This window comes from Falco rusticolus, chromosome 7 (genome assembly GCF_015220075.1).
Source record: "Falco rusticolus isolate bFalRus1 chromosome 7, bFalRus1.pri, whole genome shotgun sequence".
NCBI lineage: Eukaryota > Metazoa > Chordata > Aves > Falconiformes > Falconidae > Falco > Falco rusticolus.
In genome coordinates, this window is record NC_051193.1 from 71,341,304 (window position 1) to 71,481,099 (window position 139,796).

The window sequence follows — 139,796 nt, forward strand, 5'->3', positions numbered from 1 at the left end:
AATATCAGCTAAAATTTTCCTAGCAAACTAGTCCTTTAAAACAAAGGACCAGCCCATACATCTGTCTGGAAAGGCACCCTCTGCCATCCTGACCTGCTATGAACTACATAAATTCCTCTGAATTTTGCCTTTGCGGGCAATTCCAATTTCTTGCTTAAAGATCTGATGCAGGAAATCCTGAGAATTTTCTGTAGCACACAGCTATTTCTGCAGGGGCTGAAGCTGGGAGGAAAAAGCAACATCTGCCTGCCTATGGTGGTGTTCATGTGGCTTCAACATGAATATTCCCATTGTGTGGCTTACTCATACAGTGTGGGTTTTCTAGGATTCAGCCTGCCTTTCTATTCTTGTTTCTATTCATGGACATCAAAGGAAGAAGAGCTTCCCAGAAGGTGGGAAGCCAAAATTCTGTGAACTGGTGGTTTTATTTACCTGTAGACTCTAGCAAGACACACAAGCACTGCCAGTGATGATTATATTGCAAGATATGGTACTGGAAAAACAATTTCAACCAACAATCAGATTCATCTGTTCCCCAACAGATTTCCAGTGTTCCTGGCCAGCAATGCCTGGCTGAGACCTGTGCACAGAGGGGGAAGGCTGAAAGATAAGCTCTGAAGAGCCGGGTGGCTCCTGGCAGTAAGCTAAGGAGTTTCTAGGAAAGGTAGTCAGTGTGGATGGATCAAAGAATTCCTTGACCTTGAGTTTTGCTGTAAACAGACTGCTGCCAGATATCCTGTCCCTTGGTCAGCAGTGAGGGGACCTGCAGCAGCTCATGGGTTCTTCTTAGAATTAAAGATGAGTCACTTTAAAGTTGCAGGATTTTCTTTCCTATTGCTCCACTTCCTCTGTTTTCTGAAGATAAATAAGAAATGAGAGCCTGGAAATTCTCTTGAGAGGTCCTGCAGCTTGTTTGTTTTGTGAAAATACTTCTTGTTATCTAATTTTGTTACACTTGTTAACAACAGCAGCAGCTTTCCCATAAAACTTGCCCCAAGTAAACTAACCACAGCTTTGAGAACTGAGCTGTGGAGCAGAGAAGATCATCTTGGAAATGTGAAGATGAAGGACTTTCTTCTGCTAACTCATTTTGCATTTCTCTATAACTTTGCACTGAGTAAACCTGTCCAGGTGTGTCCCTGCTCCTAGATGTTGAGAATTTACATTGCTGCTGCTGAGTTGCTCTGACTATCTTAAAATTAGTTACAAAGTTTTACTGCTGTGATTCTACATGGTAGAAGCTTTCTGGTATGGAGATAAGCATGTAATTTTTTATTTTATTTTTTTTTTTTTGCAGATAGCTAGAAGAAACAGTGACTTAGGTGAGTTTGATTGTAATTATTATATAAATAACTGTAGGTTTTGGTGGGACTGCTTTTCTATACCTCATTGTCATTATTTGGTATATTTTTCTCTTTGAAAATATTTTCTAGCATCAGTGGAAAACTATTCACAGAATTCAGTAGTGTTTTTAAGTCTCATTCAGTGTGATTATTTATGCTGTCATGATAAAGAAATTAAGAAGACTTATTGAGCAATTGCTACATGGAATGTTCTTTTCCATATGTAGCCTCAGCAAATAAGAATACTTTTCACTTTGATTTGTTTCCTATGTGATATAAGGCACTCCCCTGTCTTCTGTACCCAAGAATATTGTACATTTTTGGCATAATAACCAACAGCTCTTGTCTGTGAGAAACATATTCCAAGTATTTTGGAGTCAGAACTGAGGAGCATGTCACAATGTCTTACGTCAAATTAACAGTTAACCTGGAAACTAATAGCTTGCATGCATTCAATATATATAATAAAAAACAGTCGTTTCTTTTGTATGATTCATCCCATTTTCAGAGAGGTCAGCTACTATTTTTCTTTAATTCCACAAGCTCTAATGAAGAGAATACTGACTTACAATACTTTGCCTTCCACTTTGAAGGCTCCCAAAGCTTCTTAAGCTAAAATATATTTTATATATATCTCAACTTTGATTACAGCTGCACTATGACATCCACATTGATCTTTTTTATCCAGGAAGCCAGGCAGACCTAACCAGTCTTAGCATATTGTGAATCCTAGATTCACTCGGTCTTAATTTACTAATCCTTTTTCACATTACTGGGAAATGAACTTCAGTGAAAGAAATTTCCAAAGGTACAAAAGCTTGATTAGTGTGTACCTCTCATCTCCCTTTTGCATGTCTTATTTGCCTTCTCTGTGCCTTGTGTACTCTTTATTTTCTTCACCTGCCAGGTAGCGAGATAGTTGTGTATGAAGGAGACATCCTCTTGAGAAGAGGACGACGCAGTGCAATTAACTGTGAGAGTTGTTTATGGCCCAAGTCACAAGATGGACTAGTCAAGGTTCCAATTACCATCTCTTCTGATTTCTGTGAGTGTATGCAAATGGATTCTGTAAAGTTAGCTTTGATCTTCCAGTCCCTATACTCTCTATTATTTTACATTTCTGTGGCATGCACCAAAAGCAATCTTTGTCCAAATGAGAATTTATTGACATGTCTCTTTTGCTAGTCTGTTAGCCCTATGGTAGTTTGGCTAAGACTCCAAAAATTTCAGTTACAGACACTAAAATATGTGGCTGCTAGGGCAGTAGTTGTTACATAAATACCAGCTAATTAATTTTAATAACAAATATCAGCTCATTCCTGCTAGCTACAATGCACTTTGATATTTAGCAAGTACAGAAGAAGAAATATAATTTGTTCACATTGTGAATGTATTTTTGCCAAAATCACCATTAGGAGCACTTTTTTGAACACTATTATTTTCTTTCAATTCTCTCAAATATGCCTGCACTAGAAATCTTGTAGAGGCAAAAATGGAGGAAAAATCCTTGGAGATATTTTTTCCTTTATTGCAATTCAGTCAGTCAGTAGCTCTGTCCTGTGCAAAAGGCTGCAGGACTGATGCCTTAATGTAGAAGATTTTGTTCCAGAAGACTTCATATGGGCTGTGCAGGTCTATCTTACCCCTGCTGAGGCTCCTCTGGACTGAGGTTTCCATGCAGACCCTTCTTAAAAGATGCTACCTTGAAAGAAAGTGGATGGAAGTGAAATACAGCCTGTGGCTGATTCCCATTCCTGGGGAACCTCTGTTACCATTTGAGCTGAGGGAAGTCCAGTCTCTATGTTGCCTAGGCTGCTGCTCTGCCCATGTGCTTCCAGATCTGCAGCATATACTCTTGTGGTTAGGTGAGGGTTATTCCATGTACCTCCCTCTCTCCAAAGCTCAAAGATGAGGAAACGGAGATACAAATCAGTTGTAGATGATTCATAACTGAGGAAGCCAAATTAGGCCAAAAAGTTCAAAAGTAGATAAACACTCCAATCTTTATTTGGTACCTGAATGGAAACACTGTGCTGTTCAGAGCCTCTGAACGCTGTCTCAAGTGATTCCAAGGGGTGTGTGGCAAATATTTGTTATCTCTGATAAACAAAATGGAGTTTTGGTGCTTAGCTACGGTCAGATGGCTCATTTGGGATACAAACAGTTGGACTGAAGTATCTGAAACTGTTTCATTCTTCTTCTGTTCTTTTGCTTTCCATCAGCTGTCTCCTATAGAATATGCATAAGGGCCAGCTGTAATTCTTATATCTTCCCTTAAAATTCAAATCAACTTGAAGATCCCTGAAGGCTTTGTGTCCTTTTCTCTATTATGCTTGTATGACAAAAAGTTAAGGAATGCTGTTTTAAAGGGATGCGCCCCATCGATGCACCTTGGTTTTGATTAACCAAGGAAGATTTCTCCTGGCCCCTTTCTCTTTCTAGCAATGACAGAGAGGTCTTGGATTGCTGATGCTCTGCAAGAGATCTCCACGCTGACCTGTGTGCAGTTTGTAAATCGCACCACAGAAACGGACTATGTGTATGTTGAACATGGGCAGAGGTAAGCTTCCCGTCTCCTGAGAGTGAAAGTACTCAGAAGGTCTTTCAGCTTCTTTTGTTTTGATCTGAATTTAAGTAATTACTCTTTTTTTTATCCTAGGAGTCAAGATTCAGACAGCAGGTGCAATTTTTCATTTTTCTTTAGATATACTGGTAGTTACATCAGTTAATAGGCCACAGGAATAAATGTGAGTGTGGACTTAAAGATAATGGGGTATAATTCAAAATGAGATATTTTTCTTAAATGGTGTAAAAAATTTAAAGTTGTATAATTGTTTCAGTTTCTTTGCTTAACTATTTAAACTGCTTCATCTTAGTTTGATATAGCCATTTTACTGTTTCAAAATTTGCCATATTCATCACAAAGGCTTTATTTCTCCTCGGAGGTAGTTTGGCAGCTTTTGGAAGCCTAGATATCTCATGTCAGTGACTATTTGCATGTCTCCTTCTGTGGCTGCACATCTGGAGCCCCTTGGTGGTAAAATCAGTACACCTATTTCTTTGTGTTTGCTGAATGTGATCATTTTGGTTATTGATTGCCTACTCTTAGCTGCTGGTCTTACTTTGGAAAAATTGGAGGACGTCAAGCAGTAGGCCTGGTGAAAAATGGCTGCATGGATAAAGGAGCGATTCAGCATGAAATGAACCACGCACTAGGTTTCATCCATGAACAGGCACGCAGTGATCGGGACAAGTTTGTCAAGATTATGTGGGAACACATTGTCGCAGGTATGCCCACTAAATCTTAAGAGAAAACATGTACTTTCAGATAAAGGAGAATGCTGTTCACAGGAGAAACAATGGAAATAAGAATCATGATTGATATTGGCTGAATTGCAGCAGCAGCACATTCAGTGTGATGGAATTCTTGTTCGGTGTCTGTACTAGGGGAATTTGTGGCCACACCTACATTGGTGTGGTCCTCCGAGGCAGATGCAGCCTGAAAGTAGCTCTGTGTTCTTATTTTGATATCCATCATAAGCCCATATTCACCTTATCCCAAATACCAAGAGCATCAGGATTGTAAAATGTAGCAAACTCTTTGCCAGGAGGCAGGACTACAGGAATTTTAGCTGAGGTGGGGTGAAACATAACATTTGGGGATCATAGTGGGGAACTGCACAGCAACTCTATCTTGGGGACAGACATGGAGATAGGGGAGGCAGCGGATAGGCATCTTGGCACTGGCAGAGAGTGAAATGCGCATAGCCTAAAATGGAGATGAACTAGGGATTCAGTGTGGAGAGAATAGAAGCACATGCAACCACTAGTATGTGCAAAATTCTGGGACCTGGCATGATGTGCAAGGAAGGACTGCAATTATTCCCTCCTTGAGGACAGAAGAATATACACTGCCATGAAATGAAGGAGCAATGGTAAATCTGTAGGGGGAAAACAAGTGAATGTTATTTAGGGAAAGGAATGCAGGATAAATGGTTTGGGCACATGCCCTTGATTTGTGTGTTTGGAACATGGGAGTGTATACAGAGGTCCAGGCTTTTGAGGGGGGGAGCAAAAATGGTAGGAGGTCCCAGGGAAAGCGAGAAAGTGGTACACAGAAGGAAAGTAGCGGAAGAAAGGATGCAAGGAATCACTTGTCTGACAGCTATGAGAGCTGGACAAACCACCACAATTGTGAAAAGATAATAGTGTACTTAGTTCATTATAGTAAATAATAGTAAATTAGGCTGAACAATTGAATACGAAATTATAGTAAGTCTCGTCAACAAATAAGATCCAACTCTTCAGTGTCATACACAGCTGAAAATATCTTTTTTTTTTTCTCTCCAGATGGAACTTGATTGTTTTTATTGCAAATTCCTAACACACTGTTCTCAACTTTTTTCAGTTATTCCCATGATATTCTAAGTAAATTCCATTTGTGCTGTTCTTTATTGAGGTTTCAGCTCTAGTGTTACGGTATAATTTTGCTATGAATTGTTTGCTGTTGTACAGCAAGGGTGTGCCACGCTTGAAATGCTAGCAAAGGATATGCTAGGAAAGAGGAGTTGAAAAGATGAAGTTAAACCAAAAATACTAGACAAAAACATAGTTTTACACTAGTTTTGCAGGGGGAAGCCCACAGGTTTGGATGTCATCATTCCTAAAGGATACACATGTAACCAAGCCCTGTTTCAGGCATCGTATCACAAAAGGATAAAAGAAGGGGAAGAGGTGAAGACAGGACTATTTAAAAGGAGGTGGGGTATACCTAAAGTGTTTCAACAGTATTCACCAGGAGTGGAGGCTGAGAAGATTGGCATGACAAGGGAGTTAGAATGCAGCATGTATGCAGCACAAGCACTGTAGGGGAAAAATGTAAAGATATGCAGGGAAAAGGAAATGAAGAAACACAGCTATGTTCAGGAGGACTGTTAGTGTACATCTCCTGTAAAAACATGCTGCTGTTAACAGTGCTGATGGCAGAGCTCCCATGGACCTCAGTGGTGCAGAACCAGACCTCAAGACCTTTTGCAACTTCCCAGCTCTCCCACACAACTTGTTTTTCTCTTGCCAGGGCTGCAGTACTGTGGATGTTTGCTGGGGGTTGTTTTTACCCAGCAATTCACCCTGGAAGCCATCCTACTTCTTTGTTTTGACAAAATGCAGCCTGATCAGTTGCTGTCCACTTAGCTACTTGAAACTCAGCTTGTTTTTCCCAAACTTTTTTGGGAAAAAAAATATTCAGAGACTTCAGCCAAAGCTTCTTTTTCAGTTCTTCTGAGTCATTGCTCTTAGAATCTGGCTGGAGGGAGATTATTTTTTAGAGTGGAAAAGATGGGATAAGTCCCCGCACGTGTGCGGGTCTAGACAGCCAAATCTCTCTGGCATGTGATGAGGCAGATAGTAGTTTGCTGGCAGTGCCTCTGTCCAGCCGGACTGCTGTTACTTCTTTTTTTAGCAAACCAATTCAGCAAAGAGCTTGTGTGCCAAACAGTAGCCATATGCTTAAATATTTCACTGCATTTGAACTGTGTTCTCTGTTCATCACCTCAAAAGAAGTTGTGTGCTTGCTGATAATTCTTTCTGAAGTCAGTATAGCAGATAAGAGGAACTGAGATAAAAACTCAAGTCAGGAAAGTCAATGCTGTTGAGAACCAGTCTGAGCCTTAACTGAGTTTTTGAGCTATGAAAAGCTGCAAAGTCATGTTTATCCCCAAACTTTATATAATTCAGGATTTTGAAGCTTCTCTTTGTGTTTACTAGCCCTCATTGGGACCAGTGCTGAAGGACATTACTGGAAGAAACTGGCTCTGATTGCAAGCCTGCCAGCCAAGTTGTGCAGGCTCCAGAGATTTTTCTGACAAGCATCCAACCCTAAACTCTTGTCCAGATGGTTTGTCGTTTACAAACCGCTAGTTACAATAACGAAGGTACAGATGTTGAACTGGAAAGGAGTTCTCGGTGGCTAGGGCATTAGCCTTAAGGCCAGCCTGACTGCATTCAGCTCTCTGCTCTGACATTGCTTGCTTGCCTGTATTATCATGGACAAGAGACCCAGGGTGCAATTAGCACTCATGCTCTCCCATCAATGGAGAGCAATAGGTGCCTTCAGATGAAACTCCCTCCAACTGTGTCTTTTTCTCCCTCTCCTCTGACTATCCTGGGAGCCTTGATGAACAAATTCAGTGCCAAACTCAGAGAAATAATAAAGTTAGGTGACACGAATTCTAGTCTGTGTCTCTGGGGCCCAGTCCTGTATCAGTGTAATACACTTTTACCTCATACAGGCTTTTTAAGGCTAAACAGATGAAAAGTGATTAGATGCTCAGCAGCTGTGATGAGAGGGGCTACATCAGCGGCTACATTCAGACAATGTTTCTAGCTGATCTTACTTAGTGCCCTTGCTTCATGCGAGTCATATCACTACACTGTAATCACTGCTGATGAGTTTGACCAGAGACAAAGCCAGAACATGGCTGATAACATGCCCTTGGGTGCAACTTACAGGCAAACTGTATTATAACCCTTAGATGGAAGGACTCAGCAAGACAGGCTGATCACACACATACCTCTGAGTTTTTGATCTAGGTGATAAGAGTGATTTCCCTTTCAAGGTATGGATGCAGGTTTGAGGACATCAGCTGGATGCTTATAATAGCCAAGATAATGCACTGAAATATATTTGGAGATGCCCTCATGAAGATGGACAGATGAATACCTTTACTTGACGAGTGGAATGGATTCAATGATTATATTGAAACTCTGACTTGATTCAGTTTATATTCTGAAAGCTGCTAGACTGGGTGAAAATGTGTTCCCCATGGGCTTCAGAAGGCTCTGGTGGTTTTGATAGATCCAAGATCTCATGAGAACAAGTACTTGTATCCTAAGGATATCTCTTGGGATCTGAAGGACATCCTTTTAGGATTATGCCAGCAAATAGTGTATTATTAGAGCAACAGTAATTGTTCTGACTGAAATGTTGCTTTCCTACCTTACAGGGGAACAAGGAAACTTTGGAAAAGTGAATTCAAAAAATCTGGGCCTTCCCTATGACTACTCTTCAGTGATGCACTATGGCGCGTAAGTTATTTTCGGATACATCTTTTCAAAGGAGCAAACAGCTTTCAGATCTTCTGCTCAGATCTAGAAAGAAGGAATTACTCTGTGCAGGGAATGACTTCTGCTGTTCCCTTAGAATTGAGTGAATGCACATAATTAAGGGTGAGTATACTTCCTTTGTCAGCAGGATTCCTGGAAAACAGAGTTGATAGAAGAAAAAATTAGGACATTTTATTTCGCTGTGCTCTTGTCTCTTGCTAGAGGCCTTGGCGTGGCTATGGTCCAAAGTCTCACTCTGCTGAGTCACTATCTAAACCAGTTCTGAAGTCTGAATTATTTCATTAACACAGTAATAGCTGATCATAGGCAAGAATATTTAGGTACAGAGAGAAAGAAGTTTTTATATCGTTAAGATATTGCGTGCTGCCTCATATCATCTGCAACACTGTCTAAGGTTGCATTTTAGTCTGTAATGTACAAGTTTGTATCATGCCTATTTCCACTAGCAAGTAACAACTTCTGAACAAAACTGTGAAATAAAACTTGTCTAGCAGGCGGCAGGAAATTGCAGAGAGCAAATATAGGTAGTAACTAAGACAGAACTACTCCTGCTTTTCTGCCTCTGGAACGATGAAGGTGGGATTCAGTTCATTTTGCCAGGACATTGGTGAAGATTTCCTCACTCAGGACAGTGTGCAGCATTTTCTGGTTTCTTGCTTGATTTCAGCTGCTGCATGCTGAATGGCTTGCATGCTAGTCCTCTTCAGGGAAGATTGGCTGGTCTCTGAGAAGCTTCTTGCCATTTTCCCTTGAAATTCTGGGCAACTGGTACATGAATATGATTATGCAGTTAGAGAACTCCACTGTTTAAGAGATGTGATTTAGAAATGTGATTTCTTATTTCTACAGGTATGATTTCTCCAGCAGTCCAGGGAAACAGACTATTGTACCAGTTCCTGACCCCTCTATACCCATTGGACAGAGAGAGGGGCTGAGTAACTTGGATGTAGCTAAAATCAACAAGCTCTACAAGTGCAGTAAGTGCTGTAGATGGAAAGCATGTGACCCTTATACAGCTGATGTCTGTAGGCACTGTCAGACATCCCTCAGAGGAAAGCAGCCTGCAGTTCTTTTAATACATCTCTCTTGCCTACCAGAGGGTTGGTATGCTGGTGGAAACAGACTTGTCCCTGTGCCAAGCTGCTGCCTTCTTGAAAAAACAATTAACTTTCAATAATTCACAAGCCTGACTGATTAAAATTGTTGGGGATACTTTTCAGGCATTTCTAGAAGATTTTTGTGCACTTTTCACTATTCAACACTATTTGGTTCTTCCCTTCAGATCGCTGTAGTTCTGTGTTGCTTAAATCCAAAGGCTCGTTCTCCTCTGTCAATCACCCATCCCCATACCCAAACAACAGCAACTGCCTGTGGTTGATCCGCATCCGTCAAAGTAAGGTAATTTTTATTAGGAGAGGAAAGGTTTGAACCACAGTGTCAAGGCTACAAAGCATTATTTCATTATTATGACTACCCTCTGGGAGTCATTTTCATGGACTGAGACATTTATTTTGTTACGCAGTGAATGAAAAGACAGTCTCAACAATTTTCATAAGACTTATGAAGACTATCAGATGCATTATTTAACTTGATTTTTGTCCTGTTAAGATTGGATGGCTTTTCAAAGACAAGCAATAGTCAAACATCAATCACTGTGCTCAGTAACAGGGTAGTTAGGTGAAATTCTATGTTCTTTTTACACAGAAAGTAAAGCTTCAGTGATACATGGATAGTAAAATGAATATGAAGTCCTAGTTCACTACATAACAATTAGATGGCTTGAATCTTTCCCTGTGTGTGGCATTAAGCCAAACATCTCTTTTCTTCTTTCTCAAGATTTTCCTGCAGTTTGAGGATTTTGATCTCCAACCCTCCTCAGACTGTTCTTCTGACTATATAAAAATTTACAATGGAAACAGCAAGAATTCCCCTGTATTGCTGGACAAATACTGTGGGAAGGGGCCGCTGCCCTCCTTAGTGGCATCTGGATCAACAATGCTGGTAGAGTTTGCAAGTGATGAGAGCATTACAGCCACAGGATTCAGAGCCTCCTACAACAGGGGTATGAACATGCCTTTACAGAGCTTGGAGAACAGCATTAATATATTTGTATGGAAGAACTGAAATCTTTGAATATGTACTCCAGAGCAGGTTTTTTCTGGGTTATTCTTTGCACTTCCATAGCAAATGCTAATGCAGAAGGCTAGGCAATGATGGGGCTGAAGGTTAGCAGGAAACAGAAAATGGAATGTTGCATGGGTCTTATGTTAGTAATCCTGAGAACCCACTCATATTCTTCTGAGAGTGCCTGCTAGGCTTCTTCACATAATTAGAAAAATTTATTTTTAAAAAAACAATGCAACAACTGTAACTAATAGGAGCAGAGCAGCCAAAGGGCACAAAGACTGCAGAACTCAACAAGAAATCTTATCAATGAGATGTAAAGCCAGTATCTAGCCAATACGTTGTTCAAGGTTTTGTGGCATTTTATGCAATGGGAGAGATACTAACTTTGGGTAACTTGCACTTTCTGAATTAAAGGCTTTCATGTCACATGATCCACCATGCTTACTGTAGCCAGCTGAGGGGTGTCTGTTTTACAAAGATAGGAAATGCATTACGGACTGCTGGATAAAATTCTGTTGTGCTGCGACATGCTTTCAGTTAGAAGGCAGTAGCCCAAATAACTTGTTATTGCTTTGTTTCCACTCAAAATACAAACTTTTTTAAAGCATGAATTGAAGTCTTAGAAATGTGTCATTTTTACTCTTTTTTTGCATTAGTCTTGATGGAGTCATTTCTAGATAGCATTAGATCTAGGTTGATAATGCAATCTGAATACTTGAGCTAATTCTTTCCTGAAAGTGCAGTAAGTTAAAACCATTAGAATGCTATGCTAATATGGTAAGACTCAATTGTAAAGACAGATATAGCTTTAGATGCAGCTGTTTCCTGTCCTCCAAAGGTTATTTAGCAGCCATGTTTTTAGTTCCTTCAGTACAGCTGCTGGTACAAATATGGAGCAAAGAAATAAAATGTCAGCAGTAGATTTTCATGGTAGCACATTTTTTCTTGGCTTGAAGAGAGAATATAATAAAGTACAAGCAAACTCAATTCTACTGCCAGAATACTCTCGTTAATATGCCTTTCTCTGTTTTTTCTCCTTTACTCCTCAGTGAATTGTGGAGATACTTTCACAGACTCAAATGGAGTTATCACCTCTCCAAACTACCCCGATAAATACCCCAAAAACCGAGCATGCTTCTGGGTCATCTGTTCTCCAGTAGGATACAAGGTAAGGCACAGATGAATTTATTTCTGGGTTTCATCAGTGGATGAAATGGAATCTCTTTTTGCCTTGGAGAATAACTGCCTGCTCAAAAAGTGACATTACAGCTTTCTCAGAGGAAAAATCTGAACACAAAAATCCAGTTTAAGAACTTATGCTGGATGTTGGTATCAGAGGTGTTCAGCAAGGGAAAACATCTACATGTGTGTGTGAACTCTTATGAATTTAGCTTGTACCAGTAGGCTTTGTTCAGAATAATCCCTAGGTAAGAGTTCCCACTAAAAAACTGAGACACATTGCGCAGGTGCTGGTTTTATATTTCTCTAGAGATGATAATTTAAAGTGCACAAGATCAATCTTGTCCCCTGCTTCTCTTTCCAATCCAAATGCTGATGAACTAAGCAAATAATTTGCTAGTAATTTGCATTACAATATGCAATCAGGATGTGGTGCAAATACAGTACAAAAACCGGTGCTGCACATAAGGAATTTACACTTTGTATGTAACAAGCACAAATAGCCTAAGAGAAAAGGATATAACCTGGAAGCAAAGTGCTTTGGTTGTAATTTCTCCAGATATCTCTCAAAATGTTATCCTTTGAGCTGGAAGACAGTGACAGATGCATCTATGACTACCTGCTTATACATGATGGAAGCCGACCTACATCACCTGCAGTTGGCCCTTATTGTGGGACAGAGAAGGTTGCAGACTTTACTTCCACTGGGAACTTTGTGCTGTTTGAATTTCATAGTGATATATTTTGGGAGTTGCCCGGATTTGTGATGAGTTATACATTTGGTAGGTAGTACTATACAGATGGGAGTCAGAAAACACAAAGTAAGAAACCAGCCAGCCACAGGTATAACTCAAGATGCCACCAATTTCAGCAAAAAAAGCCTGAAGCTTGATCTCTTAGTCTTATGTCTACAGTGGTGTAATTTGCATGGTGGGTTACGGACAAAAATATTCCTGTCCATGGGATGCTTCTGCCTGAGACTTTTTGTTATAGCATTCACATTGCTGGTGTTGCATGGTGAAATACAGTAGCAGAACTGAAACTACGTAAGCGGATTTTCAAGAACTTCTAATGTGAGAAACCATGCCCATGAAAATCTCAGAATATGGCTATGTAGCAACTTTAACCTGTAGAGTGGCAAATGTTATTACCTGACCCTAATATGCATTCTAGTATGCATACAGAAAAAAACTTCTGACATGTTTGTTTATGCTTTGAAGCCAAGCTCACTTACACCGTTCATATAGTCACCTTAGCTTAGCCTGGAAATCACTACTTTACACTGAAGGTGCAAATGTACAGCATCTCAACTCAAAGAGTTGCAATACTCCTCTGTGAGATGAATCAGGTCAGGGAACAGATTTAGCTAAAGAAATGATTAAGAGTGGCAGGAACAAGCTGTGAGGGAGAGGGAACAGAGCGAAGCACCTATTTTTGTCGCTTTGCTGTGGCCTGAGTCAGGTATTGAAATTGTCCATGGGGTATTATCAGAATATTTTTTTTAAATAAGGCCTGAAAACCTAATGCAAAGTCCATGGAATGTAAATGGAGCCAGTAACTTTGGAGAACGTATCAGGTGTGAAGTACCTTGTCTGCAGAGAGAAATCTTCCACTTCTGAGGAGATGTCTGAAGAGGAGAAAGAAATCACCACTGTAGACAGCTAACACTTTGCCTTGACTTGATGTATTCAGAACTAAATGCCAATGCCAAACTGGAGGATGCCAAAATATCATAATAAATAATAAAAGCTTTTGCTGCAGTTATGCCTTTGTAAAGAAGAGCACACAGAAAAAGCCAATTTGCTTTCCTGGTGCTAGGAAGGCAGCCAAGAAAATTTCGAATTATGCTGACTTTTGGTTTTGTTGGGGTTTTTTTAAGGATCTGTAATATTTTCCTTTTAAAGCACTGGTTAATTTTCACCCTCAGAAGAATAACTGATAAGTTGCGGACATCAGGGTCTAGAGTTTGCTTTTTGCTTGCATCATGGTGGGAAAGTGCATGCACAGCAGGCAATAAGTATGAGTAGTTCTTGCAGGCTTCTATCTTCTGGCTATAAACAGTACTCCTTCATATAATTTGGCTCACTATTTAGACAGCATCTTTTTGGAGGATGTAACAATTTCAGCAGCATGAGAGAATTAAACTCTATTTCTGTTTTTAACCTCAACTTCAGACGGTACAAAAGCTAATTCTCACTGAGTCTGAGAATGCAGATATCCATGACTTTCATGGAGGTGCAAAAGTAATAACCCTGTGACAACTGTTATTGCATACAAAGTTGAATGGATCCCTATTTAAATATACAGTGCTGAACAGCTTTGTAACTAGAGTATTACATTGGATTCCTTTCCCATGGCCTGATGTGGGGCTCTACATAGGTGTTTTAGAGGTTCACCCATATTTGGTAAAGGAACGTGAATGAAGTGTTGAAACAGCAATGTACCACATACAGGAATATTCTTGGAAATTGTCCCTGCAAATGAGGCTTTAAGTAGGAGTCCGAGTTGTGGCACTTGGACTTGATCAGGGTGCTTTCTTTGTAAGTAAGCCCTTTATGCTAGCAAGTTATAAGCTCTAAGGGTGCACAGCCTGGCTAAAGGCTCCAATGTCATTTGCTTTGAAAAATGTGAATTCATCAGTAATGATGTAGAAATGCATTCCTGAATGTGCAGACGGGTGGAAATATAAGGTGATCGGTAAGTTCTCTTTCATAGGAAGGCTTTTCAGTCTGAAATCTAAAGGTTCTGCTTTTTATGAGTTCTATTGTTAACTGCTTTCCTTAAAGGAGATACGCACATTAGCTGGAGTTCCACACACGCCCTAAACCATCTACTGACCCTCTGCAGATATCAAAACCTTCAGCTTTTCTCCTGTGCTAAAATCTCTGGTTTTCTGCCACCAGTCTCCACTTTAGTTATATGTTATTCATATATAAATCTGTGGCCACTGAACAGGAAAATGCAAGATACAAAACATCCTGATGAACGGCATCCTTCTTATAGTGACCGCTGCTCATTTTCACCACAGTTAATTGCAAATCTTAAATGGAGAGTCTGTAGAAGTCAGAAACCCTGCTGAGAGATTGAGTGTACCCAGCTGCATGGTATAAGGGGACTTGCATCTAACAGACAATAATCCTCCCACAATAGGCATTGCCCATATATAAAAGTTATTTATAAGCTTGTTCACATTCCGAGATACATGAATTAAGAATGACCAGCCAGTAGACGCAATGGAAAGTATACCAAAACTTTACAATTCAGATACCTCCATAGGAGGATTTTGAGAGGTTCTAATGAAAGTTCAGCATTCACGTAACACAACTTTGAAATCCCACATATAAGGATTTAATCTTTAAAAAGAGGTATCTAGCAGTGATGAAAATATATGTATTCCTATGTATGTATGTACCAAATGACACAAACAGGTACTACCTTAATTGTGTACAAAAACAGATCTATGCTAAGAGAGTTCCACTTCCACAAGCTTGTGTATGGAAGAGACACGAGGGTTTGCGTCCATGTATTCCACTCATAACTGCTTTGGGACTGTCCAGGTTCCTATCTGGGAGACCCTTGGGGCCATTGAGTGGTATGCTTTGTAATCTGTAAGAATGAGAACAGCTATCTGTCAATTACTGCTGCAGGAGAAAAACAGCCAGGAATAAAGTGCTACCGAAACACAAAAAATGCACTACTTAAAGGTCTCTTTTTGTGTTTAATTTAAACCACATTTCCCTTGCATAAGTAAATATGTTTTTATTTTAACCATTTCTGTGGTTGAGATGATGCTTGCTTATGTGACTACGTAATACCTGACAGAAAATAAGGGCAGCTTTTGGCATGCTGATAGTTGGTTCCTCATCTAGAAAAAAATGAATTTACTGAAACAGCAAGGGACTACTGAAATGCAGTTTTCAATTGTGCTGTGGTGAAGATCTGCCCTTTTTATCACACTCAACTGCAAGGAGAAACATTACAGCCTGGGAGACTTAGTAGGCAGACAGCCACATTTTGAATTAATTTGAACTTTCTCATTCCAAAAGTTTTACTTCTAGATGTGTTCCATTATAGTAGTCGGGCCCCAAGATTATCAAGGCCAAGTCTAATACGCTAGGGTGCAGTTTCACAGCAAGTTAGAGAAGAACACAGCATTTGCAGCTATAACTGTGTAGGACAGAGAATGTACAACTTACTGTGCAAAAACTGAGTTTGGCAAGGAGAAGACATATGAACGAAAGACCATTTAATCTCTCCTACACTCCACGCAGAAATTAAAAACCTTACAGGCTAAGTTGTCACATAGGATTTTAATAACTGGAGTTCCCTTTATCATGGGAAACATCTGCAGGCAAGTGAAGAAATAAAGAAAAGCTGCTGCTGTTCAGCTGCCAAATGTCCTTCTGGCGCAGGAGCTGGGAGAATGGTGGGGGCCGGGCCCCCTCTGGCGGACACTACCCGGGGAACGGGCCTCGTTCCTCTTCTCCAGACCTGGCAGAGCGAGGTCTTCTTCCGCTGCCCTGGTCACAACGCTCAGTTCCATCCGGTAAATTCAGCCAAGGCATTTCTAAACAGGCAAGTTCAATTCCTTTAAGTATCTTGCTCCCTCCCCTGTGCTTCTGTTGGTGGTGCTCGCTGGATAGGAAGGTTCTTTGGGTCGCTGCTTGGGTTTTGTATTAGGGAGTGGCATACCAAATTACTACACAATCAGTAGGTTGCATGTAACTTTAAGAGTGAAATTTCTGTTTCCTCTTTTCCCATTGACCAGCTCAATGGCAAAACCAAGATCAAATGAAGTATTTTTATTTTTTTTTAGTAAATAATGCTTTGTATTTGTCTGGATTCCCTGCTTTATGCCTACAATACCTGAAATTTCCAGATGGTCTGTAATACAATTGCTGGACAGGTGCAAAGTTCAGCTTCTAAGCTTTATACAGTTGTCTTTCTGATGTTCTGTTCTGTAGCATTGAAAAAAGCTTTAGAGGGGAACCCCCCCTTTTCCTTTAAATTAAGCTTTGTTTAGATATTAATAGAGTCATACTTCCTTGAATGGATTGGTCTGTTTCCTAATTTGTGTAGGGTTTTACAGTGTGGATTTATCTATTAAACTGGAAAGAATGTAACTGCAAACCCACACAATTAACAAGATGACTCATGGGAATCAACAGTACCTAGAACTACACTCAGTAACTTCTCTTTTATAGGCACAGTAGGATATGCACTTCTGAAGGCACGCAAACAAAAGCTGGCAGAGTAGTTGGCTGGAGGTAACTGGTTTTGCATGCTTTCACGCTCTCCTCAGCCAGGATCTCACAACAGGTTTAAAAGACCAAAAATACCCAGAGTAACTCGAGTGTCACCCTGACAAGAGTGAGGTAACACATTTTTTTGTGTCATTGACACCTAACGACATCTAACGGGCAAAAATGCAACAGTGTACTGAGTCCACTGTAATGGGGGCACGGACACGGCATAGCGGTGCCATACGGAAGCTGCTGTAAGCAATCACTCAACTCTGTAACGAGAAACTAGTGAAGGACCCCGCCGGCGGCCTGCTCCCCCTTCAACAGCCACAGTGCTTTTCCTTACGGTGGGAACGGCGACTACTCGAGATGGAGCGCTAGGCCGCGGGAGGCTGAGGCGTCTCCCGCTCCTTGGCGTCGGGCCGGCCGCCGGGGGAGGAGGAGCGCAGGGGAGAGGCGCTGCCAAGCCGCCGCTCCTCCCCGACCCACCACAGGGGGTACGGGACCGCCTCACCCGCCGCCAACCGGCGCAGCTGCCCGTTCCCTCAGCGCCGCGGCGGGGCTCCGCGGCGCGCTGCCTGCTGGGAAAGAGAGTTTTCCCGCGCACCCAGCGCCGCGCGCCTCGCCGGCGGCACCGGCCGGCAGGTACCACAATGCACCGCGCGGGGGGGCCGGGCCCGGGCCCGGCGGGCGGGGGGGCCCTGGGCAGCGCAGCTCGAGAGACTACACCTCCCGGTACTACACCTCCCGGTACTACACCTCCCGGCGGGCCCTGCGCCGCAGCGGGGCGTCGTGCGGCGCCGGCCCACTGTGTGAGGGGCGGGAAGGTGTCGTCTCGGCCTCCCGGTTACCGGCAGCCCCGGTTCGCTGCCGCCCTTTGGGTGTGCGGCAGTGACAGGCGCTGCGGGGACAACAGTCGGGCCTGACGTAGTGGGGGCGCGGCTCCGGTAGCAACATGGACAGGCGGTGCTATGGGTGTGCGTCCAAGTTCTCGGTCTTCAAGAAAGAGGCAAGTCCGGCTGAGGGGGGCAGGGCCGGCCGGGCCCGCGGCGCCGCGGCCTTAGGGAAGCCGGGGAGTCTTGAGCGGCCCCTGACAGCGCCGCCGCGTTGTTGTCCCTGCTACTGAGCTCGGCGGGGCCTGGCTGCAGTACGTCTGCGAATATGGGTGATTATGGGAAAAAAAAAAAAAAAAAAAAAAAGAAAAAAAAAGCTGTTGAATGTCATCCCTCTAATCCAACATTCAGTCACTGTCTCAGAGAATTCCCCCCCACGCTTCATTATACTATGGGATGAAATGGTGTCTCAGCCCCCAGCAGGAGTTATGTGCTGGTGCTCGAAGGCTCTTGAGAGTCTCCATATCTTCAGCAGTAGCTAATGATACAGTTTAAAAAAAAAAAATCAGTGTAACCCCAGTGTTATTTTTAGTGCAGCTTGGCATAGGTGCTGTTCCTGCATATGGCTGGCCAGAGCAATGGGGTGTGGATGGTGACTGGGTGCTGAAGCCCTGTCCTGCCCCTCTCTTGTGTCTCCGCAGTGTGGATGCAAGAACTGCGGCCGGTCGTTCTGCTCAGGCTGCCTTAGCTTCAGTGCTGTCGTTCCCCGCTGTGGAAACACTCAGCAGAAGGTGTGCAAGCAGTGTCACGGAAAGCTAACTGGGTAAGACAGAGTGTTTTTTCACCCAAAGGCAGTATCTTGCTTTGTTTCTTCGTTTTGCACCCCAAAGTTGTGTTGCGGATCTCTCCGTGAGAGCTGTGCCTTGCGCTTGTGTGTGCATGCTGCCTGTACCCTGGAGTTTCAAGCCAGGTCGTTAACTGAACTGCTGTTACATGAGCTGTGCAGTCCAAAGATGGGTATCAGGATTTGTGAGGCTGTTCTCTAGGGTGACATAGTAGTCTGAAAGAACTAGGTTCAAATCTTCATGGGTGGACATCTAATGCCTGTGGATATCTTCGCTAGACAAGAGCAGATTAAGCTGCACCATGTATTTGCCCAAAAATCTACACCCCTTTGAAAGCACTGGCAGACTTTTGAGATGCATAGTAGTTGAATGGTCTAACTAAGATGTTCGAAGTGTTACCTCTGTGGGCAAACAGTGACACAGATCCTTCTTGTTAAGGGGTCTCTGCTATGTATAGCCTCAAGACTTAAAATTTTGTAGCCTAAAATTGGTTTTCTTTTAAAAGAAAAAAAAAAAAAAGATTTGCAAACATAACCTGCCTGTTAAAAACAGAAACCCTTAATTCAGTAGGAGCATGGGTTATACACATGAACGAGTAATGCAAGAGCACAAGTGTACACCAGAACCCCTCGCTCGGCCAGTTCTTCTGTGTCGTCTTTTGCATTTCTTTTACCTCTCTTCTAGCAAGTAATTTTCACCAGTGAGTAGGGAATTTTTTGGCTCTGCAGGTGTCTAAAGGAGAAGAGTCTGTCATTAGCAGAGGCCTTCATTTCAGAAGCACTGGCTCATGAAACCAGTGTGAGCTATTGATGCTGAAAGTACAGTATTCAGTCTTTCAGGTTTGAAATTTTCTGATTCCCTGTTACATCTCCAAAGCCATTAAGAAAACAGGGCAGCCTTTCTCCATGTTTCTTTTGAGGTTTTTTTCCTCATCTGTTTAGTATCAGCACTGTAGAGTTACAGCAGAAAAAAATTGTCCCTGACTGGATGGCAGGTAGATAATACAGGTAGGCTGCAGCTCTGTAAGCTGTGTGTATTGTTCTTCATGCACGTAGCTTTCAGTTCTGAAGCCTTGGAACTGGAAAGCGGTCCAGTGATGTTGCATTCATTCATTGCTATACAGGCCTTAGCACAGCACAGAGGTGTTTGTAGCTGTAACTTCTAAGAATGAATAAAATATGCTAACTACCCTACACAGGTGTGTAGTGTAGTAGCTCAACCTGAATACAGCAAAGTAGAAGATAGTTACACAAGATGTGTTTGCGGTGTGCAGTGTTCAAGTGTGCTAGAAGATGTTGTGATACTGGTTGTTACGTAATAACTTTTGTAACATTTTGTTTAGCTTGTGCATTATATAATTCTGTGTTTGTTGCATGCCACTGCTCCTTTCAGAGTATTCCGCTGTATGGAAGCTAATTACACTGTGAGTCTTACCTAACTACTCTCTATCTGCTCTCTGAACTGGGAGGTGCAGGCTGTGGGAGGCAAGGTTATTTCATCCCTGCCTCCTTTGGATTACTGGTGACCGCGTTAAATCATGTTTTGTCCAGATGCAAAACAACTGGACCAAAGGACTAGAAATTAAGTCCCTTGCTGTCGCAGACAGCTATATTATCTTAATTCCTTCCATAAGCTGATTGCTTTCCATATTAATGAGGTTATGAAAGGGACCATACCAGGAGATTGAGAAACATATGCTGATTCCTCTGGAGTTGAGAGACTAGATGACTGAAGCATTGATAGCATCTTGAGTTCAGAGAAATTGTTGGTTTTGTCTTCCAGAGAGGCATCTCAAAGCATTTCAGCAAAATGGTCGCCACCAGAAAACTACAAAAAGTGAGTTGCACTTGCCTGCCAGATGGTTTGTTTGTGCTGCAGAGTAGCCTTTCAGGCCCTCGCTCCTCGTTCCCTATAGAAACCAGCAAAAGTGGGGATTGTGATGTGGGTATTTGCTTGTTCAGATTTGGATAAAGGATGCAGGTTTTGTTTTGTTGTCTGAGTCTTTTTGTTTGTTTGGGGGGGTGGAGGTAGGAGGGTTGTCTATTCTTTTCAAATATACTCCTGAAGAGCCTCCTGCCTATGTTTATCTGTGACTGATTGGACTTGGCTTGGAAACAAGAACCTGGTGGTGAATTGTTCCTTGTCTCCTTGGAATTGGTGCCAGGTGTGCTTCTTCTGTGAGCTAAGGTTTTCCTTACCCTTGGGTGTTCCTCGTTGTGCTGATACAGGAAAACCTGGTACAGGAGGGAGTGGTTTCTGTTTTGTTCTACACTGACATCCCTCAAATAGCCTGTTGGGTTCACAGAGGATGGTTTTTTATCTTAGGGTTTAAACCCCTGTTCTCAATGGTTTCTTTTTTTTTCATTCTTGTCACAGGCGTGTAGCAGCTTTTGAGGCTAAGCAAAACCAGCTGAAAAAACAACAGAAGGCAGCTGGGGAGCCCCTACGTCCAGTAGGCTCCAGATACCCAGGGCTCTCAAAAGAGGATAGAGCTATTGCAGAGAGACTGGAGAGGCTCAGGCAGGAAAGGAAGCCGAGTGAGTTTTGGAAGATACCAGGGGTACCTTGGGTGGGAACATTGCCACTTGGGGAAACATGGAACCTGGAGGGAGGAAGTAGTGCTGGGCTTTCAGAGCCTCCCTTTTTAGGGAATTGAAGGGTTAAAATAAGACAGAGCATCCATGTCCTGCTGCCACAATGGTCATATTCTACAGTGATTTTAGGTTGTTGTTCCAGTTTCTTTTTGCTTCTTGGGGTTTCCCTTGAAACTGCTTCTCTAGTTTTGGGACAGTGTCTTACCTGTAAAATCACTTTCTCATTTTCCATTGTTTGGGATAAAAGCCTGTGTCAAGCCCCTTAGGAGCAGAATGAAAAGAGGGTCTTTGGCCATACTGTTTTGCAGAAGTTTTCCTGTAGGTCATTGTCCTGGGCAACAGCAGTGCCAGTCTCTGTGGGATTATGTTCTGGCCAGCCTTGCCTCACAGAGGAAGAAAAGGATTCTCATCGCAGTCCACAGCTGTCAGATTCTGGGACAGCCTTGTGGAACTTGTGAGAGAGTAAACTATTTTAAAAATTATCTGTGATCTCTAAAAGGGAAAGAACACCCTGATTATCATAGGATCATAGAATCTAGAATCATTTAGGTTGAAAAAGACCTTAAGATCATCAACTATAACCATAAACCTAGCACTGTCAGGTCCACCACTAAACCGTGTCCCCAAGTGCCACACCCACACATCTTTAAATGCCTGCAAGGATGGTGACTCAGCCACCTCCCTCAGTAGCCTTTTCCAATGCTTGATAACCCTTTTGATGAAGAAATTTTTCCTAATATCCAATCTAGACCTCCCCTAGCACAACTTGAGGCAGTTTCCTTTCATCCTGTTATGTGGTGGGGGAGGGTTTCAATATGCCTAGGATTACATTAAGAGATGTGGTAGCAATGGACTGTACTGCCTAAATAACACATTTCACTGCCTGTCCCTAGTGTCCTGAGTCAGCTGATTGCCAAATGACATTATCCTAATACCTTATGGTTAGGAGATAAACTGTGAAGGAGGCAAGGACTCGGAAGAAAAGGATAGCAGTTACCATTTAGGGGAGCCTCCAAGTCACTGCAGTATGACTGCTTGTTCGTGTCAGTGTCTGAGGGAGGTTTTTGCTCAGGTGTTCAGAATCTGATTCCAGAAAGAAATACAATTTTGAGAAAAAAAAATGTGAAACCTTTTGTTTTCAATAACACAATAATCACTTCTCTTGGGTTATTCTGAATTGCAGAATCCATCCCTACTCAGGCTGAGATCGAAGCTAGGCTGGCTGCGCTGAAGGAGGACTGTCGAGGACCTGTTCCATCCACACAGGAAATGGAGGACCGGTTGGCTGTCCTGCAGGGGAGAGATCCTCCTTCCCAGGCTCCCAGACCTGTAAGCTCCTTCAGCTCTTTAGCCAGCAGTGTATTCTGAGCTGACACAGTAGCTGGTGTCCCAGCATGTTAACCGTTCTTCTTTCTTCAGCTTTTTTGTGTCCAAGTGGCACCCTTCAGAAATCCCCTCCTGTTTGTGTCATTGCTCCAGAAGCAAATGGCCAGCCTTTAACAGTTCACTGCTTCAATTTGAATGCAATATGTTTCTTTATGTCAAATGTAGTTCATGTGTTTATTTTTAGTTACGGATGCTAATATTTTTCCTCTCAACCCATTTGTATACCCAAGTGGTCTGATTATTTTTTTTCAGAGCTGTTTGTTTGTGTTTGGGGCTTATCAGCCCTGCCTTCTAATTGTATCCTGTAGTTGTTACTGCAGCCCAGCTGGGAAAAATCCTGTTAATTATTCCAGAAATGGTTAGTCTGAGATTGCAGAGGAATGAGTTGTACATATGCCTTCAAAGCCTATATGAATGATCTTGTCCCCAAGATGCTCATGTTCATTTTTCAGCAGTGCTTCACACCCAGCTGTTACCATAGGCCCCAGTGGGGCTCTGGCTGGCACTGCTGAGAACGGCACTCTTTTTACATTGGGGGTAGGGGCAGAGCTGGGGTGGGACCCAGCAGCGTGTACTCCTATATGTTCAGCACTACTGTGCCTTGTTTGGGTGACTGCTTTTCGAGTTGTGTGCACTCAGCACCTCAGAGAATGAAGCCCTAAGTCTTACACCAGATAACCATAAGTTGAGCAGTGGATGCATCTTTTTATGCTGTTTCCACCTAGGGTGATCTTGGTTACCAAACTTTTCATTTGATTGAGTACACCACTTTCATTTGCCTTTTCCCATACCCTCCTTGTTTCTTAGGTACACCGACCTCCTGATACCAGAAGTCTGGTCCAGCAGACTGATGACCTGTTAACTCAGCTGTCAGAGGAAGTTACCATTGATGAGCATTACAGACCAAGAATCCAGCCTCAAGGTATCTACTTTGGCTTCCACTGACCTGTTTCTGTGTAATAATATATGTGTTGTAGTGAGAAGGGATTATGTGCCTCCCTGTCCAGCCTACATGTGAGCTGGGTGTCCAATTTGACCTAATCTTCCCCTTAATGGCTCCCAAATTGACCAAGAGCAGCCATCCGGATCTATACTGGGTCTCATTGTCTTTGCTTGGAGACGGTTTCTTCTTCTCAGGGCTGTATTATTCAGATTGCTCCTCTGTTTCTCTGTGACCCTTCCCTGGGGAGGAGCTCTTGCTACTCAACACACCTGTGCGCTGTTACAAAACATTGGAATCTGGGATACAATTATCTTCCTAGCTGCGGTGTTTTCTGTGTAATCTCACTGTAAAATACAGATTAGCTCACTTTCTTCTTTTCATGTACAATGCAGATCCTACTGTGGCATGCCTTCTCCTGTTACTTCCCAAATTAATGGAGGAGCAGCAAGCTACACTCATACCATTGCTTTAGTCTCGTTGTCTGCACCCAAGGAACATTGCTGCTGAGTCACCAGCGTGTTCGGTCTGTTTGCAGCTGTTAGTAGCCAGAATTTGAATGATCTCAATCGGGAAAGTGAAGATTGTGTTTGCCCTGCAAATCTGGACCCAAAACAGCTAGAGGAAGAGAAGAATAAACTTCTGGCAGAAGCTGCTGCTGAGCTGTGGGAAGAGAACACTAGACAGGAAAAGATCCTACAAGTTGCCAAGAGACTTGCAGCACTCAGAGGCGAGGACCCAGAGAAAGGTGAGTAGCAGACAAAAGCACAGTGCCAAGAGAGGAACCAAGTTCCTGTGACAGAGTAATTTCTTTTGAGAGGCATTTATCCATGTAATTCCTCCATTCTGCAAGAAATAGACAGATTTCGTTCTTGCCTGTAACATTGTACAGGTTGGTTCCTCATGAAATCAGTATGAAAGATTTTAGTTGAGGGTAAAGGCTGGAGCTGTAATGTCAGACAACTTTGTCTTGCACCCTTCTTTGGGATAATTCTAGCATGCTCTGGTGAGGTTAACAAACCTTTTAAAAGCAAACCTCTGGTTTTGATGGGGTTTTTTCCCTTCCCTCTTCCAGTATTAAAAACAAACAGTAATGCCATTTTTGAGAGTCCTGACCTGTAAAGGGTCTGTCTGTGCCAGAGCCAGAATGCCAAAACCAGCTCACACCACAAAGGATTGTCTCTGGCACATAAGTGGGCTCGAGGTTTGAGGCAGGTGTGGGTTACAGTCTCCTATCTCTTACTCTTGCAGTTACACTGGAAACCTATAAACTCCCTGACAGTGATGAGGAAGTGACTGAGGAGGAAGCCATTCGCAGAGTGCTGAAACAGGTCAGAAGTGGCAGCTTCCTCTCAATTATTCCCAGTATATATGTTACCTGTGAGCATGCAAAGCATGTGTTTCTGTTCCTGGGCAGAATTTCATTCCTTTCTCTCCTAGTGCTTTTCCAACACCAGCTCCCCTGGGCCATCAGCTACAGGTGATTGGCAACATTACTTCTAGTCTGTCACATTGTCTTTCTCATTCATGCTTTGTGTCTCTTGTGGTGTCCTCTCCAACTCCACTTTGCAGGTACTTCCTTAACTTCTCGTTTAATCTTTTCTCCCACTCAGCTAGAACATGGATGATGAGGTGTGTGCTGTTTAGCACAGCTTATGCCTACATTTCTGTCTAAATGTCTATGAAGTGTCTGCCTGCAAGACAAGAGCTTTCTGTGCTTAAGTTTCTGCCTAATTACAGACAACACATGCATGATTAGCATGATGTTGAGGGTCTGCTGATAGCTGCACTGCAGAGTGTGTTTAACTGAAGGCCCCTGCTGCTACACTAACTGTTCACAACGTACGCACAGTGTTGGGAGTGCAGACCAGAACAAGCTCACATCTGCCTAGATAACACCAGATGTATTCAGACTTGTTATCTCCTGTTACTGCATGAGAGCAAGGAGAAGGGCAGGAGTTTAGAGCCTAGAGTGAGGCTCCCAACTGTACTTGAAACAACAGGCTTCTTACTTTCTGTTGTTACCAGCTCGCAGAGGAAGCAGCCCTGGATGAAGCAAGTGGATTCAACATTCCTCCAGATCAGACCACCCAACCAACACCCTCCCAACAGAACCTGCATAAGAAGGCAAAGCAAAAGGTCAGTGAGCTGGTTAGGATCTCTTGAAATGACATGTTCCAGGGCCTCAGGAGAGTACAGTTATAGAGCAAAAGTTTGCTGTATCCTGAGCTTGATGCAAAGGAAAAAAAAACAACCAGCTTCTCCAGAGCAGGCAAGCTGAGTGGCTTCTGCAAGGCTGACCAGGCCTGAGCACAGCTGTGAGTCATCCTTGTTTTAAAAGGAATAGCTCCCTGGGACACAATTTCTTTCAGGGTGACTTTCTGCTGAATGGGATGGTGTCCTCTAAACCCAGAGAAGTTAGCACAGACCTCGCAAGATGGATATTAGAGAAGAGACTTTTAACTTGATTGATGTAATTAGACCAATTGGCCACAGTCTAGTACCATGTAGCCTGTACCAGGGTAAGTGGGAGGTTTGCCAGTGCTTTCAGCATGTACAGAATGGAACCTCTAGATAGTAATTGACTGCATTCTCATATAACGTCAGAGGAAGGAATTAGTAATAAGATATCCTATGCTCAGAATGGAGTCCAGCCTATTATGGAAATATATACACCTTCTCTAATGTATATTACAAGAACTAAATGGACCTGTGACTCACAGACACCTGACAGGCCTGTCCCCACTGGAAGAAATTATTTAATTGTAAGCATTATTGAAAACATCCATCTTGTAGGTATGCCACCTTGCGCTTCTGGGTTTAGTGATATAAAAGATAGTGCCATCTTATTGCTGTTGTGTTTTGAAGCAGCCTTTGCCAGTGTCTGGGCACTGTGTCCCAATGTGTGTGTGGCTGTTCAGTTCCACAAGAGTTGTCTGTAAAGCAGGCGGAGACAATAGATGGCCTTATGGATAAATTTTAGATTATGATTTCAGAAGATCTTTTTGGCCCAGCCTCAATACAAATCAATAGTAGGTGTCTTTAAGCAAATCACTTCATTTGTCCCACAGTTTTCTTTCTATAGCAGGGAGAAAACACACTCCTTCACCACCACCTCCCCACTGCTTTCTGTTCCCCCATAAGTGCTTTCAGCAAAACTGCTTGATCACTTGGTTTTGCAGCAGGGATTGTCTGTCGGTTGTGTATTGGGTCTGGTTGAGATTGAGTCAATTCTCCCTGTAGCTTCCCTCAGTGCTGAGCTCGGACTGGTAGCTAGAAAGGTGGTGATAACACACCAGTGTTGTGGCTACTGCCGAGCAGTGCTCCCACAGCATCAAGGCTGTCTCAAAAATTTCCCCCACCTTAACCAGTAGGCTGGGGATGGGCAAGGTCTTGGGAGGAGACATAGTTTGGGTCAGCTGTCCTGGCTGACCGAAGGGATATTCCATACTGTGTGACGTCTGCTCAGATACAAAACTTGGAGAAAGGAGGAGGAAGGCTGGGGTGGGTGGCATTTGTTATTGGTGATATTTACCTTCTGGAGCAACGACTATGCATACTGAAGCCTTCCTAGTAAGAGGCCAGACATCTGCTGATGGGAAGTAGAGACTAATGTCTTTTGTTTTCCTTTGCTTCCGTGTGCAAACTTTGATTTTGCTTTATTAAACTGCCATTATCTTGACCTATGAAGTTTTTCTCATCTTACTTTCTTCTCCTCTATCCTTCTGAGGAGGGGAGTGATCAAATGGCTTGGTGGGCGCCTGGCATCCAGCCAAGGTCACCCACCACAGCTTGGTATTGCTGTGGTGCCTGCCAGAAGATCTGGGCTTCATGCCCTTAACATGGACAATGTTGGTGTATATTGCTGTAGATGCTAAATGAGGATGAACACCCTCTGAGCAGCATAGATTCATGAGGAAATTATAGGGAGTACCTTGGGTTTTTATTATATGATCTAGATACATACAGAGCCTGTCCTTGGGCTGTGGGCAAGTTCATCTCACAGAGTTAGGATCAACAGAGAGTGGACTGTGGACCATGTGACATGTCGTCGTGGCCATCATGCATTACAATGGAACTCCTGTATTGTCTGTGCTGGGATTTGAATGCTGTGTCTCTTCTCTTTGTGAATTAGAGCCAGACTCCAACCGCCACAGCTCTTGCCAGCACAGATGACAGTGATGAGGATGAGTTACCCTGGTGCTGTATCTGCAACGAAGATGCCACTTTGCGCTGTCATGGCTGCGATGGGGACCTCTACTGCCAACGCTGTTTTCGGTAAGTCTGTCAGTTCCTCCTGATCTGAGAGGCCAGTGACAGGTAAACTTGGCTGCTCTTGTTTGTTCTTCCCCTTGGGCAGAAACCCAGGCATTAGGAGGTAAGATCTGAGGAACCCAGATGTGAGCTGAGTGCTAGTTTTTATGGAAATAGTTTGTGCAGTCAGTCGTTATCCCAGGGTTCGAGGACTAAACTGGTCCTAGGCAGAAATGTCTGTCTGCTCCAGTGCATGTTTGGGCACATTGTCTGAGTGTTCTCTGGAGCAGCTGATGTGCTGCACTGCGTGGGATGGGATAAACAAGACCATTGTTCTGTGACTCCTGTGGCTTGTTATTGATGGATGATCTGGGCTGGATTGCCATAAGAGGAGAGATCAGATAGTATAAATTACTGAGGCTTTTCTTAGTTGAAACTCTGCAGTCTTAAACTATGTAAAAAAAAAAAAAATCTTCGTTGATTTTATAGGCAAACCTTTTTTTCCTCAGTTAGGCCTTGCAGCAGCTGTAGTCTTGGTTCTTAAACATCTGTAGCTTATTTTTGACAAAAAAAAGGTTGCACATCTCAGATGTGGACGGTTAATTCTTATGAATACAAAGCTATTCCTCACAACTTGTGTGGTTTCTTTTTTTCATGTCTCAAAACTATTGGGTAGTTGGCTGGGTTCTTAGATTAGTGCTGGATGACATTTAGCAGGGTGCTAAGAATCTGGTTGGGATAGCGAGAGATGCTTTTGTGTATATTCTCTCATTTTCTGCAAATGTTTTTGTAGAGAGATGACAATTGAGTAGGGGAGAATATATGAAAATGGTGAGAAAACATATGATTGTTAGATGTAAGATAATAAAAACTAAAGCAACAGTATCAGATGGCAAACATCATTAAAAGCAGAATCAGCAGTCTGACAGGTGACTGAGTGTATTAGTTGCGTGCTGTAGATAAAGCTTGTGTCTTACTCCACAGTGCCCGCTTCTGAGCGTGGTTAAGACAGCTGCCTGTATTTTAGCCACAACAGTTATTTTTGAGTTGTGTGAGCAGACTCATTTTGACTGTTGTCGTCGGAGTTGCTAATGTGCGTGGGAATCACAAACACGGTGCTGAAAATGAGCCACCAGTTACATGAATCTCCCAAAGAGGGAAAGAAACAGAGAGGCCTACTGTCACTTCCCATTCCAGCAGGCAAGGGTGAACAGACCTTTCCACAGAGCACCTCAGAGGTTTCTGTTACGAGCAAATATGTCCAAGTAGTCAGTCCACATGGCTGCCAGTTGGATCCTCACAGCTAACTCTTGGGATGGGTTTCTAGTTAAGGGCTTCTGGGAGACGTCTTGTGCAGTGGTTAGCGGTGAGTTCCCTGCCTGGGTATTTACTTCTGACTGCGCTTTGTGTTTGATTCTCAGGGAAGGCCATGATGAGTTTGACTTGAAGGACCACCACACCTCCTGCTATCGTCTTCCGTGCAAGTAGAAGCGATCACAGTCTTCATGGGCAGAAAAGGAGATGGAGAACAGGAAAAGAGAGGAGTTGTCCAGATGGGAAGAGTCAAGTGGATTTGCAGCCAAAACGGGTGATGTTTTGGACAGTTAAAGATGTGCTGTAATCTGAGAGAGGCTTGGAGGGTGTGCAATGCTGTCCTCCCAAGTACAACCAGAGGAGTACAGGGTTTGCTGTGCGTGCTTGGGGATAAATGAGGACTTGGTATGAGGAGGCGGATACGAGTCTATAAATACAGATGGTAAGGCAATGCGGGTAGCAGTAAAGATGTGTGTTTAAGGCAGTACTGACTGGCTGATAAGTAACTTCCTGCTTTTGCTAACAGCTTACACACTGGTTCAACAGGCAGCAAAGCACTTTGCACTAAGAAAACTGTCTATGTCATGATCACCTGTGTGATGAGAACTTCCAAAGCATAATAAAAACTATTGTATGGAGCCCTGTGGTTTAAGTCTCTCCTGGGAATGCCTGATAGCCCTTTACAAAGTGTTGCCATCTCATAATGGTACCTTAGTCCTAGTGTCAAGTGGCTTAGGGAGAGAAATGAAGGATCATGAAGTCATCAAAAACGTTGCGTTGGCGTGGCTGGAAAAGTTGCAGGGGCTACTCTACCTTGATGGGCAGTATTGCTCACATACTTGAAGGATGATTTGTAAAAATCTGCTACTGATGCACAGCGTTGTGATCCGCAGTGGCTGTGCCAAGGTTCCATGTGGTCTGTAAGGGTAGCATGTTAGTCTGGAAGAGTTGTGTGTTAGTCTGAAAGCAGGGTTTACCCCTGGTAGGGTAAAGGTGTTGCCTGTATAATGCTCTTTATCTGGCTGTGAGAGAAGCTCAGTTCAGTATGTTCATTTCCCTCCCTCGAGGGAGTCCAGATGCAAGTGGCACTTGCCAGTGACCAAAGCACCCAGAATTGCTTCAAATACCCAACTAAACTTGCCCTAAATTGGCTCTAATATCCCCTCAGGATGAACAGGGCTATGATGTGACTTTCAAGAGAGCTCTCTAAGACTGACAGATTCCAATGGCAAAAAAAAATCAAGGGTTTGCCTTTGACAGTTTCCAACGAATCCTGTCTGTCTGGTTTGACACTGCCGCTCCCAGCTGTCTGCCCTGCCCTGTGCCTAAGGTCACTGCCTCTGTAGGTTGAGTTGATGAAACAGTATTTGCCTGCACCTCGGCCACCCCTGGTCAGAGCACAGCAAATAAACTACTGCTGAAGATGGGTTTGTGCTAAACGCGCTGGACTGGGTCAGCCCCTTCAACAGAAACCTGTATCAGACGATGCAGAATCGTAATACTGCAGGTTAACAACTGCAGTGAAATAGCAAGTGTATCCAGCAGTGCCATCAAACCCCTTTGTTGGGAAGCGGTGGCGAAACCTCGCTCTAGTGGAGGATCTTCTTTCAGCCCTTGCTTCACCAGTGCCTATCTCTTTGGGACGGGTAGATAGGGAAACTGCTTCAGTTGTTCTTATGTCAGAGCTCACAGTGAGCTCTCTGTTACACAAAATTTAGCTAGAGAGTTACTGCCCTGAGGAGCTTGCAGTCTTAAAAATGAAAACAAAATGCTGTTCTGGCTTTGTGTTATTGTAGGAACAACACTTTTTCACTGCTATTTGACCTGGATAGTAAGTCTGATAGCAAGACAACCCAATTCTGTCTTCGGTTAATTCCTTTGTGTTTTCATGTACAGGAGAAGATGCAAATACCTGTTTTTATGTCTCTTCTAAGACTGATTCACTTCCAAGCTCTTAGTAGACATTTTAATTCCTGCTTTACAGCTGCTTTATTTTTTTTAAAATATCTTAGGATGAGCTGGTGTGCCACTTGCAACATTTTGAATGCTTCATCATCCACAACCAAACTCTGAGCTCTTGTGCAGTTAGGCAGCCTGTGTCTTGTAAGCCCTGCCCTGTTCACGTCAGTAGTGAAGGAGCAGGTTACAGCCGGAAGCAGTTTATTTAGTTTCCCAGATTGGTTTCTGTGGGGCCATCCCAAAGAATCCAGAAATGCACCCAACCCAATACCTGAAATAGAACTTAGTCATGCATGGAAGAGTCTCTTCAGTCATACACGCACATGCTGATGATGCTTTCTCTGTACCACTAATGGACATTTTTGTGGCTGCTGAGCTTTCTGCATGTAATTGGCCATTTCAGTGGCAGCCCAATCACTTTCCCATGAAAAGCCATTCCCACTGTAGCTGTTGCCTCAGTGACCTGCGTGTAGAAGGGGTATCTAGATCAGCTGTCTGCAGGAAGCAAACCTAGCTGAATCTGTTGTGAAAGAGGAATGCTGCGTGACCTTTAAGTGGGCAGTGCACTTCTAGCTGTGTTGCCTACTCCCTGTCTTTGAAAAGATGCTGGTGATACTGGTAAACGATCAGTCCCTGACAGGCCAGATCAGCTTCAGGCATAGCCATTGAAGGACTGAAGAGAGCTTGGTATCTTCAAGAGAGAGAATCATCTTTGCTTTTGTCTTTGTAGCATGCCATGAGGCAGAGGAAGATTTTCTTTCCCTCTCAAAATGTTTTTCTGTGTAAACTATCAAATGTAGGCTCCACCCCAACAAGTATTCAAAATAATAACACAAGTTTGAACTGTGATTACCTTACAAAGAGAGGTCTCAGCATAGTTAAAATGCATTAAGTTGCATTTGCTGTGGTTCATGAGCATGCACATTGTCTCAAGTGCTGTGACATGGTCATGTGTCCAAATGTAGCAGCCAGATTTATTTTTTAAGGCAATGTAAGTGTTGATCATAACTAAGGGAAGATTGCATTAAAGCTTATTTTACACACCTTCATAAACCTTCAATTAGAAAAGCACATGAACTTTCATACATTCTGAGTTACCTTGGTATGATTAAGATAGCAAAGTTCCTTTAAAGACACAGTCTTACATGGTGTCTGTGTACCAAACATTATAGCCTTATGCAGTGATGGTGCTGAGGAACAGCAAAGTTAACTGGAAGCTGTTTGTATTTAAAAAAAAATAAATCAGTCTAGCTTTGTGGTCTAGGCTGAGAACAGCCAAAAAATAAACAGAAGTTATTATTTGCTACTTCTAAAAACTAAACAAAAAGAAGTTGCTCTGATTGCGTTAAGTTGCTTTTTCTTTTGTACCAGTGAGCCAAGAAATCAATCTAGCACTGGCTGCATCTTGCTTTGTTGCCCATAATCACACCACTCATCTGAAGTGGTCTCGTGGTAGTGATGTCTGTATGTATCAGAACCAACTGCACATGACGGGGGCTGCAGCTTTCTCTTATTCTGCTACTTGCAGAATAAGCACAAAGACAACTTCTGTCAAGCAGAGTTTCAAGAACCTGCTTTTTCCTGGGTTCTAACAATGTCTGCACGGACAAAAATTCTCTTTGCATCGCCCCAGATTGAGGGAATACAGACCAATGCCCAGGGTGGAGAAAATCTGTCTCGGGCCAGAGGAGAGGCATTTCAGGTCTTTGTGCTGTCATAGCTCAGCAGAATAAAACAAAGACAAAGCCTCCTGGTAGGGTATGTAATTAATCTGGACTGCTGCACACTACTGTGCTGCAGCTTATTACAGCTCTAGTTTAGGACACTCAGCTCATGGCCTGTCCACCTACATCTTCCACCCGCACTTCTGTTTGAACCTCGGCTGTGTTTTTAACGGTGCTCAGAGCTCTTTGTCAGTGTGCTGCTCTCCCTTCTCAAGGGATGTGATACAGGAGTGTTAGCAGGTACCAACCCATGAGCAATGCCAGATCTACAGCCAGTGCAGCTCTGGTTTTAGTTCTGTTGTTGTTATTTTACTTACTTATAAATTGAGATTTCAGGAGGGCAGATGTGTCCCGTTAGCCCCTTACTAAGCCAAAAATGGCATGTCCCTAGTGCTACCATAGATACATATGGACCTGATAAAGACCATTTCTCCAACCTAGTGGGTGAGGCTTAGAGCTTCTTGGAGCAGCCTTAGGACAAGGTATGAGCTGCACGGCTTGCAAACTTCCAGGAGGCTGTCACATACAGAAACAGCATGTGAAGGGAAGCAAGCCCTTGCATCACAGTTGTTACCACAGCTTGGATTTTGTCCTCTAGAGATGTGCACAGCCCACAGCTTGTTTACTGACATTTCTGCTGGAAAATAGGAGGGAAGCAAAAGGTAATAATTTTCACCCTGTTACTGATAAAGATGAAAAGACTAATGTATTTAAGGTATTACTGGTCCAGCTCAAGAGTTCTTGTTTATTAGTTAACCTGCACATGTTCCTTTTGTTTCAGAGTTGGCCCCTTCTCTCCCTGTCTGACAAAACATGTACTCAAAAGCTAGCCTCGAACATACTGGTACATAGGAGCCCCTCTGGATGTGACTCAGCAACTCGTCTTTTGTGTTTTGAGTGGCAGGCATGAGAGCGTAGGGGCAGGACATAATGTGAGTCCACTCTGCCTAAGCGATCAGCCTCCATTTGCTGTCTTATTTCCTAGCCACATGTGTCAAGTTACTGACTTGCTGAGAGACTGGATGTAGTTTCCTCTGTATTTTTCCAGCCACATGTTAGTTGTTGCCAGAAGAGTTTTTGCAGCAAGACAATGTGTCCTACTTCACTTCTCATTTGTGAGACCTACCTGTCTGCAAGACTCGCTCTGAGATGCTCCCTGCAGGGAAATTGGGAGCAGGTATTTTTTCCCTTCAGTTTTTCTTTAGTGTCTAAAAAGAGAGAAAAAGCAGGCAGTGTACAACTGGTTTTCTCTGTTTCAATATATAAAATAAGCATTTTTCGAACATCTTTTTAAATTACGAGAAAAGTCATTCCCAGACCTTGCTCCTTTAGAAGCTTCTAAATCATTAAGTCCTAAGTTCCACAAAAAGGAAAAAATCTCTCTTCCGTTAGCTTTAGCATCTGTTTCACTAACTTCCCCTTAAGTAGACCAGGTGCACTTGAACATTTTCCTTCCATCCTACTGTATATTTTCTGTCCAACCTTCATGAATAACAGAGGCTTAATAGGACTTTCAAAGTATGTGCAATGCTGTAGAGTCAGGTACAGCAGTAACAGGCAAGAGCTCACAGCTGGGTCCCAGACAGACTGAAACAGGGTGCAGCTTAACAGTAACAGATTTTCCATGTTGATGAGTGAGTGATAACCAATGCCTTGTTTTCTTGTAGTGAGCGGAAAGAAAGAAGTCTTGATGAGCTCCTGAAAACTGTATTCAGTGCTCTGCAGCCAGCATGGAAATTCCTAGAAGAAACTAAAGGAAGGGCATCTTGTCCCGTTACCAGTTAACATGCCCTTTTTAAGAATCAGGAAAATGTACAATCTAGCTCCCTGCTATGTGCATAGATCTGGAAGGAGTGGAGACTTCAAACCACTGGTACAAAGTTCACAAACTTGGTGATGTTTCTCAATAACAGTAAGTCCTAAATATATCCTGAAGTGATGTTGCTGATCCTGGTTTTTGTGGGGAAGGTGCATGTTTTCTTGTGACCAAAGCTGGGTGTTCCATGTGGACAAGGTCATTTCTTCTGAGGACTGGTAACTCTCCGGAGACCTTTCAATCGATTAAGCAATTCCGTAATGAAATCCTACAATGAGAATTGGTTGAAGAAGGATGTCATGTTAATTCCAGTGCTCACCAGCCCAAAGAGTTATTCCCACATTCGCCTCCATGTTGAGCAGAAACCAGAATTTTGACATATATTGAGCAAACCTGTCTTTTAGCTTAGGAAAGGAACCTTTTGATGGATGAGGAGAGTCTGAAAGCCCCTCTGCTTCCCTTCCCCTGTCTCCTTCTGGAGCAGCCATGTTTACTTTTTCCCCAGGAGCCAGCCTGCCCCTCTTCATCCCAGAAACCTGCTTTTTCCACCTTGAGACGGCCTCAGGATGCTCTTGTCCTGTTAGGTCCCACTGCTTCCTGTTGCCACCATAACCTCCTGCCCACTTCAACTGCCCTCCCAATCTAGGCCAAAGCAAGCTGTCCTGCTTGTTGAACCTGTAAAGCTCTGTGTTGTGGATTGCAAACCATCTCGGAGCTGTGCCAATTCTACAAGGAAGTGGCTGGCAGAGAAGAGTTGGAGCAAAACACAGGTAGGACTAATGATAACCTGGAGCAGGGGCTGAGGACAGGCAGAGCAGATAGGTGAGCAGTTAATGGAGATAAACTCGAACTACTTTGCTGACACAGCCAAGGACTATGAACTAAACTGGACCATCTGGTTATTCCAAGCAGAAGTCAATGTGACTAGTGCAAACTTTACCCTCTGCAAGACAAGTAACATCACCATAAAGGAGTGTGCAGCCTTTCTTCACCCAAAGACATAGCTGCATGTCCTTGTAATTACGCAAGGTCACTGGAAGTGTTGCAGCTTGTTACCATTTGTGCTGTGTGGAAGTCCAGCTTCCTCACTTGGATGGTCAGAGGTGGCCTGCCACAGCGTGCTGTGGAAGTAAATGCCAAGGATACATACCTTTTCAGTCAGTCCCTTCAGAGCAAATCAGTTTGTTTCCTCTGCATGTTTTCTGAAAATAGGCTGCTGTGATCTTTCAGAGGGGCTGCATTCAAGATCACCAGGATGAAACTACATGCTTTGGCCAATGGGGAAGCAATATCTGTAGTTAGCAAGTTCCACGCTGTCTGTTGCCCATGAATCAGTAGAGCAAACTCTGTTCAGTTATCTCTTCGGGAATGTGGGGTTCTTGCCTAAGATCTGAAGTTCAGACACTCTGAAAACTATTTTGCTATTGCCAGCCTTGTCTGCTGAACCCCTGCTAGGAGACTTATCTGTAATGATTGCTACAGCCAAGTTTAATTTCAATGATAGTTTTGCATCCACCTCATTTTCTGTATGTTCATCACTGTGCAGTTACGTAGGCTCAACAAGATGTGGAGACTGATGAATGATGTCCAAGCACAATGTTCACATGCAGTGCGTATGACCGAAGCACTGATGGGGGACCCCATTCTGCACAGGTATGCAGTGCTGTGTGGTGCATGCGCTGCGCTGCAAAGTACAGGGCTCCACTTCTTTGGGCATTGCGACAGCTTGTGGGATTTCTCTAACTCCAAACCAGTACTTGTAAAGTTTTCATGGGGAAAAAAAATATATGTAAAACTAATTTATGTGGCCACTGCTCAACAACGATCCGCCCAATGCCATCTAGTTCCATCCCATGTTCTTGTCACTCATAACACGAGGGTGGTTTAAGCTAAGAATGCATTTAGTTAAGTGTGCCAAGATGGTCATGTGAGCTGTATCACTGTATGGCTTTTCTACACTGAGAACCAAACAGCAACTCAGGCTTCTCAGCTTAGGATGTCCAAAACAAGGAATCACATCTCTCTGGTTGTAAAGAGTAATTCCTTATTTGCTCCACTACTCTATCTTCAGCTTACTCATGTAGACTTACATGTATTTTTCTAACACAGAAGAATAAAGTGGCAAATACTTCCCATTGGGATTTAAACAAATCTGCAGCATCATGTTAGGCACAGTAGTATCTTGGCTGTTCAGCCAAACATAAACAAAGACACACTTTTATAGCACAGTGTAACACATTGATGTTGCTTCACTCACCTCTGTCGGGCTGGAGCACTCGTGGAGGATTTCCTAAAAACCAAGAGGAGTCATTTTAGTGTTTTATGAGGTGACCTATTCTCTCCTCCCTACAAAAGGGGAATATAATCTCAATACATTTGGCAGGCAATGACACAGGGAAGCATCATGCAACACTGCTTACACATATTCTGTACCCCACACACCATTACTTCTCTTTGTGAAGGAAGTCACTAACTTAAAGTCACCAAGTCCCTCTATCTGACCTGTAGTTTTAATTTCTGTTCTTCGTTCGGGACCTCCAGGAGATCTTCAAGATCAATTTGTGGTTCAGGAGCTGCTGCATCTGTTTCTTCTCTTAGCTAAAAAGAAAAAAAAAAACAACCCACAGGTAATAAACCTTCAAACTTCTAAAAACTCTAGAGGCCATCTTTGAAGAACTGAGCAGCTGAGAAGAAAGTAGTTGCAATAATAACACTGTGCTGTGAAGTTGAGGTCAGGATAGAAATCATCTCAAAATGAGGTTCTTGCAAAGAGGGCATGGATTCCAGCCTTTCTGTGGTGTCTGCTGCAGCCACGCATGCTGATGTACACGTTCTTCATCTTTTCCTACCTCAACACTTCATCCCACTGCTCAGGGATTTCTGTCCATATGGGAAAACCCTTTAAAGAATCTCCAGCTGTGATTGTCAGCTGCAGTGCAGTGTAAGCCAGCATGGGACAACCCTCGTCTGTGAGGAGTGAACACAAGCGTTCACCCAACAGAAACCCAGTGGGCTTAATCTTAAGAGAGGCACAGCTAATAAAAGGAGATTTGGGGCTTTTAGGCTAAATACATTCACATAGTTGGTATTTATAATAAGGATTTTTGCAGTAATGGAGAGGAAAAAAAATACCCTTTTGAAAGGCCTAACAATATTTTGCCAGCTTTCTCTAACAGACGCGAGAGGGATAAAATAGTCTCTAAGGTAAGAGAGACCCCAAGCTTTAGTGGTTGGAGTTGTAATCCTGTAAGGCATGGGAGTGTTAGCTGGAAACATTTGTAAATGTTCACAGACACATTTTAGCTCCATGTGTTTCTACAAGACTGTAAGGCAAGCAGGCTGTGGTTTCCAGTGTGTTTGCAAAGTGAATCTTTGACAGCACAACGCTAGTGATATTTTAAGATAGTAACCAGCAGAATAAGGATACTGCGTTAACAGCGCAGTACGTGATTGCTGGGTAGCATTTATGGATGTGTATGTAAAACATTAAACGATAAAGGCAATACTTACAGGGAAAAAATAAACTTGTTCTGAGCAGTCTGTGATACCAAGCTGGAGGGGAAGTAGAAGGCCTTTGTTCAGCTTAGTTATGCAGCTGACTTAGGGTTAAATGTACTGTACTGTGAGCCACACAGCATTTCCTCTTAAAAGTAGTAGTTTTTATGTGACTGTTTAGACAACAGGTGTTGATCCAGCCTGGCTTTGTCTAAGAAGCTAAATAGGCGAGGAGGGTGAGACAGGGTGGGATCTGTCTGTGGCTTTCTGGTCCTAGTATTGGATGGTGTTCTGGCTTCCACGTGCAGACAATCATGTTGAAAATCAAAATCGTCTGAGTCTTAGTTTTGTTGCAAAAAGCCTCATGATGGTAAATAGCATAGCATTGAGATTATCTGGATCAGGGGGTGATGTTTGAACTAGCCTTGCTGGCATTTGAAGCTGCAACGCTGTTTATTTGACTCTGTCACACAGGTTTCTGGAAGACACTGAGGAACATTGCACTGCCAAGGGCAGCTGGAGCAAAGGAAGAAGCTGACAAGGAGGCAATGTAATGGAGTTCTATGGATCCAAGGAAGCCCACACTAGCCGGGCTAGCTAAGTAGTCTTGCCACAACTCACAGAGGAGAGCAGGAGGACCTGCTGGACACCTGAGTGATTACAAGTAATTTACTGTGGCACATGTATTTATTTGAAAAGATCCTATGTAACCCCCTGTTGTACCCTACTAACAGTCTCTGACCTGGCACAGCATCATGTTATGTAGTTCCTGGTAGTAAATCTCTTAGGTTGGTCCAAATACACAAGGAAGTTGGGAAACCTGTTGTGCTGGAGACATGCTAGCAAAGGCAATCCACAGCCAACCTGTTCCTGTAAGGGCATGGCTGGATTTGTAACTAGTGCCTGCTGGGATTTTGTAGCAGGGAAAAAAATATCCCCTTTGGGCAGCTACTCTGATGACAGTAAACAGCTCCTAATTCTCAGAAAACCAGAAGCGATAATGTAACCTGACTTGGTTTTTCTGATACTTTCGCAAGTGTACATCTGTAGACTTGGGCAAGTAAGAGTAGCACACAGGGAGCCTCATCTTGGGTCATGTTACTGGTGGTACCAAGTGCTTCTTGTCTATCAAAAAAAAAACAACCCACCAACCCAAACCTTCTCTTTAAAACGGCAAAAATTCGCCAAAGGGCAAGACGTTCTGTTACTCAAAGCAGCAGCCCGTTCTCCTTGCTTACCTCTGGCAAATCTCAACAGTCAGGCTAAGGGCTCTCTGAACTGAGCCGCCAGCCCCAGGGACAGCCCTTAGAAGCCAATGCAAGCATGGCTGGCGAGTGACACTGTCACTGCTGCTGTTCTTTAGAACAGCATTCATTCCCCAGGACCACTACTCTAGCACTTCGCAGACACACTGAATTTTGCCTGGCTGACTAGGTCTACCGATAACATCTGCTCCTATGTACACTATATAACGTTTCATAATGCATTATCAGCTGAGAATTTATTACTGTCACTTTATGAACTATAGAAAACAATTGGAAATTCACAAGTCTTGAAGAGATTATGAGCTTTTATCCTTTGTCACTTTTACTAAACCTGCTATAAAATTGTTTGGGAAGTCTAAGAATGTTAATTAACACAACACGAGCAGTAGTATACTCATTTTCAGAGGAGCCATGCATTTGCAACAGAATGAAGGACTTTTTTCTCCGTGTTTGTTTTCTGCTGCATATTCTTTGCATATGGCATAAATCAAAACAGAAACTATTTTTCCTTCCCAACATGGCATGAGAACCTGATACGTTCCCACAGATATCAAATAGGAAACAGTCACAGAGAAAATGACAATAATAGTAATTATAGTAATAATAATAAGTAACAACAGCATCCACAATCATAAAGATGGCCTCAGAGACTGCTCCTGAAGTTTGGCTCTTCAGCCAAGGAGCTGACACTGTTCTACATCTCTCAGGCCCAGAAAATCAGCCTAGGCAGGCAAAAGCTTCCCTGTGCCATCACAGCATAGAGCACAGAAATCACCGTTCCTGGGCTGTTCTAACATGTCCACTTCCACTGTCAATTGCCATTTGAAACTGCTGGTGCTCAGAGTGGAAGACTCAGAGCGATCATCAACTCTTTTTTTCCTTGGATCTCAAAAATGTGGTTAATGCTCTGCTGGGGTGCAACTACAGAAAATGGCAGAGAGCTTAACGGTTTATTTAGTCTGATCCCATCCAGGACATGAATAAGCTGTTTTACGTAATTTGTTAAACCCATCTATGTCTTCTGTTGAAGATATACGGGGTTGTGAGTTAAGAAAGTTGGGTTCTCTTACTGTATTAGCCATTGCCCCACAGATAAAAGAAAAACCCTTAGTCAAGCTATTTAAATGGGTTTAAGACTATGATGTACAACGTGGGAAATCCTTTCATCTTTTCCTGTACCACACTCCAAAGGAATTATCTCAAACAGGGTAAAGCACTGTCCCTTCTGAAAACTCCCAGTGTTAAATGCCATCCATCTAATCACAAAACATGAATAGAAGCAATACTACCCGGGCTAAAAATTCAGTGTACTCATCCAGTGCTGGAATTCAATTTAAATGTCACACCACCCTGAGGAAAAAATGTCGCATCAGCTCAAGTAAAGACTGGTACCATTCTGGAGCTGGACCTAGGCACTCCTGGATCTTTATTAGTGGGACAGCTCTTAGATAGGCAGGAAGAATTTAGGAGGGACTGTTTCTGGTGCAAAGGAAATCTCAGGCAAGGAAGACAGCTCTGGGGGTTTGTGAAGATGAAGGCATCAGATCTCTACATGTAAGGATGGTTTTGGTGGGTTTTTTTCTTTCTTCCCCTGCTGCCACTAGTGTGTCCAGCCTGCAGCTACAGGTACAGCATTGCCTGGAGTGTCTCACCCAAACAGCAGCTATAGCTACGCCCTTGTGACTATAAGGAACAGGGATACACTGATAGCTCTAACCCAGCTAGCTTAGGCACTGCAGCAAAGCCACTCACCACATAGAGCTCAGCAACAAGAAGCATCCTGGGCCTGTACATGTCTCCAGGTTCTGCTGCTCATGCTGAGCAATAGCCACACAACCCCCAGCAGGTGCAAGACCAGGCAGTGTAAAGATAGTTGGAGTATATCGCTGCAAGCTTCTCTGCCTGCAGGCACACCAGTCAGAGTGCTGTACTAGGTGGCAATAAGATACCCGGTGAAGGCTGAAGATGAGAAGCTCTTCCCAGTCAGGCAGAACAAGCAAACTTCTGTCCCAGCACACAGGGCCACTAGTCCATTCACCTGGTGACTGAAGCGCTGACTTGCCCCAGCTACTCACCCGGCATTGGTACAGCTCCTGCAGCTGGGCGTTGATCCATTCCTCCAGGTCTAGCCAGCGCTGCAGGTCCTTGCGGTTGTACTTTATGGTTAACTTGCCCAGTTTCCTGTGTGAGGATTCCTCCCCAGGTTTCTCTGGTGTCTGGAAAGTCACCCGGGGCAGTGCGCTGGAGTTGCTGGCCATGCTCACCACCTCTTTCCCTGACAGCAGGAACTCGTCTGCCCCTGGGCTCCCTCACCCCTGTTCTCTGTCCCCTTTCACCAACGCCTCTCTGCAACTCACAGCAGTAGCTACTCACGGATGCCAAAGGCGGGCAGTGTAGGTGATCCCAGGGAGAGAAGTGGGGGGACCACACGCCAGGGCAGCAGCCAGGCTCTGCAGGCAGAGTTACAGCAGCAGATTCTTGGGTTTCACCATTGGCCGTGCTGACAGGAGCAGGGAGGCAGGCAGAGGAGTTGTTGTAATAACATCTGTTGTTAAAAGAAGCCAAGTGAACCAAGGAATTGATGAACCAAGTTAGTTAATATTTAACGCAAGTCATCTCCAAGAGGTGGGGAAGAAGGAGGTTTTAAATGACTGTTTTCCTACAGGCATAGCTTAAGTGCATGTGCAATTCCAGAGGGCTGAGCCGTACATTATGCATTGAATCCTGCTGCATTCAAGCTCCAAGGGCCTCTGTAAACTACTTTGCCTGCAGCTACAGGGTTTAGTTCCCATTGAAATGGCATATTTAGCATTTTCCAGCTGAAGCACCGGATCCAGCACAGGTAAGGAGTGGTCTGCAGTCAGGTGGCTACATCCACTCTTTTACAAGAGTGGGAATACTACGTCAGTGACACTGCAAGCCAGACTTGGGCTCAGTAGTCCAATTTTGCAGTATTCTACAATCTCAAATTTATTCCACCTTTCTCAAAAATTTCTGTAGAATTCCCGCTGGCCTGAATTTGAGATCATTTGAGGAAGGTGCTTCTGAGATAAAATATCTGTGGTCCTTTTTTTAAAAAAAAAAAACAACAGTATTTGACATGATGACACTGCTGGGGAAGGCCTGTCAAGGGGTATAGCACTATCTTCTTCCCACAGAAAAGTATTTATGGTAAACAGGTTCAGGTTCACCTGCTGAAGTATCATAAACTACTATTGTACTATATAATATCAAATATCATTGCTTGGTTTACAATTTCTTACTGGAAGACAGGTTAAAGGTCTGCAGTGTTATTCCCCTGTGCCATTTTAGAAGAACATGTGTGAGCAGCGCTGTTCGGAGGAACAGAAATCAGGCTGGCTGTGTTTAAGGGGTGCCAGGGCACTGGGATACCTGTGTTCACTCCAGACCCTGTATCACACCTCTTTATTCATCTGTTCCCAAAGCTCTCCAGTGATCTGTCCAGGGAGCTGCCCTATCCAATGGACAAACCAGCTGAGACTCTCCATCATGAAGCAGATCCAGCAATGCCAGTGTCATGATTTATGTGGAAAAAGCAAGTAAGTCTCTCTGCTGCTCCTGGCAGCCAAAGTACTTCCAGTTTGGAGACCAAGAGCTAGAGAAACCAAAGGAAAAGCAACCAGCCCTTCTCCCAGTGCAAGCTGCTGCCGGGCAGCATGGGGAAATCCTGCAGGGTGGCTGGTCTCCTTTGGAAGTCATTCCCACTGCCCCTGCCAAAGCCACATTCCTGTGCCCAGAGGGATGGTGGTACAGCCAGCCAGCAACATCTTGTACGTAGGGCGATGGAAAAATGGGCAGGGCCATGCCAGTCCATCTTTTCATCCTGAATATGAGCAAAGAAATAAAAGCCTTTTCTGACAGAAAACTCCAAAAAATGCTGATCCTGAAACTTACTTCCACGTCAGTGAGGGATAAAGTATTAAAATATACCTGACACTGTTACCATCTTCTCTGCTTTTCAGACAGCCTAAAATTTCTATTCAGAAGACAGCTGTCAGCTATTTAAGCAGCTTTACCCATTTTTCCTTGATGCTTGGCTGTATCCTCCCTCTAATCTCGCTCCTGAACCCATCTCATTTGACCAAAATTTCCCAGAAAAATCCGTGTTGTGAGAGGCTCAGAGCGTACTCAGTGAATGCAGATTCTTCAGAGATTCTTAACTATTAGAAACCTTGCAAAACCCACTGAACATCCTATAATGTGTTTACAACTTTTGACTTTTCAAAGGTTAATATGCAGGCCCAACACAGGCAGATGTTCAAGGTAGCTCTGGACCAAAGGGCACACACTGCCCGGTGTCAGGTTCTCGTCTCCAAATAGAAGTGTTCTATTTTGGTGTTCATGGACTGACCTTTTTTAATAGGGGAGAACAACCTTGGTCTCAAGGAACTGCAGACAGGCTGACATTAAGATCTGAGAAAGAGGACCAGACTTACAAGAGAAGTTACCTGGCATCCCTGAGCCAGTCTACAAATTTGCAGCGGCTGAAGGGCTGGCAGGGAAGTTGCCTCCGTCGTCCATTCCCTGTGCTGACCCTGGTGTGCTTTGTTAGCAGTTTGATCCAACTCGACATGAAAGATGGGGTTTGCCCTGTTAATATTCTGCCAGAATAGTTGAATTTATGAAGCACGGGATCCACAGGTCACAGGACAGGTGTGAGGAAGAGGGAAAGGGGAATATAAGGTGCCCTAATGGCTCTTCAAACAGCTTGAGCTGCTGTTGATTTGTAACCTCACTTGATCATGAGCAATGCACTGAGATACCAGATCAGAAAAGGTCCATGAGCAGGCTCACCCCACCACCCGTACACTTGTTGACAAAGTACTAAGCAGACCCTGGTGCCCTAGTGCTGCTCTGTCAGCGTCACCCTACAGTGGCATAAAGCGTTCAGAGGGTGATGTCTGAGGCCACCTCAGGAAAGCTGTAAACCAAAGTGAGCCAGATTGCAGGATGTTCATCATACTGCTTTGGCTTATATGAGCTTAGTCATGAATTGTTTGTAATGAGAAGGTGGCAATATAGAAATAAATGTTTACAGATAAAGCAGACCTCCCCCAGTAATAAACTATTTTGATCTATCATTGAAGCAAGAGGAAGAAGTGTGCCAGATCGCTCTGTGAGGGTGTGGTACATGTTCCTGCAGGGACAGGACTGGGTGCTTCGTACAGGGTAAGCTGTATCGATCCTTTGAACAAGGCAGCACCTCCCGCGGGTGCCCCAGCCACCTGCCGTGCTGTAGGTGCCAGCTGCCACCAAGCAGGAAGCAGCTGCGTGACTTTGCACAGTGCTGCACCCCGTCCTGTCCTTTCCTTGGATCCACGTAGCCAAAGGGACAGAAGGACATTCACCATTTTGTTTGGACACACACAGTGAGGGGCATCTCAGGGATCACGGGCATAGCGGGGAGAGGTGATCTGATTTTCAGACTCGTTATCTCTCCTTACAGCCTTGGGCATACAACCTGGACCAAAACCATCTCATCAGACAACATGTTTTTTCACAAGAGCTGCGCACACGTAAGCTCCAATGGTTCTCCTGCAGCAGTTGCTGGTGATCACATCCTCTGCAAATCTGCTTATCATTTATGTAGGGAATAAAGGGGGGTTAAATGTGGCCAACACATTTGAGCATTACACTAGAACACTGTGTCTCAGTTTCCATGTGTGTGACCAGGGGTTGCTGCTTCTCCAGGCCTGCCCCAAGGGTGAGGTTTTGCCTCTAAAAGGGGGGGGGGGGGGCGGGGGCTTTGATATTGTGGAAATGGGCTTTTGTGACTGCCTGTGGCCCCAGAGAGGGCCAAAAACCAAGCTGAGCATCTGTGTCACAGTGTCAAGCAGTTGTGATGCTGATCCAGGCAGCAGAGCAACCAAGTGCATGAGGCAGATCTGGTTACGCTCCTCTGACCTTGGAGCTAATAATCTCCGTCCCACGCCTGTGACCCAGGCTGGTGCTTCCCTTTCTCTCTGAGCTGATGACTGCCATGCATGCTCAATAATTCAGCAGGGCTCCAGCTCATCTTTCCAGAGAACCAGGTCGGCCCCTTTCCCTGGAGTCCCAGCCTAGAGAGGAAGAATGTTTCCCTTCAAGACAGACAGAAGCCACTCTCCACCTGTTTTAGAAAATAATCACTTTCCCTAGGGTTGCAAACATGATAGTTAACACAAATTAAAACAGGGAAGACACCAGATGTGACTGTATCAATATTACATTGATGCTGCGAGGTAAAGAGGTTCTGCACCCTCCTGTGAGCAGGAGCAGTCACAGAAAAAAAAAGTTGTGGAGATCAGATGTAGCCAGGGCTGGAGATTTAAAAAAATCTAGAGCCCCATGTGAGCAACCCCAGTATACCCAGCATCTTGACGTCATCCACTTCCATCATTCCCCAGTGTCTCCACAGGAGTGTGGAAGCCAGAAAGGCTGCATTGTTGCCCCAGAGCTCTAGCAAGGAGAGGGGGAGCAATCAGCTCTCACCTTCAACTCCTGGAGACTGAAGGAAGCAGCCAGGGGTTTCCAGCTCACAGTTCCCAGCTCTCACTTGAGCAGTGCTGCTACCTTCCCACCAGCACGCGGAGGCGAGCCTGTACACTCTTCAGTCAGGCGATTGGTAATCAGCCTTGCTCCTCTCCCCCAGCAGTCTCACCTTTCATAAGGCAATGAAAGGGCAGTGAGAAGGAGGAATGCTGAGATAGAGGAAAACATTTCTCAACTTAGTATTTGACTTTTGACTAATCAACCCAAAATTGCACTATTTGGCACCACCTCAGAAAATAGAAAGGTCTCAGCGATAAAGATAAGAGGCCACATGAGCTAGCCTGCCTGCCTGCCTGCCTCCTGCCTCTGCTCCTGGCAGCCCAGCGAGGCATAAAGGCTCGTGGCTCAGCAGCAGCTGCGAAGGGTAGATGTGAAATAGTTCTACTTACTGCTTTGGCATACCGGAGGAGTAGCGCACCCTGGACTCTATCCTTATTTAGGCAATTAATTCTGCTGATCTGCATCCATCCACTGACACCCTGTAGGCAGTGACATGAGTAAGCATCTGCACTGAGGAGGAAGACCCTCCCCACCTGCCCCTTGAATGCTTGGGTGAAGCTGGCAACGTGAATTAGATGCCATATGGATTATTTGGGGATCTTCGAAAACCTGTCCAGGTTGTTTTCTTGCCCTCCCTCCTGTGTTGCTTTGCTGTTTCCCTACAGAAAGAGGCCTGCGGCACTGAAAGCATTATCGGTGTTTCCATGTGGCACGGAGGTTTCAGCAGTAGTTGAATGGTAGGGCTGGAGACGGGAGAGGCGCTGGCTGAATAGACAAAGGGGATCTTCCTGGTTTTCCAGCCTGCTTTTAACGTTTCAGGCTTGCAGAGGACACCTGTATAGTTCTTGCACCAAGGAGTTTATTGTGACCCCAACTCTCGGAATGGTGCAGTTACACTGGCAGGGACTCTGCTGCTCACACCTGCAGGGAAATTGCCATCTACGAACACTGGGGAGAGCAGCCTTCCACGGGAGGCACTGGCAGCTGGCCTGAAAGTGTTGGAAGTCAGAAGGTTCCCAGGGATGCAGTCACTGTAGGAAGTGATGGAGCAGGAGAGACCTTGGGGAATCCCACAGCTGATCCTGTTCCGCTCACGGGTGCTGTGAAGAACAGCTCAGGTTGCGTGTAGGGACTTCAATGGAAAATACTGAGTTTATTCTAGTTCCTGCAAACTGAAGTTTCTTTGCTTCACATGTCCATACCTACCTCCCTGTAAAAGCCTAGCGCAGACAAGACAAAAATGCAGATACTTTCTCAGTGTAATTAGTCTCAACACTATTCTCCCTTCTTCCTTTCCCAGTGTTCCTGCCCTTAAGGGTTTACCTTGACCAGCAACATTAAAATAAAAGCCAGTGCCATGCAGGGCTGTAGACGACAACTTCCCCAAAGAAAAAATATACCCTGATTACAACTCCCTTCCCCAAAGCTACCCTGAGCACAATGGGAACGGCTCTCAGGAGGACTCAGCAGCCTGTCATCCTTTCCCTTGCTTCGCTGCACAGGACCAGTGGTTAGTCATGGCCCGATGAGGTCCCTCCCTGCCTCCTTCCTCTGCCACATCTTTGTGCCGTCACTTGCATCCTGGTCTCACCCCTAAACCACACCAGGAGGTTTAACCTGAGGCAAATACAACAAAACAAGCAAGCAAGCAAACCTGTCTCCCAAGCGTTAATTATACACGGAGCGGTCCCCAGGTGAAGCGCAGCAGAATGGAGCTGCCTGCAGCAGCCGGTAGCACAAGCTGCTGTCAGGAAGTCATTGCGGAGGGTGATGCCATGGAGCTGGGCTGCACAGCGGGGCAAAGGGGACCTGGACCAAGTCTTCCTCGTTTTTCTGCCTGTCGGGGTCACTTCCTTCTGGAAGGTGGGCATCCACCTGCCCGATTGGATAGCAATCACAGGAAGGCAGCTGACGCAGTCTCTGGCACCAAGTTTCTTACTACAAGCCATGCGTGTCTAAAAGATCTTACAATCTTAGTCAAATATTAAACTATGCTGGGGTTTAGCCCCCAAGTCACCTCCTGAATAGTTATTGCTAGACAGAAGGCAGACACTTCTCAAAGACAGACAAATATTAACGATGACTCAGTGTTTCAGGACCCCTTAAAAACACTCCCAAGTCATAAAATCACACACCCTACTTTCCCTTCATGCTGACATGAATAACGCACGGCTCAGCTGAAGTCATGGGAAATGATTCGTTTGGCAGCAGATGAGGGCTGCGATGGGATTTCTAGGTTAGGAGGGCAGAGAGTAAGTTACTGAGCTGGAAGGAACGCTGCTGCAACACAGAGGTTCCTAGTAGAAGTCCTTGATCTTGGGACTAATCTCAATTAAAATTTTAATTACTAAACCTCTCCAGAAGAAACTAAGCCTATTTAGAAACTGTGCTACTGGCATGGAGGTGGGATGCAGCCCCTCCTATGCTGAAGGACCAAAAACGTGATTTTTAAAGGTCAAATAAACAAGACAGACCCATCTGCTAAGCAGAAAAAAAAAAAACCAACGGGTCAAATTTAAGAATACAGAGAATATAAAAAGTAATATCACATACTGAGGAAACTGTCACCAAAAAAATTTAGCTGGGGGCTGAGCAGGTGAAAAAGGCAGAGGGAATGAGGCTAAGATCCATAAAACATGTACTGTTCATAAGGTGGCTCTGCAGTGAGACTACGAATGATGCTAATATGATCCCAACATGTATTCAGCAACGTATTTCCCACAGAGAGAGAGAATAAATACTCGGTAATGGTGATCCATTCTTTAGGCTGTGGCATAGAATTCTGCAGCACGTATTTAATAATAAAATCCCTGAAACCACAAAATGTGCAGAAAAAGCCACTAGGATAACAGAGGGGAAATGGAGACTGTACCACAGAAGAAATGATTGAAAGGTCATCGCTTGCTTGTGCTAGCAAACTGAAGAAGGATGTGATTTCACTAAAATACATACGGCTGAAGAAGGCAAAAGGAGAGAAGACTTAGAAGTGAAAGGACAATACTGAGCAGGAAAACAATATAAAGTGACTAAATACATTTAGGGTGAGCAGCAGCAAACCTTGCAGCAGGACTTTAGCTCAGCCTTCTGCTGAGAGTAAAAGGTAGCAAAGCCCCCTAGTCTAAAGGCTAGGCTGGATGAGCGTATGAAGGGGCTCGTCCCTTCACAAACATTAAAAAAATAAATAAATAAAAGGGAGGGGCTAGAGATGCCAATCAAGGAGCCCTCCCAGCTCTGTGTCTGTAGGAGTTGTGGTACCTGGCGCAAGCAGGATAGACTTCATGTCCTTCAGGTTTGCAGGAAGCCCTTGACAGAGATTTTGTAACACCACCACGGCTGAGACAGATGGGGTTGTTGCCAGTTAGACAAAAATACCAACCCAGACCGTGCAGGGGCAGTTCTGCTAGTGCAGGTACCCAAGCGTGGCCACTGGTTTGCAAGGAGGATGGGGCCACCTGCTCCCTGAGCTGCACGGTCCTGTGTCCGGGAACTGCACCGAGTCTCACCTGCCTCCAGACTGAGGGCTTTAAACGTTTTTCCAGGAAAAAGTCTCCTCCAGGTTAAATACAAGAGAGACCCCCAGCAGAGTCCCTCAGGCAGTGCAGAATAAAAGGAGACGACCTTGCTGTCTCTTCATTTCTCCTGCGTGTATTTAGAAGTGCAGGACAGCGAGGTCAGCTCTCCCTTCGCTGCTTGCACAGCCTGCAGCAGGTCCCAAAGGCGTACAGAGATGGGGTCTGGGTGGGGACTGGGAGACACCCATGCTGCTTCTGGCAAAGATCCATATAGCCAGCATGGAAACCAAGCATCGCTCCGCTCTGCAGACATGCATGTTCCCCGCTGCCCTGCCATCTATTGTCATGCTTTAGGCTTTGCCTGGTTGTTTTTTTTTTTTTTTATACCCTACCACAGGCAGATCAAAGCAACTCCCTTTCCCAAACAGAAGTCAGTACTGCACACAAATGTCAGCATCAGGCCATAGAATGTCATGAGAGGTATTGAAAAGCAGTGTTCCCACATTGCATTCCCATAGCGTTTGTCTGTGACAGCCAGGAGGGGGAAACGTGTCTCTAAGGACCATCAATAAATCCTGTGAGGGTAATGAGGCTGCATCAGAGGTACAGAAAGAAGCAGCAAGAACTGAAACACTGGACACCAGCCTGGTCCCCAAAACTGCAAAGCCAGCTGCTGTTTGACATGTAGCTGCAGCTCACCATCTTTTTTCAAAGATCTGCCACTCAATAGCATCTCACACTTGCTGCTGTTGTTTTAAGTGACGCAATATTTCATTCCAAGTACTGTCCCAGCAAATTACAAGCCCTCTCTGTTTTCCTCAGGATTACAACAGCAGGATAAGGACAGTTTACCCAGGGGCTTTAGGACTGTTTACAGGCAGAGGGGGCAGATGACACAGGTGTACCTGTTGAACAGAGGAATTTGATCATGGATCTGCAAGTAGAAATGGGAAGGGAGAAAATACACTGACGTTTTGCCAGGCAGCCGCCGTGTTCCCGTGGTCCCAGACAGCACTGTCCTGCGAGGCAAGGGCACTACAAACGGACCGCGACCGACCTACACGAGGTTGAGGAGAGCGGCGAAATAGTGCTCATCAGTGGGGGGTGATAGCCAAAAGTTGTCACGGTGGTGGTGGCGGGGCTCCTGCCACGCTGGCAGCCTCCAGGCATGCTACCAGCTGCTTTCACTCAAAAGGAGCATTGTGTCCTAAGAGCAGGGATTTGATGATTTTGGGGTGCCTGCACTGAGCATGAAACCTCTCACAGCCACAGTGGTGGTGGGCACTGTAGGTGCGGCTGCAAGGTCAGCTCAGTTGGGTTAGCGAGACCTGGGCTAATGGTGGTCCGTGCCACACAGCTGGCCATGCTGAGACCCGGGCTAATGGTGGTCCGTGCCATGCAGCTGGCCACGCTGGAGCACGAGGGCTAGTGCTGGGGGTACACAGGCCACGTGCTTCCTGGCTTTCAGTTCCTTCGAAGCGTTCTAAGCACAGGGATGCAGCAAGCACCTGGCTGGTGGGATGCTCATCTGGAGTGGGTGCCCTTGCAGCTGCGCGAGCGAGAGTAGGGCTCTGGGCTCCCACGGGGAAGGAGCCTTGCATCCCTCTGCCAGAGCGCTGGAAGATGGTATCAGCCTGGCTCTCCTCCCCTTCCTCTTACGCAAGGCAGCATGCAGGGGAGTGACTTGGTGGTTTTTTTTTCCTCTCACAGGTACTTTTCACTTCCTGCACTCCCCTGCCTTTGTCTGCGCCGGAGGCAGCTGGAGGCACACCTGGGGGTGAAGGTGCGGGAGGACGAGGGGGACACCCCGCTGCCAGCATCGGCTTCACCGGAGACCATCCAGGTCAGGGGCTGAGCGTGTGCCTGGGGATGGGGTCGCAGCGCTGGGGGGCACGTTGGCCCCCCCGGGGCACGCGGGGATCTGGAGCACAGGCTCAGCCGCAGTCCGGGTCCCTGCTCGCCCCAGGGTGGCATGCACCGGGCCCGGGCCCTCTTGGCTTCACCTGTTTTCTCCCTTGTTTTAGGAGAGGATTAAGGTCTCGGGGCAGTGAGGATCCGGGTGCCAAGATGACCAAAGGGAGTCCGGGTCCGTGGTTTGTGCTCTGGGTCTGCGTGGTGCTGGCAGTGGACCTCGGCGAAGGGCAGGAGGAAAAACCCTTCGGTGAGAAGTGCCTGGATGACTTCACAGCAGGGGAGCCAGATCTGGTGCTGGATACAGACGCCTCCGTCCAGAACGGAGCCACCTTCTTGTCATCCCCCATGGTCCGTCGGAGCAGGGACTGCATGAGAGCCTGCTGCAAGGACCCTGCTTGTAACCTGGCTCTCGTGGAGCAGGTCCCGGCCGCGGAGGAAGACCACATCCAGGGCTGCTTTCTCCTCAACTGCCTCTACGAGCAGGCTTTCGTCTGCAGGTTTGCCAGGAAGGTCGGCTTTCTCAACTTCTTGAGGAAGGACGTGTACGATTCCTACCGAGCAATGCAGGATCGCAGCTCTAGTGGTAAGGTGCCCGCAATGGGGCTGTGCAAACGGGGGCTGGAAGCGCAGCTCCTCCAGCTGTCCTGTCTGCGGCTGTGCTGCCAAATGGTCGGGAGAAAGCCGTGTTAAAGATGGGGTTTCTGTATGTCCCTCTGCTGCAAAGATTTTCCCCTAACTTTGGTAAACTCAATTCAGATCTGTGCCTCAGTTTAGCTATTAGCAAATGGAGGGGGATCGTTCTTTAACCTATTTGACGCACGTGGAGTGAGTGTTTACCGAACGCAGGCTGAGTTTTTGATACTTGACAATTTAGAGAAAAAGGTATTGTTTTTCTTCTCCCTCCCTCCAGGCCTTTGAGGTTGGAAAGTGAAATCCTCTAAAAATCTACACATCACCACGATTTAAAGGGCTGCATTAATCTCTTAATTGCTCAGGGGCTGGAGGCAGGACGCAATCCACTTACCTTTCATTTTGCCACAGCCTGAATCTCGTGAGCAGCAGCCTGGACGGTGAGGTGTCTCAGTATCGCTCTGCTTATCAGGGCTGGTCCTTGCTGCTGGCAGAGGGAGAGGGAGCTGGGGGAGGCTGCTTAGAAAATTCCCCTTTTGGAGGTGGATTACCCTTCCCCAGCCTCTGGTTCCCTGCTCTGAAAGATTGCACCCAGATCCAGAAAACCAGGTGGAAAACAGACTGCTCTGGAGCTGGCTGCCTGCCACACGCTTTACCGCCTCCAGAGATGTGCAGTGTGCTCAGAAACGCTGAAAACATGGCAGTTCCTCCTTGTGCCTCCTTCTTCCATGTTTTGGAGGAAGGCTAAGGAGGCTGGGGCTGGGTCTCTGGCAACCATAACCAGTTGATGGTATGTTGATGCCTGGGCAGGGCTGTTGGTTGAGGGGGTATCTGTAGGGGTAATCCTCCTCACACACCCCACCAGCCCACCCATGGCAGGGAAGGATCTGTGGAGATGACATGCGCCCAGGTGGGTGCATGGGCTTGGGCTCGATGGCACGAACTGAATAGGTCTTTGATCTGCTGGGATGTGCCAGCCTGTGAGCCTTGTAGGTACTGGAGGTGTGAAATGGCACCAGACCCCACACTGACCACTTCATCCATCCGGAGAAGTAGTGCGGGGGGGTTCAGAGCAGGGCACAGCTCCTTTGGACCAGCCTTTGGGTGTCGCGGGTTTGAAGAGCAGTGTGGCAGGAGCAGTTCTCCTGTCCTCCGTCCCTCCTAGTTCCTTCCCACTGCACTTTAGGGCCTTCTGGTAAATCTCTGTCTCGCTGTTGCAGTAGTTGTCCTGTGTCTCCATTTCCAGGCTCAAAATCCTTTCCACGGGAGCTGCAGTTAGCCAGGAACTGAAGCCCCACATCCGCAGGGCCGGAGGGGCGTGCTGGCAGCTGTCTGAACTCCTACATGCTTTGTAGGAGGAAAAGGGTATGCATCATCTCCAGTACATCCTGATTTCACAAGATTAGATTAAAATACAACGTACTGTTGAGCAATTCGGTCTCTCACCTCTACGGACCAGCACCACATACAAGGAGACTGCAACCCCCTCCTCACTTGGCTGGTCCCAGGGCCTGGCATTGAACGTGTGTGGGTCTCTAGGAAGTGTCCCTGGGTCCCTGAGCTCTCTGTGCCACCAGCGGTGCTGTGTCTGCCAATCTACGGCACCTAGCTGGAGCATCCTACCCACCGACACGCAGGACCTGCCTTGCAAACCATCCCTAATGCTCCTTTTGCAGAAGCTGGGATGGCTGCAGTGGAGCAGGAAGACCCAGGAGGGCTTATCAGTGAGAAGTGAAAAACATGTCAGCAATGCTGTTAGGGATACTCTGCCTGCCGAGGCGGGCATGCCCCTCCTTGTTCACGTGGGCTTTGCACCACGCTGCAGGTGCACGAAGGGCTTGGTCCCTTCTGCACCCCATGGTTGAACCCTCAGAGGGTGCAGGGTACCAGGCAGGTCTCCAGCTGCAGTGACAGCCACTGGGAAGCTCGCCAGTTCGTGTTTGATCAGGCTGCAATGTTCATGCTGTGCTTCGATGGGAAATGCCTTTCCCTCCTCTCCTAAATTCTTAGGCATCAGTCTTTAACTGATCCCAAAAGCTTTCTGACTCACACTGAATGACGCCGGGGGGCTGGCAGGAAAAGATATGAAGGACTGCTACTATTTATTAATCCAGAGCTGAAAAGGGATTATCTTACTGGAGGAATAGCAAATAATAACAAGGGCTAAATCAGACCATACAAGCTGGACCCTCCTCCCCACAGTGGTGGTGATGAGATGAGACATTTAAGGATGCAGATCTCAATTTTGGTTCAGACCCCAGTAAAAAAATCCAAACCAAACCCCCTAGCCCCCCGAGCCATGATGCTGGAATGGGGCCGGCGCAGGAGGAAGGGCCTGTCCGGGCAGGAAGGCAGGTGCCTGGCTGTCACCGAGGGGAGCGGGGAAGGGCACCAAGGGGCAGGAAGCCAAAGGAAGGAGCCTCTGGGCACCGAGCCTGTCCCCTGGCAGCGTAAGGAAGCTCTACAGCATTTTTTTTCCAGATCTTTGGGGATGCCTGAAGAGGCCAGGTGAAAATAGTGTTAAGGAAGCTTGTTTCCAGCATGTCAGGTTTTCCTCCCAAATGTTCATAGGCAAAAAATCTTGGTCCAGGTTTTGAACTGGAGACAAAACTGTCTTGTCTTCCTGCTGTTGTGCTTTATCGCTGTTAAAATGTGAAGCTCTGTGGCTGCTCTGGAGCCTAGGTTATTCTCAGCCCCCTGAGGCTGGTTCTAAAGGTCTGCAGGAAGCTTATATGCTGCTTTATCATCCATCCCTTTCCTTTATGTGCTGCTGTCAGGTGTCCTAGGAGCCTTTAGGGTATGTCCATGTGGCAATCTTCAGATGTCCTCTGCAATAATGAGGATTTAAAAGCATGTTTTTTCTAGTGAATAGTGAAATATATCTTTAGTGGTCCCAGTGGGTGACATTAAACAAAAAAGCCATGCGTTGCAAGACCCACACTGCTACTACAGGGAGCAGACCTGTTGAATTAAGACGTTTATGTATGTTTAGGAGACTAGATAACACTTGAAAGAGACAGCACAGCTGGGGGCTGCTGAATTGGCAAATTAAATCCTAGAGCGTTTCCAGAGCCTGATGGAAGTAGCTGGAAGCTGGGAGAGCCTTGTGCGGGAAGCACTGTGCATGCTTGCCCTGTTCTGGCTCTTGCTCGAGCATCCACAGTGAGACCGTGGGCAACTGCACGCAGGGAGGGAGGCACCCTTGCTGTAACCCACAGTGGCCACTCTTACGGTGTTATGACTTCAGAAAACCCTGTGGGTACAGGCAGCAATGAGTGCAGCTGAAAACTGGCTGCTGCACATCGTCCGAGTGTACTTCAGGTGTTTTGGAGAAAAAGAGCTTCTGAGCCCTTTATAAGCTGGTGACGACAGCTTGGCTCTGTCCCTTGCCTGTTCCAGCTAACATACAGCCCAGAGCCTCCGATGTGTTTGTTAAAAGGCAGTATCCCCTTAAATGATTCCCCAGCCTGAACTTTGGTGCGAGTTTTGTGCCTGGCTCATTCGGGAGGGGCAGGCTCACCATGCACTTTATTGCTAATAATGGAGCTCAGTGTTTAAGTAACTACCCTGAGTTTATTCTGGTCTAGGCAAACCAGTTCTGGATGTGAAACTGGAAAATAACCTCCCTGAACCTTTGTCCGTTTCTTGAACTGAACCTTTTGTGGTGGTTGTGAAATGCTCAGTGACGCTCTCCTCCTCCTCCTCCTCCTCCCGAACTCGGGGCTTGTGAGTGGGAGACGGGAACGCTGGGGAACCACAGGATTCGGGATGTGTCCGCTCCTGCCTCACTGTGGAGGGAGATTTGCAGGTTAAAACTCTGGTAGTGCAAAAAGGAGAGCTCCCCCAGTCTGAAGCTCATCTCGCTCTGAATGTCTGGTCCCGAGCTGGTTTCCATCCCGTGGGCCCAGCGCAGCTGAACGGAGCGGTGCTGGGATGCGGCTGGGCTCAGACAGGTCCGATCACTGCTCCCCAGGGCTGATGCCGTTCAGCCCAGCACCAGCTGCTCGTCCTCCCTGGCCCAGCTCCAGCCAGGGCAGGGGAGCTGCGCGCTCGGTACCCAGCCAGGGGTCAGGAGGGGCACCCGCAGGCCGGCCGGTCCAGCTCCCTGCTCAGAGCGGGTGATGAGCAGCTTCACCTCCACATGCCGTGAAATCACCGTTTGCCACACAGACTTTACTGGAAGCACCGCATGGCCCATGGCAGTCCTGGGTTTGGGCTCGATGATCTTAGAGGTCTTTTCCAACCAAAATGATTCCATGGTTCTGTCTTGTAGCGGCCTCGTGTCTTGTCTCTGGAGCTATTTAAGGAGACTGGAGGAACAAACCCATCTTTACGAACGTGGCACAAAGAGCCATGGGAAAGTCTTTCCCTCCACTTGCTAAAGCAAATCGGACCAGTTCCCCACACCCCGGAGAAGGGTGGAAGGAGCCTGGTGGCAGCAGCAGGTTGCATTATTCTGAAAATATAATCCATTCAGTCGTGCTGTGTTGTTTGCGAGAGGTTGAGTTGACCCGCTGCATGTGCCTCCTACAAACCGTTATAGAAACCTCCAGAAATTAATGCTAAGAGCTGCTTGGCTCTGCATGAGTTGTTGGAAAACTGTGTGGCTTTATCCTGACATTTGCTGCACAGCCAGGATGAATCCTGATGGATAGAGCCTGTATTTCTCTTTCTCCAGGCACCGTGTTGCACTGCCTCGTGCCCTTCTCCCTCTCCCCCTCCTCAGGCAGGTTAGACTGATAATCCTTCATTACCTTTGCCTGTCACAGCGGAGGGTTTTATAGTGTCGATGGGCCAGATTTCAGTGACCCCCCCGAAAGCTGCCTGCTTTTGAACGACTTCCCTGGAAGCAGCGCAAGAGCAGACCGAGCTTTAGCATTTTCAGGGAGAGCCGCACTGCTGCCCACCTCTGTGCCTGCTTTTGCAGCAGGCAGGCTCAGCTGGCTGCCAACGCTTGACATCACCGGGGTTGTGTGTCTCATGGAGACTGGAATTTGGGTGGCCTCATTTCTGCTCCTGTCTCTGCTACTGGTCTGCCCGGTGGCTTGGAGCAATGGCTTTTGTTCCCGGTGAGGTGCCTCAGTGTCCCCGGTGTGAGCCACACTCATCTGTCTGTAAGCTGCTCCTGCAAGGGTGGGCAATGGTGGGCTGGCCTGGGCTGGCCACGTGAACCACGCGAGTGGCAACCTCCCATCACCCGCAGGGTGCCTTGAGATTGCTTTGCAGTCTCAGGGTGTATCTGCATGAGCACTGGAATGGAGGAAATCTGGTTTTCTGTGAATTTGTGTCTCGAGGGCAAGAGCTGATACCTGAGCTCCAAAAGAGAAATCCCCAGACTGGGAGCTCTGCAGGTGCTTTCTGCTGCCAGGTCTTGCTGGTGCCTGCATGCCCATGTAGCGAGGTCCCCAGCAGGGTCTGCCCCCACCTAGATGCTCACTTTTGCAGTCCTTGTAGAAATTTAATATCTTTTCGATTCCTGTTGCCCCATCAATTTTGGTTCAAGTTTATTCATTGTTAGAGGTGAAACTGGACAAACTGCTGACTGCATAATCCATAAAACTAGATGAAATTTTTAAAAAAACAAAAATCAGGGACTGAGGCATGAATACGCTGTGAGCCATGTAAATCTGGTTTTAAGCATTTTGGATTTACTCTATCAAGCTTTTCTCCAGGATCATTAAGGGAAGGTATTTCACCTTCCAATGTATTTTATAAATAGGAGCAGAAGTTGTCACTTGATGACATGACTCCAGGAGCGTCTGTTCCACGGTAAAGAGCACAACACGGAACAGCATCATAAAGCTTTAATCTCCCTGTTAATTACAGAGTTTTACAGCGGAAACTTTCCATAGTCAAAAGAGCATTATAGCAAAGGGAACTTTCATTTTTCAAACAGACTTTCAGAGCAAAGCAAATGGAATGGAGGATGTCCCTTCCGCGAGCAGTCTGTGGGTCTCCTGGCTTGGTCACCACTCGGTTCTGAAGCTCAGGTGGAGAACAAGCACGTTGCCACTGGGAGCTTCATATACCCAGTGGAGCAGAAATGCTCCAAACTCACCGAGCTTTCGGACATCCTGAGGAGAAAGGAGAGAGACTTGAAAACAACGTTCTTAATTTCTAGTGGGAGTCCCTCCTTGGCAGTCACCATACATAAGCAAATACCCTGGCTATTTTTGCAGAGGTGAGGAGGGTTGGGAAATTTGGCTGGTCAGACTTGGGACCTGGAGAAGTTGCTGATGATAACCAAGCTTTTACCTCACCGTGCAATCCACAACCCAAAGTAACTAAATTGATCTGTGGAGAAATATTTGGCCTGCAATTTTTAATTATTTTTTTTTAGTGTACATGCTTAAAAGTCTCAAGGGAAAAAAACGATTTGGAGTTGTGGGTTAATGATCAGCCTCTGTGTTGCTGAAGAACTGGTCTTTCCCTTGTGCAATTGCACCCTTTTGCAGGGCTCACCCTGGGAGGAGGATGGCAGGGAGCAAGCTGCATTTCTCCCTGGCAGGCTCATGGCGTTTTCCTGGCAGGAACAGCAGGAACGTGCTCCTTTTCCAGAGCTTGTAGTGCCGCGTACAAGGTGCTCGTGGGGCTGTTTGCCCCTGTTTGGTTTGGAAGGTGTTGCCAGCTCCAGTCATGGCTTTTGCCTGTAGATGTTCTTATGGCAAGGCTACTGGAAAATAAAGCAAAACTCCATTTATTTGTTCTACTGCCTCAAAACGAAGAGGTGCCAGGCCCTCTCGGCCCTGCTGGGTGTCTTTCACCACTCTGGCGTGCAGCTCTGAGGAAGGAGTGGTGGGGAGGTGTGCCTCACCCAAAGGTGGGAGGACACAAGGGTGGGAATCTCAGCTTGCGTCGTCTTCCCAGCCTCTTTCCAGCTGGGTCTCCTCTGCCTATTCTGGTGATCAGATCAAGCTCAATAACGTTACTAGGCTTGTTCCCATATTGTTCCCACCCGATACTTACATGAAGAGATGGTGTCAAGGATAAAACTGGTGGCAGGCGCAGAGATGGCAGGGACCAGTGTGATAAATGCGACCAGAAGCCCTGCAGCTGCCCCCACTGGAAGTGGCAGCCCTGGTGCAGCAGAACTGCAGCCCTGCCAGCCCAGCGGTGAGGGGTGGGCTGCAGGGGCGGCTGCGGAGGGCTGGCGTGCAGAGACCCTCCCCAGTCCTGCCCCACAACAGGCTGAGCACCAAATGTGTAAACAAGGGGAGGTTTGTTTCCCCTGTGCTTGCTGGTGGCAGCAGCATTCGTAAGACCAGAATAGAATGAATATGTCTTCACTTGATGTAAGACACTAGAAAATAGAAGATTCTGCATGGATCTGTGGTAACTGATCCGGAACACATTACAAAGCCCTCTATCCTACTAAATTTAGTGATGAGAGAACTAAAAAGTATCTTGTTTTGAATGTTGGGTTTGTTTGTATATATGCCTGATGCTAAAGGTCACTTCAGTAGGCTCTCACAAGGGGCAGCAGCTGGGACCCGAATCCAGAAAGACTCCAGAAACTTGAAACTAGGAGCGAGTCTACAACAGTGAAAATAATTAGCCGATGGAGAAGTTTTCCAAGGATTTTGAGCCCTAATCCTCTTCTTGAGTCACAGCCGATATAGCAGCGTAATGGTAGAGTGATTTATATCTAGCTTATAAATGACGATCGATACCTTTATGAAAGACTCCGGCTGAACTTCAGCACGGAACGTTGAACTCTGTGTGGGCGCTGCCAGGTGGAGCTCTGCAGGCTGGGCGGCACGGGCCGCCTGCGCTCCGAGGCGCTGGGGCCGAAAGGAGCCGTGAGTCCGGCCCGTGGTGCTGTGCTGCTCTTCTTGCCGGCACAGGCAGCCAGCAGCTTTCATCTCTTACACTTAGAGTCTGGAAAAGTGTGTAATGGGTTGTGGAGGCTGCTAGTAAGCTATCCACGGAATGGCACAAAACCAAACATCTCATGAATGACATCTGTGTGCTTTTTTTTGTGTCGGAGAGCAGGGTGGAAGATGAGGCGGAGGAGGGATATTTCCCACCGAAGTCCCACGCTGTGTAGCTCTGGTTAAAGACACTAACAGAGGGCACAGAGATGGTGGTAGGAATGATGAGAGTCAGTTCCACATTCTTCAACACCCACATCAGGTCATCTCCCTAAGTGAAGGGTGGAGATCGCCGGGTGCTGCTCTGCGAGGATGTGGCCTGGCGGTCAGAAGCACGGTGGCCATTGCCACAAGGACACCCTCTGGCAGCACCTGTGGTGGGCAGGGGTGGCCAGGGAGCCAGCCGGCTCAAAGGCAGGGCCAGAGTGGGTTGCGGGGTTACTAAATTAGCGAGGGCAGTAATAACGGTATTGATTGCCCGCTGCTTGCTCAGGCTGCAAGTACAGCCGTATGAAAATGTTTTCCTTTCAGTCCGTATTGATTCAGCCTGGAAGAATCCCCCTGCCGTGTCTTCCTGTAACACAGACAAGGACCAGACCCTTCAGCCTCTTACCCTAGCCCTGTCCTGCATTTCTTCTGCAGATGACCATCCTCCAATAGCCCGCACTGGCATGGACATGAGGGTACAGCCCGGGGAGCCGGTGATGCTGAGAGGCACAGAGAGCACGGATGACCGAGGGATAGTCAGCTATGAATGGAAACAGGTCCTTGGTGACCCGTCTGTGGAGATGAAGGTAGGGAGCTGCAGGAAGGAAGCAGCTTGCTCAGTGTCACCTGTGGTCCGCACTGGGTTGGGCTCTCTCAGCCGGTGGCCGAGAGGTCACCTTGCCCTTCCCTCTTCGAGCCAGTCCACCCACAAACCTGCTCCCAAAAGCTATGGAGCACTCCTCGAGATTGCCCCCACCCTTGCACACTACTGGGAGGTGGCATTTTGTGTCCTCCTCAAGTCTCAGGATACCATCTCAGCCCTTCCTGAGCAACACCTGATCTGCCTGGGTGGGAGCACCCGGGAGGGCAGCAGCTTCGGAGCAAGCGCTGCCTTCTGCCCCCAGCACCCTGCAGCGCAGCGGAGCCTTGCCCTGCTCCCCTTCGGTGCTGCTCCTCCTCTGGCCCTGAGTAACCCAGCCTCAGGCTGTGACTTCTGTTTGCCTGGGGCTTTTCCTGGACTGGAGAGGAATTGGAGAGGAATGAAGCTGGGTTAATTAATGTTGATAACATACAGCTGTGGGCTGGCTGCAGGGGGGGGTGGGTTGGCTGACATGGATATGGTGCAGCTGTGGCTGGTTCTGTTAAGTAGTTAAATAGCTCTGAGGACCCTCACCTTGAAGGGGTGAGGGAAGTAGAAAGAAGAAGAGAGCCTTGGATGCAGGAGGGAAGAGGTGGCTGGATGCAGTAGCAGTAGCAGCAGCAGTAGTAGTGTGGCCTGGCCTGGCCTGGCCTGGCCTCGCGAGGAAGGAGAAACAGCATAGGCAGTGGATGAACCTTTGAAACCCTGTTGGGGATTGGTGGCCGGGGCAAGGCATGGGAGCTACTTATTGAAGTTAAGCTGGTATGGGATGGTAAAGGCCTTGTTGCAGCTGGCTGGTTTAGCTAGTGCTGTGACACTGGACTTTGCCCCTTTTTAGAGCACGGGTTCCTCCTGCTGTTTTATCTGAGCTGGAGCAGAAGTCGTGTCTCTTGACTGGCCCCGAGATCTCTGGGGTGTGAACGCTGCCTATCTAATAGATGTTAAATGTGAATCCTGGCTTCAGAAGAGCAAATGATTACTGCTAAACTTCTGTAGAACTCTCTGGAAAGCCTTGGAGACCTTGTGGCACCTTTTGCAAGAATTAGTAAATGAGTGTATCAGGCCCACATCTGATTGTGAAGAGCAGCAATGATGAGCTCTAGGCTGCTGAGGGGACTGTGAACACTGCCTTCCTATCAGGCTGTGTTACATACATTAAGATATATGGCAGCGCTGTGCTCGCTTGAAACCTAACCAAAAAGGCAGCGTGACAGCAGAGGCCTGATACTGTTAGCAAATGTAGGGGAAAAGTTTGTCTCGGTGATATCACAGTCTTCTGTTTGGGCAAAATAACTCGCACCTTTTTTAGAAACCTCTCAGCAGGCAATAACAGGCGTTCATTTCCATCTCTAAAACAAAATATACTTATATTCCAAATGAAAGAGTATATATTTCTTAAATACACTCAGCTTATTCCCAGTCTACTAAGTAAATGATTCACAAAAGGTTTTAGTTTTTAAAAAGTAAAATAAAAACTATAGGTATTTCAGTGCTCTCCAGAGTTTTGTATTTTCCCTTGTGCCTTCACAGTGCCCCAAAAGGGGAACTCTCTGATGAACCCTTGTGGCACTCTCCCTGCTGTTCCAGCTGGGTACCAGCCTGTGGGTTTGCGGGGGTTGTGTAGCACTGAGACATTTTTCATGCCCGACACCTGCTCAGGGGGTTCCAGCCAAGCTCCTTTCTTCCTGACACAGGAACAGGGACCTCGCACGGCTTCACTCCCCCTCCTTTGTTAGAGGCACCTTCTCCTGCGTAACCCTTTCTTTTGCGTTCTCAGAAGCACGAAGAAGATCAGGTAGAAATCTCCAACCTACGGGCGGGGACTTACGTCTTCCAGCTTACTGTCACGGACACCGCGCAGCAGCAGGACTTCACCAACATCACCATCATGGTGCTGGATTCTGAGCAGACGGAAGGTGAGCCTGAGCCCGCAGTGTCTGCCTGGAGTCCCCCGGCCTGGGTACTGCCCTGGCATCAGGAGGGTGCTCTTCTCGGAGGGCTGAGTAGGGGAAGAGCACAACCAAGAGACTGGACTCACATGTTGACTTCTCCCAGTAAAAGCCTGCACCTGACCAGTAGTGGAAGGTCTCCATCTTCACAGCGATCTGTTTTAGGGTTTTCGCATCCTCCTGCAGACAAAGAGGTGGCCTGCAGTAACCCCATCCTCTCTGCATGTCATTGCCCTCTGCCGAGTGACACCAGGGTGGCTGAAGCCCAGGGTACAACTGAGGGTGTAAGACAGGAAAACCTGAAAGGTTTTGTTGACTCCATGGTTTTGCTGTGAAGACCCTAACTCCCGTAATCCGCAGGATAGGTGAAGCTGTCTGCGTGACATCAAAATGTCCCTGGCTTTATTTATATGCTTTACTTTCATGGCCTTGTTTAATGATTAAGATGTTCAGCATTACAAGTGCATTAGGAGCAAGGAGTTCTTGCCCAAATGGCTGGCTAGTAGCTAAGCAGGGAATTTCTCCTCCTACCGCAGGTACCATATAAATGTAAGAACAGTCATGTCAAGTGATGCTAATGGCCTGTCCCAAACCAAGTACACAGTGTGCAGCAGTGCCCAGAGGCTGATACTTTGGAAGGAGCACAAGAACATGGCATGCTACCAGCAAATCCCTACTATGCTTGGCTAGTCCCCAAGGAATTTGCAGCTAGGAGATTTTTTTAAGCAGAAGATGGTGTCTTTGTGTTTAATAGCCATAGATGAATCTCCTTTTGACCTCACATAATCTTTGCGTAGCAGCAACATCCTGAAGCACGGAGTTTCACAGCTTACCCACGTGCTGTGGAGAAGCGACTCCTTTTGCTTTATGGATGTGGCACCTTCTAATTTGATTTTGTGACCCTGCCTTTCATGTAAGAAAATATAAACCATGATTCCCTACTCACCTTCTCCAAGATTTTGTACACCTTCCAGACAAGTCCTTTGGAAGACTTTCTCCTTCGTATATGTGAAGGCAAAGCAAGCTAACCAGAGCCTTTTGTGGCCACTTTCTTGACAGAGCATTGTTTGACTCCTAAGAAGGTGGGTTGGTGTCGGGGATCTTTTCCACGTTGGTTTTACAACCCGAGCCTTCAGCATTGTGAGGAATTCATTTTCGGCGGCTGCAAGCCCAACAAGAATAACTACTTACGGGAAGAGGAGTGTGAACTCGCCTGCAAGAATGTTAGAGGTGAGTCGTCTTTGAAAATCAGCCCCTTCTTTCTCACAGGATTGGGGTGACCCTGTGGGCAGGTACCGCGGGTTCTTGGCTGGCACTAGAACCCAGAGAGCTGCGGAGGCTGGGCCAGTCACGGCTGGGAGCCCGAGCCGTACGCCGCCAGCGCATCTGGCCCCGCTCCTGGGGCACTCTCCCGGTCAGCGTCCCTGCTGTGTCTCCGGCCGCAGAAGGCCTGAACATCCTTGTGTCACAGCTGAAACCTCAGTTCGGAGGGCAGCATCGAGCTGTGGGCGAGCCACAAGTGCTGTGCTCCCAGGATGAAATTCCCCGTCCTTGGCACCCCTTCGCCAAGGCTGAGTGTGACCTCGCGCTGCCGCAGGCGAGCGGGCTGAGCCTCCGCAGGCACAGCTTAGGGAGGAGGCGGGAGCCTTGGAAAGGAAAGGCAAGGCCGTTTGGGAATGGTCTAGCTGGGGGTGGGAAGTTCCCTGTGCTCCTCCAGGCCTGCCGCACGTGGGTACGGTCATCCGGGGTCTCTGGGTGGTGGGCACCCGTACCTGTATTTCCCCTCCCTAACCCCTGCAGGGCTTGCTTCCAGAAAACAGGCACTTCTTAGGCAAGGTATGAAGGTACTGTAAAGCTGATTTTGAGCTGACAACGTTTATTTTATTTTTCCCCTTGTCTCTTTAGGTTCTGTTGGTGGGCGACAACAGCCAGGTGAGCCTCCTGTTCCCGCTGCGCAATCCTCTGGGGCTTTTGGTTAACACTCAGTCAGTGTGCAAAGTGAGGCACTGGAGACTAATTTCTTTACTGAGCCTTTCACTTTCATGTCGTAGGATAATTCGGGTTGGGGATTACCTCTGGAGGTCATCTGGTCCAACCTACTACTCAAAGCAGGGCCAGCCTGGAGTCACACGGCTTGCTCAGGACTGCATCCAGTCCGGTTTTGGGTACCTCTGACCAAGGAGATTTTACACGTTCTCTGGGAAAACTGTGCCAGTGTTTGATGACCCTCGTTATAATTTTCCCCCCCCCTTGTAGTGAATCACTTTCCATTGTTGCAACATGATCTTGCAAAAAGATCTCGTGTCTGATGCTGCCCCTCCTATTACTTACTGTGCATCTCCAAAATGAGTCAGTCTCTGTCTTTTCCATAACCTCACACTGGGTTTTGTGCTCCAGCCACTTGCTGAGTTTCTGCTGCTTGACTCCGGTATGCTGGTGTCTTCCATCCACTGGGAGCTCAGAACTGGGCACAGCATTCGGCACTTGGGACCACCTCTGGAACGACGAGGGGTAGCCGCTATTCTCCGTTGGCACTTGAAGCCCACTGTATAGGTTTTGGTTTGGCGTTCCTAATTTAACCCCCCACGCTTGAGCAAAATTTCCATATGCTTCCCGAGTAGCTCATTCTTGCTCCCACCTTCTGTGTACTTCTTCTTCGAGAGGCAACATGGCAGTTCCCAGAGCAGTGTTTCATTTATAAAAAGAATTTTTTTCTTTATTTTTGAGTCCAGTCTGCCTTGTTTCTTGTTTGCCAGCCTTATCAGAGCTTTTAAGTCCTTCCTAAAGCATCTGTGTGGCAGGGAGAAACAACAAGCTTTAACGAGCTTCTGCACTGTTTCTGATGCAGTGTGCAATGGGAACTGTCAGTCCCCCTTCTTCAGATGCAAGGACGGCTGCTGCATTGATGCCTATCTGGAGTGTGATGAAACCCTCGACTGTGCTGATGGATCAGACGAGATGTATTGTGAACAATGTAAGTACTTCAAATTCTGGCTTAGACAACTTCGTATCTGCCCAGGGATGGGTGCAATGTAAGTTACAGGTGCTGACTGAGTGCTTTTTGGTCCTTTTTGGTGCCTTCTGTTCTTATCTCCTAACCCTGCCTTATCTCTTTCCACAGGATTCTATTTGCAGGTTCTGCCATCCCCCCCATCACTGCTGACCGCAAGCGGTGATCTTCCTTCTGGGATGTTTCCTGCCTCTTAAATACTCTTCGATTCTCTTCTCTGCACCTGTCTGTAAGACTTCAGAGCCTGTCCTCTCCTTCCCTTCCAATGTTTTTCTCACTGAATGACCTCACCTGCTCTCTTAGAGATGGGACATGGGAAATGAAACCGTGATTTCTCCCAGTCTGCCCAGTGCCAGTCTCCTTAATATCCAGACGTTATACTGATGTAAATGCGCAGTGGCAAGATGCCCAAGTCTGCAATCTGTCTCCCCACTCCCTCCCTCTTCCAACAGTGTCCCCATAATCTCTTTCCTATATGTATGTGTTTTGTTGCTTTTTAGGTTGCAAGCATACGATATATCTCTCTTGCCCTCTCTTGTATCCTTTGCTAGTGCTCTTTTACAATTCTTGAAACCTGGAGTGACAGCAGCTTCCCCATACTTCTTGATGGAAAAAAAAGTAATAAGAAAGCAGCCTTTGTTTTCTTTAGTCTCTGTATTTGTGAAACAGAAATTGGGAATAGTGTCTTGTTATTACATTTTATTTTTCCCATGTTCCTTTCATAGCTTTGAGATATTCGAGAACCTCAGAATAAGATCTCCCTTTCCCTGGTCGTGATAGCAATGTGCAGGAAAGCCCCGTCTGCCCATGTCCGCATGGGCAGAGGCATTTCTTTCGCATTCAACTGGTGGGAGAAGTTTTAACATGAAATGTTTCTCTCGCAGATGCTCGTGAGTTCAATAGACTGCAGAAAATCAATGTGACCCACAAGCAAGGTACGTACTGTCCAGAGAGCCTGGGCTGACATCTGTCAGCTTTTGGTTCTCTTCTTCACTCTGTTGTGTCATGGTAAAACTGCTTCCCTGTATAATTCCAAAAATGAGCGTGGCATCTGGCTAGTCCCTGTACTAAAAACGAGCAAGAACCTTGGGGACAGCCGTTTATAGCCTGATTTTTTTTCCACCCAAGCAGGTCTCATGCATAGTGCCTGTAGGGCACAGCACCCAGCCCATACAAAACCCTGCAGCACTTTGTTGGAAATCCTGCAAACCAAAGCAGTGTGGGAGACACAACAGTGTCATAATACGAGTAATCCTATGCCTGTGCCCCATCCCGTCCCTTTCCCTTGTTTGTACTAGCGGAGGCAGTGGCACGAGGACTGGGCTAAAAGGGTAGATCCTATCCCAAGTCAGCTTGGATGCAGCTTGCTTGTAGAGAGGACCCGAGCCCGACTGTGGTTTCTGTGTGCCCAGGCTCTTCATGTTCCCTTCTGCCTCCTGAGGAGGACAGGTCGTTCCTGTGGGGGGTTGAATCCGAGGTCTCACGTGACTGCATGCTCTGATGTTCCTTTCTCCTCCGTGCTACTGGGGTTTATGGGCAGGAAGCAGCTCACCTTGGCAATGCCAATTGGAGCAGCTGGCAACTGGGCAGTGGGCACCCAAGAGCCACAGTTCTGGCCATGGATTTCCTCTGCTGTGGTGCTTGTGCTCTTTGCCTGGGAGCAGAAAATGTGGCTGCTCCTGCTCTGGGAACACACTGCTCGGGCTAGAACACCTCTCCCTTGCTTTGTCAGGTCACTGCGTGGACTTGCCCAATACTGGACAGTGCACCGAGAGCATCCCCCGCTGGTACTATAACCCGTTCTCTGAGAAATGTGACCCCTTCACCTATGGGGGCTGTGGGGGCAACAACAACAACTTTGAAGAAGAGGAAGAATGCATGAAATCATGCTCGGGCATCACAAGTAAGTAGACACGGTGAGGGCTGGAGTTCTGCTGTTCAAATGATGAAAATCACTCCAGATTAGGCTCTGTGGTCCCGAAGAGGCAGTGACTTGGGGGCTTTCAGTCAAAGCAGCCCTGCTTTCAAACCCTGGCCATGCCTCACAGTGTTCTTCAGCATAACCAGCGCCTTATGGGGAGCAGTGTGGGTCTACAGCACCTTGCTGCAATGCAGCCTGTCGTTTCCCAGAGCTGGAAAACATTCTGGGTGCTGATGTTAGAAAAGGGACAGAGGAGGATGACAAAACTAACTAGAGGTACGGTATGGCTGCTCTAAAGGGAATCCAACTTTCTAGCTTGGCTCTAGTTGTCCGCAAGTGGGAGGGGAGAAATTAAGAAAATCCTCAATGAGACTTATTAGGCAGAAGTTTTAAATAAGCGAGAGGGAAAGGTTTACACTGTAGAGCATTGGATGTGTTGCTGCGGAGGCCAACAGCTGGAACAGGAGGAATCCTGCCAGATGTGTCTGTTAGCAGGCAAACTGCTGCTGCTTTCCTGAAGTGCCCCCCTCAGCCACGCTGCTGCACAGCCTGCCCCGAGAGCTCAGTCCTGTGGCTGTCGAGGGGGTGCTGTATGCGTTCGGTCACTGCAAATACACTCCTCAGAAACTCCTCTTACCCCCTGTTCCCACCCTTCTTTGTAAATTGTTTTTCCCCTCTCTATTCCCAATTCAGAAGCGGATGCCATTGGCCGGAGATGGGAATCATTTGAGTCCCAAAGTGCTATCTTAAGTGAGTAACAGCTTTTCCTACAGAACTTGCTCGTTGCTTTTACCCTGTCCTGGAAAACGTTTTCCCTTTCCTTGCAAATAATAGCCTTCTTTCCCACCCCTGTTTCGAAGCTGAGGGAGCAATGTGGGCTTTGTGGGATGCTAGCTGTGGCAAGAGATGCTCCTGTGCATTGTGTACCCGTGTCCAGTGTCTCCTTTGTCTGAGACTCAGGAGCTCGTATCAGAGTCTCCTGATTTACCTTCCATCAACTTGCATGAATGCTCCGCTGTCTGACATCCAAAAATGGCAAGTAAATCTTCCTAAGGGCCAAGTTCCATAAGGGCCGCTAACTTCTGCAAGGAAGAAGGCCCGAGTGGGTATGTGAAGAATGTGGCGTGCTAAACGGTGGGGAAATCTGGTGACCTTATACATCCTCTCTACGACTGCAAAGAAAAGCACAGCTATTGAATTCAAGTTCTTAAAACTGTATCACATGTTAAGGTCGGTGTCCTTTCACCACAGAGCTGTAAGTCCTCTTTCTTCAGCAGAGAACTCTGAAACTCTGCACTTTTGGTCTTCAACCCTAGAGACTGATTTAGTCTTCAGCTGCACGCCAGCTCCCCGATGCATCGCGCTTGACTCTGCACTGGCGATGCTGGAGGCTGGCCGGCTGTAGGAGCCCAAGCGTGCTCAGCGCTGCTGCGAGCTCTTTCCTCCCAAACTCAGCCTAACCTCCTCCCAAACTCAGCCTAACCTCCTCCCAAACTCAGCCTAACCTCCTCCCAAACTCAGCCTAACCACTGTCGCTTGCTCCAACACTGTTATCTGGACCAGGCGCTGGGTTCTGTGCCCCCCCTTGGTGCCTCCCTGCTGACATGGAGCAAGTGCAGCATCGGCAGCAGGACCTGGCGTTACTCGCGGGGTGTCGGAGCTGCCGCAGTCGGGGAACAGCCTTTAGAGGGCGTGATGCATCTGGGAGATGATGGAGCTGGAATGTGGGAGACAGGCGGAATGTGGGAGACAGGCGGAATGTGGGAGACAGGCAGCCGTACCCCAGCCATGCCCTTGGCCATGCGGTTGCCTTCTTTCTTCTTTGCCCGCCGTGCAGCGCCCACCCCGCTGCCAGGCCAGCTGGTGCCCACCTCTCCCTTTGCCAGCAGCGGCTTTTGTGCCTGCACCTTCCTGCGCGCTCCTGCTGCGCCAGAGCTCACGGCGCAGCCCCTCTAGCATGTCATGTGCCCGCAGGTGCCTTTGAGGTGGTGATCGCCGTGCTGCTGGGGATCTGCATCATGGTGGTCCTGGCAATCATCGGCTACTTCTTCCTGAAGAACAGGAAAAAGAACAGCCGCCGCCGGCAGCCAACCACCGCTACCAACTCGACCCTCTCCACCACAGAGGACACCGAGCATCTGTTCTACAGCAGTGCCACCAAACCCGTCTGACCCACAGCCCCCCTCTGCAGCCCAGCACTGGGGCACTCCCCAAAACTTCTGGAGTTCCTTTTTGAGACACGGGCTTGTGCCTGAAGGACTCTTTCTCTTTGAAGACATTTGTAGCATCAGGCCAAGATCTAGCCATGATTTGGCACCGTAAGTGTTTGTGATTGTCTTGGCTAAATGGCTGCTCTGGGAAGTGAGGATCTGGGAGCATGTTGATGGGCCCTGATGTCTGTCCCTTCCTAACCTCAAACAATCCAGTGAAAGTCTGAATTACATCTGCCTTCCTACTCAAACCCAGAGCACAGATCCGCTCGACTTGCTGAAGGACCCTGGGACTGGACCTGAGTAGCATCCATGCTGGCGAATGGTGCCAGCTCACCAGAGCCAGCGATCTTTTATTCGGAGTGCCACTTTCTTCCACCAAACCTCCCATTTTCCTCCCTTCCCACCAGTCCTCTGCAAAGTGGCCCTGCCTCCCAGCAGTCCTCCCACCTGTGGCGAGCCTCTCGGGGGCTGTGAGATTTGTGAGTCACCGTCCAGACTTGTTCCAAGGGCTCTGTGACACTCTCCGGTGGCTCCTATTTAGGAAGGAAGCCGAAATACCTGCTTTAATCACTAGGCTTTGCTTTTTAACAGAAAAGCACACCTAGATTTTTTTTTTTTCTGCCTGGCTGTCGTGTTACAGCCTCCTATGTACAGTACACGTCTATCATTTTCTCTCGGTGAGTGGCCTTGGTTGCTTTTCCAGTGTTCAGTCTGAACCCACACCCACTGAGAAAATACCTATTTATTCTCAGATGAAAGGAAAGGAAATGTCCCTACTTCTTCTGCCGATGGGGGGGTGGAAGGACCCAGCTCGCTCGCAGCTGGACCTTTGCCGCAGCTTGGATTTCGCTGCGCTCCCCTCCGAGCACGCAGCCTGACCTGAGCCCTGGTGCCTCCCAGAGCACAGGGGTGAGCTGGAGGCCACCAGGCAATGTCCCTGCGCTCCCTGGCTCCTGCTGGCCCGCTGCAAGGTGAGCCCAGCCCTGGGAGGGCTAGAGCTCATCCCCGGCCCCATGGCAGCGTGTGACATCCCCGCTTCGGTGAGGTCCTGTGTATTCCCCCATAAGGCTGTTTGCAGCAAGGTGCTCCCCAGATCTGTGCTGCTGCATCTCTTCTGTCCAGGCTTGTACGTCTGGGAGCTGAGGACTTGTGTCGGGGGCAGAAAAGCTATTTCTGAAGTGCCTGGTAGGCTTAGTCAGCTGTGGGGTCGGCACCAGCCCCCAAACTCCCAGTGCCTGCTGCTCTTGGAAAACTGCTGTGAAAGGGGAGGCCGTTGGTGCCTGCATGTTTGCATGTGTGTGAGCGCACATGTGTAAGAAGCATAAATCTATGTACAGACTTTAGTTTGAATGCTTGGACCCTTTCAGGGCCGAGGGCAGAGCAGCTCTGGAAGGCTCTGGTGAAGCCATGCCCAGCTCAGGGCATGGCTCAGCTCCTCTCCAGTGCAGCTCATGGGGCTGATAACTGGGCTGGAAGGGAAGAAGCCGCTGCCCGCAGACTGCTGGCAATCTGACTGCACACTTCTGGTCAGGGGCATCTGCCCCGGTCTCCTTGGGGCTGGTCAGATTCCTCCATGGCTTTTCATGATCTGCCTGGTATCATTTCTCTCCATCTCTTTGTTTTTCCCACAGCCTATCATGGCCTACACAACAAAGGTAACATCTTGATTTATTTTTTTGTGCGCTCGCTCTGATAATAAAAAGGATTTGTTTGTCTTATCTGACTTGGGAGTGGTGTCTGAGAAGCAGTGACCCGCAGAGGGGCAGGTACCGCTCCCATGCCTGCTATCTCATGCCTTTCATCTGCCCAGCCTGCGGTGGGACACGGGGGAGCGCGGGGCTGCTGCTGCAGCAGCAGCAGGGGTCCCATGGCTTGGGGCTGGGCGGGTGGGGGGCGATGCAATATGCATGGATACCTGGAGAGGTAACTGCCACGTAAGGTGTGCTGGGAAGTGAGATCATTACCCACTAAGTCGCTCAGAGAGCAAGGCAGGGTGTAACCTGAAACTGGGTTCCAGCTGGTCAGACTGGTTTGGGGTTTGGGTCTGAAACCCAAAGCAGACACTGCTCTTCAAACTGGAGTTGCTCTAGCTGTGTCTCCAGGCTGGCCATGGCCCAGGCACTACAATGTAGAGTTAGCGAAATGCAAATTTGGCTGATGGGCAATGTATATGTATGGGAACCAGGCAAACCTGTCCCTGCCTCACTGACCTGGCGGTGCTGGGGCTCCAGGTGCTGCTCCACAGCAGAAGGCTCTGCCCTGCGCTCTGGTCTGCACTGGGGGGTTTGCTCTGTTGCTACCACCCCTCTCGCCTGTCCTTCCATTTGCAGCTGTGTTATATTTATACATTCCATTTTGCCTACGTTATCCCCAGGTCCCTTGAGAAGCTGCCCCAGGAGCAGCTCTCTGCTAAGCCATGCTCTGCTCAGCAGACGGGGTCACTGGGCCTGGCACGGTGTGGGAATGCAGTCCGAAACCAAGGCTGCTTCTCTTGATGTCTCCAAAGAGAGAAGGCTGTGTGTTTTACTGTCTCTTTCCCTGAAAGCACATCTTTGTGTCTCCTGGTGTTAGCCACGGCCCCAGTGGAGCCTGCACACATCCCCCCCCCCTTCAGTTGGCAGCTTGCAAAGGGCTCTCTCCTCCAGCCCAGAAGCCAGAGGGCCGTGATGTTACCCCAAATCTGGGTTCTTCACCTGTTGTGCAAGAGCAGATCCATGCACAGAGTCAAGATATTTGTTTATTGCATGCCTGCACAGAGCTGGGTGCTTGGTGGTAAATCCACAAGCTAGCACGCTAGCTAACACGTGGTAGAACATTTTATATGCTTTGAGCAACTGTTATCGGTTCTTTTATGATCACATTCAGTCACCGTTATTGCTTCTTGTGAGCCTTGTCTCCATTGAAAGGTACTTTGAGTCATCGAACCGTGGAATCATTGAGGTTGGAAAAGCCCTTTGAGACCATCAAGCCCAGCTGTTACCCCAGCACTCCCAGCCCACCCCTAACCCGTGTCCCCAAGTGCCACATCTGCACGGAGGGGACTCTCTGTGGCTGCCGAGCTGGATGTGGGAGGTGTTAGCTCACAGATAAACACTGGGTGTCTCCAGCTTCCCTGTGGCCCTGCAAAAAAACACAGCAGCCACCCCAGCACAAGGGATGGCTCCACAGTGGCAGGGCAGAATATTGTCCCCTGCATGAAAGCCACAGTGATGTGATAGTTTCTGATACGTGGCTTTAGCTCTCTGGCCTAATTTATTGCTGAAGGAGGAAATTATTTTGGTTTTGAGGTCAAAAGGTTTGTTCAGGTTGAAAAGAGAGCTCTAAAGCTGGCAGAGGGAAGGAACAGGGTTGTCTGCAAGCTCTGCATAATGTAAGAAATCCTGAATGTCACTTCCCCCCCCTCACGCAAGCATTAGAGATGACCAGACTTGTTCCTACAGCAGTGTGCTTGGAGCTCTTAAACAGAGCAGATGCAGATCTGAAGCGCCACGGTTAGTCCGGCGTGTGGTAAGCAAACACTGCTCACTGAAGTAGTGCCCGTGTGGGAAAAATAGCTTGGGAAAACTTTCCAGACACTCTTTCTTTTCTCCTTGAAGAAATGGAGAGAGAAATTGGAACTATTTCCCTTGGTCATCAAGCACAGAACTGCATGTTGCTGTGGTAGCTTCTAGACACCAAGAAAGAGTTGGCTACAGAAATTACAGAAGGTCCGATCTCTCCTGTGACATGTGGAAGGGCATGGAGGAGCCTTTCTGCGAGGAAGCTTGGCTGGCCAGTGTCACAGGGAAATGAGACTTTCCTGGGCAAGGTGCCACCTGAGGCGTGACAGAGCTTCTATGACCCTTCGTCAACGGTTGCCTCCCCAAGATGTCCTCATCTCCAGCTGTGTCACAGGGTTTGAAGCTCACCATTGGTTCCTGTGACAGCTCTAGGAGAGTTTGCAGAGGCCAGACCCAATGTTTAATCACCGCCTGTGCTGAGCTGGCCAGAGCTCATGAGAGGGTACACCAAACGAGAGCGAGCAGCTGATGGGCGTTGCAGAGGCCAGGAGCCCCGCTGGAGCCAGCCAGCTGCTCCAGCAAGAAAAGGGGAATTTTCCCACCCGTCTTGGTGCAGACAAAGTGTCTGTGTCTTTGTTCTCTGCCCTGACACACCTGACCCACAAGCCGGCTGCTTCCTGATTGTTAAAACATATTTGTGACCGGTTGAAGCAAAGCATTGACTGGCCCAGGAATTTGAGCTGCTGAGACTCCCCCAGCCAGAAACTCTTCTTTAAATTAAACGGTAGTGTCCCTCTCGTGTAGGCGTCGTGGTGGGAGCCCTCCCTCCGGAGCTGCATCCCCCTGCACCACGCTCTGCTGCCTGCCTCCTGCCTGCCCCACTGCCAGCTGCGGCTGCGCTGCTGCGTGTGTTGTCCATCACGGGGTGAGTGTCCAGCCAGGAGTGCCCGGTGTGCGGGGCCAGCTCCTCTGAGGTGTCCACAAGAAGGGGCAGCAACATCTTAACATCCCACCGGTGCTGCCTTGGACACTGTACTGACAAGCCCGCACGGACATGGGCGCGCTGCTGGAGTTCAGTGCTAAGATGTGGGGTGCTCTGGGCCGCTATGAGCTCCAGAAGATGTGAGCTGCTGTCCCTCCCATCCGTGGTAGTGCTGTGGTCCTTGTTACGCTACTGTCCCCGGCCTCGTAGGCTCGTAGCCTGCTGCAGGGCAGGGGAGAGCTGGTACAGCTTTCAGGGGAACAGAGAAGTGGCCTCAGGTCTCCCAAGCCCCCCGTGTGCCCTCCGTGCCCGGGATCTGCTTCCCCCTGGGTTTGTATGTGTGGTACAGAGCCAGCCCCAGCTCCTGCACCAGTCCAGCAGCAAAAACTTGCCAGTAAGGCTGTAAAAAAATGCATGTGAGTGCTTCTGCCTCTTGTTTTTTATCTGTTTGGGTCAGTTACCCAGAATCTTTTTGCTGATTTCTACTCCCCCCGCCCCCAACACACACACTATGCTGTGAAAGAAAGAAGAGATTCCCCCCGCCCCCCCCCCCCGTAATGAGAGGGCTTCAGGCAGTAGAGCCTTCATTAGAACCAAAGCAGGCTGAAACAGTCCTTCTGTAGAGTGTCATCAAGTTCGGAAGCTGGTAGCCGTGTCTCCCAAGCCTCGCTACATAACCCTTTTCTCTTGCCTTGGGGGCGGCTGCGAATCTCTGTTAGAGGATGCAGGGGCATTTGTGACACGGGGGAGACTTAGGGACAGGGGAGGGGCTCAGGGGGCTGTGGGGAGCTGCATGGACCATGTGGCTCCACAGCCGAGCAGTTGGGAGCTGCTGCTGCTGCTGAGGATGCAACGCTCTTATTCTAATGTCCTTGCTAGAGGTTTTTTGGTGCATGAAGTTTCTGTTAAACCAGTTTGAACTGGTTCTCTCTCATATTTAGAAACGATCCCTGCTTATGCTGTAGAATTACACCCTGTCAACAAATCTTCCTTTCCCTCTCATCCTAATGTTTTGGGAGAGGGGGACGTCTTTTGCCCTTTACCCCAAAGCCTGGGCTAATTTTTTAAATGGGAAACAGCTTTGCCCAGGAATTGCCTCTTGCCTGCCATGTCTTCTGGTGGTCCTTCCACCACCTCTCTGCTGCTCAGCCATGCAATTTCCAGTCCTTCTACTTATCTCCCCCTTCGGCTGCTAAGGGACTGGTCAGAGACAGAATCTGCTCAGAGCACAAGCCCGTAGATAAAGGGAAGAGCTGGCACAATGTGTGTGTGTGCCCAGTATCATTCTTCCCATCACCTTGTATACACAATTCTCAGCCAGCAAGGCTTTACCTTCCTCCTTTCCTGTTGCATTCCCATTGCATTACTGTCTTAAGCACACAAGGCTGTAAAACCCATGGCAAATACCTGGCCATCGTGAAAATGAGTAAGCTGAGAAGTTTCCATTCTGCTTGGAAATAGTGTAACCAGACCCTGCCATCTGAATGCTAAAAGCTTGTGTGCTGAGGAAACTCCACCACTGGCCAGCCCTGGGGCAACTGGATGAGGTCCAGGAGGAAGCCAAAGTACCAAGAAAACAGCTATTTGTTTTCATCAGTATTTTTTTCACCACTGGCCTCCTCTTCCTCCACAAGGCTCTGGATGCAAGGAACTGATCTAAGATCTCACATGCTTGTACCTCACAGCTGACGTTTCACAATCCATTGCAGCTTCTCACAGACTGCCGAGCGTGTTTGTCTCCATGCACTGGAGTTGAGCCGGGCTCCATCACCTGGGCGCTGGTCCTCTTGGTGCCATGTGCCTGGCAGGTCCACCTGGTGGGACAGGCTGGAAGGACATCCCGATTTTTGGCTGGCTGAGCTCTCCGCTGGGCTGTTCCTCTGTGTTGGTGGAAGCCGCTGGCCAAGGGCGCAAGCCAGGGCAGGACCCCTGGGTGAGCTGCAGCCCATAGCATTGACGGTGAGAACTGAGCCTGAAGGAGCAGCTCAGCATCACAACTTGGCCTGCCCTGCAACTAGGGGTAATCCCACGCTCCAGCTGTTTCCTTCACATTAGCATTGTTCCCCCTGAAACATCCTGGCAGTGAGCTATGTGCTCTGCAGGGGGCTGTTTTCTGCTAGCGCAGTTCCTTGAACCACCTCCCCAGGGCATCAGCTGAGCACCGGAGCTGGCAGGAGAACCCAGAGGAGCATGTCTTGGAAAGCATCTCTGAGGGAAGCCACCCCAGAAACATCAAACCATGCCTAGCAGCCCTGACATCCCCTCTAGCCCCCTATGCCTTGGCTCTACAGCACTGGACTGAGGCTCTAGAAATGCGTGTCCAGCTTCTGCTTGTTGTCCTGCAAGTCACATCCCTGCTTGGTGTATCTCTGCATCGGGAGTAAAGTTGCCACGACCTCCCAGCCCTCCCAGAGAGCTTTCAGAGAGCCTTCTCCTTCGTGTTTGACGTGGGGCTGGTGCCTGGGGCAGGGGGTCTCCTGCTGTCCTGCCTGGTGTGGGGTGAGCGCTGCCCCACTGCCCTTCTCCGCCCTTTCACATGGACCTCCCACCTCATGAAAGCCTCCTACTTCCCCATGCCTCCAGGCTCTCTGTAAATTGCCTCATCCAGCTGCTGGGAAAAGGGGGCTTTCCCAGCTTTCATTTTTCCCCCACCACGTTCAGGTTTATGTTAATTGTGCGCAATTAACCGGCTGTGGGCTGGAAACTCTTCTGACAGCCCGTTCTGAGGAGACCGTGAGGAAAGAGCTGGGAAATGGCGGTGGTGAAACCCGCATGTAGAACTGCAGAAGCTTCTCTGCCGGGCTGGGATTTCAGCAGTGGGAGCAGTGGCTGCAGCGCCCGGGGAGCACAGGCTCCAGCAGAACCTGTGTCTGAGGCAAACGCAGCCATTTATTTAGCGTAAGCCACCCGAAACACGAGGCTGAGGACTGCCTGGCAGGGTTGTGCACGTGGCCACCAGCAGGTCAGGAGAAAAGCCTCCCCCAGAGCCAGGAAGGGATGCCCTGAGCCCTGGTGTTCCATCCATGCCGTCATTGCACCATATGTAAAGCGGGTACAAAAGGCCACTCAGTCATCATTTCCCTCTGGGTGAAAAAAGTGGTGGTAGCATGGGTTTGGGTTTTGGTTGTGTTTTTTTTCCTGTAGCTCTGAAGAGCTTGGCAGGTTTCTAGGCTGGAGGGGATGAAGCCCTGCATCCCTGCTCCACTCCCTGCACCCCAGTGAAGCTCCTCCAGAAGGGTTTTGTGGCTGAGGTCCTTGCAGATCTTGGGCACCCTGCAGGCCGGGCACTGAAGCCCCCCTTTGCTTGCTCTCTTCAGCAGGGACAGCAGAAAGGCGCAGCCGTGGTCTCCAGACCTTGAGAAAATGAGGGTGGCAGGGAGCACAGGGTGCTTGTCCTGCCCTGGGAGACAACCGTCTTACCTGACCCCGTCAGCTAACGCCCTTTCTGCTCCATAGTGCCTAATGACTTTTCCTCCGGGGATAGCCTCATTGATGCGTAGCTAATGAAATCCAGAGCAGTTTAATTGGCTTTGGAGAACGCTGCTTCTGTTCCAAAATGTAGACGGGCTCCTGTGCCCAGGTGTTTGTGTTTTAATTGAGCGTTGCCTCTTCTCACCAAGCTCAGAGCTTGGCCGGATCCTTATACTCTATCGGGTAGGAAAAAGGCAGATGTTCTGGAGAGGGGAAGGCATTTCTTTTCTGTAAAAAGGGGATGATGCTAAGCCGCAACCATTTGTGAGTATACCTGGTGCTGTCACCAGGGCCTCCTCCACCGCCCTTTTCAGCAACCAGATGCAGCCTGGGGTGGGCTGCAGAGACCCCCGAGCCCTCCCCTGTCACTGTCCTGCAGCCAGCTGCTTCCCAAGCCCTGCAACGGAGACACACGCAGAAGTGGTTCCTCTCTGGAGCCACCTCGGGTGTCTTCAGCAAGGGCTGCCATCGCAGCCTGCCCCGCTACCTCCCCTCCACAGCCACACCGCCGGCAAACAAACCCCGCTCGCCTGCTGCCGCTCCGCGCCCCGGTTCCCACTGCAGTCACTGGGCAGACTGGGCTGTGGTCAGGCAGAAGGCAGGTAGAACCGGTACCTGAGGCATGTCCGCACTTGTTCAAAGTCTAACAACCTATTGCTCTTCTTTGCCCCCCTCCCCTTTACTTTCCCATAAACTCTACCTTTGTTTGACTCTCAGCACACCCTTCTTTCTTGCCCCCCCCCCCCCCCGACTTCTGATATGCATTGCAAGATGTCTGGAACTGCCAGCCCACGTGGCACGATCCCACTATCACGGCATCAGGCAGGAGATAGAGATAGCATCTTTCTCCAGTTAGAGAAGCACCCAACCTTTCTGCACGTTCCTGGGACCTTGTAAGCTTTCTGCACCAGCCATCATGGTGTTGGGAAAGGAGGCGGCAACAAATTTTCCCAGTTTGAACCACTGAGGAGATTTTTGGCACGGTGCAAAGCGCTCCAGTAGCAACCTGGGTGGGACACGTGCAAACCTTGCAGAAAGCACCATGGGAACCCTGACTGAAAATGTGCCTTGGCTGTAAAAAACGTGCCTGTGATTCCAAGAAAGATGACTTCAGCTGAGTGTCCTACTGCAAAAATTCCAGATAAGGAGGTGCTCACCCCAGTGCGTCCACCTGAGACCCACGTCCCAGCTCCTCTCTGTGGGGTATCTCCAGCAAGTGCGTGGAGGTAAAAGTGACCAGGCTGTCTTCTCACCCAGCTTAACGTTCAGCAAAGCTGACCCGAACCAGCCTCTCCAGGGTGCCTTTCGTCGCCTCAGAGCAGAGGACAAGACAACTCCTTCTGGCTATGTTCAGAGCTTGACTAGCCACCTCCTCCTGACCAGACCGCTGCCTCCGCCACAGTGGTGCTGCTCTGCCACCCCGCTGGCCACGGTGGGTGTTGTGAGCCTGGACCTGCCAGGTGCTGATGAGGCCAGAGTCCTTGTCCCAGCCCAGATGTAAGGAAACCAGTGCTCTGCCCAGCTGTCCCAGGACAAAAGCGATGGCCAGGAGGCCAGGCTCCCCGTGCACGGATGCTTCTTAAAACGGGCCACCAAAAACAGTGAGACAAAACGTGTTTGGTTCCCCACCAAGTCTCTGCTTGTTTTCCTGCAATTAGAGTGGAGTAATACATGTTGCAGATAGTATGGTCCAAATTTCTAGAGGGATGAGTGCTGTGGAGCTGGGCAAAGCTGGGGAGCCATCCCCAGCACGATCATAATTGTGAAGTATGGCAGTCCTCTGAAACTGCTTGTGAACACAGAGCTGGAAAGGGCCTCCTGATTCATGTCCACTTACTTACCTTCTGTTTTAGACCACTTTGTCATCTAGTAGTTTTCATAGAGAAGACATGCTCGGTGTTTAAGGGGAAGGATTTGTTCTCACACTGCGCCAGCTGAAACCCTCCCCAGAACCTCCAGGCTCTGTGGCCAAAAAAGCATCTTCTAACTTTCCAGCCTGTCTTGAATTTTGCCCAGTTTGCACCCATTTCATTTGTGTCAAAAACTGTTCTTTTGCTTAAAATGTTCCTTTTCTACCCCTCGCATGAGCAAGCTGAGACTCTCGTGAGGAGGCTAGCCAGTAGCTGTGTCTCAGCCCCTCCTGGCAGTTCATTCCAAACCACAATAATTCACCTGCCTGACGGTTAGAGCACTGGATCTTCTAGCTCCGTAGAATTAGAAATGAATCTCACGAAGTAAGAGAGACTTCAGAAATCCTTAGGGTGTCTAATGAAGCTGAGACTTGCTGATTCACCCTTGGACGGATCAGAGGCACTGCCCTGCTGCCCAGGCATCCCTGTTCCTCCCAGGAAAGGCCAAACGTCAAAGGGGATCCCGCCGTAGCCGGTGATTTTTTCTAGGTCATTGTTTGCCAGCAGTACTCAGCGGCAGCTCAGGCAGAGTGAGAGGAAAGCAAACCTTTGTGTTTTCATGACAAAATGTGTTTTAGCACAGCAAGGTCTGTTTGCTCATTTATATTAAAAGCCCCCCTCTTCTCAGCCTCCTGAGGCGGCCGGGAAGCACCCTGCACTTTTGCAAGTCTCGTCAGTCCCCAGGCTTTAAGGCCTTACAGGGTGGCATTGCTGAACGGAGCAGCTATCTGAATCAGGGATGGGGACTCCACTGATGCTGTCTGCTTCAGACACAAAAGGAAGAGATCATCCCAGCCCTGCGGAGTTTATTAGCTGATGCAAGCACGACCCCATGCCATCTAAACCTCCTGGAAGCAAGTCAGATTGATGCTCCACCGATAAACACAGCAGCAGCTGAGGAGCTGTGCGCGGTGCGGCTCCCATAATTACTGACTCCGGTTCAAAGGCTTTTATGCAAAGGAGCCCAGGGCACCAACACAGTGTTGCAGCCTGTTACGCACCGCAGTGTTTTGCTGTGGTGGAAAGGCTGGCCCCATCAGACAAGCCTGCTTTTCATGTCCCTGTCCTTGTCATAACACAGAGGTAACTCCCGCCAGTAAGGAGGCTGCTGCCCACCTTGTAAGAACAGGAGCCGGGGATGTACAAGCCAGCTAAGAAGACGAAAAAAAGGTTTTAGCAAAGAGGGAAGTGCCAATCAAAACAAGGGCTGTTTTCCCCACTGGAAATCTGTCCCTGTTATCAGAAGGGTTCCCTGTCGCCGGCAGGGCTGGGATGGCACTGACAGCTCATTAGTTTTGCCCTCGCTGCTAGCAGCGAGCACATCTGTGCATGTCGTTAAGGAGCAGGCAGAAGATATTTGCATTTCTGCCTCACGCCCGTTTTCCCTCTCTGCTCGCCAAGCTGCAGTTCAGCCTCTGAGAGTGAGCCGGCATGCGGCAAGGTCTGGGAGCCCTGCTGGGCGCTCCCCCCGCTGCCCTCGCTGCCCCCAGAACCACCTGCTGCTTGTGCAGCTTTGCAACCAGCCACGCACATTATGACCGGGCAGCTTCCCTGCGCCCAGGCTGGCATTTATTGTGCAGGGAAATGCTTTGTGGAAAGCATCCATACCCTGCTCAGTCAGCAGCCATGAGGCAGGACTGTGTGGGCAGCACCCCACGGTGGGGGGGAAGCCCCCCAGGAGCCTCCCAGCCCTTGCAAAGGGCACGTCCCTTTCCAGCTCCCCGGGTAGTCGAGGGCTCTGGCCCTTCTGCACAAAACTAGATTATCCCTCGGTGACTTTCATCTCTTCACGGAGACATGGTTTATTTGCAGTCAGTTGCTTCCCTTCTTGCTCATTTTTCCTTCCTGGCCCCAGAACACCAACCCAGTGTGCTTGCACAGCAGCACCCCAGAGCCGGCGTACAGACAGTGCATCCCAATGACTGCAGAACAGGAGAAATCTCTCCTAGCTGCTGGGTGACTTGGAGGAGAGGAGAAGAAATAGAAAGGGAGTGATCCTCATGGAGTTATCCCAGCAGGCCCCCATCACTCGTACTTCTCCAGCCTCATTTCGTAGCGTGGCAGGTGTGATGTGAGATGCTCTGCTCCCTGACCAGCCAGAGGGGTTGCGCTGGAGTTTGTGCCCTTTTAAACCACTGCATTTCTTTTCCACTCCTGCCAACACTTGTTTGGAGCGCTGGAGGTACATGCAGGTTGGTGGGCCAGGGCCACCTTTGCAGGGTCGGGGTCTGTGGAGGCTGACGCGGGCTCCGGCGGGGAGGGTGCCTGCAGCCGGCTCTCACGGAGTCTTGTATGGGCAGCCTGAGCGCCGTAGCAAAAAGATTTATTAGTGAGTAATATTAAAGGTAACAACCTACTTCACGTTGTGCGTAACATCAATAGATTTCACTTTCTTTCCAAGCACTATGGCTTGCTGAAACTCCATTTCTTCTCTGGGGCATATATTTCTAGTATTTTGGAATATTTCTGGCAAATATTCCAACGTAGATTTTTGTTGCCACCCACAGTGAACCCTGGGTTTTCTGTAGGGCAGGAAGCTTTCCCTGTAGGAAAGAGTGACTCCTTTCTCTCCTAAATGGAAGCAGCAGCACAGTCTGTTTGCCTCTGAGGATCTCCCTTCCCACAGAGCCAAGGGATCTCCAAAGCGTTCCCCTTCCAGCCAGGGCTCTTAGGGCATTGTTGCTGCAAGGGCTGGAGGTGCGACTTGTTTCTGCTCAGCAGGAAGGTGGGAACCCTGGAGAGGTCCGACAGAGCAGTCAGTGTGGCTGGGTTTCTCCAGGGTTCATCCAGACCCGATGCCAAGAGCAGGTCTGTGGTCCAGCAGCCCTGGCTGCCTTGCAGTGGGTGGTCACCAGGGCAGGACCTTTCCAGGCAGAAATCCGTTGGGAAAAGCTAATCTATCCAAATGGGAAAATGTTGCTTAGCTGGTTCCTGGCCAGCACCAGCCTGTAACCCTTTATCAGTTCCATCAGGGAGGGTGAAAAGACGGGGATGTGGACCACAGGGGGCTGGGCAGAAGCTGGGGCTTGCTCCTTGCCAGGAGAGTTTCCCAGGCGTGGAATGACCAAAGGCAGCTGAGGCCTCCAGACAAAGGAGATGTCTGGAAGAACCTTGCAGGGGGAAGCGATCTTGGGATGAGTCACCCTAAGCTCAGGTCTGATATCCCTGCCTAAAGAGACAGAGGTAATTGCCTCTGATTAATGCTGGCAAACCTCTGTGAACTCCAGCGAGGATATGAAAGGACTGACATGCCTCTTTGAGATGGGGGTAAGATAGAGTACAGCCAAGTGTGGGAAGAAAATTAAGCTGAGATGTAGTTTTTAATTACCAATAAAGCCATGCTCTAGGATGGAGGGTTGGGAAAAGGACTCGGACTCTTCCTACTCTTTTATGGCCCTTGATGTGTAGCAAGGAGTTTGGGGAAGAGCAACCAGTGCTTGCTGTGGAGTTCCATCTGCAAGGTTTAAATGCTCGTGCTGCCCCCTCATCCTTCCTTGCTGGGAGGCTCGAATTATTTAGACCACAGACGAGGCCACAGATTTCCAGCGGGTGCCAGTAAGGCACGGAAGGGCAGCATCAGTGAGGCCGGCATGGATATTTAGCGGAAGAAAAACTACTCCTTTACTGGGTGACTGTTTGTCTGGACGGGGCAGGGGGAAGGCTGGGCTCCGGAGCATGCCGTTCCCTCTTGGCGAGCCCCCGGGGTGCTCAGCGGCCCCGCTCCAGTCCCACCTTTGGAAGAGGGAGAGGGAAATGGTCAGGCATGCCAGGGCCCGGCAGCAGGCAGCAGCGGGAGGCCATCAGCCACCTACCCAGAGCTGGCTTCTGGGAAACGTGTGCTGCTCTTGGCTGGCTCGTCTCCACTGAACTGGGCAGAGATGTCTCAACAGTTGGAACGCCTCTTGCTCCCGTCCCCATCCTACAAAATGATAGACTCAGGGTGGGACGCTGTTTCTTCACCCATCAGTAAGCTTTAAACGAACACTGAATTTCTCCCTGAATTGCCTGAACCCCAGAGCTGGAGCTACAATCGCAGAGTTTGGATTTCCAGATCTCTCTGGAAACTCACAGGAGGCAATAGTGGAGACGGATGTTCGGACACATCTCGGGGCTTTTGTCCCATTTTGAGGACCACGAGGAGAAGTGCTGTGATGTTCCTGGCAAAAACCCTTCCCCTCCTGCAACACCCTGTGAATACCTGTTAATAAACATATATCACAGCCCATGGAGGGGAGGGAGCTCCCTTTTTGCAAATGGAAAAGTCATTCACCCAAAACCACACAGGGAAATGATGTTAAAGCATGGGGTGGCACTTGCAGATTTCTGGTGAACTGAACTATACTTACTTACCCTCTCTCCCAGCACCTAGCGCGGTGCCTTTGTCATCTGAAAAGAGATGTTTGGAGAAAGTGAAGAAATGCACTGCATGGAGAGGTAGGATGCTGCTGTTACTGCACGCGGAAGGCAGCCAGCCAGGGGCTGCAGGACGCCCTGGTCCTCCCAGTGTACGGCGGTGGTGTATCGGTTAGCAAAGAGTCCCCCTAGTTCAGGCTTAGCATCCTTCCGCAGGAGTCTCGTACATGTAGGACTTTACTGTTAGACACTAATAACTCCTGTTAGCCTACAAATCTATCTGGCTTACAAGAAATAAACCCGATCATCCTACAGCAGATATCACAACATTAGACATCCTCTCCTACCCTCCCTGCAGATTATACCCTGCTGCCCACATAATATTCCAGGGTGGCTGACACCTTTCATCTGCTCCATGTTATTAAAACCCCTTAGCAAGAGGGATGAATATTCATCTGCGCTATATATAGCACCATTACTATCCACAGCTGGGAGTACAGCTTGGGCACCCACACTTGGATCTTTATGGTTTGGTTTTTGCAAGGTTTTTTGCTCCGCGGCCGCCGGGTCGCTGGCTGGCTGGGGGCGTTGGTGCTGTGCGAGGAGCCAGCGCTCTTCCTCCCTGGCAGAGGTTTCACAGGGTTTTCAAAGCCTCCCTCCAGTGCGGTTATTAAAGGCTTTTGTTTATCTTGTGAAATCTGCCCTGTGAATGCTGACACCGACTGAAGCGCTGGGAGAGTTTCCCTGACTCTTCCTCTCGTTGTCTCTCACGGGTCTATTCCCATGAAGATGATCTCAGGTGTGCTGTGCGTCAGCAGCGCGCCCCGGGCGCTGCCTGCCTTGCTGGCAGGGAAGATGAATGTGCAGTTTCTGAAGCTCTGCCCGTAGCCGGGCGCTCCTGCCTCTCAGCACCGCAGAGCCATCCCGGCCATCCCGCGGGCCCCGGCAGCAGCGGGCACCAGCCATCCCCAGGCACACGCCGCTCCCCAGGCTCCAAAGGGCTTGCTGCAGGACAGCAGCTAGGGCTCTGCAATGCTGCCCGAAACCCGTTCCCACTGCTTGGGCAGCATTTTCCCAGCCTTTCTCCTGTCTAGCCCTGCAGGGATGCAGCGTCTGCTGGGAGAACCGAATCCTCCCACGATGGGTCCCGCTGCAGCACGTGATGCTGACTTTCCCCTTTGGATGAGAAAGCACCTCAGTCTGCAGGGCTGGGGTGTCGACACTCACCGCCAGCACATCCCAGCTAGATCCCTGGCTTCTCCCTGCGTTCCTGTTGCCACTGAGCTACATACCCAGGTGCTCACCTGGAGGAGCAGAGGGCTAAGCTTGGTGGCAGGGCGAGACACGGGGATGGTGGAGGAAGGGCAGGCCCATGACTTGAATGCCCTGAGCCCCCCCTGAGTCTGGCAGCAGTGATGGCACCACCAGCACAAGCGTGCACATGTGGGTGGCTGCTTGGAAACCACCAGCGCTGTCCCCACCAGCAAGCTCTAGCAGCCTGCTGCGGGAAGGGGCCTTGCTGTCCGTGCTTGACTTGCTAACCTGCGCTCCCCCATCCATCCTCCCCTCTGCAGGACCGTGGAGGTTCCTCCATGGGAGACTGAGTACTTCCCCCCTAGCCGCCAGCAGAGGCAGGGCCAGCGGGTGGGCTTCTGAGGCCAGCTGGGGCCGGGGGACAGTGGCCACCATTCCCCTGGCCAGGTGGCCAGAGCTGGCTCCCTGCGCTGTGAGCCTGGGGAAGGTGTCGGCAGCACCTGGCTCGCTTTCTGAGAAAACAAGGAAAGAGAGATTTACCTTAAACCCTGGGAAGCCCGTGTATTTTCATTGTATTTTAATTTTAAGAGATTGTCTGCCCTGCCCAAGATTATCTCATGGGAAAGAAAAGCCTGGCTCAGTGACTCGTGGTGAAACTTGTCCCCGAGCCAGATTTCCCTGCACCTGATGTTCCTCCGTAGCAGCAGAAACCAGAGTATTTCAGTTCACAACACTGCCCCAGGGGCAGCACTGGGGATAAGGGGATGGAGGGGGAGGATGGGACCCACATCTCCTCCTGCTCTTCCAGAACAAGTCCAGCGAGTTTGGATGCCGAGCAGCTCAGACCGGGAGCTGGAAAGGGCATGGTGTCACCCTGGGAACTGGGATCACGTGGGGCTGCAGCAGAGGGAACCTGTCTCAGGGATAAGTTGAAACATACCCTGCTCTCTTGTGCAATAGGTCTTTGCAAGTACAATGCTACGTTTATACGGTGGGAACGGAGAGCCCAGGGCTGGACTCCGCAGAGGCATGAGTAAGCAGCTTCCAGGAGACCCAGGTGTCGGCTGGGCCAGGCCTTTGATTCCTCTTCTGAGAGCAGACACAGACTGGGAGCTGGGTCCTGACCAGCATCCTCCAGTACAGGGAGGAAGAACAGTCTTGGAGTCACACTGTAAAGTTCGAGTGGGTTTTTTTGTAAATGCTTGATGTCCCGGGGCCACTACGGAGCGATTTATCTTGGCTCCAGGAGAGGCGACGATGTAAAGGAAAGCCAAGGTGTTCCAACAGCCCGCGTGGGCCCAGGACAGCCCCTGGGTGCAGAGGACCCTCGGCAGGCTGGCAGAACAGCAGTCCCATCAAAGCACAGGCTGCAGGGGGACCAGCACTGCTTGTGGTGCTAGTGCCTCTGCCCGCTCCTGCCCCTCTGGCATTCCCATGCCGCTCATGAGGCCAGAGAGGACCCCAGGGACCAGCCTAGCCCAAACTGGGAAGGAGAGGAGCAAAGCTGAAGCTGAGTAGTTACCTGCCACCACAGCTGAGGCAAGTCAAACCAGACCCTGCTGCCAAGCTGGAAATGGTTGCCTAATTGATAAGTCGCATTAAACTTGGAGCAATCTAAAGAAAAAAGCCAGTTAGCACCTGAGGATTAAATTGGGGGGTGTTAAGGAAGTGCTAAGGTTGTTAAACCCAGCCATCCCCCTCTCAGGACACGAGAGGATGCCCTTCCCGGGTAACTGCATCTCAGCGTGGTTCCAGCAGAGCTGGGCTCCTGCTGCTGGGCTTGTATCAGCTCCTGCCCTGCTAATAATTCAGCCTGTCCCTTCAAAGTAGATAGCGTGTAACCTACAGGGCATAAAGATCTCCCAAAGGGACCTTTCAGCCTTGGCCCTCTGGTGCTGGAAGGAGGCCGTGTTGAGTCAGAAGCAACTTGGTGTTACTGGGGGGGTTAATTCCCAGTCAGGGTTCACTGGAAGCTCAGGAAAATGCTGCCAGCTGGGAACCTTCTTGGCCCAGCTGAGACCATTTAGGGTGTGCTACCTCCAGAGAAAGGAAACAAAAGGGTCCTTTCCACACTGTGCTCCTGCCCTTGCTGACCCCTGAGCTCAGCTCCTTCAGAGGTGGCAGCTGGGAGCTTTGTGCAGTTACACAAGCGGTGTGTACATCTGCTGAAGTACTTGCAACGTTGCTTATGCTGATGGGAAAGCCCTGAAGAGTTACTCCCCTGGATGCAGGACTGTGCTGGAGTCTGCTGGTCAGGATCCAAGTCAGAGACCTGAGCAGGAAAGGAGGTACTGAAGGGTTTTGATCCTATAGGCACGTTGTTGGGGTATTGTTAGCATTTCATGCTGAGCTCTGCACTATGGAGCAAGTCAGATCAACTAATCACAAGGATCCTTTCCGGCGTTAAAGTGGCACCCATGTGGAATTGTGCTGGCCTAGTCATGGGCTTGGCTAGCTTCACCCAGCCTGGTGGGGTGGTTTGTGTTAGCAACAGTCTCCCAGGAACTCTCCTGCGCTCTCAGCATCGTCTGCAAATACAGGTCGGTCAAGCAGCACTGCAAGGCAGAAACAAGCCCGAACTGTGCCAGCGCCGGGCAGTAGCACAGGTCCAGTACTGCACCGCAGAGAGGGCTAGAGCAAGGCTTTGCAGATGCCTTTGGTAGGACACTGTTTAATGAGGTGGCTTTGCCCCCACCCCCAGGAGCTCAGCTTTGTTCCCAGGTTTCAGGGAGTTTTAGGGTGCTTATTGTGCACATGACAGGATATGGCTCAGTGGGATGACTCACTCCCAGTAAAGTTAATTTGCACTTTGCTGCTATTTCCACTCACAGGTTCTTCTGTAAGCTTTAATGTCAGGAAGCTGCAAAGCTGGGAACGTACGAAAAGCTCCAAGTAATCCCACAGGTCGCTTGACATCTAGCAAAAAGCAGGCTGCAGGAGGACTTCGTTTAAAAAAAAAAAAAAAAAGAGAGAGAAACAAGTTCCCAAATAATGTTTATCAGCAGCGATTTCCTATTCCCTTCTAGTTTCTGAATGACATTTGCTCATTACCTCTGCTGCAGTGTGGGGTTTGTCCATTTTCCTTCCTACCTCTCTGCTGAACCCCCGGCAGCCTCGCCTCCCAGCCCTCTGCCTCTGGAGCAGCTGTGGGGCCCCGGGGGCAGGGCCCAGACCGCCCTGGGATGCTGATAAGGCCAAAAGGGTGAGCCCTGTGAGCTATCTTGGATACAGCCTCTGTCTCCTATGTGGCATGGACAAAATTTTCAGTACTTAAGCAGTGTTCAACTACCAAGGCAAGTTAAATAAAGCTGGTCACTAAATTACCCCCCAGCCTAATGACAGACCAGCACGCTGTCATTAAGGCTCCAAATACAAGCCCTACATGGGCTTGTCTCCATGAGTGCTGGGAGGGCCTCCTGCCTGGTCCCTGGATGGTGGCTTCTGGGGAGAGGCACAGAAACCTTGGATGTTTACCACTCCATCTCCCTGAGCAGCCACTCAGGGAGCAGAAAATTAACTGAGGCAACAGGTCTTGCAAGGTTTCAGCTGTAAGAGGATCTTTACTGTTGCCAGTCGGGGTTAGGACATGGAAGGAGAAGTGGGGCAATTTCTCTTTTATGTTATTGTCAGTAAAAGGGAGTAATTCCTCCTCTTACCTTAAAACCCAGTTTATTTTGCACTGACAAAACTACACACACAAATTGTAGACATAAAAAAAAATTTATTTGAACAAATACTAGACACAATCACAGAGGAAGAAAGCAGCTCTCAATACAGTTTCTTTTCCAGAATGAAATAATCCCTGTTTCATACCAAGCTACTGCAGGGCAACCCTTGCTCTCCCCTCAGCAGGAGGGAGCTTGGTGCTCTTTCTGCCCATGGATTTGCTCCGTAGGGGTCCGGCGTGCTCCTCAGCAGGTCACACCACAGCCCTCGGTCTCACAGGCTATAGAAATGCGTGAAGACCCAACAGAAACTGAACTAATGATACAGCAAAGGTGCCCGTACAGGTAGGAAATGCGTGCAGGGATGCGTTGCTGAGTGAGAGCTTTGGTGGGGAAGCGGTGTCCTGCCTAGAGGCATGGAGGACATGTCACTTCCAGCTACCGCCTCCGTACTCTCCATCTCTTAGGACTCCTCACTGGACCCGGACGCGCTGCAGTTGGGGGATCCTTTGCTCAGCTCGTTTTGCCACGCCATCCTTTCCAGGTCTCTAAGCCCTACCCTACGAGCAGCTCCCAGGCTGTGGGCCACATCCCTTAGCAAGACCTGCCCACCCTTTTCATGCTATGATACCGCCAGGGAAGGCAGCGTCCTTGGGGGCTATGTGAGCCGCGCCACAAAGAGATGGTGGTGAGAGATGTCGGCAGGCACCTGTTTGGATCCAGAGCCATACCGCATTACTCGCGTTTGAGTTTTTACAGGCCCAGTAGCTCAGGTAGGCTTGCTTTTGGTGCAGAGCAAGCAATCCACAGCTATGTCACCATCTGTCACATTACTCAGGAGCATCCCCCAAACGACGGGCCATGGCCTGATGCAGAGAACCCCCTTGAGTATCGAAAGCATTGCCTGACAGGACCTGTCATGTGCTCTGCTACATAAACCATGAACGAAATGTCACTGTGAAAGAAGTTTTAGAAATCGATGCAAGTTCTGTAATAAAATGTGAATAGACTCACCAGGAAATTAGTCCCCTGAGAAACAGGTGAGGGGAGAACAGAGCAAACAGTGAATGTTTTTCTCTGGCAGGAGCTTCATGGATTTCCTTCGCTTTTGATTTCAGCAGATCAAGCATTGACTTTTAAGAAAGGGAAACACAACAGAAAGAAGCCCTGCGCCCTCCGTTCCTGTTCTGCAGACTCAGGAGAAATAGTACACTGTAAACTCTGTTCTCCTGTGCAGATCTGAAACAGGAGTTTTACTGACCAAGAGGAACTTTCTCTCTCTCTTTCTCACTCGTTACACCTCTCTTCTTTTGATTCAGAACTTAATGTATGGACAATATTGCTTTGAAATTGAGATCACTAGCAAATTTTTCAAGTTTCTATAAGATTCCCTGAACATTAGCATCTCAGCCAAGTAGAATCACAACTTTCTTTTAACAACGTTCACTATTCTTTCCTTCTTCTTCTCCCTTTCATCTCTCTTTTTTTTACTTTTTATTCCCTTCCTTTTCTTCCTTCTCTCTTCTTTCATTACATGCATGGCTCTCCATTGACATTTCACCCCTTGGTAGTGTTATAAACCCTTTGCTGACACAGTTTCATCCCTGCTAAGACAGAGCCACTCATCACTGTTCCTCACCTGTTCTTTCTCTCAAAACACCCCCACCCCCACCCCAAAAGGCCTTTCAAAATAGGTCCCCAAGTCCGTAACTACAGGACTACAGCACTGGCACCCACTGGCCTACAGAGTCCTCTCAGAGAATGTTTTGCTTAAAGGATCACTGTAGCTCCCTGTGCACTTTCTCTTCAGCCTGCTAATGGTCTTTATTTAGGAAAAACCTTCTCCAGGGTACTCACAATACAGGGCTTTTAAGAAAGAGTGCTGCTTTTTCACAGACAAGTGACTTCTACCTATTTTGGCAAGCAGAATCAGAGGGGGAGCCCAAGTCTCACATTCCAAACTCCACAGCCCACGTCTGACTACGCTGCAGTCTCCTGTAACTGCCCCTGCCCTACTTTCTGCCAAGCCTGTACATCAGCCAAAACATAGGTAGACTTTGAAAGTCCCTCATGTCTATTATGCTGTGTCAGAACTCCGAAAGCATGTTAGCTTCAGACAGAAAACTGGTCATTTTGAACAATGGAAGGAACCTGCCTACTCCAGCGTACTGAGTCTTGATGTATTAAAGGCTCCCATTAGCCTGGGACACTACAGACGTGTTTGGCAGGTACTTAGGGCTGCCTGGACCATTCCACATCCTGGCACAATGGAAATCCAGTTCATGACTCCTAGGCATCTGATACCCAGCAAGAGCCAGGTTTCCAAGCCCAGCAGCTTATCATACCCTTCTTGCTGGGGCCATAGGAGCAGTCACTCCAAGAAGGTGCAGAGCCAATGCTGGCATCGGGTGTTTCTTTTTTCCCCCTCCTCTCAAAGCAGCTTCAGACAAAGCAAAAGAACTTCTTCCAGCGGCACTTGGAGAGAGTTTTGATGCCTTTGGCAGTCATCTTCTTTTCCTGCCGTGCTTTGTGCTCAACACCGCTGACAATGGCCATGTCGAAAACTTCTTTGAGGTTCTTCTGGGTGAGTGCTGAGCATTCCAGGTAGGCTTCTGCCCGGATTTTGTCAGCTAGACCTTCTGCCTGAGGCCGGGCCACAGGCTTCACGTGGTAGCGATCCAGGCTGATGAGGACATTGACATCGTCCCGCAAGTCTGCCTGCGTCCCCACTAGCAGCACTGGCGCCCGGGGGTTGTGAGTTCGTATCTCAGGGATCCATTTCTCAGTAATGTTTTGGAAGGAGCTTGGGTTTACCACGCTGAAGCAGACAAGGAAGACGTCTGTGTCGGGGTAACAAAGCGAGCGCAAACAGTCAAAGTCCTCCTGTAGAAAATGGAGGGGGGGGGGAGAAAGGTCTTCACTGGTCTGATCTCCTAACAGCATGATTCTGCAGTGGATTTTTCACACATTAACTAGGACAGCAACACCCTCAGAAGCAGGGCATCGTGCTGACTTTGTGGCCATGCCACGGTTCAGATGGAAGTTTCAGAGCTGAGAGTCTGTCATTTACCTGTCTGTGACTGCCATACCAGTGAATGACTGATGCTGGACTAGTGCATTCCCTTCCTTCCCATTTAAATACTGCCTTCCTCAAAACCCTGTCCCACAGGACCAGAGCTGACAGCTGCTTTGGAGCTTACCTGTCCAGCAGTGTCCCACAGCTGGATCCGGACGGGGGCTCCATCCACCAGGACCTGCACTGTAGCAGAAAGAGAACAAGGATGAGTTGTCCAGCATACACACATACACTCCTACAGGCTTTTCCCCAGAGCGCTCTGGTTTGTATCCCACTGAACAGCTTGCTGAAGTCACTCAAGCCTGTCCTCCTTGCTGAGAATCCTCCCAAACCTCACTAAAACAGCTGAAGCTTGTACTGGGAACATTAAGAGACCTGCAGTAGGCTTTCTGATTTGGTTAGCCCTCCGATGTTACGGGCTCTTCTCCAGTATTTTGAAAGAACAGTTCCATGTTATGGGACAACTGCTTCTTTAGGGAAGAGAAGCTGTTAGCCAAAGAGTTCTTGCTCTTCCACAACCCAAGAAAGCAGACAAGGATAAAGACAAAGTGAGAACTTCAGCAACTTGCTCCTAGCTTCTGGGCCAAGGGTAGAAGTTCAAATCAGTCTCCATTCAACAAGCTATTGGAGATTTTCCCCACCCAGGCCAGAAATTTGGCTTTCAAAAAAAAAAAAAAAAAAAGAAGTGTTTTTGTGAGTGTCCCAGCTAAGGAAAAGCAATGAAGACCTAAACCCAGCTTTGAAATGAAGATGTTATTAAGGAAAGAGCGATGAGTGAAATCCCCTTCAGAGACTACCCGCACACTGGAAAACTGCTGAGTTACACATGTAAGATTGCTCCCATTTCACTCCCTAATCACAGCCAGCCTTCATGTGGTATCAGCTGACTCAGACTGAGGGCTGGCAGGACCTCTGATGGAAACCTGGAATGAAACTGTTAGATGGTTAAGTGCACAGACACCACAGAGACTGGTTAGGAGTGGAGGAAAAGGAGAAGGGGGATGGGGGAGCTGGAAATCCCTTGGAAGTCCTGGCAAGGTGGATGGGGCTGTGCTCTGGTGAACAGAGGCAGACACCCTGGCTAGGGTGACAATGGCTGGCACTTGACACCAGCTAGCTAAACTCCCTTGCTGTGCCCAGGGAGGAAGCTTTATTGGTCTTTTTGTTAAGAAAAAACTGAACCAACCAACCAACAAAAGCACAAAAAGCAAACCAAAATAATCCCACACCAAAACAGAAGCAGGATCAATCTTTTGTGATTCTTGAAGTAATTAGCCAGGTGAGAAAAGCATCAGAAACAACCGACTCGGAGAGTTTCACACCAGCTCTTGGAGGAGAGCACTCCTCCCTGAAAGCAGTCTGGGCAGAACAACGGAGGCACAGATAAAAGATGAACTGAAGTTTGGTGGGCGCCTGATGCTGATGGAAAAATGAAGGGGTGGGCACGTCCACCACAGTGCCACTCCTTGTGACGTAGCTGAAAGTCATTGCTTCCTTGTGACTGGGAACCCATTGGGTTGTTACCATATCTCTGCCCCAGAGGAGGAAGAGAAACCTGTTCCTGATCAAAGAACCTGCTAGATCCTGACTTGATCTTCAAGGCACTGGGCATTTGCCTTTCTAGTATCTGATTTCTTCTGTCTCACAAGTGCATTGAGAGAAGGAATTAGCATCTCTGAAATGTCTTAACATCTTCAGAAGGAAGGCACCACATATATCAGCTGCTGCCCCAGTGCTTGCAACAGAGTTTTGCCCTATCTGCTGCTAGCCTGAGCCACACCAGCAGCTCAGCGACAGCCCTCCAAATAACCGCCCTCGCAAGGTCACACCCTCGGCCGAGGCTGGGTTTGGTACAACAGCGAAGTGGCCGGCAGAACAGGATAGCCTGGTGGAGAAAGGTCACTGGGTACACATCTCACCCTGGCTGCCCTAGCTGGCAGTGACACCCAGCAGGAGGTAGCACCCCAACAGATGTGGCTGGGTCACAGTCCAGGAGCCAGTCCCCCCAACAGTGCAAGACTTTCTCCTATCTTGTTCCTGCCATTACAGTCCCATGACCAGGATTAAGGTTAAATTGCTCATTTCTGCTGGCAGTTGCAATTGCAGGTATTCCCCAAGAGGGGAGGGAATTGGGTTGAAATTTCTGAAGTGGATCTTGAACCATAATTCCTGAATCCAGGGAAGGACTTTCTTCAAGTCTATCCAGGTTAAGAGTCGGCTTTGTAAAGGGAAACTTCTCTATTCTCCCAATAAGGAGACAGTGAACTTCAGAAGGCCCATTTTTAATGTTTTTGATTTCTATCAGTTGCAAATCCTATGCACCTCTGGAAGTCAAGCTTGGTACTCGGACATTCAGAGCAGGGCTAAGTCTGCGTGCAGCTATCTTGCTGCTTATCGGGGAGTCTGAACTCATACCACCTCCACCTTTCTGGATCATTTTATTATGGATTCGCTCTTTCAAAAAGTGTGGAGGCTAATAACTATGGCAATTTCAAGCCTCTCTTAGCCCAAACCATACACATCAATGTAAAAGGAGCAGAGAGCAGTAACTTTTCCTTTGGAGGACTCCTTAGTCTGTTCCCAAGGGCTGCTGGACCCTGAACAGTAACACGTTCCCAGCTCACTTCCTTCAAGTGACAGTGGAGGAGATTGGAGAGGGTCAAGGCAGATCAACAATTCCCAGTGTAAGAGCAAGCACCTGGGGGGACATTCAGAGGAACAAAACGCTCCCTCCAAGAATCCTCGAGACTATGACACATCAGGCTGCTTGTTCCTGGTCTGACTCGAGCCCACCTCTGATCTACAGATCTATGCTGTCACGTACTGTTGTGTTTCTTCGTATCAAAGCAGAAATCTTTCAGAGCTTTGCAATTTCCTGGGGTTTATATTAGAAATTGGAGCCCAAAGGAAAAGGAGTGGAGAAGAAGAACAAAGATAGCATTTACAGAAGTGGAAACTGCGGAGAGTTCATCAGCTGACAGGGAAGGCAACTCCAGCCAGACTCACACAGTTCGCCAACTTTTTGGCAGCCCCTGTTCAACGCTGACTTCAGTGGACACGTGGGGAACAAGGCTGTTTTTGCTGTCAGTTGAAGCGAGAAAGCCCCCGGTGCAATGCTGTGATATTTCTGAGGCTCAAGCCCACCACAGCGGCAAAAAACCGAACCCCCCTTATCCAGTGGCAGTAACACCGCAGGCGCGGGAGGGTGCCCGGTTTGACAGAACCCGCGAACCACCTCGGCGTCCCACCGCGAAGGTGCCACCAGCTAAACCCCCCCGAGCGCCCGAGCTGCCCGGGCTCGGTGCCCCCGGGCCGCGCTCCCCCGCTCCGCAAAGCCCCCTCCCCGCCGGGACCCCCGCCCGCCCCCGGGGGGATCACCGCGCCGCGGGGGACCCCTGCTCTCCCCCCCCGGCCGGGCTCGCCGGGTGCCTACCGGAGAAGGTGTCGAGGGCGGTGGGCTGGTACTCGTCGGGGTACCCGTTGGTGGTGTAGCTGACCACCAGGCTGGTCTTGCCCACGGCGCCGTCGCCCACCAGCACGCACTTGATGCCCAGCTCCGGGCCGCTGCCCCGCGGGGGGCTGTGTCTCCGCAGGGCGGGCGCGTAGTCCAGCAGCTCCTGGGGGGGCATGGCGCCGGGGGGGCTCAGAGCGGGCAGCGCCTTGCCATGCTCGCCCGCCGGGCTGCTGCGGGGGGGGCTGCGCGCTGCCGTGCGGGGCCGGGCTCTGCTGCCCCGCTCCGCATCGCTGCACCTGCCGCCCCGAGCCCAAAACCGGCCGCATTTCCCTAGGCCCGCCCCGGCCCGCCCCGGCCCGCCCCGGCCCCGGCGCCTCCGCCCCCCGCCCGCGGGCAGCAGCGCCGGCTGCCGGGGTGCGGGGGTGCCCCGCCGGGGTGCGGGGGTGCTCTCCGGCCCGGCCCCCTGTCCCCCCCGCTTCGCTTTTCAAGCGGAGCCGCGCTGAATCACGTATTTCCCTCGACCAGCCGCCCCACCTGGAGCATCCGTGCTCCCTGGCCCGGCTGGAATCCCACCGGCAGCGCTGGTCGGCGGCGTGGGGGACACCAGAGAACAAATGACAGCAAGGCATCCCGTCTGTTAACTCTCCGGCTGCCACCCCGGAGCTCCTCCGAGCCAGCCAAGCTGTTGCTACATGCTGGCAAAACCCGCAAAGCATATTTTCCCAGCTGCACGGACAAGTGCAGCAGCTCCCAGTCTACTACTGCCTTTTTCCATGTTCACCTCTGGTCGCTCACACACTGGCGTGCGTGCCCCTGGCAGCTGGGAGATGCCTTCATCCCTGCCCTGAGGAGCTCAGTGTCTGAAGAAGTACAACTAAACAAACAGAAGAGTGGGAGCACACCACTTAAAAGGAGAGATGTGGCCACGCTATCGCCGCAACCATTGCGCCCCAGCGTAGCACCACCAAGGGACCGAGAACACCGGAGGGAAAGTATTAACGCACACAATACCTAGTCTTGCAACATCAGCTTTGAAAATGAAGTTTCTTCCTAATGGAGGAGCCAAAGTCTGGCTGTCAATGAGAGCCACAGCTCTGCTACACGATGTCCTCCATCGTGCTGCCAGCAAGGGGGACCTGTCTGCACCAGGCAGGTTCGTGCTGCAAGGAGCCACTGATTCACAGCTCCTGAGCTTGCGTCTCACTTTGCACTTTGCATCTGCACTGAGAAGCTACCCAGGTGTTACACCTATGTTCATGCTAAACTTGAGAAGACATCTTTACATCAGGCACAGTCTGAAATGTTTTTCCCCATGACTGACAGAAGGTCACATGTACTGCAACCCCTCAGGTTCAAGAGTCTTGGCTGGACAAAGCATGCCCACTCTTTGGAGACAGCCCACAGGTTTCCTGGAAACAGCAAGAAGGCTTTTTCTCTGCAGTTTTTTCTAGCACTTTGCTTTCATGAGCCTCATCTGTGTTTTTACTAGCGCAACCTTGAATTTCTACACCTATAGAAAAAGGGATGATATTATAAACTAGGCTGCTGCTAAAACGTGTGCCAGGTAGTCTTGCTACGGCAAGTGGATGCTAACTCAAGTGACTGGTTTGCATAGACTGGCTTTTTCCAGTGCCACGCTCCCCAGTGGTAGTTCGGAGCCAGGTGACAGCTGAACTGCTGCAGAAGAGGCAGAAAGCGCCGGGGCAGGCGATACTCTACGATGCGCGAGGTGTGGCTATGCCTCTGATGGGACCGGCAAGGGCACTCTGCACCGCACCCGGGGCAGGCAGCACAGCAAGCGAGGATCGTGCAGAGGTTTTGCAGTGCATTTCAGGCACAGGCTGACATTCTGTGAACTATGACATTTCCATTTAACCGGAAGAAATGAATGTAAATGAGGGATTATTCACCAAATTATTCACTGTTAGCAAGTGTCACCAGTAGCAGGGCAAGAGATGAAGCCGGCAGCCCTTGCTTCCTACATGCTCTTTACTTAGGAATGGATGTCCCTGAAGACAACACTGTTGCCCCACTCCAAGGATTTAATCCCTTTTTCTCTCACTCCTTTCCTAAAACCTCTTCCTTCTGTGACTATGGTCTTTTTTCCTTGCAGTTTCTGACAGCCATTGGTTGACATACACTTAACTTGTGGATGAGCTTAAGTGATTTTTAATCTCCATATAAACTAAGCGATTAAGCAAACAAACAGGACAGCTCCCACGGGTTCCTTTCTCAGGTCTTGCCTTGCTCCTGACAGCTTACAGAAGAGTTTCACAACACAGCAAGGAGTCAGACATTTTGAATTTGCAAGATTTTTGTAGTTTTGTTTTTGGCAGTGAAAGTCTGTCCCATTCCTAGAGCTGCAGAACCGACAGCCACAGAGAGCCCCAATGCTCGCTGCCTCCCTGCTGTGCTCCTCTGCCAAAATCAGCTCTCTGCCCAAGTGGGAAATACAGGCTGCAATGCTATGTTTGGCATCTCTCCCGGGAATTATAATTAGTACCAATTATGATGGTATTCCTCATGATGTGAATTCCCATCCATCGGGAGTTAAGTGCAGAAGATCAAACTGTTTTCAGGCAGACCAAATATAGATTTCAGGTACTGTTAGCATTCGGCCGTTATTCAGCTGGGCTGTACTACCATATGTAGCTTCTTAAATTAAAGAGAAAAGCTGCTCCATTAGAGTACACAGTGATCTACAGTGGAAATTGATTTATGTATTTAGGCAGTGTGTGACTGTCACCATCGAACAAACTTTATCCATCTGTACAAAGTCCTATTATTAAAAAAGCACAGTTATTTGGAGGAAAACACTTCCTCTTCTGCTCTTTTCTATTAATTATAGCCACCTTTCTCACTGAGCTGTGGCAGAAGAAGTCCACCTATGGACCAAGTTAAAAACAGTAACTAAGCCAATTTGGATGAGGAGGAAACTAGGGCTTGTCCCTTGTGGTGGGGTCAAAGCTATGGATCAGCTCAAACTATTCCATTTAACTTTCCCTCTGAAGTGCAGTGTTACAATATTGGGAAACTGCAATGCTGGGATTTTTTGCAGCCAGTGGTCCTGACTTTCACTGGCTCCTGAGCAATGTTGCACCTCTGACAACATCATGTTCTGCCTCTCTGGCTGATCTAATTTGTATTGTCACAATTATGTGTGGCCACGGACCAATCTGCATGAAGGTCGCAGAGTGGAAGCCACTTTCACTGTCTTTTGCAAAGCCTACCGAACTACTCACGTGTCCTCAGAAAAAGCACTGTGTTGTGGGAGTTGGCAATCCTCAGTTTTAAAAGTAGCAGGGCTCCCTTCTTACCAAGGGGGAGAGAAAAAATTATAGGCCAGTCCTAACATGGTGGTGAGCAAACCTGGCCTTCAGCTTTACCTGCGTTTGTACAAGTGGGCTGCCTATGCCAGTAGACTCCCTTTGCAAATGATGCCCTTAGATTGCATTTCTCAGTCCTCTCACAGTGCTACCTGTGAGAAACACGAAGCAATGAGAAATGGGGGGATGCTGAGAACAGGCAACATTGCCACCACACACCAGGGCAGCTGAGTGGGGGTCTAGATTTGAGAGAGGGGCTAAACTGGAGCGCAGGTGCCAGAGCAAACTGGATCCCGTGATGCCAAGAGATACGCTAAAGAAATCGAGATACAGCCAAAGAAATCGAGATACAGCCGCTGCCCAGCCTGAATAATCGCAGGCGATGAGACAACCAGTGCTGAGTCACCTGGCCTTTTGTCATGCACCTGAGTGTGCATCCTCCCTGGGAAAAATCAAGCATAATTACCACTTAAAAGAAGTGAGACAAAAGGGTGAAGACAAGAGCTGGAGTCTGGTTTTCCCTTGTGGTGTGCCTCGTCTAGTCGTGGCAACCTGCAGGAAATGATATCAAATGCTTCTTGGTATCATTTTCTATCCACCTTGCAGAGGCAGAAATAGCCACAACGCACAAGTCAGTGGAAAATGAGGCTTCGGCTATTCACAGAAAAATGACTACAGCTGAAATTAAAGGAAGAAAGATCCTAGTATCTGCTTTCCCATATACAGCTCCTGATTGATACGAGCTCTGTAGTTTCAGAGTCCACAGCAATAAAAATACTTCATGATTCTGTAGCAGCTAATGGGTATTCCTGGTGTGTACTGGAGATGTGTGATTTTGAAATGCCTTTCAGGTAAACAAAAAAAGGAGAGAAATTATGTTCCCGCTGTCCTGGTCTCTGAACTACTTTATTGCTCCTTGGAAATAAAAGCAATGCCATGGGGGATGCACAGAGATGTTCTAGTTCATCTGTTCACTGCCACTCAAGTTAAACACAGAGGTAAAAAGCCACAACAATTTTATACTATATTTTAAGATTACAGAATAATGAGTTTAAATGAAATGATGGTGCCACTAGCTTAAAAAATGTTTTCTTAAACGTTGCAGAGAAAGGTACACACCTATATTCTCAGCCCCTTTCTCAAAGACAAATTCATCTATCTAACTTCTACAGGAACAACTCCTGTCTCTTGGATGTTCCATAAATAATTTAGAAGTATGTTGCCATCTGCTGGAGAGTTTAGATCTTTTAATAAATCACCTGATAAACGTAAAAAAGTGGGCAAGGTTTATGGCACTCAAAGCCCTTTCTTTAAATCTGGAAAAGAAACAGCAAACTTGAGAGTAACGACAGGTTGGGAGAGAATACTCTGAGATTAATTTAATTATCAATTAGATGTCAATCAATTAGACACTTCATGGGAAGAGAGGAGTTAACACTTTACTGGAATGGGTGAGGGAGTTAGCAAGAGGAAGGTGATAAGGTTCATATCCCCACGTGAAACAGGGAAAGACAGGCAGTTAACACCGAACAGCAAGGGGCTGGGCGGAAGAGGGATTGCTAGGAAAACCATAAAATGCTGTGACACCACTATCTCCGTCGAGGTACCGGTTTCAGTTCTCAGGCTTATCATTTATAGATCTTTCTTGAGGATCAGAACTGAGGGATTAGTCACAGGGTACTGGTGATGGGGAAAAGGTTGGGCATCTTTGTTGGGCATTTCATGGAGCCTGTTGCATTTGGGGAAATACACCTATTTGCCTATGGGTTTTATGCACACAGTGTAATTTTTATGTTGATCACAGTGAAGGAATATTCTACATAGAGTGAAGTGGAGTGATGATCAGTACCATGTCTGTAGTGGAAAACTGTGAGGAAGTCCAGCATTTAATTCAAATTATAACTGGGTCACTAGGTTATCTCAGGGGCAGTTCAAGCCATTGAAATCTGAGCTGCCTTTGTTCTGCCCTTTCCTCTTCCCACAGCCCCATCTTCCTGCACCAACACTTGTACTTAGGTCGTGGATGACACAGTCATCTGCTGCGAGGCAATGAACTGGCTCACTTTGCAGCCATACACACACTAATACTGGCACAATGTGTGGGCTGGGCAGGGGCATCCAGAAATGACAGAGACAGTGTTGTAGAAGCCCACATTTAGACAGGCTTAATCTGGACACAGTATATGTTTGTCTCTGCCATTATCCAGAATCTGTTCCTCAAGGCAGCTGAAGGGATTAGCATGTCATACAGCACCTAGATGTTGATTACTGTGTTCATACCTTGGAGAAAATGTTAATTATTTAAGCCAAAATTACTGTGTGTGACCACAGCCATACAAAAACAAGAGCAGAATTTAGGTTTCCAATCCAAACATATCACCAAAAATCACTCAATTCTTTCCCACAAGTCCCTCTTACAGACTTATACCACTACTATACACAAATGTAATCTTCTGATTCTTCACACATTCCTGGTGAATCAAAGACCTGACAAATATTTTGCCTGCAACCCTTGCTCTCCCCTTCTTTTCAGGATATTAAATCTGTGAATGCAGCACTGGGACATAATTATTGCATGACTTTACATTAAATAAATCACAGCAGATGATAGTGCAGATGGATGGAGCAGGCCTGTGGGCCTGCATTAGCTTTAGGATGATGTTGTGTTTCCAAATAAGGTGAGGATCTGGCTTCCAATTTAACAACACTAAAATCAGACGCAGGTTTCTCACGAGGTATCAGCCCTAACTGGCAATAATGTCTGCCAGAATGAGAGGGAAAATCTCTTCCATTTCTGGACCTGACCAAGGAAAAAAAGATCATGAAGATATGTCCTGATCTAGGGTTTGAATGGAAACAGCCATTAGAGCTGGACACTGAGAAATTTGTGCACAAATTTCAATTTAGCCTGATTTCCAGATGTATTTCAAGATAGTTTATTTCCCCCTTAAAACACCACCTTTCGGTCTTCTACTGCTAAAAATGTGACTAAACAGAGAAGTATAAGGATCATTGTTGAAGGCAACAGAAGGAGACCTAATCTGAAACGAGGGGTCAAACTATGCTCACCCCTGTTACCTAAACATGAGCTGAACCTGCAACCAATGCAAAGAGCTACAGGGATGCTCCAAGAAACTAACTGCCTCCTCTTTTTAAGGAGAAAGGCAAGAACTACCTGGCTTGGTAAATCCTGGATTTGGTACATCTGCATGAAGGCTATGATTTGTGATGATTCTTGCAAAGGAAATCAATGCTCTAAAACGTCCTCTACGCTAAAGGACGGTGTTTGAACAAGAACAAAAGGATTCAGACTAGCCACATTTTATGCTAGACTGGAAATCAGAGCTTGAAGTCATGAGAATAATCAGCATTTGGAACAGGTATAAGCCGGAGCAGTTAAAGGAAAAAATACCCACGCTTTTAGATAGTGCTTGATAGGAATAGAGAAAGGACTATATGATGTGGTGTCTGCAAGAGTGGGAGAATGGATCTGATAGTCCAAGAAGTCCCTTCCTACCTCATTACCCTAAACCTAATGTAATTTCTGTGTACCTCTGGAGAAGCTGAAAGAAAACAGTTGCTGTTTATGATGATCAGGATGATCGGAGAGCAAAGGAATGTGGTTTTGTTGTTTTGGCTCAGAGCTGCCACATAAAGAGGGTAAACAGCAGAAGCTGGGTCTCAGCTCCTGCTAGTGCTTGCAGGCAGGTTGCTGAGTCAGGAAGAGCCAGTTATGCATTCAGCAAAGCAGGCAGAGGTGACCCCACAGAGGCGCACCATGGCAGCCTCCAGGAGCCCAGCTAGTGCGGGGCCTGCATATCAGTATCAGCCTCAGCGCTGGGGAGAAGGCCTGAGGCCAAGCAATGCAGACCAGAGCTCTAGTTTATGGCCATGAGGTGTCCAGTAAAAGGGCAGATGAAAAGGAGATGCAACTCTGTGCAGTGCCAGCCACATGCCACAGCTACTGGTGGGGGCCCCACTGCCACAAGGTGCAAGCTAACCGTGGGAAGACCTCCTCTATCTTGTCATGGATCCCTCTGTGTTGCAAACTGTCCTGTACCCTGTGGGACAACATTTCTCTGTTCCTTCCAGAGACTGTTGTGAAGTTTACATCTAATGTACAGCATATGGTATACATATGTATATGGTATACATAAGACTATACACAGGTACACCTGTATTCATTTTATATATGATGAAACCCAAAAGTGTTGTGTAAGAAATTCTTTTTGTTAACGCCATTGTTACAAATTCTGCTAGTTTAAGCTAGAGCGTAAAGCTGTACTAACTGTTGGCATATCAGAACAGAAGAAAACGCCAGGTTTTTAAGTACTATTTAGTGATAAAGAAGCCGAGTTCAACACACATGGTTTAGAAAGCTGGATAAAGTTGCAGAGGAAATCTAGCACAGTTCAAGGACAGGCTTACGCTGGATCGCCACATGCTGTGCCACAACCAACATTTTAGCAATAAAGCCAAGATTTTACCACTCAGCACAGGAGTTCTTATAGGTGTGCTTAAGAACAGCCAATGCCTGGCTGCAGTCGGAATCACTAGAAAATACAGTGTTTCAGCACTGTCACGACTAACGGATCCCGGCTGGTGCGCTCGCCAGGTGATCTATCACCCCACGGCTGCACACCACAGGATGGCAGCGGGCACCACCGGGACACGCGGAGCCTGCAAGCCTTGCTGTGCCTGCAGCACCCCGAGACCTGGAAGCAAGGCCACGGGCCGGTTACCCACCTCCGAGGCATTATTACGGACACGGGGATCGGGGCCGCGCCTAGCGGCCTGTGGCAGCCCGGCGAGGCGCCGCCATCTTGAAGCGGCAGCAGCGCGCGGCCGGCGGGGGGGGGGGCGCGCAGGTGCCGTGCGCCGCCGTGCGTCACGTGACGCAGGCCAGCCGCGCGCTGCGGCAGGCGCGGGCGGCCATGGCCTCCATCCTGGACGAGTACGAGGACTCGCTGTACCGCTCTGCCGCCGTGCAGCCCAGCCGCGCCAGCGTCGGCATCCCGCACTCCGGTAGGTGCGCGGCGGCCCCGGCCCCGGCCGGCCCCCGGGGCGGCGCTAGCGCTGCGCTCACGGCCAGGCCCCGGCGCGCCGCGTTCCCCTCAGCGCGGGCCGGGCCTGGTGTGTGGGCCGCAGCCCCTCGGCGGGGCCTGGCCCGGCCCCGCTGCCGCCCGCAGCCCCTCGGCGGGGCCGGGCCCGGCCCCGCTGGGGTCCCCCTGCGGAGGGCAGGCTGCACAGCGGCGGCTCCTTAGCTGGGGTGGAGCGGAGGGCGCAGGGCACGTCTGGCCGGGGCGGGTGCTTCCCGGAGAGGGTGTATCGCCCAGCAGCTGCCGTTTGTTTTTTCATCGTTTGCTGTGGGAATTGTTCCCACGCGGGGGACGCTTGATTCCCGGTGGAGCTCGGGGGTGGTGCAGGCCGCTGTAGCAAAGCTAAGGCGCTGGTTCTCTGTGGGAGGGCTGTGTAAGGCCGTAGCCCCTCTGCAGTGAAGTGGTGCGTGGTGGAGAGGTGTGTATGTGAAGTGGCCTGCCTTCGTAGTCACAAACTGTAACAACACCCCAGCACTGCTCAGTTCAGAGCTATCGTAGCTGTCTGAGATCATCTCATCAGCTTGCTTCCCTTCCTCCCCCCCTCCTCTCTGAGGAGCCCAGCTGTTACGGCTGTATGCACAGCTCTGCCTGCTCGGGGTTAGTTTCCTACACGGGGGCTGTTTACCACAGACTATTTTTTACGGTGGTTCCTTTAGGCTGACTACGTGATGGCAAGGTTACTGCTGAAGGAGGTTACCAAGAAGCCAGTCTGTACCACTATTAAACCTGCCTGTCAAGGTCTGGGAAACCTTAGTACACTGTTCTGTTCAAGGAGGTGTACAATCAAAGAAGTGGTGTGATGGCCAGACAGTTGTTTATTTCATGTGAGAGAAAGCAAACAAATGGCAGGTATATTCCATGATAAATTGAAGGTTTAGTAGGTTCAATAACTGTTCCCTATTAGATGTCACCTCACAACATTTTATTGAGTGTGGCAGGGCAATGGAGTTTATTTAAGTAGTATGGTATTGTCATGGTAATACCAGCTGCTATGCAGATCTGGTGTTTTTGAGTTGAAAGTTTGGAAATGTATGGATACATTCTTTCAGATTTTTCCTGATACAGTATTGCACACTGTCAACCTTTGGGGAAACAGGTTGTGAGATTTTTATGTGGTAAGAATTGATGAATTCTGTCATACAGTGTACATTATTGAGTATAAATACACAGACGGAATATCCTGAGTTTAGGTGCTGGAGTAGGTATGTTTCCCATGTTTGTTTTAAGGTGTATAGTTACTTTATTGTGTAATCTTAGATAGAGAGTTAAGTGTCCTGAATAGGTATTGTGCAAAACAGTGTTGGGATGAACAGTGTTACTGAAAATAAATTTTCAAGGACTCAGCTTTTCTTCTTGAGTGCTGCAACACTGTCTCCAGTCATGGCTGTCTGATGGTTGAGAAATCTGCCAGCTTGCTGACAATTGATATTGGCAAAGGGAGTTTGGGAAACTGCTTAATTGCAAAAGCACAGCCTAATCAGGATTTTAATTATTCTTAAATCAGACCAGGCTGGTAATTTTGAACAAAACTTGGGCTGGTAGGAGTTGTGAGCCATCTGAGGTTCAAGCAACGTGATGTTAGAAAAAGGTGCAGGTAAATAGTTAACGTCCTGAACAGTCCTTAAGGTTAGGTTGGAAAATTTGGAAGATGTTAAAACTTCCTCTGTTTCAGTTAGTTGTTGCCTATGCTTGTTGAACTGCAGGTACTGTTTCTCAGAGTTGTAGGTAACCATGCAGTGACTCTGTTGCCAACCTGAAGCACTGCTGCATTGTAAACTTAAAGTACTGCAGTTCCAGCATGAGAAGACCTACCTTGGCCCACTGGACTTGACTGGTGTTGGTGAGCTTAGGTCTTTAAACAGATTAAAAGCTCTAGGGAAAAATGCAGATTTGCCCAGAAGTCAGGGTGGGAAGTGCTGCAGTAGAATCTCCCTGAACAAAAGAGGGAAGTTGGAGTCAAGATGGAGGGGACTGTTTGAAAGGAAAAGAGACTTCTCCTTGTCTAGAGAACTGTAAGTTAAAGAAGTTCATCCTTCTCCTGTTATGGATGCTAATTAAAATCCTCATGTTAGTGGTGATGATTCTACAGTTTTTATAATTGTAATGGATACAGTCCTAAAGAGTTCAGAATGCTGGAATCCAATCCACTGGCTTGAGCTGTGACTGATTTAAAAAAAAACCCAAAACACAAAACCCCTCACCCCTGACTCTTAAGTACCTAGCTGTCTATAGGTGCTAGGTGTTCCCTTTCCTTCCTGTGTCTGGGTTCTCTTGCTATCTCAGTCAGCCTTGTTTTGGCTGGTGGCAATCTGAAAAAAATTCTGTATTGCCTGAATGAATGTGACTTGGTGATCCATTGGTATGTGGGTTTTCCCCATTAGAGTAATCCTTCCTTTTTATATATTAAAATATGTATTTTTGGGTTAGCTGCGACATCGTGTGAATCTACAGCTTGGGAGCTTTTTCTGCATGTTTCGGTCTGCAGTTCATACCAGCAAATTTAAACTGTGGCGTTGCAGCTCCCTAATCTGAAATGAAGAGCGTCTGTTTTGCGTAAGTGGGTAATGTTTTAAATGTGGATCAATGTGTGAGGAAAAAAACATATGTGCTGAGCAAAATGCTGCCTACTCAGATTGTGGTTGCTTTGTCTGTTCCTGCATGTGCATCTTTCCTCTAAAATAAGAATCCTTTAAAGATCCTGCGGCTGGTCTAGTGGTGAGGCAGAGGCAAGGAGGAGGCATTGGTGGAATAGGCAATTAAAGGATTCCTAGTGTTAGCAGGCTGCATTCCACTGCTGCACTGGCTTTTTCAGCAGCAGCAGGGCTGAAATTAGGAGTTTTTCAGGATCGTTTGGGGGACATTATAGGTATTGAACGTGATTCAAAGTGGTGCTGTCAGTCCCGTTCTAGAGAGTGTCAGGCCTATGCTGTTTAGGATGGAAGCAGTCTGTTTCCTCTGAGATACAATCCCAGGTTTCTGTTTTCTTTAAGATTACATATTCCTAGTTAGCTACTTTTGCCATGAATGGCCTTAACTTGCTATAGCTCTTTTTGGTTTTAACCTTCCTGTCCAGGCTAATTGCTGCATGGATCTGCTTGCTTTAGAAATCCCTCACATGCACATGGAGCGAAGCAGATGGATTAACTTGGCAATGGGTCAATCTGTCTTATTTTCTAGCTTGGGGTAGTATGGTCAGACTGAGGTTCTCTGCTGTTTTCTTTGTCAGAGAGTTATGTAAGACTATTTGCGTATGGGAAACTCCGTCACTGGGAAAACTTGTCTCATGGGAGAGATATGGATGAAACTTTGTGATAAGATCTGTTTGTGGATGCACATATGTTCCATGATTTTGCTAATGAGTATCATCACTTGGTTTTGGCTTGATATGAATGCCTTCTTATTTTGCACTTCATTGGCTTGTCTGAGCTCTTCTGTAGCTGTTTCCTTGTAGGAAGATCATAAAGAGTGCTGGCCTCATTTAGGAACAGAATGGCATGGTCTCTGCAAGTCCTGTGGTTTTGGGTGCAGAGGTTTACCCATCTTCAGTGAAAACTAAATCTCCCGTGCTGTTTCTCTGTGCTGCCACATGATGTCAGAGGTTCACCTGTCTTAAAAGTTGTTTGTTGACTGCTTGCCTGTGGCAGGGCTTTTGCCTTTGTTGTACCCAAAGGAATGAGTTTGAACTCCATCTTGTCCTTTGCCCATCTGCACTGAAGATCGTGAGAGGTTTTTAAAGCAATAGATTTCTAAGTTTTATTTATTTATTAACATATTTCTCTAGAAGTGTGTCACTTTCCTCAAGTCAGACCTTACTTCTCCATTCTCTGCCTTTCCCACCTAGATATCTTTCATAAGTAATCCCTCAACATGCCTTCCTATGTATGCCATATTTCCCAAGCTGGTTGGGACTAAACTGACTAGCTGACTTAGAAAGTTAGCCCATGTAACTAGTTGTGATTGTACACGGTCCCATTTTCAGTTTATGATTTGTCAGGTTTGCTTGGTTGGGCTTAAAATGCAACGTGTGTCCCATAAGGTGGCCGTGTCTTGTCATACTTCAACCCTTAACTCTAACCTTAACTTGCCTGAATCCTAACCAATGCCCAGTTATGTTTTTTGAGAAGATCTGATGATCAGGTTAGTCTGGCTTTCTCTTGGGATTTGCCACGAAACAGTAAACCAGTCTGAATGGATTTTGGCTCAGGAAGCAATTTATGTCAAGACTGGAGCATTGCTTCAGCAATCACCAGGTCTTGGTTATTGTGTTGGCTCTAATAAGTAGTTCGCATGCCTTCCAGCAACAACTGGAAAGTTGCAATTAGGATAGTGTTATGGTTGGTAAAACAGCGTTATGGTAAAAGCAGCATTGTGACCTCCAGCTGTGTTCCCGGAGCAAATAATCCAGCAAGCCTCTCTCTCTGATGAAGTCTGCTATGTGGTTACAAAAATCCCAACATGGCTTTCAAAATAGCTTTAGCTTGTGAGTGATGGATGTTAAGTATGGTAGCTCATTCAATTCCAACATGGAATAAGAGAGAAATGTGTTTCAATTAACATCACAGTGGTCTCTTGGGTAGCTTGTATGGGGAGTGTCACGCTAGAGCCCTCTTTGTGTCTTGTGTAATACCAGCCAGTCTTTCCTGTCTTGAACAAATAAACTGTCACCCAGGGAAAACAAATTATTTTGTGCTTCTGCTATTTATTTTCAGCTTTTTATGCAGTTTATGTGACAGTTTTGTGGCTTCCCCTGGAATTCTGTATGCTTTCAAATCAATGAATTAATGCTTGTGATGTTTGCGGTTCTGTGACAAGACGGTAAAGCGTATTATGACTTTTCTTTCCTGTTATACACACCTACGTGAGTGCTGCTGTCTGTGTTCGTGCTCCATGGAGTGCACCCCTTTTTCAATAAAACTCAGAGCACGTGATGATCCCTCTAGTCTTTCAGGTTAGATTTTGATGTAGTGCGGGGTGGTTGTTGTCGGAGTTTGTCTTGTTTTGTTTTTAAGTGTTCGTGTTCTCTCTCCAGGATATGTAAATGCACGACTGGAGAAGGAAACGCCGATATTTAACAAGCAAAGGATTGATTTTGCTCCTCCAGAGAAAATCAACAGCTTAGTGGTCTCCTCTAACCAGCTCTGCATGAGCCTTGGCAAAGACACCCTTCTCAGGTAATGCTGCCCCAGACATGAAGTTACTCCTTGTTTTCCTCTACTTCCCCGCCCCCCCCCCCCCCTTAAATTGTTAGAGAACTTATTACAAACCAGATAAGAGGCCATGGACCCAATACGGAAAACAGTAAGCAATTACGCCTACGTGAACTTTTCTTGGAACCACGCTTTCATGGTTTTTCTTTGCAGGATTGATCTTGGGAAGCCTGATGAACCTAATCAGGTAGAGCTGGGACGCAAAGATGAAGCCAAAGTCTACAAGATGTTTTTGGACCACACAGGTGAGGCAACGGACTATGTATATTTACAGACGGTGGTTGGCAGCAGATGCAATTGAATGTACCTAACTAGCAGTAGTGAAGGGGTTCTGTTTCTGTTCTGTAAACAAGGAGAACAGGTGGTTCTTCTGTGGGCAGGACTCCATTGCCCAGGGCCCCTGCCTACTGATTTGCCGAAAAACACTGGCTTGTTGTGTGTATGTTGTTGCTTTTGAACTCTCTAAAATGAACACAAGTAATTAGGCTGTTCTGAGCAAGGCTGCTAAAACCAACAAAAGGAAATCTTTGCAGTCACCCTGTGCTGTATGTGTTTATAAAAGACTTTTTAAAAAGGACTGTAAAACATCTGCAGCTCACTGTAGACTTGATTAATTTTTAAAAAACAAAACAAGAGTTTGGAAAGAGATGCTTATATCTGTCACCAACTGCGAAGGACAGGAGAGAACTCTGGGAACTGTTTGTCCTTAGACTGCTTATTGAAATGGAAGAATACCTTTGCACTGAAGCATCCGGGACTAGTAATCTAAATTTGCAACATATGGACTACTGTTCTGATCCAGCATGGAGATCCCCTGCATTCCTATGAATGCTCGGGAAAGTCTTGCATTAAGTATGTTGATATTGGAGCTTATCAAACGTGAGAATTAAAAGCCTCAGGAATTTGGCTTGTGTAGGCACAGTCATAATTTGTTCTCTCCTTCTCCTTCCCATACCCCTCTCCTGTTGGCAGGCTCTCATCTCCTGATTGCCCTGAACACCAGTGAATGCCTTTACCTGAACAGAAGTGTTCAGAAAGTACGAGCACTCTCCCGCTGGAAAGGTCACTTGATTGAAAGTGTGGGCTGGAATAAATTTCTTGGTTCGGAGACCAACACTGGGCCTATCCTGGTGGGGACAGCCCAGGGGCAGATCTATGAGGCTGAAATCTCTGTCAGCGAGGGAAGCCTCTTCAGCACTAATCCTGACCAGTACTTCCGACAGGTCTACACTCTGGAGGAGGAGTCAGGACCTGCCCCAGTCTGCTGCTTGGAGATTGAAAGAGGGATAGAAGGGAAATTTTTTATTATAGCCACCACTCGAAAGAGACTCTTCCAGTTTGTTGGCAAAGTGCCTGAAGGGACAGAACAGCAAGGCTTCAGCTCCATATTTGCTATGCATGCTGACCATTTGCCCAGCTTCCGGGAATTCCCAGCCAACCTAGGTTTCAGTGAGATAGCCTTTTACACCCCAAAACTGCGCTCCAACCCACGCTCCTTTGCCTGGATGATGGGAAATGGTGTTTTATATGGTACATTGGATTATAGCCGTCCTGACTCAATTTTGAGTGATGAACGGGTCTGGGTTTATCCTTCTGATATTGACATAGCTGTGAACAAGCCAATATCCATTGTACTTACCCAGTTCCACTTCCTGTTGCTGCTACCTGATCGGGTGAAAGCTGTATGCACTCTGAACGGGCAGGTTGTTTTTCAAGATCTGTTCCTAGAGAAGTTTGGCTTGTTGACGCGCATGATCAAAGATCCCACAGTCCAGCAGATATGGATCCACACTGAGAAAGTAGTGTTCCGCTACCATGTCCAGCGGGAATCTAGAGACGTATGGAAGATGTATATGAATATGAACAAGTTTGATTTAGCCAAAGAGTATTGCAAAGACCGTCCGGAGTGCCTAGATATCGTGCTGGCAAAAGAGGCAGAGCACTGCTTCCAGAACAAGAGGTATATAGACAGTGCCAAATGTTACGCACTGACGCAGAACTACTTTGAGGAGATTGCCCTGAAGTTCATTGAAGCCAAGCAAGAAGAGGCCCTGATGGAGTTTCTGATTAAGAAGCTAAGTAACCTAAAGCCATCTGAGAAGACACAGACCACTCTGCTGACCACGTGGTTAACAGAGCTGTACCTGAACTGGCTAGGTATATTGGAAGGAGATCCCTCACAGCGAAATCTCTATTTGGATACTCGGGAGAAGTTTCGCACTTTCCTGAGCAGTCCTAAAAACAAGGACTGTCTATTTAATAACCGAGCATCTATTTATGAGCTGTTGGCTAGCCATGGGGACACCGAGCACATGGTCTACTTTGCAGTCATCATGCAGGACTATGAGCGTGTAGTAGCTCACCACTGCCAGCATGACGAGTATGATGAGGCCCTAAATGTGCTGTCCAGGCACAGAGACGAGAAGCTGTTCTACAAGTTCTCTCCAGTCCTTATCCAGCATATTCCCAAGAAGGTAGTTGATGCTTGGATTTCTATGGGCTCTAGACTGGATGCCCGGAACCTCATTCCAGCCCTTGTTAACTATAGCCAGAGTGCCAGCACCCAGCAGATCAATGAAGCCATTAGATACATGGAGTTCTGTGTCTATCAGTTGGAGGAAACCCAGCAAGCCATTCACAACTACTTGTTGTCTCTTTATGCTTTGTGTCGGCCGGACTCGCTGTTGTCATACCTGGAGCAAGCAGGAACCAACCCGAATAGGATCCACTATGACCTGAAGTATGCGTTGCGCCTGTGCGCAGAGCATGGGCACCACCACGCGTGTGTCCACATTTACAAAGTGATGGAATTATACGAGGAGGCTGTAGATCTTGCCTTACAGGTGTGTATGTGTCTGTGCATGCATGCTATGATATATAGGAATGTAGCTTGTTCAAGTTATCTTAAACAGCTGAGCGCTGAGAGGAACTGGACAGACTCATCTGTGTAGGAGCTGTGCAGCTAAGTCTAGGAAGAAAAAACTGTCTCTGTTAACGTACTCCTGTGCTTTCACAGTTGTTTTAAGTAGACAGCTAGCCCTGACAAGCCGTAAGTGAGGTTAGGAGCATGGGAAGTATGAGGGGGAGTACTGTCTGTCTTAAGCTTAGTCTATAACATAAAATACCTTTAACGTATCTGCATTTGTGCAAGATTTCTGTAGCTATTGTTCAGGATTCTAATTACTTCCTATTCCTAGCTGTGATAATTATCACAGAAGAATGCCTTTGTCAGCTTTGTTTGACCTTCAGGGAGATGTTGGATTTTTTTCTGTTGGCATTTTTGTGTCTTTGCTGAAATGTGTGGCCAGCAAAGATACTGTAACATGGCTTTGCCTTTATTGTAGTGTTGGGCTTTGTGTTCTCTGCTGGACAGCAAGCAGATCTTCAGGGATATACTGGTGGAGGGGTGTTAGACATGTAAACAGGGAATAGGCCAGTAGTGCAGCCCTAGGCAATAAGATAGCAGTAGAAGTTTTCTATTAATACCTCTTATAATGGACAGCAAGCTTTGAAGTTGAATGGCAGATAAACAAAGAAAGAAACTTACTTCTGTTTCCTTATCTGTCCAACTTCTAGGTGGATGTTGATCTTGCAAAGTCCTGTGCAGATCTCCCTGAGGATGATGAGGAACTCCGGAAGAAGCTCTGGTTGAAGATTGCTCGCCACGTTGTTCAGGAAGAGAAGGATGTCAAGAAGGCAATGGCCTGCCTTTCCAGCTGTGCCCTACTGAAGATTGAAGATGTCCTGCCGTTCTTCCCAGACTTTGTCACTATTGACCATTTCAAGGAGGCAATCTGTAACTCCCTAGAGGACTACAACAAGCACATTGAGGAATTGAAAAGGGAGATGGAGGAAGCCACACAGAGTGCCAAAAGAATCAGAGAGGACATCCAGGAAATGAGAAATAAGTATGGCTCTGTGGAGCCTCAGGAAAAATGTGCTGCTTGTGACTTTCCACTTCTAAACCGCCCTTTTTACCTTTTCCTGTGTGGTCACATGTTTCACTATGACTGTCTCCTCCAGGCCGTTTTCCCAAACCTTCCTGCCTATAAGCAGGCAAAACTTGAAGATCTTCAGAAGAAGTTGGCAGCTACCAGTCAGCCTTCCAAGAGCCACCATCGTCCCAAGGATGCAGATACCATTAGCTTGGGGAAGGGGCAGCAGAGCCGGGAACAGATCAAAGCTGACATTGATGATATTGTGGCAGCCGAGTGTGTGTACTGTGGTGAGCTGATGATCCGGTCCATTGATAAGCCTTTTATTGATCCCCAAAAGTATGAAGAGGAGATGCAAAGCTGGCTGTAGGTTTCCAATCTGCAGCTGTCAATGCACCAGAGCATTTTTTTGTTCACAACTTGTAAAGCTTCTGTAGTGGCAATCTAACGCCCGGAAGCAAGAATACAGTGACTTCTGTGGAACTCTAAGGAAAGAGTAATGGGGTCTTGTTATCGGGATTACAGTGAACTAGTCTGGAAAAATGGGGAGGTATAGCTATGGCTGTCTAAGAACTTGAACAATAATAGTTAAGAGCTAACCTACTGGAATATATTTAGCAGATGTTTGCTGCGTGCGATTCTTCTGAGGTTCTTAGTGTGAAGCTAATGGAGTGCCTTGTTGTCCAGAAGGAATTGGGAACAGCCTTGTGATTTGTCTTTCCTGTTGTGTGGTATTTGTTTTGGTGAAGACAAGCTTAAAGGGAAAGGTAGTGAAGAACACTACTTAGCGTAGTCTTTGTTCATCACTTTCAGAGCTAGAATTGCCTGTTTCCTTTTTGCTGAGAGTCTATAACCACATACATGGAAAGACTGTGGAAGGACAAATGCTCTTGCATATATATTTTGTAAACATCGTGTTACACAAATACATGTTTATACACAATGTAATATAGGAATGTGTACAAAATCTCAAGCAGGAGTGTCTCATAATACACTTCAGTCATTTGTCTGCAATTCAAGGTGTATAATTCTCTCTCCCATGAGCTTTGTGGACAAGACCGTACATTTGAATTTTCTCTAGGTACTGTTTCTAGCAATACTTCCTAGCCTGTTCGCCTCTTCCTCCCTCTCTCCATCCTGTTTCTACTATGAGTGGTTTTGTATAGTGGGTCTTGGTTTTGTCTTCACCTCAAACCAGAATTGACATATACAGTAGTAAGGTTTCAAGTGATGCTCTGCAAGCAGGAGCACAGCCTCTGTATTGTCTTGCTGTGGTCCTCTTCAAGCTGCACTTGAGCACTTGCCTAGAGATCCAGTCATAGGTTTCCCTCAAGTGTGGGCTACAGAAAAGGTCTGTTGGTGTGAAATCTGGTTTGCCATTTGAAGTCAGTACCTTGTTGTGGGGCAGCTTTTTGCCTTCCTGGCAGTATTTGATAACTTTCTGGAGGTGGCTGCCAGTCAATGCTTCTGCCTTTTTCTGACTTGAAAAAGTCTTCCCAGAAGGTAGCGATCACTACATTGTAGGTGAGAAGAAAAAAATTTTCTTCAGTGATTTAGCAAGGATTCCTTGTTTTATTTTTGATGGAACTGAAATTTTAATGAAGTTCTGCTCTGTAGGGCTGAATCACAAAGGTAGTAATTGGCAGAAGAATGGAATGATCTGAATGAAGAATGATGATTCTTGTATTTAAGGCAATAGAAAATACCGTCTTCTGGAAAGCCTCTTCAGTTCTTTCACATGAATGTTTCACATTGTGTGAATGTTTCACATGCTTGTCTTGAATACCTCTCTCAGTCTGCTAGTCACCCTCTTTGTAGGGCTGTAGAAATGGCTCTTCACGTCGTTGAAAGGCAATATAAATTGGATTCCTCTAAGAGCTGACCTGAGAATTTTGGAAACTTTTTATTGCTCCAGAAGAACATCCATGCTTTTGTTTGGAGTTTCAGTCTGGAATGAACTTGACCTGTGTAAAGTGACATCAGTAATAAAAACCAGTGGACAGTAGGAAGGTCTGAGGTCTTGAAATCCTCTTTTCATAGTTGGAGCCATGGGATAGGCAGTCTCATTACCACCTGGTAGTGTTATTGGCTTATCAGAAGCCACAGTTTCAGTGGTTCGGAAACCCCACATGCAATAGTTTTCTGTGGTTCAGGATAGCCTTTTGCTTTGAATAAGTCAATGGGTCTGCCAGAAGAATTTGTGGTTGAAAACCAAATGTGATGTCTCTCAAACTTCCATTAAAGCTGTTATAACTGGCCTCTCCTGGGTCATCATCTTTTCGTGTAAGCGGTGTGGTATTTAAGGTTGTATATGACATTATAAAGCAACAGTAGGCCCCTACCCAGACCAGTTTTCAGTCAAAGGCAAGCGGCTGTTTTTCTGTCCTTTAGCAGAAACATGAGTAGCAGCTCATTTTGATGCAGCGAGTAATTTGCAGGATGCTTTCCTGGTATATTAGAAATACTGTTTGTGCTACGGAACAGTCACATTGCTAAATGTTTCAGTTGTGCTTGAGGATTAGCAATATTACTTGCTTATGGAGATCTGCTCATCCATAATACTAGAAGCAGCATGTGTCTGTGGGAACTGAGGCATAGCCAGTAAATAAAACCCCTTAAGTCTTTGCCTGAGATGGAGTGATAGGAGGAGGCACCTCAGGAACCTACCGATTACAATCTTAGGTATTAATATGTCTCTGTTAACAAAACTAGAGCTAGTTTGTTGGTTTTTTTTTAATTATTAGTATGCAGTATTCTCTGAGGGCTGTAGGCTTGCATGCCAGGTACTTAACACCACAGATCTCGTGCTTCCTAACCATTGTTAGCTGAAAAATCTTTTAGGTCATTTGCTGTCAAGGCTGTGGTGAGTGTTAATGCCTGCAAAGACTCCAGCTGTGATTAAATGAAATGACTTGTGCTAGAAGTACAGGAAGCTATGTAAAGGTATCTTCTGAAGTTTCCTTATGGTGTCACATTCTTCATACATTTCAATAACAATTTTGCAATATCACTCAGTGAAAAAGGTGAGAGGGGTTTTTTTGAGGGTGGTAAAGGGAAGTGAACTGCTTACTGTTCTCCCATAAATCTAATCTGCAAGAACTTTTCCTCTTTGTTTTCAGAATAGCATTTTTATCTTTTTTCCTTGTAATTTCAGCACAGTTACATTTAGAAATCACAATCCTTCGCATGGTGTTCTATCTGTGAATGAACTGTACCAGCTGTTACAAATGGTGTGGCCTTGGGTCATGTCCTTGACTGTGTGAATAGCCCCTACCTTTTAGTTTAATGCAGCTGGAGAACAGCATAACCAGAAGGGTGGGTGGGAACCCCAGCTCTACGTAACCAAACAAATATCTGTAGCGAGATTTACACTGAAGAAATTCAGTTACGCAGGCAAGGCACAGGATTGGGGAAATGCTGTGAGCTGGGGGGGGCACCGGTGATGTGTGTTACGGAAGAGTTTGTAGAGAATTTCGGATGCACTTGCTGTTGTTCTGTGCAGTTGGAAGCAGCTAGCTGAAACATTGAAAGCTGAGTGTGTAGTTTCCTTTCTAAAAATAAATGACTGGCCTGGAAATTTAGGAAGGCAAATTCTTAACATGCCACTAGATGTCATTGCAGTCCATTTAAATACTGAGGTTTGCTACAGGGAAGCTAAAGGTGGCGTGTAGCAGAACAGAGAATGGTACAAAACAGTGAGGAACTGAAGCAGGTTCTCGGTGCCTTTGGGGGTGATGGTGGGAAAGGTGGAGATAGTAAGGTAGCTATCAGAGGCAAAGATGCGAAAAAAATTGTCTCTAACTAAAAGGCAAATTCAGTTTGCAGATCACTGTTTTTCAGGTTTTGTGTATCAAAAGCTGGATTTACTCTGTTAACAAATGAGTATCAGTCCTCTTTTGTTTAATTGCCTTCTAGTGTAAGTTTCTACAGACCTAGCTGATGTAGTAGACTGTAGGGGGATTGTTCCTGCGCTTGGATTTGCAATATCTGGTGGCCTTGGGTCTGGCCATTTTTGCTTGCTTCCTCTTCACCCTATCCTGGCAGCAGAGATGGTAAAGTGACTGTGAGCCAGCTCCTTAGCTGCCTTAGTTCACATCTAGTGTGTTTTGTTAAAAGCACAAACAAAGCTGGGTTTGTAATATGATAGGGGACACTGACCTGAACAGAGAAGTTAGTGTGTTTGCTTTTGCCTCTGAGCTGAAATTTGAGGTTTGAAATACACAAGACTTGTGGAATTTTAGAGGTTTTAATTATCATTTTTATTCAGAGGGATTAAGTCTCTTTCTCCAAAATAGATGGTGTAACGTGATTCACTGTAGTATGTGTAGTGTTTATGGGAGAATATAATGGCATCTTTAAAACAGAGAGGCTGGCTAGGATCTCCTGTCCTTTTTGTACATGGAGGAAGGGATGCTCCAGAAAGCAGAGGGGATGGTGGTTTCTGTAACATGACTTGGCTGCACTTCTTGTTTCTGACTTCTTCCAGTGGAACTGCGCTATTGGTGGATGTGTACTTTTCACGCTGCGGTCCTGAAGAAGCAGCAGGTCATTTCCTTTGGAATAGGCATTTTGGTAAAATTGAAGAGCTTAAAGCTCTAGAGTGGAACATTACAGGCGTGCCTGAAATTTGCAGTGGGTTGTGTATGAGTTCAGCTCCTAAACTATCTGCTGTCTGTGATCGTCCCCAGTCCAGGCTTTACACCTTATGAGCCCTCTGGGATTTGAGCTTATCCCTTAATCCCTTGCTGTGATTATGGAGACTACTGATATTTTCCCCTCAACTCAGTGTTTGTGTTTTTTCACTCCCAGATCTCATGGAAAGACATCAGACTCCTTATTTGAGGTACAAGCTTTAAAGCAGCCTGGCCTGCAGCTGTTTGCAGGTTGAAGGAGGGGGAGAAGATTAAACAAACTTGTTAGATCTACCTGTTGAAACTGGTTGGGATGGAGAGAAAAAGGGGCTTAGGCATTTCCTCTCTGTAACAGCCAACTTGTTGGAGTAGGACTGTTTACTTAGGAACAAGGAAGCTACGGGAGAACTCTAAGGTTACAAGTGCAGCTACACAACTGATCCAACAGACTCTGTCATTGTGGGGCAGCTCAGCAGAGAACAGTTTCCAACTTGCAGCAAGTCAATATTGGGTTCAGACTTGCTGTCATGCTTTCACAGCCCCTAGGATGATGGTTGTAGAGCTGTTTTAATTCAGCATTTGAGCTGCAGAGCTTGATTGGTATGGGAATAAGCACAGCTGATGTATCTGTACAACATCAGGCTGTCTCACTGCAGGAGATTTCCATCACATGCTTCCAAACATCACATAAATACCCTTGTTTTACAAAGGGGCATACGAGCTGTGCCTGATATGGGTCAGGCAGTAGTTTTGGCATTTCCCTGCTTGCAGGGTTTCATATATTCTTGCTATGCTGCTGCATTGGCTGTAGGCTAGGTTGTCTTCAGGAGAGGATTTAAGCTATAGTTTGTTTGCTTCATGTGTAACAGAATACTACTGGTAGAGGTTTTTTCAGTAGAAGTGTTCAGGAGGAGATGAACCATAACCTACCCCTCGTTTCATGCTCCATATTGAATAGCTCATTGTAGGTGGTGGCCTGTATGGAAAGGATTGAACAACTGGTTTGGTATCCAAAAGCAAGTATTCTCCACTTTGTGCAATTAAAATTAAAGTGCTGGTCACTTGGCATGGGACATGATCTGTGGAACACAGCCTGAACTTGGAGGCTGCTGGACTCTGCTTAAGCAGACATTTGTGTTTCCCAATTAGTTATTCAACATTCCTTTTTTTATCTCTTTGCGTGTACATACTGAATAGATTTTCTAAGAAATAAACGATTACTGTGGAACTGGGTTCATAAGAACGTTGTTCCTAATCTATAGATTCTCTTCTATTTTCCCACATCTATTAAAAACAAGGTGCATAGTGTGGTTTTCTCTCAAGAGTAGATCTGGCATTGCTTTGATCTTAATGTTTCAACTCTGTTCCTCTTTTCACACATGATGTTGTGTATATTGGGCCAGTGCCTTTGATGAATTAGGAATGTCACAGGCAAAGGCGAACACGAAGACTGCTTTATTATTTTTTTAGGACTTTTTCTTTACAGACTCTACATCAATATTTTTAGCAACTACCCTGGCTGGTTTTGATGGCTGCTGCATGTCTTTCACCATGTGAACAAGATACTTAATCTCTGGTAAGAGCCTGTGAAGGTAAGGGAAGTAAAAAATTGTTAGTCTTTGGTTAACATGGTTCTAGCACAATAACTGTTGTCCAATTTTTCTCATAGTAGCTACCAAGATAACATTGATATGGATAGCTGATCTAAATAAAATGATGTTCCTTGTGTAGCTGAACTGTATGTTGCCATTCTTGATAACGGGGCCATAAATTTAGATCAGCTCGTGCTATGTGAAGGAACTGAGCAGAATGTTGCTGGGTGAAGAGGAGACTGAGTTGAGATGTCCCAATCCTTTGTTTAATACTTGCCTGTGTGACACAGCATGACTGTCTCAGAGTGACATCTGCATTTGTGTTACAGTGGTACATTCTGCTGAGCAGCCTTTTTGGGAGAAAAGCACTTCCTTATGTGCTGCAGTCTGTTTCAAACACTTGCCTGCTTGCCCAGTTAATGAGATTGGAATAACTAGGACCATGGCATCTTTCTGCTATGTTCTTCTGAAAGGTTGCCTATGGTAGTCCATAGTATGTGCTTCAAAAACCTGCAGTGGCAGGGCAAAAAAAAAAATATTTTAGTACAGGACACATCTAATGAAAGTGGAACATATGGAAACCTGTTCCATAATAAGCAAGCGTGTGGTTTTGTTCTGTTGAAAATTCTTAGTGAGAAAGTAAGTACAAACTGTAAAGTAATGTTTTTAAATTTCTTTCGCTCAGACTGGTTCTCAAGGAACACATGAAGGACAGAAATGTCCTCTTCTCTGGGCTTGAGCAGGTGCAGATCAATTAGTGTGGACTTTTATAAGGAGCATCTTCTTAAATACGTTGTTGGCGCTTGATTGGGAAATGTCTTGAGATCCTCAATCTACTTAATATTTGTACACACAGCCAGCTTTAGGAGACTGAGGTGGAGCAATGTATAGCAGTGTTTGGCAGTCAGCAAGCCTAGACTCTGGCAATAGTTTCTTTGCTAGTGTAGAATCAGAGTTGGCTCCCTGAAAGCTGTTTTTGCTCTGCAGCACAATTACAGAAGCAGTAGGGAGTTTTCAGAAGAATTTTGAGAGGTCCTTGTATGCTTAGGGAGAGGTACCTGAAAACTTCAGGGAATCGAGTGGTTCAGTGCTGCATTTCAGCACCTTTGAGTTACAGCGAATTGCTGGCTTGATGCTGTGGCACCTGAGCCAAAAGTAAAGGTGTGGATTATTTGCCTGCCAAGCATCTTGACCTGCCCTGAGTTATGCTCTGAGGAAAATCAACAACTTGGGAAGTTCAGGCTGAACTTAGGTTGAAATGAGGAAGTAGGAAGAATTTCTGCATGCAGCATGGGTATTACTGTCAGTGCTTCAGCACACCTGTGTAATGCCAGGCCAGAGCAAGATTGCTGGATGCTAAGTCAACCAAAATCTGTAGGTAGGGCCTTAGGCAGAAGTTCAAAGTACGCTGTTCATCAGAAGTCGGAACACTTCTGGGGCTGACTGCCTCCTTAGGAGATCCTGATTCATCAGTGATGGTGCAGCCATTTCTTTGTGATGCCTGATGTGTTGTCCTCCTTTATTCATTCTTCTGTTACTGGGGCAAGCACCAGCTCAGCAGCCACCTCTGTGACCCACTCCTTTCACCTTCTCTGCTCACTGCTCTAGCAAGGAACTGTTTGATTCTGATATAAATACTAAATACAGGAAAAGTTAATAGGGAGTGAACGGTGAAACTCCCTGCCACTAAGCTTGAAAACTAATGAAGAAAGTAAGAGAATTATGTGGAGAAGGTAAGAGGCCCACTGGCTTCCAGGTTTCAGAAACATGGGAGACAGACCAAAGCTGTGCCAGGGTAGTGTGATGAATGTAGCTTACAGTCTTTATTCCAGTATAGCAGAATCAGTACAGGCTGTGAAAATACTTGCTTCTGGCCAATCTCCCTTTCCTGAAGGGTGTACTGCTTTCCTTAGTCATAGACAGGAGCATCAAGAGAAGGTTGTGAGAGAAAGAGTGTCTCAGATTTTATCATTTGTGACAGACACAGGATGAGCCCCAAACCTCCTGCGTTGGTGGAACAAGGAGGAGCTGGAGAGTAGGTCAGAGCGTACTTTGGATTCAGGAGGGTTACTGATGTATAAACAGCTCTCCTAGATGCTGCTGAGTGTTGTACCTGGCTTTTAGGTGCTTTTATTTCCTAAACTACCCTGTCTTTATGTTACAGAGCCTTAAAATGCTTTCAGGTGCTTAACGCAGCTACTAAGGTGTCAGCAGGACAGTTAAGTGTGATGCCTTTGAATTAATGCTGCCTTTCACTTGTCTGGTGTAGCTGTTCAGAGCTGTCTAAGCAGTGAAATAATAGCATGTCTTGTTTTAACAAAGTTTGAGATTAAAATCTGAAAAGATTACCTGCAGTAGCGTCGTCACGTTGAAGAGCTGTGTCTGGATTTTTTTGTTACTTTCCCACTGCTTTTCTGGTGCAACAAATGACATCCAAAGAGGAGTTGGCTTTTCACTGTGCCCTCTTACTTTCTGACTAATACCATTAATGAGATGGCTGGAGAAAGTATCCTTTCCATGGACAAACAGCTATCTGATCTTGCACAGAAGAGACCAAGTTCTTCCCCCTTTCAAGATGGGGTAACACAATATCCCCAATTTCAAAACAAAAACAAGCCCCAAAAAAGCAGTGTGCCAAATCTCTAGCACTCTCTGTTCCCTCTCTGAAAGTTTTAACATGTCTATTTTGGGTCAGAAACTGTACGGAACCCTTGGGTTTTGGTAGTTGTCCAAGTTGTTAGCCTACAAAAAGTTACTGCCTGCTGTCTGTGGGGGTGTAAATGCAACTGAACCAGCATGTTGCATTTCCCTGAAATGCTGAATTAAAGAAAAAAAGTTGCTGGATTTGAATACACGGGGGTGTTGCTCTCTGACCTAGTGTAATCCAGTACGTATCAGTCACCCCTTTAATAACAGGAAGGAAATAAGATCTGTATCTTGTGGGAACATGCTCCTAAAACCAACTTTCAGTTGCATTCCTCCATCTCCTTTTAGTCCTTTTGATTAGTAAAGATTCACATTCTCACTTCTAGTCAGCAGCCTGGATATTTAGATCACTTGAGGATGTTGTTTTTCTGCCACAGCCTCATTAACATCTTAGCTTGGGTTTTGGTGCTCCTCTCCCATGTTCAGATGCCTAATAAGGATTCTTATCGCCCCAAAACAGTTACTTTGGATCCCAGCCCAGCGTGCGTGGGCATTGGCAGCATTTGGATATTTATAGGGTTTTCTACTTCCTTCTTTTCTTTGGGCCACTTTCTTACTACAAGAATTCCTTGTTCCTTCCATGCTCCAATGAATTCGACACTCCCAGGGTGGTGCCTGGGCATTAGATGTTGTGTATGTACCTTCCCAGCTGCTGGAGCCAGTGCAAGCAGGTATAACAGCAGTGGCCTGCAAAGACACATGAAAAAAAAAAAAGGGGGGGGGGGGGGAAGGTGAGCACTGCCTTTTTCCATCTTCCCATCTAGTTTGGGGAGATTATTTAGCCTTGTTGATTTATTGTGGCATTGTTAAACTCTTGGTATCTTGACATCTTGAGCATTGTTATGATGTGATTAGAGAGGGTCAGATGCCCTCTGGGGCATTTGAAATTGTCCTCTGGGTCTATACAGGGTGGCAGAAGGGCAGGCAGCACGAATTGCATCTTTAACACAGTACAGTACTGTTTTTGCTTTGATTCATTCTTTGAAAGGTGAATCAGTAAAGTCTGATTCTTACAGAGGTCTTTACCACTTAAACTTTCCTCTCTTACTCTCTAGGTACTCATGGTAGAGAAGGACAGCAGCACTAGTAGTTACTTGACAGCTCCATGTGTGCAGAGTAGCTCGAAGCACTTGCTGGCTGACCAGCAGCTGACAACAGGAATGCAGAGCAGCAGATTCTGCTTTGCTTTCCCTTAGTGGAGGTGCTGCCTGGGTTTTTCTGTTCCACCCAGCTGCCCTTTCCCTCAAACTTGTAGGAATCTGGTGACTTTGAGACTCTGCCTCATTCTGAAATTCAATTGGAATTGGTTAGTGTGTCTCTGTTGGGACCTCAGCACCAGTAAGTGTGATTTAAAAAACTTTGGTTTGTTCAGAAGCCAGAGCAGTAACGTGAATGTTGTAGCTGAGCTGCTGTATTCAAGACTTGGAAGGACTGTGGGGAACAGAATAACATCTTGAATGCAAAGCTGGAGAAGGATAACCTGCAGGGGACATATTTGGAGCATTTCTTATCAAGAGGCACTAAGAGACTAGATGAGGACTCATTACTTGAAAGAGTCCATAGCATGTTCTACCTCTTATTAACAGATGGTTCTAGGAGGCAACCGTGGAAATGCAAACTCATGCGTGTTTGTGCTTGCTCTGCCTGTGCCTGGTGCCTCCCCTGGCAGCACTTACTGGCATAATCTGTTAGAAATTTAACCTTTTGCTTGAGGTATTGTTACAGAGGCTGGTATACTTCATCCCATTGCCTGTGAAAAATATTTGTTTCCCACCCCCCACCCCGCCCAATGCTCTTCCCAAGAAGAAGGAATTCTGTCAGAATGGTAGGGAAGCACTGGGTGTAGGATCTCACACTTGTGACAGGCAAACTTTCTTCTGTTCTAAGTTTTTCTGTGCTTTCATTGCCGGGATTGTCCACACAATCCTCTACCCCAATTACCCATTGATTAGGGCTTCTCTGGTAATCTGCCAGATGCAGGTTTGTTACCAACAGATGGTAGAAAGCATTTGAGGTAATGAGAGAAAGGATAACGATTGCTGATCTGCATAATAATCAGCTTGTGAACAGGTTTCATGTTTTTTTCTGTTTCCACTGGCTCAAAGATTGCACTGTCGGACAACCAGGCACCTTCTCTTGAGTTAAAGAAATAGTAATGGAGGAACCCATTTCTTCCAGTTACTGTTAAGGTTTCTGAAGATACAGGTACTCTCCACCACTGACAGATTAAGATTTTATCCGGAGAGTCAGAGATTGTGCCCGGAGTGCTGGGAATGAACATTCAATCTTGTGATCAAGACCTCTAAGCAGTGTGGTCAGAAATATTTTCCCTTCTCTTTTTTTCTGAGACAATTTTTCCCAGCTCTATCACAAGGCAGGGGGATCTTTGACCCCCTTGGGACCAGCGTCACCTTTTCACTGTCCAATGCCTAGTGTGAAAAAATTCCACTTTCCAGTGCTACGTGTTTTGGAGTTCTTCAACTCATTTCTCCTGCTTTGCACAATGAGACAACCACGCTGTTGCCATATGCAAGTCTACACCCAAACTGTTCCGGAGCCCTTGCAGGAAGAATCTTCTCTGACATACTCTAGAGCAGTGTTACTGCAGTTACATACCTCATAACTCACTGGTTTCCTATGCTATACAAGACTTGTAATATGGATTTTTACTGTTTGACATCTATATACATCTAGACTGTTCTTATCAGTAATTGTCCCTATATGAAACGAGCCATGTAACACCCAAAAGTCAGCTTGGTGCCATTCACTGTGAATTTTGGTAAAGGATTTGGGTTGAAGAACTTTCTCAAAAAGTAGCCTTACACATATGCAGTAGGTGCTAATGCTGGGCTGTTCTCCATTTATTACCCCAGCGGGGCTGGTAGACACAGTGGACAGATTTCCATCGACCCCTTTTAGTTTGGAATCCCTCTCCTTGTTCGAAATCTAGATGGAGTTTTTTGAAATCTGGACTTGATTCCACGGAATAGTAACTGCAGGTGACTTCCTTGAGGATCCTTTCTTTCTACCGTGGGTGCTGATAATGCAGCAGCCCCCTGCCAGTTCTCTGGAATGTTGTTTATCACAATCTCATCTGTATCATACACAGCCATGCACTTGCAATTTTAGTGTCTGAATCTTACAAGGCAATCTTGTAAGACACTCTACCCCTGTCACTGTGTTGCAGCTGTATAACATGAAGGAAAGGGAGGATTTCTATTTATTGAGCTTACACTCTCAAGCACAAGGCTTTGCTATTAAATCGTGATGCTCTGCTGCAGATACTGATGTTGGTTACAGGATTTTCCTGTCCTGGTTTCTAGGGAAACGACGCCTGGGTGTCTGAGCTCCTGCACATTTGTTATATCCTTTATTCCCCGGCCCCCCATATCAGTGTGTTCCCTCTACGATTTATGAATCTGTTTGCCAGGTGCAATTTTATTGGACACATACATTGTAAAGTAGCTGGCTTCCTGCAAGTTCCCTGAAAACAGGTGATGGGGAGTGACTCTTATTTGTGGCTCCATAGACAACACCCATGGTTTATGCTCCGAGTTTGAGGTACTAGAGAATCCATGTGCAAGAAAAATTGGGAGGCTGTGGCCAGAGGAAGAACTTCCTCTAAACTGGGATTTCCTAGACACATGCAAGTCCAAGTGCTAAATCATGCAACAGCCGCCTTCTCTAATTGACTTCTGCAACTGTGTGTGAGAATTAGTCACTGTAGTACTGCAGGGGAAGAAAACCCAGGTCTTTGTATTTTTTGGAGACTACCTGTGACTGTCCCAGTTTAATGCCACTACATTACAGGCTATCCTTGTAGGTGAGATACTTTATTAATACTTTCTGCTTATTTTCTGGGGAGGGAATGGCTGAACGATTTCCTGTGCTAGAGACCAATGTTTTTAAAGAGAGATGGGAGCTTTTAGCCGTTCTGCTGAACAGGTGACCCCTGATTTGAGTCTTGCCCAGAAGCCTTACAGGGAGGGAGAAAAGCCTGAGGCAGAGATTTCATGTGCATCTGACCTGGTGTTCATTTCTTTTGGCTTGTGGATAACACCAGCGGGCAATAAGACCCAACAAGGAACATGTAGGGAGGGAAGAGGTGGGAAAAGAGAGAAGGACTGTCATCTCTTGGTGATGGTGAGCTCTTTAGTTTACTGTATCTCAGGCTGCTGAGAGTTTGGATATGTAAAGATAATGTGTATTCCTAAGGCAGGATATCTCTGGATGGAAACAATAATCATGACAAATGGGAGTTGATTGCGAGAGTGTGTGTATCCTGACAGCAGCATACTGGGTGAAAAACAGACTTCTTGGAACTGCTCAGTGTAAGTAAAAACAAGTGTGTGTGGTGGGGGTGTTTTGGTTTTTTTTTTACGTTTCTCCCAAAGAGCACTGTCTGTTAATACTACTTCTTGCTTTGCTGGTACCCAGAGACCTGCCTGGTGTTAACTGATTCCAGGGCAGTCAGCGGACTTCAAGGTGCAGCATTGCTGCAGGGTTTCCTGCCACGGGAAATCGGGGCACACTGGGGCAGGACGGCTTCTTTGAGTCTGCACGGGTCACTTGGAAGATGGTGGCAGTGCAGGGTGCTGGTAAAGGGCAGAGCTCTTTGTCAGGCAGCAGGGACTGGGGTGAGGTGCCCCTGGTTCTCAGATGCAGCTTCTTTAGCTGGGTTAGGGGTCGGGGGGAAAGGGAGGCTTTCCAGGAGAAGAGCTGGAGTCTGGACGGTGTCCGTCTCCCCCCACCCCGTTAATCTTCCCAAAAGGCAGTTACATTTGTTAGCTGGTAGAGCTGAGTTACTTGACTGCTGGCTGAGGGTGATGCTGCTGAGCTTGGTGCCTCCTGAGGGAGGTTGAGCCTGCTCCTGCCATTGAATTCCCAGGGACCATGTGTGGGTTGCAGCTGTCACGCTAGTTACAATACTTCACAAGATGTACTGGAGCTTCTGCACCAACCTTTTAAATTAGGGAATGGAGAGTGTTTATTTAGGGGACAAATAGAAGTGCCCCTAGAGTACAAAAACAAAAGCAGAGGAGCTTTAATGTTTTTAAGAGCATCTCTCTTTGTAAGTTACCTTGAAAGTGTTCTCAAGGCTGCTCTGCAGTGTAATGTTGCTTCAAGCCCATACAAGACCAAAAATGCTGCTCTTTAGCAGGTAAAACAGATGCTCCAATGAATGAGGCTGCATTGCTTAAGGCAGCATGTTCAATGAAGCAGTATCCAGAACCTTTCCTGCTGGCAAAAGTGAAGCTAAGCTTAGAAGCCACTGAGCTGCTGTTAATAGCTTATCACGGATATTTTCTCTCTGCTGTTATCCTGGCTTTGGTCCACCTGGTAGTACTGTGCAGCTCCTGTGAACGATGTCCTGTGCAGTCTTTTTATTAGACAGCAGAGAGGTGCAGGGGGTTATGTTCAAAAGCAGTTGTTTTGTTATTGGTTACAGTACATCTAAATGTTTCTCTGACCTTCGTGCTTTGGAAATGACCGTAACCAAAAGGAGAAAAAGGGATTAGAGAACAGGTAACTAATTTCTGTGTGTCTGTGTCTGATCCGTGTTTGCATGTGCTTACCCAGAGTGCTGCTGAGCACTTGGGTTTGCTGCTGCTGAAACTGGTGCTCAGCACTTTTCAGAAATAAATTGTAGGGGGTTTATTCTTTACCCAGTACACCTGCTCCCACTTTCTCCTTTTCCTCCTTCTATGGAAACCCTCAGCAACGCCAGTTCTAAGGCTTCAGAGAGTCAAACTACAGCAGAAGCATTGCCAGTGACTTCACAGAAAATAGTGGCTGGCACATGGCATCTCTTAATTCCTTGTAGTGCTTAACTAGTCTGAGAATGCTGAGCTATTCATTAGCACACATAAAAACAGTACTGTGTGGTACTTCAAAGAGGGAATTTAAACTCCAGCAGTCCTACTGAGGTATTTTATTGCCTTCGGCTTGAGGCCCTTTCTTCCTAGTGAAGATGTCTGGATTCAGAGGTGCAGGTTGCTTTATTTACAGATGGCACATTTTTAATTTATCTTTAAAAGGACTCTTTCATAGCAGCACCAGCTTTAGAGTGAATCTGAGTGTGTTTTGTGTGTGATGCGGTGGGTGATTATGAGATAGGACTGGATACTTGTAGAGGCTAATCTTTCTCTTTAGTAAGGGCTAGGAAGCAACCACAAATGGTTTTCCAAAAAATGGAAAGTTTTTGCATCCCCCACAAAGCATCCGCTCTGTACATGCCGAGTCCTGGACAGGCTGTGGTGAGGCAGGACATTCACAAGCCTCTCTGGCCTCGGAAGCTCTAGATGAGTGTTAAGAGTTGCGGGGTAGGGGTGATGCAACTAGTATACAGCCAGCAGATGAAGCTGAGATAGCTGAACTGATTAGGATCCTCAGCTCTTCTGTCCCTCCCCAAAGCTGTTCCCTTGCAGTGGTGTTGGTCAGGGAGGACCTGAGTAGATGAGAGAAATCAGTGCTTAAACTCTTAGAGAACAACTTTTAATCTCTTCTTGAGCCAGCCTGAACAGCTCTGGAGAGAGGATTTGGTGGTAAGGAGCATCTTGCCTCTTGATACTTTACAAGACATACCGAAAAACACACCATGAAGTTAACTTTGATACATGATGGTGGTAGAGGACCTGCTGTGCCTCTTTAACAGCTGATCCTGCAATGGGGATGCTGCTCCCCACTTGGAGACATGGTGGATGGTTGCGGGAGGGGGATTGCTTCCTAACTATCACAGTTTAATCTGCCGGCACATACGAGAAACGCCACAATTCTAGTTTCTGTCCAGCAGGGCTTTGTTTCCTGCTCTGTTACCGGGCTGACCAAAGGAAAGGTTGGGAGTCTGTTCTTAACTGAGTATTGATGGATTTTTCCCTCCCCTTCTGTTTTTAGTATAATACAGGTTGAAGGACTCTTCATGCAGTCAATACCTTTTTCTTAAAACTGATGCAAACCAGAACCCAATAAAATAGCCCACGGTAAGTTGTTGTTTGCTTAATGCTTTTGTTCTTTGAAGGTGTAAACAACTCAATGCATCTTCCTGGTTCTGATACTTGCCTAATGTGTGGCCTTTGAGTCATGTGATGATAAGATAAAATGGGAAGAATGGTACCCGCAGCAGATGGCTGTGTGGCTGTTTCAGACTCGTATAGAAAATGGGAATATAAGACGGGCTTATTTCTGAGTCAGGAAAAGCTCTGTCACCGTGTCTATGAAGGGGATGGGAAGGGGAAGGCTCCCAAAGAAAGTGTGTTGGAGGTTTTCTGTCCTCTGCCTGGATTTCTGCCAGAGCTGGTGATGGAGTGAGCGCTGTGACAGATTAAAATTACACTAATCCAGATCATCCAGAAATGTGAGACCCCCAATCATGCATGGGCAGGCCAGGAACTTGGACTGTTTCTGTTCTACAAAAGAAAATACTTTTCCCTAATGTTCCAGTGGGACTATCTTATTGCAGCCCAGTGACCTCACTGTGAGCACCTAGTAAGTCCCTGGTGGTTTCTTGCTGCTCTTGCTTCACATCTTCATTCCTCAGGAACTGGGAAGTACTTTAAAGGCTGCGATCTAGGGGCAACTCACCTATTCAGTGTTTCATAGATGAATGCTTCTGGTCCCTTAGATGTATGGCATGTTTGCACCTTGATCAAGATGTGCTTAAGTCTTTGAAAATTGTTATTTATAAAAGCAGCACCTGCAGTGATTGTCTGACTGCCCTAAGCCCAGGCTTGGGAGTTCAAGGTGGAGATATTTTGCTTGAGCGTTATCAGACAGTTCCTGTCGTACAGTCTCAGCAGGGCCTGGACCACACAGTGCTTCTGAGGAAGGCAGCGCTTCCATGGGCTGCTTTGGTTCATCATTCAGTGTGTTAGGGTTGAAATAACATGTGTCTGTACTGCACCAACACAGCAGCTGAGCTTTCCTTGCCTGCCCAAAACACGAGCTTGTGGTCATTTTTTTCTGCTTTTCTTTTCAGTTTAGCTTGTGCTTATCCTTTTCTTGGGGTGTTTTCCTGTATTACATCAGGGCATCATCTTGTCTATTCTGAGACATCTCATGACTGCCTTTTTTTGTCTTTTTTTAATCTGTCTAGTAGGACTAATTCTCTCTGGCACATGGAATAGTTTGGGCTTCAGTCTGGCACTACAGGTGAAATGCAGTTGTAGTATGTCAAAATAGAGGGGAGAGGGGTTTCTGCTCTGAGGACTGGGCGTGCTGGAACTGAACAGCTTTGTGCATGTACAAGAACTAGCACTGAGTGCTTCACCTGCAGTCATGCCAGTTCCTCTGTCAGTCTGCTCCTGGTTTCCCTTGTTATAAAAAACAGCAAATGCACTTTCACCAAACATCTATGCACAATTCTTTTACAATGACAGGGTATCACACAGCCCCTTCCCCGCTGACCTTTTTGACTCTTTGGGCACAAAGAACGTCATCATCACTGTGGGCATACCTTACAGATAATTTTTTTTTTCCCCCTGGGTTAAAAAGACAGCCTTCTTAGAGAGGTAGACTATGCATCTCTTGTCAGCTTTCGTAAAATAGGAATAAGAGCAAAAACTGCAGGAAAGCAATGAAAGAACATGGTGTTCCTGTGGTGTTCCTGCACGTGTTTAGATGTTGCAGTTCAGTCGTGAAAGGCAAGGTGCTGAGACAGAAGGTGTCAAGGGCTTTCACACAGTCTTGCTACTCAGAGAGCAGGCCTCTGATGCCATGAGACCAAGAAGTCTTGATACTTCAAAAATTAGGTTCTTTTGCTGCTTTTTTGGGTCTCCAGCATTTGTTACACTTCCCTTTATAGTAGAGAAGGACAGAAGCTAACTTTGAAAATAAAAGTGTTTCATCATGATCTGTTTTCAGGGTTTGGGTTTAAAAAAAAAAAAGGTGAAAAGAAAGATGTGAGGGATGGTGACAATGACTGTTCATCTTGCTTTATCAAGCTTTTCTGTACCAATGATCATGTGAGGAAGACGCAGCTGTGATCTAAATGTGGAGCCATACTGCACAGCCACAACTTTGACATGAGCTGTGACTGTATGTGCAACACGCGGTGATGCCACATGGGTCTCGGAGTCCCCCGGGCTTGCCTGGGGGGGCCCCAGCCCCATAACTGCATGCCCGTTTCTGTGTAACTGATACCCTCGGCCTTGTGCAAGAAGAAAAGTTAATGCCATTCCTTGACTAAAGCGGTGCCATTTTTTCCCCCTAACGAGCCCCTGCCAAATGCTGTATCTGAAAAGAATCTTTATTGTGTGCAAATTTTCCTCTGCAGATTACAGGCTGATTTATCCCCCGTGGGTCAAGGGGAGAGTGCCAGGAAAGGGAAGAATTAGTTTCTGCCTTTTCAAGACTAATCCTGAAACGCAAGTGATCGCATGCTAGAAGGTGTTTCTGTACTTTTTTTGAGAATTATTAATATAATCCCATACAGCTGTTGTGCTAGCATGTTCCTTCTCTCTTCTGGCGCCAGATCGGGTCCCTGGATTTTGAAGGCCTGTATAGGAAACCTCTACACCTGGCTGTACAAAATGTTTCTGCTTGCAATGAAACTCAGCAAATCCCAATACCCTGCGTTAGCATTACTGCCTCTGTGCTACAGAGGGTCTTGTTAAAGCTTTGGCCATGTGTAGGGTGCTCAGGTTGGCTTCCCCTGAACCGCAGCAAAGTAGGAGGTATTTAGATAGAGGAGCTTCACCTTTGTTTTGTTGGGGGCACTGGAGCTCCCGAGTCCTCATCTGGCATCAGGATAGCACTAGAATCGAGTGGTGGTCTGTCTGCTGTAGACTTTGTCCTGAACGAGATTGATTTGCAAAAACCAATGAGGGTGGGGGAAGAGAGGGGAGGGAAAAAATAATCTGGTGCAAACACAAATAATCTGTGTGTGCTATTGCACCAGGATGTATTTGCCACATTTCTGTGGGAATTTATTTTTCCTTTCCTAAAAGAGAGGAAAGGGGAGAAATAGCCACCATTTTCCTTTAATTTAGGCATGTTTTTTAAATTGAGAGAGATCTGGAAATTTGAACTGCTTTTGCAACCCCCACTGTAACAATTCAGGCTGCTCACAAAGCTTACAGGCTCCTCTACCTCTCCAGCGCTGTTTTTCCAGTGATGGAGAAATCTATAGTTCTGGCCCTGTGGCATTTTTTAGAGGCGGTAGGGATGTTAATGCCAGAATCTTGGCGACTTTCCAACCAGAGTAATTACATTCTGCCGACCTGAAATTCTTCCTGCTTCTATACAAGGTCACTTTAGGCACTGACAGAGCCAGGGCTACAACCCGATGCCCTGCTTTGCCCTCCCCTCCATCCCCTTGGTGTACCCTCCAGTCACCTTCCCCTCAAAGGAACAGAGGGCTCCTTGCTCGCTCTAAGGTACCCATTGCCCCGTAAAAATTGAGCTGAGGAAGCGGGTCTAAGCAAATCCCCTGAACTGCTGTCATTAGGTTTTGAAGTGTGACCCGATATCCCGCTTCCTTTGATAAGTCAGGGGCTGGTATTTGTAACAGACAGTGGCTCTTTTCTTGTTCTCCCTTCAGCTCTTTTTGGAGCCAGTGTGGCACAGCTAATTTGTGGAGGAAATTACATTTATTACTTTTCCTAGCAAATGCTCCCTCTCTGCAATGCCGTTTCGTGCAGTGTAAGGCAGATGCAAGTCAGCCGGCCCATTTTCCTAATTTCATTTGGAAGGATCAAGAGACACCATGCTGGTCTCGCAGGCTGGGGGCTCAGTCTAGAAAGAAAAGGCGCAGCAGGCTCCTGCATTGATGGAATCTATGGCATCGCCCCAAATGTTGGTTGTCCAAAAAAAAAAAATAAAAAAAAAAATCTCAAGGACAAAGTATATCCTTCCAAAAACAGAACAAACTGCCCCAACAAAACCAAACCAGCCTTTGTGGCAGCCCTGACTGAGAGAAAGGGATCTGGTGTAGGGGCAGTAACTCGGCCGTTGTTCCAGTGTAGATCTGCTTTTGCTGCCTTTGCCTTCCTGTTCTGCAAGGCAGAGCTGGCAAAACCCTTGACCAGGGAACTCTGATATTCAAGGCAAATCTTTTTGCATGCCATGTCTGCACTGTCTCCTCTGTGACTGTGTGCAGACCTAATTCTCCAGCCACTAATCCCACAGGTCTTTGTGTATTAATTCTTTACAGTGCCTCTGTGCTTGCTTTCCTCCTATGCCTCGCCTCTCTTTGATGTCCCATGCTTGCAGGTTTTTAAAATGACACAACCTAAGAAGATTTGGGAGGGGGTAAAACGTGTGGGAGAGACATGCGGGCCGGCTTGGGTACTGTTTTTGTTGTAAGAATGCTCTTACTTGAAATTGCAGAGTTATCCTCATCTACGCTCTCTGTTTTCCTCTTACCTCCCTTTGCCTCTCACTTTTGTCCGATTGTTTCTCGTAGGGAGGAGGTGCTAGAAAGAGGCACGCTAATCATACCTGCTATATTTATACAGGGGTGGTTTGGACAGGCAGACGTCGGGATAGTCTTTCAAGCTTTGTGAGTTCAGCAGTGCTGTTAAAGAAAATGTTACAGGACTTGGACTCAAATTTGTCATTCTTGTTAGAAAGTGGTAAAAAGTGAACAGCCATTCAGAACAAACACCCGCACCACCTCCACCCCAGACTGAATTTAACATTTGTGTGGGTTTAAAAAAGTTATGTGAAGAGTCAGGAAGAAGTAATTGCTTTTCTACTTTAATCAGACCTAAGCCAGTCCTCTGTGAAGGCTTAATTTGCAGTGGATGAGGCTAGATTTGATGCTGTCTTTTGAAACACCTAAGACAGAAGTGCTGGGACAAAGTCAGGGCTGCAAATAATGTGAAATCGCATGAATAGCATGCAGCTAACTAGCAGAACTAAAGGTGTAAAAGACTCATCTAATAGGGAAAGCAGATGACAACCTAATATTAAAGCTGGTTTTGAAAACATATTAACCCAATTTTTAACCTTGCAGTCAGTTGCCTCAAAATACCACTAACTTTGGCTTAGAGCCAAAGCATTGCTATCCTACACGGAATTACAATAACCTATAAATAGACAAACTTAGAAAACAAAAGAAAAATAGAAATCAGCACATTTGACACCCTTGTTTTGTGATCTCTTGCATTTGTGTTTGTATCATCAGCATGCAGCGCAGTCCGCAAGCCGAGGCGCATGGTGTGTGCTGGGGGTGCGTGGTTGTGGGGCCTTCAGGTGTGCCCAGTGGTGCCACTGGGGTGTCACTTGGAGGCGGGACGTGGACGGGCTTTGGCACATCGTGCTGTCTAGTCAATGCAACGTTTGGTCCTTCCAGGTCTTCTTCCCCTGCTGGCGCCAGGCTTCGGCAGAGAATCTGCTTGATTAAAAAGCACCCGTTTAGGAAGTGGTGGGGAGGCTGCAAGACTGACTAGGTGAAGAGAGGGCATGTTTGCTGGCAGGCAAGAACGCAAGGCAAGGGAAAGGGTGAAGTCTGCAGATGGGAGAATTAGTGCCTGCTGTTTGTGGGGCAAGGGCAGAAGGAGCTGCCTGCCAGAAATCTGGTGCTGGCAGAGGGACACGTACGCACATGCGTGCACACGGAAGGAAGTGTGTGCGTATTCATGGGTGCATATGGCTAAGCCCATGTGCTTAGACATGTGGCATGTTTATGCAGATTCACTATATGTATAACAACATATCCGGAAGAGGTCTGCCTTTTCAGGAGTGATTCACAGTTTGGGGTAAGCTAACACGTTGCTTCCATGCGGCTTGCTTTGTCAGGAAGGCTTGGGTTCCTTCTGCCCTGCAATTGAACCCTCTGAGGAGCAAACAGCAGTTACCTTGGAAAAATGTTTGGTCTGATGGCCCCGCGTATGGGAGCAGGGCGCGCAGGCAGCAGCCCGGCTCAGCGCGTGGGGGGGAAGCCAGGTTCCTGAGACATGCGATGCTAACGCTGACACTGTCACTGCATCCACGCTGAATTTTAAGAGCAGCCTCAAGGCTGGGCCTGAGGCCAAATTTGCTGACTGTCCACACACGGGACCGGGTTGAGGGTGAACCAACGAGCGTATTCAGGGAAAGCGCCTTGAATGAGCTCTGTGTATTTACTTGCCGCACAGGCAGGTCCCTGTGTGCCGTGCCTGCCCCATCTGCTCTTGTGGCGATGGCACATGACTGACAAGCACACAAAATACCCCAGGCTCTGCCTCACTTGTCACCTGCCACCGGGCAGCTGGGATTATAGCTCCGCTGCAGCTCAGGACTAGGCCAGCTTCAGTCCGCTCCCTGCTCTGCTCCGCTCAGGTGCATGTTTTTGCAGCCGTGTCGTGTCAGGAAAGGCCTTTGCCCCTTTTGTAGTTCACTTGCCTCTCCTGAGCCACGTTCCTGCTAACTGCCCGCCCCAGCCAGGACCACTGAGGTTCCCAGGTTGAGGACCCGCCTGGGACACAGCCTTGTGGCTGGTACCGTTGTACCGAGCTGTATCCAGACATGTGTGATGCAGTACTTGAAAGGCAGCATGCACTGTGCGTACAGAAAATCATTGTTCAGACATGGTATAAAGTTTTTCAGTGACCCAGCAGAAAAGTTTCTTGTATTGAACTAAGCATAGAAGCATAAATAAAAGATAATTTACCCATAAGATGCATGAACTGGAAAATCTGCATGTCAGCCAACTCTCCTCTGGCATAAGCTTGATGTACTGCATCAGCAAATTGTGAAATGAGGGGTTTTTTCCTCTAAAATTCAGTTTACTTTGAAGAAATAGGCAACATACATCTGGCTACAATTACGTTATTAAGGAAGCAACAAAACAGAGACTTGGATTTTTTGTTTTAGCTTAGGCTCAGGCATGATTACTCATTTAGGTTCCCCACTTCCCCCCTCTAATCTTTGAAGCTCGAAATGCCGTGGAAGCAGGCAGAACCCACGTGGCTATCAGTGTTCGTATTAAACTGGCACAGCGCGGTGCTGCGCTGGACGAGGATCTATCCAGAAGCAGTTTACTGTACTGGGATTTATGGCCCCACTTCAACGCAAGCACTGGAAGTACTTTGGTGAACTGGGGCTGAGTTCAGTTTCAAGCCCTTGTCCTACAGATGTCTCCAGGCTTTTCTTGTTGACGGATTTGCCATGAGAAAGGGGAAACCTTGGAGCTAAACGCAGAACACTGGCAGTGAGGGCAGGTTAGAAACAGACCTGAGCAGCAGGGAGCTTCAAAGAACTACGCCGGTGGTTGAGCACCTGTAAGGCACATAGCGATAGGCAAGGGTGGTGTAAGAGTTCCTGAAGTGTCCCTTTCCAGCCCTGGGATCCACCCTCATCCTTTTCTCATGCCTAACCTGAAGTTTTGTGGCTTGTCAAGGAACCGAGGAATTTCTGCCGGCTGCAGATGGCTGTCTTGACCCAGCACCAGGACAGCGCGCAGCTTTCCTCTTGCTGCTGCGTAGACCTCAGATCTGAGTGCTCATTTAAAACCACCGCCGCTGGAGTTCGTCGGCCCTGGGGTTTGTGAGCAGGGCTTGAGACCGCGGACTCTGCTTGCCTGTCGACATGGAGAACGCAGCAGCGTTGTCCTGGGGCTGAAGGGGTGCTGGATGAGCTGGGCAGCCCTGAGCTGCCTTAGCACGCACGTTGGGCGGTTGCTGGCTGGGGATATCCCATTCCTAAAGAGTGACCCAACAGCCAGCTGACACTAGTGAAGGGCTTGTCAGCTAGTGAGTGTAGGATCTGGTACTGCCTGACACACGCAATGCAGAAGGATCATCCTTCGGCTTTTCCTCTTATGCACGTTGCGTAAGCCTGTGCTCCCCAGCATCTGAGAAGACAGTGGCCCCATCTTCCTCTGAGAAGAAAAGCCACAGAGGGTCACAGGCTGGGGGAGCAGCACCAGGCTGTTCCTGTGGTGTTAGAAAGGCTCAAGGAATTCTGTCTGTCCTTGTTTTGGGGAGAACCCGCTTTGTTGCATGAGTCTTGGTTAGAAATTAATGCAGCTGGTTTTGGTATGAATGGGTTCAGCCACAGCAGGACTTGGCCGTATTTGTTGTTCTGGGCACAGATTTTCTGAAAGACTGCAAATGAGGGGGTGCAACAGAAAGAATTAAAGGTGTTGGAATACATCCATCTCCTTTAACCCTATGTGAAGTCTATAGTGTCACTTGAAAATCTAGAATTAAGGCCCTTGTGTTTTCTGTGCCAAACCTCGGTTAAATTTACCAGCAAGACCCTCTGCTTTCTGAATCACTCTGGTGCAAAGGACTAGTGATGTTAAAGCAGCGTCAGAGTGATTTGCAGCATCATCTGGGTGATACAGCAGACTTGGAGGAAATTCTGCAGAATTGGGAACTGGAAATACTGTAGAAACTGAAGGGAATATACCACCCACCAGAGAGTGCATGGGGCGCGGTTGCTGTGTTCCTGGAACCTGGCAAACGTGACAGATGCTCTTTGGACAAGCCAGGTCCTTCTCTCCAAACTTTTCTCAGGCTGCCTGCAGACTCCAGCAGAGAGCTCTGCAGACTCGGTGCGTTTCTTGGCAGGCCTGCTCCCCAGCAAAGAACAGGTTAGGTGATCAGGGGTCAGGAGGTGCACCAAACAGTGCCACTGCGGCTTGGGCACCTTCTTCCCTTGAATACAGCGGCATTAAAACCAGATCTGTGCTAAGAAGTGGGGAGGGTGGAAGGACAGGAGAAATCTTAGCAAACTGTTACAAAACAACAACCAGAAAAACATCTTGCCTGTATTTAAACAGGGAGAAGAGGCCAGACGCTAGCCTGGCAGAGGAAGATGCCACACGTGCAGGAAGCAGTGGGAGGCTCAGCAAACCGAAAGGGCCGGTGGGCTGGAGACAGCGGCGAGCTGAGGGGCTGCTGCCAGCTTCCCCGGGGGAAAGGGGCTTTCAGAGGGCAGCACAGCCTTCCCTGCGAGGGTACCACAGGCTGAATTCAGGAGAGAGGGAGCAGAGTGGAACGTGGTGGCATTGTTTGATCCTGCCTTTGAGCATGTCAGAGGAAAGCCATCTGCATCAGTCCCCTGCTCACTGATCACCTTCAGGTCCGGGCTGCAGCAAGGTGCTTTGGCACCCACGGTGTGTGTCACATTCATTCTCCCGTCAGTTCTCCCTCCTCTTTTGCTCGGCTCTTTCCAGCTGCTGCCACTTACTTCTAGTCCCCCTGTGCAAATCTACTCCGGGCCCAGCAGGTACGCCGAGAGCAGCAGATGCGTTCGAGCGTGTGTGCTCGCCGGCAGTCCTGGCTTGAACTGGCCCCAGTGGAGGGTGGGATGCAGAGCTGAGAACTTCCACATCAGCAAAAAATTAGACGCTTCCATTCCGTGTAATTCACCTTATGCCAAACCACAGGAATGAAGGGAAATTTTAACACGTATGCCAAACACAGTAAATCCTGAAGTCCCTGCATGACACCCTCCCTCCTGCCACAACATACATGCGAACTGTTTCTAGATTGCAAATACAGCTGTGTCACTGTATTCATCATTTCTTTGGCTCAAGTAAAGAGTTAGGTGTCTGAACAGGGAGTTAACAGAATTCAGGAAGCTGAGTTCGCGTTGCGAACCCAGAAATTCCCACTTTCCTCTCCCACTTAGCTGAAATCTACTGCCTTCCCCTGCCTTTAAAAAGAAGGCCGTGCCCAGAAAAAGCTGTTTGTTTGTGCTGAACAATTTAGTGCCTGCCTCACCCAGAGCTCACCTAACCCACTCCCAGGTAAAATCCTGGAGAAGAAACACAGGGTGCTGGGGGGTAGTTTTGATGGCTCCTGTTCACTGTGTGGGAAAGAACCCGGTACCCGCTGAGCCGGAAGATGAGCACAGGAAGGATCTTGACTCCATGTCCCCTTGGGAACCAAGACCACCTGCTCTGCTGAGCTGCCTTCCTTGGTGGGAAGGGCACGCTCCCCCTCTCACCAGTCCGGGGGATCTCGTTTATGTCTGCAAGGTGGAGCAGCCTTGAGAGGAGACTCAGTGCCTCCCCAGCCCATGGTCTGGGCTCCCTTCTGGATGCAGGTCATCAGGGCGTCAGATGTGGTGGTGCTGCAGAGCCCCTTAGCCCCATTCACGCCTGGTGCTGAGTATACCCTGGTAGCATCTCAGCTCTGTTTTCAATAGCACACAGGTAATAATGCAGTCCAAATATTCCCTAGTCCATCTTTTCCTAAACTCCTGGTACACAGGACCCCTCACTTTTGTCTTTGTCAGCTTTTCTGCTCCCTCTCTAATCAAACCCTTCTCCCCTTTGCAGCCCCTTGTAATGAGAGTTACTTGGCTCTCCCAAACTCTTTCCTCAGAGTCTTGCAAGAGTATTGCCAGTGTTTGTAGGTACTTTCTCATTTTGGGATGCCTCTTGCTGGAGCCACCAGGCCCCTCTCCTATCCCAAAGTAGTCTAGCCCTCAATATTTCATCTCGTCTTAAATGAGGTATCCAACTCCATCAGATGAAATTGTATGTTATAAATGTAAGTTCGTGGCATTTGCCCATTGTGGAGCCAAGCAGGGGCAGCTCAGCCACTGGCCACGTCTGGAGCAGGCTGAATCTGCCCCAGAGCGCTGTGCTGCAAGGAGAGCCCAGGTCCAGCTTTTCACTTTCCCCAGGGGAATCTGCCTCATCTTGTCCCTCGTGTCCAGAGTCATTTTGCTGGAGCCTTGTTTTATGCTTACCTGGTCTATAGTGTGCCGGTGTGGGGCACAGCAGCATGGCTGTGTGCACAGCTGGGGGGTCTGGGGCTGCCACTGCGTTTGAGCGTGCAGACCAGCATTTCAGAGCAATGGGAGCTCATCAGGACCACTCTGGCTAAAGTGATGCA

General features: G+C 47.5%; 6 protein-coding genes and 1 long non-coding RNA gene across 8 annotated transcripts; 5 read left to right on the forward strand and 2 right to left on the reverse strand.

Moving 5' to 3' along the window:
• Window positions 1-1,043: 1,043 nt before the first annotated feature.
• On the forward strand, window positions 1,044-12,564 carry LOC119151641 (astacin-like metalloendopeptidase). The gene is made up of 12 exons (XM_037395798.1): window positions 1,044-1,131; window positions 1,298-1,322; window positions 1,434-1,467; window positions 2,255-2,388; window positions 3,786-3,903; window positions 4,453-4,631; window positions 8,348-8,429; window positions 9,318-9,445; window positions 9,751-9,866; window positions 10,305-10,530; window positions 11,645-11,763; window positions 12,334-12,564. Exons 1-12 carry the CDS (start codon window positions 1,063-1,065, stop codon window positions 12,562-12,564), a joined length of 1,461 nt encoding a protein of 486 aa, XP_037251695.1. The 5' UTR covers window positions 1,044-1,062.
• A 5,228-nt stretch (window positions 12,565-17,792) lies between these two features.
• On the forward strand, window positions 17,793-29,821 carry ZFYVE19 (zinc finger FYVE-type containing 19). The gene is made up of 11 exons (XM_037395187.1): window positions 17,793-18,026; window positions 18,552-18,673; window positions 20,478-20,531; window positions 21,072-21,232; window positions 22,473-22,618; window positions 23,483-23,597; window positions 24,154-24,363; window positions 24,867-24,946; window positions 25,644-25,754; window positions 27,751-27,893; window positions 29,291-29,821. Exons 1-11 carry the CDS (start codon window positions 17,973-17,975, stop codon window positions 29,355-29,357), a joined length of 1,263 nt encoding a protein of 420 aa, XP_037251084.1. The 5' UTR covers window positions 17,793-17,972; the 3' UTR covers window positions 29,358-29,821.
• Window positions 29,822-29,917: 96 nt separating this feature from the next.
• On the reverse strand, window positions 29,918-42,099 carry PPP1R14D (protein phosphatase 1 regulatory inhibitor subunit 14D). Its single transcript, XM_037395188.1, has 4 exons — window positions 41,518-42,099; window positions 37,185-37,280; window positions 36,940-36,972; window positions 29,918-34,950 (listed from the first exon to the last, which is right to left on the reverse strand). The coding sequence occupies exons 1-4, from the start codon at window positions 41,698-41,700 to the stop codon at window positions 34,882-34,884; spliced, it is 381 nt and encodes a 126-aa protein (XP_037251085.1). The 5' UTR covers window positions 41,701-42,099; the 3' UTR covers window positions 29,918-34,881.
• On the forward strand, window positions 37,319-45,104 carry LOC119151361. Its single transcript, XR_005105394.1, has 2 exons — window positions 37,319-38,841; window positions 42,889-45,104. It is a non-coding gene; the product is annotated as an uncharacterized LOC119151361 (long non-coding RNA).
• A 6,118-nt stretch (window positions 45,105-51,222) lies between these two features.
• On the forward strand, window positions 51,223-71,558 carry SPINT1 (serine peptidase inhibitor, Kunitz type 1). Its single transcript, XM_037396069.1, has 11 exons — window positions 51,223-51,349; window positions 51,531-52,003; window positions 60,564-60,715; window positions 62,546-62,684; window positions 63,777-63,947; window positions 64,623-64,649; window positions 65,566-65,691; window positions 66,612-66,662; window positions 67,460-67,630; window positions 68,342-68,398; window positions 69,623-71,558. The coding sequence occupies exons 2-11, from the start codon at window positions 51,574-51,576 to the stop codon at window positions 69,817-69,819; spliced, it is 1,521 nt and encodes a 506-aa protein (XP_037251966.1). The 5' UTR covers window positions 51,223-51,349; window positions 51,531-51,573; the 3' UTR covers window positions 69,820-71,558.
• Window positions 71,559-89,042: 17,484 nt separating this feature from the next.
• On the reverse strand, window positions 89,043-95,851 carry RHOV (ras homolog family member V). Its single transcript, XM_037396169.1, has 3 exons — window positions 95,506-95,851; window positions 92,197-92,255; window positions 89,043-91,879 (listed from the first exon to the last, which is right to left on the reverse strand). Exons 1-3 carry the CDS (start codon window positions 95,699-95,701, stop codon window positions 91,439-91,441), a joined length of 696 nt encoding a protein of 231 aa, XP_037252066.1. The 5' UTR covers window positions 95,702-95,851; the 3' UTR covers window positions 89,043-91,438.
• Window positions 95,852-103,731: 7,880 nt separating this feature from the next.
• Window positions 103,732-119,460, forward strand: VPS18 (VPS18 core subunit of CORVET and HOPS complexes). 2 transcript variants are annotated; one of them, XM_037396167.1, is made up of 5 exons: window positions 103,732-103,877; window positions 108,981-109,122; window positions 109,312-109,403; window positions 110,131-112,001; window positions 112,735-119,460. In XM_037396167.1, the coding sequence occupies exons 1-5, from the start codon at window positions 103,787-103,789 to the stop codon at window positions 113,461-113,463; spliced, it is 2,925 nt and encodes a 974-aa protein (XP_037252064.1). In that variant the 5' UTR covers window positions 103,732-103,786; the 3' UTR covers window positions 113,464-119,460. The 2 variants fall into 2 exon arrangements, with proteins under 2 accessions (XP_037252064.1, XP_037252065.1); XM_037396168.1 differs by lacking the exon at window positions 103,732-103,877 and adding an exon at window positions 104,631-104,800.
• Window positions 119,461-139,796: the final 20,336 nt, after the last annotated feature.

Coding starts and splice junctions, on each gene's coding strand:
- LOC119151641 (XM_037395798.1), top strand. CDS start 1,063: ATGAAGGACTTTCTTCTGCTAACTCATTTTGCATTTCTCTATAACTTT. Junction 1,132..1,297: donor CACTGAGTAAACCTGTCCAG/GTGTGTCCCTGC, acceptor TTTTTTTTGCAG/ATAGCTAGAAGAAACAGTGA. Junction 9,446..9,750: donor CAACAAGCTCTACAAGTGCA/GTAAGTGCTGTA, acceptor TCTTCCCTTCAG/ATCGCTGTAGTTCTGTGTTG.
- ZFYVE19 (XM_037395187.1), top strand. CDS start 17,973: ATGGACAGGCGGTGCTATGGGTGTGCGTCCAAGTTCTCGGTCTTCAAG. Junction 18,674..20,477: donor TGTCACGGAAAGCTAACTGG/GTAAGACAGAGT, acceptor TTTGTCTTCCAG/AGAGGCATCTCAAAGCATTT. Junction 21,233..22,472: donor CAGGCAGGAAAGGAAGCCGA/GTGAGTTTTGGA, acceptor TCTGAATTGCAG/AATCCATCCCTACTCAGGCT.
- PPP1R14D (XM_037395188.1), bottom strand. CDS start 41,700: ATGGCCAGCAACTCCAGCGCACTGCCCCGGGTGACTTTCCAGACACCA. Junction 37,281..41,517: donor AGGAGCTGTACCAATGCCGG/GTGAGTAGCTGG, acceptor TTTTCTTTTTAG/CTAAGAGAAGAAACAGATGC. Junction 36,973..37,184: donor AACAGAAATTAAAACTACAG/GTCAGATAGAGG, acceptor CTTGGTTTTTAG/GAAATCCTCCACGAGTGCTC.
- SPINT1 (XM_037396069.1), top strand. CDS start 51,574: ATGACCAAAGGGAGTCCGGGTCCGTGGTTTGTGCTCTGGGTCTGCGTG. Junction 66,663..67,459: donor CAATGTGACCCACAAGCAAG/GTACGTACTGTC, acceptor TTGCTTTGTCAG/GTCACTGCGTGGACTTGCCC. Junction 68,399..69,622: donor GTCCCAAAGTGCTATCTTAA/GTGAGTAACAGC, acceptor ATGTGCCCGCAG/GTGCCTTTGAGGTGGTGATC.
- RHOV (XM_037396169.1), bottom strand. CDS start 95,701: ATGCCCCCCCAGGAGCTGCTGGACTACGCGCCCGCCCTGCGGAGACAC. Junction 92,256..95,505: donor CGCCCTCGACACCTTCTCCG/GTAGGCACCCGG, acceptor TTTCTGCTACAG/TGCAGGTCCTGGTGGATGGA. Junction 91,880..92,196: donor TGTGGGACACTGCTGGACAG/GTAAGCTCCAAA, acceptor CATTTTCTACAG/GAGGACTTTGACTGTTTGCG.
- VPS18 (XM_037396167.1), top strand. CDS start 103,787: ATGGCCTCCATCCTGGACGAGTACGAGGACTCGCTGTACCGCTCTGCC. Junction 103,878..108,980: donor CGTCGGCATCCCGCACTCCG/GTAGGTGCGCGG, acceptor TTCTCTCTCCAG/GATATGTAAATGCACGACTG. Junction 109,123..109,311: donor GGCAAAGACACCCTTCTCAG/GTAATGCTGCCC, acceptor TTTTCTTTGCAG/GATTGATCTTGGGAAGCCTG.